This window comes from Aedes albopictus, chromosome 2, assembly GCF_035046485.1.
Source record: "Aedes albopictus strain Foshan chromosome 2, AalbF5, whole genome shotgun sequence".
Taxonomy (NCBI): Eukaryota; Metazoa; Arthropoda; class Insecta; order Diptera; family Culicidae; genus Aedes; species Aedes albopictus.
In genome coordinates, this window is record NC_085137.1 from 94,015,508 (window position 1) to 94,159,686 (window position 144,179).

Below are 144,179 nucleotides of genomic sequence, written 5' to 3' on the forward strand. Positions count from 1 at the left end.
CTAGTGAAAATCTAGAACCATAATGTCTGCAGTTCCAAAAGAAATTTTGCGGAATATCTTGATGCACGAGAAATTCCATGCCTGAGTCGCTCAAAAAAAACCATATTCTCCGATTGCAGTACGTACCTATTTGCGAAAAAAAAAACTCAAATTTCTGTCACTGTAGAAAGTTTCTGTAAGGAATCGGTTAAGAAAGATTCCTTTCGATCACGAAACTGGACTATAATTACAAAACAGGACTAATTCTAGAGTCAGAACTAAAGAACTGAAACGCATTCTCAAACATCAAGCAATGTTATAACTTTTGATAGAAAAATATAGAGCACTTACGTTTCGATGATCTCTATTGGTCGTATTACTCGTGACGCCTTCCATATGGTTCTGACCTAAATTTCTCTTGATGTTTCCACCCACATTCCTATTCATACGTCGCAAATGAAGTGAAGATATCTAGTAAATTATTTCTGTTTACCACAAACTTTGTCGCCTTCACTATTTGCACACTACATTTACTTTTTTGAATCCACACTATGATTAATTTAATATAGGGCACTGCACTGTTTTGATTTTGTATGGGGTTTTGACGTTTCTTGGCCTTGTTGTTTTCAAAATTTCTTTAAGAGTGAAAGAGAAGGAGAGAATTTCATGCAGTGACCTATTGCATTTTCTGAACATTTAACTACTTATATCATGCAAAAATCACTTCACGACTTTTTTTGTGTTCCGGACGACATAGGTACTTCGATGTTTGTTTTGTTTTGATTTACGTTTTCTCTACTGTCAAGGCGTTTACTGGAACGGATGGAACGTGGTGTGCACTCTCATTTTTTTTGATCTTTTTCACCGACGCCGCTGCTGTGTCGAACCGATGGTAAGGTGAAATACCAAACTGTTGACCACAGTATTGTCGGGCCGCCACCAAACCGGACTTCGCACAATCAAGTCGCGACGCGACCTAACTCGCGACGTTTTTTAATCATGTCAAAAGTAGTGCGCATCCTTCCCGTTGTTGTCAGCCACACAGCGCACTTGATGCGAAACAGTTGCGACACTTGTGGACCAAGAAAATTGCAATTTTTGATTGAATGTCGGTCTTGATTCCAACCGGATAGACAATAATTAACCTATGAAAAATTAATGCTTCCGAAACCAAAAGGGATTTGCTCATCTAAGAGGTCCATGTATGTACAACTAAAATATTAGTCCACTGTTAACAAAGGATGGTGCATACACTCGTTGTTATTGCCACAGTACCCAAGACACTACCAAATATTTTCAAGGAAAGATTCAAACCGTCTTATGAGCGTTTATAAAAGAACTCGATACATATTATTTTACTAATTTAAAATACTAAATCATACAGTATCACACAGTTGCACATAATCATGCACTAAATAACCCTGCTTTCAAATTTCTGTCATTTGATTCATTTCTTCTAATATTGGGAGTTAGACCTTTTGTTTTTTTGAATGCTAAAATTCATTTCAATTTTTTTCATTTCATACACCACTACTCGAACAGCAAAATAATGGTTCTCTAAAATAATTATGCTTTTGGTCGAAATCCGAAGTGACCGAACGTGCGAAAATTGATTTTTACTGAAATTACTGAAATTTACTTCGCAGCTGCAACTTCGCATGTGCTTCAAGCGACGACTTCGATTTGGTGATGCGACGATAATATAATTTTTTAGTCACTCTGAAATGTGACCAATGCTTGATGAGCATGGCATAACTATACTGTTATCACAATTTTAAACCTGTTTTTCTAATTCGTTACTTTCTTGGGATAATTGATCACTATCCCTCGGGAGAATTAGTCGCTATCCTCTCGGGGCAAATGTGCGTTCCCTCTCGAATAAATGGCTAATTACCCTCTCGGAAGAAGTGTGCTTACCGTCTCGCGGAGGAATTGTGCTGACCCTCTCGGGGGAATTGCTCGCTACCCTCTCGGGGTAATTGTGCTGACCCTCTCGGGGGAATTGCTCGCTACCCTCTCGGAGGAATTGTGCTTACCCTCTCGGGGGAATTGATCGCTACCCTCTCGGGGGAATTGTGCGTTACCCTCTCGGGGGAATTGCTCGCTACCCTCTCGGGGGAATTGTGCGTACCCTCTCGGGGGAACTGCTAGCTATCCTCTCGGGGGAATTGTGCGTATCCTCTAGGGGGAATTGTGCGTACCCTCTCGGGGGAATTGCTCGCTACCCTCTCGGGGGAATTGTGCGTACCCTCTCGGGGGAATTGTGCGCACCCTCTCGGGGGAATTGTGCGTACCCTCTCGGGGGAATTGCTCGCTACCCTCTCGGGGGAATTGTGCGTACCCTCTCGGGGGAATTGCTCGCTACCCTCTCGGGGGAATTGTGCGTACCCTCTCGGGGGAATTGCTCGCTACCCTCTCGGGGGAATTGTGCGTACCCTCTCGGGGGAATTGCTCGCTACCCTCTCGGGGGAATTGTGCGTACCCTCTCGGGGGAATTGTACGTACCCTCTCGGGGGAATTGCTCGCTACCCTCTCGGGGGAATTGTGCGTACCCTCTCGGGGGAATTGTGCTTACCCTCTCGGGGGAATTGTGCTTACCCTCTCGGGGGAATTGTGCGTACCCTCTCGGGGGAATTGTGCGTACCCTCTCGGGGGAATTATGCTTACCCTCTCGGGGGAATTGTGCAGTATCGTCTCGGAGGAATTTTTTTTTTTTTAACCCTTTACGATTGTTATGTAAATATCTAAATAAAATGAACATTATAGATTTGCATTGTCGCTTCGGGGTTCAATTTTTTTAAAATTTTACTCGTCTATTTTCAAGTTTTTTTAGAGAACTATCATTGTACAGGTAGCTTTAAGGGTTATTAACTTGGTTATCAGAAAACGAACCCAGTTAAATTCAAGTATTTAAATTACCAATTCTTTACGAACTGCTCAAGCAATTGATGGCCATCGTACGTCAGTGACCCTAATGATAAAACAACTCAAGTCAAATCCATATAGTTCAACTTTTTTTTTCTACGAACTGTTCAAGTAATTGACGGCCAACATACGCCAGTTACCCTGATGATCGCGACCCGAGTCGCGACCACTAACAGTATCAAATAACGATTGTTTTTACCATGTTCAAATCTTTGTATCAAACCAAAACGACACCACAATCTTTTAAATCTTTAGAATGCGAGGTTCTTGCTTACCCTGCTGCGCCATTGTCGTGTTTCGCGGAAGCCGCGATCCCACTTCGGCACTGGTGATCTCTTCATTTGGCTTGGTGTTACTTTTGCCCTACAAACTCAGAGCGTTCGTATCGCCAAACATCTTTCCACAAAGTTCGTTATAAGACTGACTCACTTTTCTGTTTTGTTCCTTTCCTTCTCTTTCCACATTTTCTGTCCCAATTCAAGAATCCGTGTAAGCCCCTTTCATAATTATACTTTCGTTTCGCTCACAGGGCTGCTCCAGCACACTCTAAATTTATATGCATCAATTATATTTTATCCTCAATATTTACCCACTCTCATTCCCTACACTTTGGATTTTAAAAGCAGTATATTTTATCAGAATTCAAAGTAGTCTGTATAGGTCATAATGGAAAGGAAACTTTTCCCTGAAGCATGTACTCAATCGTAACTGCTACATTTCTTCACGTTCCTAACTCCACAATTCGTTCTCCCTCGTTTCAATGTTACTACCAAACCCTCCATCGGCATCGATCGAATCACTTCCCTTGTCTGGGTCATCATTTTCCGGGAAGTCATAAATCTCTGGTGGCTTGGTTATATGATTCACCGTGTCGCATCGCGTCACTGTCGTCATAACCATCATCATCGTTGGCATCAGTATCGCCATCGCACCGACCGACCACGGAAACTTCATCAATCCCAGCCGAGTCCGAACAGCCAGCGCCAGCCAGCAGCTCCAACTTGTTTGAAGTGGCGTCAATTTTTGGCAAACGTTGCGGTCGACAGTGGGTTTTCCGTTGAGGCTCAACAAATTACCCATCATTATCGGAGCGTGTAATGGGTGAAATTTTCTCAAGTGGATCAAGCACTCGCTCCGTGTCGGGATCTGCTTCGTGTCGAAAACGGCGCGTGGTTGTTGCGCGCTATGATACAGAGAAGCGGATATGAATTTGGAACGAGAGCAGTCGGTGCGATACTGACGAGAATTTCAGTATTTGCATATAAAATAAAAATATGATAATTTATGATTTTTTGGTGGATTCGACGAGACAGAGCTGGTGGAAATTTTACATAGCTAGGAGTAAAGGAGAATGGATTGACGCTTCAAAATGTTTCCATTGATGGAAAAACCCTCCAGATCTTTGGAAAGACTGAGGTGGAGAAGTGAAAAGAAAAAGTGAAGCTTTGCATTGTCAGTACTTTTGAACATTATATGTTCGTAGTTAGCTCTTCTCTTTTTTTAGTGCTGGGTAAATTTTACGCTTCTTCAATCAGTACCTCATTCTAGGTCGGTGATTAAAATCGCCACCCAGGGGGCGAAAATCAGGTCGAAGGGGGCGAACATTTTAAAACCAAAAATTGGGGGACGAAAATACTAAATAAGAGGGCGATTTTTTAAATACTTGGAGAAAAATCTATAGTTTTGAAATACAAGTTCAGAATGTCAACTGAATCATTAAAACTACCTGATATTTCAAGATTTTTTGTTTCAAGGAATATTGAAAAATATCTGTTTCGAGTTCGACTGAATTTCACAGAATTTTTGATGTTCATGTAAAACAGGTGAGGCCACCATGTTTGAGAATCCTACATCTTGTATGTAAACATTTGAGATCTAGAAACTTCAGCGGCGAAAATTCATGATTGATTTTTGCCCAACTTATGAAAGGAACATGTTTTTTTTTTACTTGATAAGAAAGTCTTGTTTTAATTTATACGCGTTTTTTTTTCACGGATATTTCAATCAAAATCATAAAGCTCAATATGAATCTTAGAACACTTTTTGGATAAAAAAAACCGTCACACATTGTTTGAAAATATAAGATAAGCTTCCCTGAGCAATTTCAAACATTGTTCATTACTAGGAGCTGCTATTTTGAAAATCTTCCACAAATTCAGCGTTGAATTTACTCAAAACCGAGTAAAGACTGCATGTCTGCATATCTGCATATCAACTTATTTTGCAGCAAAAAGTTCATCAATCCATAGGATGCTTGTGAATTCGGATCACTGGATTTTCTTAATTTTCAATTATTGGGCAAAGCTGCTTACATTTAAATTTTGTTTTAATTTTGATCAGATTATTACAAAAAAAAAGTTATTTTCTCGATTAGACCAACACAGATAAAAATAATGAGATTTACACGTCATGTAAACTTCATTTTAGTCATGTAAACTTAATTTTATGATGGTTTACATAATATATCATGTAAATTTATGTTATATGTCATGTAAACACTCAGAGTCATGCTGAATTACATGACATATAATAAAAATTTACATGATATTTTATTACTTTTACATGATATGTAAAATTATTATGTATGTAACAAATTGAGATATAATCCTAACAAGAATATCTCAAATTTTGTTAGAATAAACAAACGAAATCATAACAAAATTATAACAAGTTCTGTTATGCATTTCAGAACAAATTTGTTAAAAGTTTTTTTACAATGATGTTAGAGGCAATAATATTATAATGCATAATATAACCAATTTTGTTATGCATCTGTTTGATTATATATTTTTTATTTTATTTTTTTTATTTATTCTCTGATAGCTCAATACTAAAGTCTTTCAATGTAACATAGCTTTTTAGCATGGATTTGGGCATCACTAATTTGATCATAATTATAATTAACAAGTTTTATTATATTTTTGTTACTAAAATTATAACAAATTTTTTTTTTCTTACCGCTTGACCTAATTTACAGCTCTATTGTCCACTTGAGTACTACGTGAACGACTCAGTTACACTTTCTACAGCGCCTGAAAGTATACTGAGCTAAGTCTACTATATCGAATTAGTCGTCTATTTGCTGCTTTCACTTTTACTATCCATGGTAGAACGATGAGCACGATAATGTTGATGTGTGGCTCTTGTTCCTTATCCAGTCCGATTGAGGGTCTATTTGAGTTACCGTTCGCCGATATTAAATTATCCGGGTCCATTGGAGCCGCCATTAGCTCAGAAGAGGGTCAGTGCCAGTCACTCTCGGGGGGAAGAGAAGTTGACGAAAAATTGCAAGTGCCGGGGCTGGGATCAGACACATGACCATTCACTTATGAAGAGAACGTGTGACCACTATGCCACGGGCCGGAGCTTCTGAGCTCTCATAGCTCAAACGGAACCGGATAATTGGATATCGGCGAACGGCAACCCATAATGGACGACCCCCAATCGGACTGAAAAAGGAACAACAACCACACATCATTTCATCATCGTGCTCATAATTCTACCAAGGACAGGGTAGAAAAGTGAAAGCAGCACAAAGGCAAACCAGTTCGATATAGTAGAATAAGAATACACAAAGTGTAAGTGCAGCCGCCAATTGGAATCGCTCACGCAGTGCCCTAGTGGACAACAGAGCTGTAAAATGGCAGCCTATTAATTGCAGAAACGCTCCATAGAAAATCAAACAGCGCTCCATAAACAATGAACATACATAATCGAAAACGTTCCTTATTTTATAAAAAATGTTCCGGTAAAACATAAAATTTTCTCATTAAAAGTGAAATTTTGCATCAATAAATAATACTGAAACGCTCCATAATAAAATACAAATGCTCCATAGAAAAATGCAAATTCTCCGTAAAAAAATTAAATTGTACCCCTAGAAAATTGAATATTGCTCCAAAGAAAAATCAAATTGCACCATAAAAAATTGAAATTGCCCCGTAGAAAATAGACAGATGCTCCATAAGTATTACCAAACTGCACCATAGAAAATATAAATTGCTCCATGAAAAATTGAAAATCCTCCATAGATAGCATATTCTCTTTATTTAATTCGACAAGGCTGAATTGCTTTAAATTGCCCTGCATTAGTGATGCAAATGTTTACAGTTATAGAGAATTTTAAATTTTTTTTGGGGCAAATTGTATTTTACGTGATGCAGTTTGATAATACTTATGGAACATTTGTCTATTTTCTATGGTGCAATTTCAATTTTTTATGGCGCAATTTAATTTTTTATGGAGCAATATCCAATTTTATGTGGGTACAATTTTATTTTTCTGGAGCTTTTGCATTTTTCTATGGAGCATTTGTATTTTATTCTGGAGCATTTCAGTATTATTTATAGGTGCGAAATTTCACTTTTAATGAGAAAATTTTATGTTTTACCGATACTTTTTTTTTTATAAAGTATGGAGCGTTTTCAATTTTTTGTAGGTAACATTGCACATTTTCATGGAACATATGTTCATTCTTTATGGAGCGCTTTTTGATTTGCTATGGAGCATTTGTAATTTTTAATGGTTGCAATAACCTTTTGCCGCTGTAAAATAGGTTAAGTGGTTAAGAATAAAAAAAAACCCAGATTAATCCACCTAGTGGTGATATTGCCTTTCTCGTCGAATATGTACTCATGAACTTTTCGTCTACGTTAAACAAAATGTTCCTGAATTCTGAAAACACTTCATATAGAAAAGCAGCAATTTTAACAAAGCCATCATCGATTTTCGAAACTTATTGATGATACATATTCTGATGTAATGTTCAACAGCAAAACAGAGCTGAAAAATATCAGACCTCTCAGTTGACTGCTTGACCACCTCAACCCTAGTCGTGTATTGAGGTCATTATGACCCCATTCCATCCACTACGGTAGCGGGGTGAGCGTCAGTTAATGCATGAAGAAGGTTAACTTTATTCCAATCACAGATCACTTTGTGATCTTCGCCAATGTTTATTTCAGCACACTTTAGGCTATATTTTATGATCATTGGTAACATGATTCATGTAAAATTTGACATTCCTTCAAGAAAAATGCATTAAAATTCTTGAATTTCATTTCCATTCAAATTTCAATCGCAATAAGAAAAGTGAGGACTCAACCAACCACACTCAAATTGTGAGCAGTAATTTTAGAAGCATAAGGAGATTGGAGATTGAAAAACTGTATAAGGTGTTGATGCGATTAAATTATTTTTTTTTTCATAAAACGTTGATCCATCCTACTATACATTTACACCGCAGGAATCTGAAATGATGTGATTTGAAGAGATCGCTTTGTTCACGATTTTGTTCTCTTGCATATATAATCTTATAATCTTACCCAACGTTTACATGCTATCAAAAAAGCCAAAATTTGATTTATCGCTTTGACATTTACAGGGGATACTCCAAATAACTGGGACAGGTAATTTCAAAAAAATGTTCAACTCGCTGTAACTTTTCGAAAAGGTCATTAAATATTCTTAAATTTTTACTGTAAGTTCATAAATTAGTTGTGTATCAGTTTTTCAAATTTGGAAAAGATCGCTTTTTCCAGAATCTTTATTACTTCATGTAGAATGGCCCACACGAAGTTATAAAGATTCTGGAAAAAGCTATAATTATCCGATAGACAACTTTGAGCTGTTATATCTCCGGATTCAATGAACCGAATGCAATGAAATTTTGTTCATTTATGACTTATATAATGAACTTTGAAACAGTTGACTTAGTTTGAAATTATTAATAAGAAAAAAAAGTTATAGCGCTTTAATTTATTCTATGTTTTTTTAGTAAGTTCATCTATTTTTCATATGCATCCCAATACTTTTTGTATTTAATGCCATCTATTTGGTTGCTTTCCTTTGAAACATAAATATATTCAAGTCAATTAGAGGGAATTTAAATGAACTATAATTACTATCTCGTATTTTGAAACGATGATGAAGTTTTGGATAAATTGGTGTTATATAAGAAAAAATATCCAATCGTTATAATTTTCTTTCGTGTAAAGAATTTTAAGTTAAGTCAAATGTTATTAATAGCTCATTATATAAGTCATAAATGATCAAAATTTCATTGCATTCGGTTCATTGAATCCAGAGATATAACAGCTCAAAGTTGGCTATCGAATAATTATACCTTTTCTAGAACCTTTATAACTTCGTATAGAATAGCCCGATCTTTTCCAAATTTTGACCACTGATACACAACTAGTTAATGAACTTACAGTAAAAATTTGAATATTTGATGCCTTTTCGAAAAGTTACAGCGAGTTGAACATTTTTTGAAAACTGAAAACTTTACCTGTCCCAGTTATTTTGAGTATCCTCTGTATTTTGTTCACCTTTATAATTCCGCTATTTGAAGTGCAGCTTGCATGGGTTTTGTTAAATTTTGCGTTTGACCACTTTCGGCGGGACACCTGCAACCGATTGCGGTTGTCTCAATTATGGTCTGAGACTATGTTTTTGTCAACTGTTCATCGGGTTACCTGAAAAGCCGAAACTTCATGTGATCTGAGGCTATTTTCTTGCTTAACGTTCGGCAAATTTTTGAAAAAGCCGCGATTTTATGTATCGCATGCGTGATTTTGATTCACATGTATTAAATCACTTTCGATGGAACACCCGCGACCGATTCCGAAATATTATTACAAGCTCTAGATGTGGCCTGAGACTACTTTCTTGTTGACCGTTCATCAGATCATCAAAAACGCCGCTATGGTTTAGTTCCATTCTATATTTTACCACTTCCGAAGCGTTACTCGTCTTGTCACCAGATCTGAAACACTACCGGTTCTCCCAAATATGGTCTGAGATTATTTGTTGATTAACCGTTTATCTTGTTACTGAATAAGTCATTGATATGTCGCATGTATTGGTTCTCTTTTACATTTGACCATTTCTGTTGGGATACCCGTAATCGGTTCCGTAACACACTGATATGGTTGCGTCCATTTTCTTGCAACTGTTCAACATGTTACTTAAAAAGCCGTGATTTGAGCTATCGCATGCATGGGTTTGGTGTCACTTCCGGCCCGGATCCGGTTGTGGATCACTACCGATAGTCTCTCAAATAGTCTGAGCCTATTTGCTTGCTAAAGTTTATTAGGTTATCAAAAAAGCCATGGGTTTGGTTCAATTTTATATTTAGCCGCTTTCGGAGGAAAACCCGGAACTAGTTTCGGCGCTACTGACAGTCCATAATGTGGTCTTAGCCTACTTCCTCAATAACCGGTCATCAAGTTGTCGAAAAAGCCGTGATTTGATGTGCCGTATGCAAAAGTTTTGTCGACTTTTATATACGGCCACTTCCGGTGGAACACCCGGAACCGGTTCCGAAGCACTACTGTTTTCTTGCTAACTGCCCATCAGGTTATCGAAATTGCCGCAATTTGATGTGTCGCATGCATGGATTTGGTTCACTTTTATATTTGGCCACTTCCGGCGGGACACCTGAAACGGGTTCCGGAACAATACCGGTTCAGATATGGTCTGAGCCTGTTTTCTTGCTAACTGTTCATTAGGTTATCGAAAATGCCGCGGTTTGATGTGTCGCATGCATGAATTTGGTTCACTTTTTTATTTGGCCACTTCCGGCGGGACATCCGGAACCGGTTCCGGAACACAACCGGTTCAGATATGGTCTCTGACTGTTTTCTTGCTTACTGTCCATCAGGTTATCGAAAATACCGCAGTTTGATGTGTCGCATGTATGTGTTTGTTACATTTTTATGCATGGCCCCTTCCAAGGGTACTGGTCCGGAACACCTGAATGGCCATAACTCCGGAACGGCTGGACCGATCCGAACCATTTTCAATAGGAAACAATGGGACCAGATTCCGCGTCGAATGAACCATCGGTCATTAAAATCGGTTGAGGTTTACTGCCAAAAAGTGATGTGAGTTTTTTTGTACACACACATACACACACACACACACACACACACACACACACACACACATACACACACACACACACACACACACACACACACACACACACACACACACACACACACACACACACACACACACACACACACACACACACACACACACACACACACACACACACACACACACACACATACACACACAGAGACATCACCTCAAATCGTCGAGCTGAGTTGATTGGTATATGTGACTTGAGCCTCCGGGCCTTATATCAAAAAGTCGTTTTTGGAGTGAACATATAGCCTTTCCAGTACACTTAGTGTACGAGAAAGGCAAAAACATGCCATAAAATGGGCAGGGGAAAATATTTTTGTTTTTATGTTTGACAATCTGGAGGATAGGATGTTTAAGCATTTAACCAACCGTATATTGGGCCAAAACCTGCATTTAATTAGCACTTATGGTGCATATACTGCAAATGAGCATTTAATGACCTGCTGTAAAGGCGCATGTAGTGCCGAATTAATGCCATTTCAATTGCTTATTTGTTACCTGGGCCATTTCTAACAACAGTTGTCATAATTTTGTTATGATCCTGTTATGTGCTGGCCATTTTTATGATAATCGACTTTTGTCCGATCGATTCTTGATTGCACCAACAAAGCTAGCCATGAAAATATTTCACTCTTCTCAGGTTATTGTGACAGACAACACACATGCACGAAAAAGACGGATCAAATATTCTACTTTATCGATCTTGTTGCCGTCCTTTTCATACTCATGTTACATCTGTCAAAATGACCTGAGAATCGTCAGCCATTTTGAGGTCAGGTTCGTTGGTGTGATACTTAAAGAATTATGCACCACACACGTAAAAAAAATCCATAACAAATTTATTAGAAAATGTTATATACCGTCAAGGCGCCATTCACCGTGGGGGCTCCATTCACCGTGTGCCTTCGAATATTTTTTCATTATTTCCATATTATGATTGAATGATATGACAATTTCCCTTCAATTTCACCAATACAACATTAATGTATTGTTACCATGTCAAAACGCTCATTAAAAACATTTAAAAGTATCATTTTGACACTAAAGTGTGTTTACATGAAGCGGGTTTCTGCTCGTTCACTGCATTCATAGTGAAAAATCTAAAACTGCGCTAAGGTGATTTAAACGATAAACTAAATGTGGTAACGTTTTTATTCCACCAAGAACCAATTAAATTCACATATCAGGTATGTATTTTGCATTACCGAAGTAAGTTTAACAAGAAAGTACGATTACTCGTACTTTTTAATTGAAACAAAAAGGCACGGTAAATGGGTACCCTAAAAATCAATGGTCTCCATTCACCGTGCCCCATATTGTCCCATATATCTAGAAAAAATCGAAAATTTGAACATTCGTTTTTCTAACAAAATCTTGCAAGTTATTACTTGAAATGAATTTAAACGAAGAAAATTCCCTTGGCTGGGTTGTTTTGATCATTTTTAAACAAAGTAGAATAAAATTTCTCATACACGGTGAATGGGTCCCTACTACCACGGTGAATGGTGACCTACCACGGAATTAGGCCACCCTACTACCCTTTACTAATTGTACTATTCACCAAATATTGTGAAAAATTTTCCACTTCTGTGGATATTGCCTTAATTTTAACCTATAATGAAGGCATTTAAAAGCGGCACCAACAATGTTTATAAGACTGGTGTCAAATGACAGCCCTTTTTTGCCCCGAATCCTCTTAGATCCACGGTGAATGGTGCCCTGACGGTATTTTTGCCATTTCGTTTTCCTACAGCTTATTTGAGTGTGTAATAAAGCCTGTATCCGCAATATTTGGGACACAGAAACACAGCTGTAACTCTGCAATAGATACATTAAAATTGCTCAAATTTTGTCTAACAACATCTTAAGATGTGTTCATTTCACCTACAAAATTTCATGTAAATCGGTGCAGTACTTTTTGTTGTAGCAACGAAAGAGTAAAATGTGCGCCATTGAATTTTGTACAGCCCCAAGTTTTGCTTGTCAGCGCTGTAACTTTTCCATTTGGCAAAGGAAATGGTTGGAATTTTGAACACAAATCTCTCAATCTACATTTGTTGCATGGGCAAAATTTCAAAAAAATCGATGCACTATCAACAATTTTATAGTCGAAACATGTTTTTTGACAGAACGTGATTTTAGCCTCTCAGACAGCAATTAGTCAGCACCCTTTATTGTTTCGATTGTACTATTGAAAGTACTATACCAATAATCATCAAATTTTGCAGGCACAATATACACATAATAAACTAGCTTCCGTGAAAATTTCATGAAAATTGGCAGAGAAATTCAAAAGTTATGAATAGGCAAAAATCGCACATGAAAAACAAGAAAAATTTTCTCTAACACTCACCCCTATCAACACCAGTAGCTTTCAAACCGATTGGTCAAAGTTGATGAAATTTTGCAAGAAAATGTCTAAGTATCATAACTGCTAACGAAATTTCATAATTATCATCACAGAACTTTGAACTGTAGCGTAAAAGAACCATCTAGTATGCGAATGAAAATTGGTCATGATTGTACAAAATGCTTAAAACCACGTCTGTTTGTTTTTCATCCACAGTTAAAAGTAATGTATCGATTTTTATGAAATTTGGCACAAATAATAAACATACAACAAAGAGTTCTCAGTCAATTATTTGGTCAATTTTACCGATTCATTACAGAGCTAATGACGTACTTCTGTGTCCCGATTATTGCGGATACAGGCTTTATGGAGCATAACATAAGATGAATAAAAAGTATAAGTTTAAACTAATGAATGTCATTTGCTATTGGTAATAATTGTTATTAGAATTGTTTGTTAGTATGTATGCGTCAAACCTAATAAAATCTATTACCGAATATTTTGATTGTAAATTTTCATGTTTTACTTTTTTCCACAATTTTTGAAAAGCTTTGTTTACATAATTGATTAATTTATTTATTAAAATCAATAAATATAAATACAACTACAGCACATACAAACAGATATTGATGAACTCAAAACATCGGTAAAGACACGACCATTATGCCCGCCGGGGTCGCTGTTCCGGCAGCGGGTGATGCCGCCTTTTGCCAGCCAGAACGTCGAGAAGCAGCGGAACCAGCCGGAATCTCCGCTCCGGCAGCAGATAACCGCGTGATAATGCCATCAATTAGCCGGAATGTTGATAAGTAGCGAAGCCAACGGGAATCACCGTTCCGCCAGTGGGTAACGCAGCCTTTTGCAAATCGGAACATCCTGGAGCAGCGGCGCCTGCCGGAATCTACGTTCCTGCAGCAAACAAGCGGGTGGAAGTGCCCTCAGTAAACCGTAATGTTAAAAAGCGGTGGAACCAGCCAGTATCTCCGTTCCGGCCGTGAATAAACGGGTAGCACCGCCCCTGGTAGCCGGAGTGTTGAAGAGCAGCGAAGGAATTTGATGTCGGATTTCTGGTTGGGAGATTGGACACGAAGATGTGATCTGCTGGGTTAAAAAGAAATGCTTAGTTGATTAATTGATTAATAAAAAGCAGTCATAATAGGTACCTACCGGGATCTGGAAGCGATGTTTCCGAGGTTTACAACATAATTTTTTATTTCGTTATTGCCGCAACACGTGCCACTATGGCTTTGATTGAAAAAAAAACTATGGCGCCGGTCTGTTTGAGATGGGCAAAACATTCAAAACAAATCCTTAGAAAATGTATTAGTTGAAACTTATACTTTTCTGACCATAACACAAAACTTATATATTGTACTAGCTGTCCCGGCAAACTCTGTCTTGCCAATCTTGTGGTGGTTTGACAGCTTTTAAGCTCATTCAAGCACCGCACTCTAGATTGGTTTGATTTCGATCATGTTGATTTTCTTCCCATCTCATAAAAATCAGTACTTTATCAATTTTCCAACTTTTTGAGTTGATGTTCGTAACTTTTTATACATATAAACACAGCCACCATGAATACGAATCGAAACGTGTAAGGGTCATGCTGATCGGTTCATCCGTTCTTGAGTTTTGTTGCCTCAAAGGAACCTCAAACTCATTTTTATATATATTGTATAAGGAAATGTTATAGCTATTAAGGGCTTCGTTATAAAAGTAATTACAGCGTGTCTAATGAAAAATATAAATCCTTCTTTATAAAAAATATCATTAAATTATTTTTCGTGCAGTGTTTATGGCTAATGAACGGTTGGATGCGTGTTTAAAAAATATATTTTGCATATTCAAACATTGTTTATAGATGGCCATCGAACAAGTCCTGTACATCAAAGAACAGGCAAAGCAAAAGAACATGCAACTAGGACACATTGAACGTGAAACGGCCGTAACATTCGCCCTGTTTTCTCCTGGCGGGGATAAAACTTCTGATTATGCTAGACTAGTCGGTCGACCATCCTATCGTGCTACTGTCCCGCTTAGCATATCCGCCGGGTTCCGCAATGAACCGAGACATTCAAAATTTATTATGTTGAATTTTTGAATATGAAAAATCCTGGTTCTAGCTCTAGAGGCCGAGGACCACCGCTCGCGGTCCTTCCCCCCCTAAACGAACGTACGAAAGGAACAAACCGACGAACAGTGCTGATGGTTTGGTTCGCTGTCTTTTGTTGTTTTTAGTTTTTCCCCATCGTCGCATGATCTTTGTCGGAGGAAAATTTTTATTCGACCGTTCCAAAGAACTCTGTCGGTGTGGAGGAGCGGGGTAGAGTGTGCCATACTGTAACATGGTAAAACGTGAATATGTTACAGTTGCTTGCTAGTAAAAACACGAGCACGCCTTCAGATGAATTGTGTGAAGAATAAATCGAATTAGCAAAAACAAAGCATTCTATTTCTTGTTTGACCCCAAACGTAGATTTTTGAAATAGTTTATTAAAAACTGACGCCAGAATTCTCATCATCTACGCATTTTACACCAGCTCCCTCAACGTTTCATTCCGAAGGCAGCAAAAGGATGTTATTCTTACATTATGCATTTGCAGATTTAGGGAATTCGAAATTTGGAATGCAGTTGTTGTGCATGCATTATTTATCCCCGAGGAATTTCTTTCATAGTTGACCAGGGACTGCCAGGGACGGATGGTGAGGGGCAAATGGCGGAAATATGAAATTTTATCATATTGCCAGCGATACTCGGTGGAACATATGGACTGTGCCGTGCCAGCTTGGCAGTCTGAGCAGTAGCAGCAGCAGCAGCAGCAGCAGCCAGTGCGCAGAGGTGTTGAGAGCTGAACACCCAACCCCAAACATCATGTGTCTGCAGCATTCCTTGAGCTTTCAATTATTAAAAGCACCCCCGGGCAGTTGTCCGAATGATTTTTCTCAGCTCCGTTTGCACGACGTTCTGGTTCTGTTTCTGTATTGCATATACAATGCGGATGGGTCCCTGTAGCTGAGCTGATATAATCCGACAACTAGCTTATCAAGTGGACGCATACATTTTGAATATTTTCGGAGGAATTCGCTTTCGGAAAACTGTGTTGCAAATTCGTTGCGTCGGATGGAATGTTTGGCTTTCACTTCTGAGGCAGGTCTTTTATTCTACAAAGAAGTAAGAATGTATACTCAACTTGGGAGGCAACAATGCGAAAAAAAAGGTTGTCTAAAACCACTCAGACTTGGAGCCTGATGAAGGCTGCGTCTTGGATGACTGCACCATGTGATTTGCCTTTAACGCTTAGGCGTAGAAAATCAATGATGAAACTAGAAGCTAGTGTATAGCACAGGGGATGTAATGTAAAAAGGTAGGAGCTGAAAACAGAACATGGGACTTAGAAGAGCAGAACACAAGCAGACTAAATGGGCTGAAAACCCCAGTAAATTAGGTTAAGTGGTTGAAGAATGAAAAAACACCAAAAAACCAGTTGTTGCAGAAATGCTACGAATACAACGTGCCCACACATCCCTTGTTCATCAATTTCAAATCGGCGTATGATACAATCGATCGAATGCAGCCATGGCAGATTATGCACGAAAACGGATTCCCGGATAAGGTGATACGATTGATCAAGGCGACGATGGATCGAGTGATGTGCGTAGTTCGAGTATCAGGGACACTCTCGAGTCCCTTCGAATCTCGCATAGGGCTACGGCAAGGTGATGGTCTTTCGTGCTTGCTGTTCAACATTGATTTAGAGGGTGTAATTTGGAGGGCGGGGATGAACACGAGTGGAGCGATTTTCACGAAGTCCGATCAGCTGCTTGGTTTCGCTGATTATATCGATATTATTGCTCGTAAATTTCAGACGATGGCGGAAACGTACATCTGACTAAAGAGTGTGGCCAGGCCAATCGGATTGGTCATTGATGTGTCGAAGACAAAATACATGATGGCAAAGGGCTCCAGGGAGGAATCACCGCGCTCGTCACCCCGAATTTCAATCGACGGTGATGAAATCGAGGCGGTTGAAGAATTCGTGTACTTCGGCTCACTGGTGACCGCCGACAACGACAACAGCAGAGAAATGCAGAGACGCATTGTGGCAAAAAATCGTGCTTACTTTGGGCTCTGCAGATCTTCTTCTTCTTATTAATAGCTCTTCGTCCCCACTGGGACTTGGTCTGCTTCGCTTCAACTTAGTGTTCTTTGAGCACTTCCACAGTTATTAATTGAAGGTCTTTCTTTGCCTGCCATTGCATGAATTTGATATTGTGAGGCAAGTACAATGATACACTATGCCCAGGGAGTCGAGAAAAATTTCCCGACTGGAACGGGAATCGATCCCGCCGTCTCCGGAATGGCAATACATAGCTTTAACCACTGGTAGGCTAACTGGAGACTCCGCGGAACTCTACAATCAAACAAAGTTCGCCGTCACACGAAGTTAACTGTCTACAAAACGCTGATTAGACCGGTAGTCCTCAATGGGCACGAAGCATGGACTGTACGTACAGAGGACCAACGCGCCCTTGGAGTTTTCGAACGGAAGGTGCTGCGTACCATCTAGGGCGAAGTGCAGATGGAAGAAGGGACTTGGAGAAGGCGATTGAACCACGAGCTGCATCAGCTGCTGAGAGAACCAACCATCGTCCAAACCGCGAAAATCGGGAGGTTACGGTGGACGGGTCACGTCATCAGGATGTGTTCTCGAGAACTATCCGACCGGTACAAAAAGACGTGGTGCGCAGCGAGCTAGGTTGGTCGACCAAGTGGAGGACGATCTGCGGAGTGTGGAACTGGAGACAAACAGCCATGGACGGAGTGGAATGGATACGGCTACTATTCCAGACAACCAGTAATCGTACAAGAAGTTGCATAAGATGATAAAGTGAAGGCCATATGCGTGCATGCCTCCATTTAGGCGCTTGTAGAATGTAAGTATATCGCCTCCACTTTAGCATCTTATTCAACGTTTTATACGATCACTGGTTGACTGGGTATGTACAGCAGAGGCTACCCAGGCCTTATTCTGATCGGTAAGGTATGTAATCAAAAAACCTCGCATGTTGTATTCAGCGTGAGCGCGGTGTAGTTTTAGGGTCGAACAGACGTGCGTCCTGAAAGGATATAAAGGGGGCAAGTTGACTTGAAAATGAGACCATACGGTGTTTTAAAGCGTTTCGAGAGAAGCTTACTGTCGTTCTATGCATAGTTGTCCCATGTTATATGGCACTTCTTCAGGAATTTATCGAGAAATTTCTGAAAAGATTCTTCTAGTAACTGGCCCACGAGTTTGCACAGAAGTTCCACAGAAGTGAGTTTCCTGTGGCTAAAATATAAACGACTCATAGAAAATTCATCACTTTCCATACCAAAATCAGAAATTGCCAATAAAGAAGTAAGGGTGGGAGCAATAATAAACTATAAAATTTCCATAAACAAATAAAAAAGTGCATAAATAAATCAAAATTTCCCATAAATAATTGATTTTCGATCAATAAAAAATGTCTGAATTTCCACAAATATTTCAAAAATTTCAATAAATAACTACATTTTTTCCACCAGAAAAGTTTAAATTTTCCATAAATAAATCTGATTTTTCCATAAATAATTAAAAAATTCCCAATTGAAAAACATCAAAAAAGCAATTGAAAATTTAGCAATATATATGAAACAATGTGTAAAGTAAATGTTTCGGCCGAGCCATGCGGCGAAGCCGCATAGAGGATTGAGGAACTGAGGCGGCAGAAGGCCGCCGAAGTTTCCGAAATCCGACGCGCCGTAACTGCGTCGATTCGGATCTAGGCAATCCACAGATCCAAGAATTTGCCCGGTAGAATGCGAACAGAGATGTTATCCCTTTTTAAAGTCCGACGAGCGTTAGCGAGTTCGGACAGCATGCGATTGTCTGCTAAATTGCACACATAGTTTCAGTCTTTCTAGCATAATAGTTCTGTGATGTAGTTTGTTCGAAATTTTTTGTTGGAAAAAATATAGTTTTTTATTGCAATTGTTGATTTGTTTGTGGAAATTCTGGCATTTTTTATTGCTCGAAAATCAATTATTTATGGGAAGTTTTGATTTATTTATGCGCTTTTTGATTTGTTTATGGAACTTTTATAGTTTATTATTGCTTCCACCCCTATTTATTTATTGGCAATTTTCGAATTATTTATGGAAACTTTTGAATTTATTATGGGGCGTTTAATTGGCTGCCGTTTCCTGTAAAATATCAGAAAATTCTATAGAAACTTGTTCTGAAAACATTGCGTGAATTTCTCCAGAAGATCCTTCAAGCAATACACCATTTATTCAGGGATTTTTAGGAGCAAAAGCATGTACAATGTGCATGACTATAGATAATCGCACATGTCGTAGTTGCTACTACCCTAGCTGCATCCAATGGGCTAAGGATGTCCTCCAAACCATATCGAATGTTCACTGGTTCACACCTTTTGCTGAGTCTCTAGTCGTCGAACGAAGAATAAATCGAAAAAAAAAATCGTAAGAATTAGCGAATATCAGCGCGATTCCCACTTTGCTTTACCCTCCGTACCATGAATATAATTTATGAAAATAATTGTTTCTATTCATGATTCTGGTCAACTCGTTCATGATATTATGAATCATAGCTATGATATTATGACTTGCCAGACATCATAAGCACATGATTTTTTGTTCATGATGAGAAGAATGGATTTTTTCCGCGTAGCGCTTGAAAAGATTTGAACGAGAAACAAAAATCAAAGTGCACGAAAAAAGCTTGAGTGAACATGTTAAACAACTTGTAACATTCAGTTGGAATTGCAGTCACCGGTAACTGGCAGCTGTGTAAAACTGGTATTTTTTTTCGCTCTCTTTTGATTTCTTCCGGGTTTCCTCTACCGAAGAAAAAAATGAAAATCGTGGAATATTCTTGAATATCTAGTGCTAGTCAAAGGATTTATGTTAGCAGGGCACGCATATAGCAGCTTTAAGCATCTTATGCGAGTTAGCAAATAATGTATATGATTGTAAAAATGTTCAATGGGTAGAACACTACAATGCTAGACACTAGACACTAGACAATTTCAAGGCTGGAATGGTAGGAGATGAACGATAAACGATAGGCGACGATTGAAGATAAGTGATGACAGATAGAATCTAGAAGATATGAATAAGAAGCTGCCTTACAAACGAGCAGCTGGGGAGCACACGATTTATAACGGAATCAATCAAAGATATGGTTACGCAATTATAAGCGATTAAGTTATAGTGATGTATTTGATGGTAAGATTGCTAATTGGATTATCTTCCTTCACTTGAATCCATAAACTGGTGATTATTGTAATGATACCATATTGTTGGTAGCACCAAGACCTAAGGGGTCATCTATTAAATACGTAGACTTCTTGTGGGCAGTGGTGGGTGTGGTCAAAGTCTATACCTACCTCTTCCAAATACTCAAAATGGCGTTTGAACAAAATTCTATGATGGAGGTAGAGGGTCCCGAGATAAACAGATTTGGTCGACGGTGTTTATGACTGTACCATATCAACCAAAGCTGATGATCCTTAGACAAAACACAGTAAGTTCAATAAATTTGACACCTATTATCTTGACAATCCCTTCCAGTACCAGATGATTCCTAAATCCGATTACGAGATTTCCCTCAAAGCAATCACTCTTCTCATCCGAAAACAACCCACAACCATTCAACCATCAACGGTCATCTCAACCCTCGCCACAAGCCGCAGCGCGAGAAACAATCCATAACTTAATTCCCTCGTTCATTAATCTTCCAAAAAACAAAGCCCCGCACAAATAAATCAGCACAATCGATACAACTAGCCAAAATTGCCCGCGGTCTCGGCAAAGTTCCTCCTCCCGCTCTCGTCAGCTCGTCTAAGGATTATTAGGCGTACAAACAAAACACTTCGCAACACTTTTGCCTTGCCCAGTCCAAGTTCGTGGTGGCACACAAATTCTCGATTCATCATCGCAAGTGGTACTTTTGTGTGCCCTTTATCACCCTCACACCCGCCCCATCAGCCAGCAGCGTGAGAAGTTTTTCCCGGTCTTCCCTTCAATCAATCGCGTTATCCCGTAGTAGCACTCAGAGAAGGTCATCCCCGTCGTCATATCATTGACAAAAACCATATTGAGCGTCGTCGGTCAGATTACCCAGTTGGATGTGCGGCAGGAAACCCTTCGACCATGCGACACACATCCAATGGATTGTGATGGTGGTGCCAAAAGCGAAGTGTCAATGTGACCCTTCTTCTGCCAAATCCATCAGAACTCTCCGGAAACGTTTATCGTGGTAGGTATCGCAAAATATTTGACCTCCTTCTACGGGTCCCGAAAGCGGGCATCAAAATGCCGTACGCCAAAAAGTTCGCCTCAAGTCTTTGTTGTTGGGCGTTTGTATGTTCAGTTGGAGCCTTTTTACTTCTTTGCGTTCGCATTCTTGTGGTTGTTGAGCTGGGGTAGGGTTACACAGAGGGGTAGCTAGAAAAAATGTTTTTGAAAACATTTCATTGTCGGGTTCTATTTATGATGATCGCTTAGTAAGAAGAGCAGAGCAGAGCCAGAGCCAGAGCAGAGCCAGAGCAGAGCCAGAGCAGAGCCAGAGCAGAGCCAGAGCAGAGCCAGAGCAGAGCCAGAGCAGAGCCAGAGCAGAGCCAGAGCAGAGCCAGAGCAGAGCCAGAGCAGAGCCAGAGCAGAGCCAGAACAGAGCCAGAGCAGAGCCAGAGCAGAGCCAGAGCAGAGCCAGAGCAGAGCCAGAGCAGAGCCAGAGCAGAGCCAGAGCAGAGCCAGAGCAGAGCCAGAGCAGAGCCAGAGCAGAGCCAGAGCAGAGCCAGAGCAGAGCCAGAGCAGAGCCAGAGCAGAGCCAGAGCAGAGCCAGAGCAGAGCCAGAGCAGAGCCAGAGCAGAGCCAGAGCAGAGCCAGAGCAGAGCCAGAGCAGAGCCAGAGCAGAGCCAGAGCAGAGCCAGAGCAGAGCCAGAGCAGAGCCAGAGCAGAGCCAGAGCAGAGCCAGAGCAGAGCCAGAGCAGAGCCAGAGCAGAGCCAGAGCAGAGCCAGAGCAGAGCCAGAGCAGAGCCAGAGCAGAGCCAGAGCAGAGCCAGAGCAGAGCCAGAGCAGAGCCAGAGCAGAGCCAGAGCAGAGCCAGAGCAGAGCCAGAGCAGAGCCAGAGCAGAGCCAGAGCAGAGCCAGAGCAGAGCCAGAGCAGAGCCAGAGCAGAGCCAGAGCAGAGCCAGAGCAGAGCCAGAGCAGAGCCAGAGCAGAGCCAGAGCAGAGCCAGAGCAGAGCCAGAGCAGAGCCAGAGCAGAGCCAGAGCAGAGCCAGAGCAGAGCCAGAGCAGAGCCAGAGCAGAGCCAGAGCAGAGCCAGAGCAGAGCCAGAGCAGAGCCAGAGCAGAGCCAGAGCAGAGCCAGAGCAGAGCCAGAGCAGAGCCAGAGCAGAGCCAGAGCAGAGCCAGAGCAGAGCCAGAGCAGAGCCAGAGCAGAGCCAGAGCAGAGCCAGAGCAGAGCCAGAGCAGAGCCAGAGCAGAGCCAGAGCAGAGCCAGAGCAGAGCCAGAGCAGAGCCAGAGCAGAGCCAGAGCAGAGCCAGAGCAGAGCCAGAGCAGAGCCAGAGCAGAGCCAGAGCAGAGCCAGAGCAGAGCCAGAGCAGAGCCAGAGCAGAGCCAGAGCAGAGCCAGAGCAGAGCCAGAGCAGAGCCAGAGCAGAGCCAGAGCAGAGCCAGAGCAGAGCCAGAGCAGAGCCAGAGCAGAGCCAGAGCAGAGCCAGAGCAGAGCCAGAGCAGAGCCAGAGCAGAGCCAGAGCAGAGCCAGAGCAGAGCCAGAGCAGAGCCAGAGCAGAGCCAGAGCAGAGCCAGAGCAGAGCCAGAGCAGAGCCAGAGCAGAGCCAGAGCAGAGCCAGAGCAGAGCCAGAGCAGAGCCAGAGCAGAGCCAGAGCAGAGCCAGAGCAGAGCCAGAGCAGAGCCAGAGCAGAGCCAGAGCAGAGCCAGAGCAGAGCCAGAGCAGAGCCAGAGCAGAGCCAGAGCAGAGCCAGAGCAGAGCCAGAGCAGAGCCAGAGCAGAGCCAGAGCAGAGCCAGAGCAGAGCCAGAGCAGAGCCAGAGCAGAGCCAGAGCAGAGCCAGAGCAGAGCCAGAGCAGAGCCAGAGCAGAGCCAGAGCAGAGCCAGAGCAGAGCCAGAGCAGAGCCAGAGCAGAGCCAGAGCAGAGCCAGAGCAGAGCCAGAGCAGAGCCAGAGCAGAGCCAGAGCAGAGCCAGAGCAGAGCCAGAGCAGAGCCAGAGCAGAGCCAGAGCAGAGCCAGAGCAGAGCCAGAGCAGAGCCAGAGCAGAGCCAGAGCAGAGCCAGAGCAGAGCCAGAGCAGAGCCAGAGCAGAGCCAGAGCAGAGCCAGAGCAGAGCCAGAGCAGCGCCAGAGCAGAGCCAGAGCAGAGCCAGAGCAGAGCCAGAGCAGAGCCAGAGCAGAGCCAGAGCAGAGCCAGAGCAGAGCCAGAGCAGCGCCAGAGCAGAGCCAGAGCAGAGCCAGAGCAGAGCCAGAGCAGAGCCAGATCAGAGCACTCGTTCCATTCTAACTGTGTATAAAGGCCTTAGTGGTAGCTGATAATTCTTTCAACAATTCGGCTCTGAAAACTCCTCTGTGTTCCACGGCGTGTTGGCGTGTGTTTTTGTTTGATAAACAATTCGTCGGGTCTGGCTGCTCCGTGAATGATTTCTCGCGTTGAAACAAAGTGCACGGAACCCAGACAGAACAGACGTGCTGAAAGTTTTTTTTTTTTTTGTTATAAATTCCTGTGAAACAGAGGAACAAGAAAGCAAGAAAGAATAAGCAGAGAAGAGTTGAAAACTTTTCCGCAGTCTGTGGCATCTGTGTTTGCGGCATAGTTTTTCATCAAAATGCAAAGTTGAAACTTCGCGGCCACTTCGCTGATGAGCACTGATGTTGCCAAAATGCCAACTGTGGGCGGCTTATTCCATCGTTTTCATATTTTGGGGATCATCACCCTAGACTGGAGGGAAGTTAGGCACCGGTTGGATGCTTAAAAGGGAATTGCGTATTGAGGCATGAAGATTTATGGCGTTAAGGAAATTGGTTTAAACAAAAATATTCAAATTAAATATGCTTATAGTAGTAACAGTTGGGCAGTAATTATTTAAAGCGAATGATAAAAAGCTTTAAAAAATAGCACAAAACAGATACGCACAGATATTTATGCATTCGTACACAGGGGACTAAAGTTAAGTGAACACGAACATTGCTTAACATTGGCAAATACGAAAAACTTCAATATACCGAAGGCTGAGGAAGACGCAGGCAAAAAAGGCTATTGACAACTTGAAACAGTTGCCCGAACAAGCAAGAATCTGTTAAATGAACACCATGCCGAAATCCTTGATAGATTTTTTTGTTCTGTTCAATTTTCTCATACAGCTTAACTGCAACAAGAAAACACAAGACAAATTCATCAGAAAACATCTAGGTACCGATGCGGCGGAAAACATTGCTTAACAAGAACGCAATCGAAATAGACGGGCACGGCACTACGGAATAATGCTAACCCGAATATCGCCAGCTGAGGCTCCAGTTTTCATCAAATTTTGCTCTGTTTCTGCTGCGAAGCAGAGCATCAACATACCTACACCGCACACAGGTGCTGCCCCGAGAATCGAAACAACGTATCCGCAAGAAGACGACGACGGATTCGAATCACTCGCTATCACTACCTACTCCAGCAGCAGAAATCCAATTTGTTTTTTGTTCCACTTACCACACAGCTTTGGCTGGCCTGGAGGAGATGGAAAACGGATTAGAGTGTGACACGAGAGCTCGATATTGGAGTACACTCAGCGAAGTAAACTACCGGAATTCATCAAAATACCTTATGAAATTTAGCCATAACTTTAAAGTATGGATGCCATAAGAATACCTTATGAAAATTGAACATGCTTATTATGACCTAATTACATAAGATAAACTTATGAAAAGAGCAGAAAAATCACAAAATGATGCAGACTGGAATCGATCCATGAACGTCGAGATCACTGAGCTCGTGCCCAACCCACGCGGCTATCGACGCTTGAGAATATCGTGTTGCTAAATGTGTATAAAAGCCAAACTGTGAGTCGAATTTGCGTCATAGACGGACCTTATGAAAATCGTTCTAGCCGTTATGAATTGTTTAAAGGCCATTTTATAAGTTAGACCTTATGATAATCTTAGGTTTATTTGCCTGAGTGTACCCTGCCTGCAGGGCAGAAGAGAACAGCCGGGAGCCGTGACTCGAAGACCTGCCTTTTCGATCGAGGTGGAAAATGGAGCTAAACAGGTCGAGGTGAGTGCCGCCGGCGAAGACGTTTCTTCATTTTTCTGTCGGATTGGTATTCAAGATTGTAGATTGAAAGTTGTGGATTCACAATTTCAAAAAACATATAGCAGAAGAAAAGGGTCTTAAGAAAGCAGAACAAAAAACTTTAGATTGTGTGCATTTCAATGCATTTATTTTGAGTTTTCCCCACGATCACCTTCAGAGTCCCAGCGACCTCTGAATGTATTTCGATCCATGTATTTCTCTGAAAATTTCTTTAAAAAATTGTCAATGATTTTTTTCCAGATATTTTAAAATTATTTCAAGAAATTTCTCATTTTTTTGGGAACCAGCTTACCGGATTCGTCACAAATGCCTTAAGGAATCTCCACAGAAATTCATCCTGGGGTTCTTTTACAAATTACTTCATGAATTCTTGAAAAATAATTCAAACATTACTTAAAAAATGTGTACATGTGCTAATGATTCCCTGCACAAATTGATGAATATCGTACATCATTTTGGAGTTTCTGCTGTAAATTTTTCAAGAAATTCTCATTGGAATCTCTCCGGAGGGTTCCACCTGGAGTTCATCCAGGTATTCCTCCATTAATTCCTTAAAAATGTAATTCGAGCAGACTTTTCCACAGATTCTTACAGGAATTAATCCAGATCCTGGCACGAAATTTCCTAGAGATCTCTGCAGGACTTCCTTCGGAGGTTCCTGCCTAAGATTCGTGCAGGAATCTACCCAATAGTCCCTTCATTGCGGCTGTACATTCTGAACTAAACTTAACACTAGACAACGGACACACGGATCATGCACCGGTGAATATGAAGAAGAAACTATTTTCGCGAAAAGTTTCATCGGCCAGAGCGGGTATCGAACCCTCACCCCATAGCATGGTGCGATAACCCAAGTAACACACTTGTCACAGAAGAGTCACGGCGGCGCAGGTTTTTCTTACGCAGAAGACATTAAGACTTGATTCTAACAAATAAATACTAACTTGCTAGAAGTAAGTCAAAGTGAATTCTGCGTAACAAATACCTGCGCCGCCGTAACTCTTCCGTAACAAGTGTGTTACTTGGGAAGAAGCTTGGTAACCCTAACCGCACGGCTACGAGGCTCCACAAGATTTTGTGCATTTTCTGTATGACTTCTGGAAATTAATAGAGGAGCCTCTGAAAATAGCTTTGAGGGAATTCCTGAAGAAGTTTTAGAAGGAATTCGTGGTGGAAGTTCCAAAATTATCCCTCATAAACAAAAACCTAAAGAAACTTCAAACCTGGTTTGAGGGTTACTGGACCAATGATTTAATTCCTGAAGGATTTACTGTAAATATTTATGTAGCAATAAGTGGACATATTTCCGAAAGAATCTTTCGAAGAATATCCAAAGGAACACGTAGATAACTTCTGTAAAGAATCCTAGAAAAAACTTTCAAGAATTCATGTACCTACACATTCCTAGGAAACATTCCACGACAATTTTTCCGAATTCATTTCCATAATAATTTAGGGAGAATTCCCATGAAGCATCTTTGGAGAAAAGCAAGGACAAATTTCTACAATACCTAGAGGAGATCCTAAAAATTCTGTAGAAATCTTTAAAAAAATTCCTTTAGGAATCGTTTAAAGCAGCGCTTCCCAAACTCGGCTTTCGCGGCGCCCCAACGTGTCGCAGGCTCGCTTTTTCTACTCGTTTCAGCGAGCCCGCAAGAGGCTGGTACACCGTGAAAACAGAGTATGGCAAGTGCGGGTTTAAAGTAACAATATAAGAATCTCTTGAAGATTTTTTGCAGGATTTTCTTGATGAATCTCTGAAAAAATCTAGGACACCAACGGAATCTCTGAAGTAAATCCTGAATGTACACACTTGGAAAAAATCACCGACTTCGGTAATTTTTTTACCGAAATCTCAACCGTTAAGTTTTTTACCGAAAAATTCGGTTACGTTTACCGAACTTCGTTAAATTTTGACAGATAAACGATAACATTTTACCGAAATTTGGTAATTTTTACAGGATTTCGGTAAAAACCATTACCGATCGCTCAGCTGTTGAGATTTCGGTAAAAATTACCGAACGTGACTAGCTGTGTAGGCTTCAAGAAACACCTATACGAAGTTCTTAAAGATTGCCTATATAGAAGAATAAATCCCTGGCGAAATTTCTGAAAAAAACCCTTGAATTCTCTTAAAAATTATCAAACAAAATTTCGATATGTTTACATAGAGTATATTTTCAAAGGAATTCTGAGAATGAATTCTATCAAAAAATCTTCTTGAAATTCCTAGTATTCCTGAAAAAAAAAATGCATTCCTTTCCATGCGATATGGTTCTATCGGAAATTTCCCAGAGAATTTACCATGGTCAAGTCAGGAGTTTCTAAAGAAATTTATCAAAATACTAATCTTAAAACTGATCTACGGGTTCCCTTAGAAATTTCTTCCGAAATTCCTTCTGTGATTTCTCAAGGGACTCCATAAAAAAATTCTTTAATAACTGCTACACAAGTTCATGCTTGCATTCCTTTATGTATTTATTCAAACATTTCTGGAGGAATTCGTCCACAAACATTGTCAACATTTTTACTGCAGGAGTTTTTTTCTTTTAAATTTTCTCCGAGAATTCTGTAAAAAAATCGCAAAAAGTTCTTCTAGGAATTTCCTTAAGAGTTTTCTCAGAAATTCCTCCAAACGTATCTCTAAAAATGCGATTCCAGGAAAAAAAATCACAATGATTCGGAGATGTTTATGAACTTCCTCTTTTTACTCTAAAAAAAATAGAAAATTTGCAGAAACTTTTCAAGAAATTATTGCTTTAACCTCTCAAGAAATTCCCCCAAGTATAACTCCAGCTATTCAGGGATTTTCTAAGGCATTTAGTTGGAAACTCCTTAAAAAAAGTGTCTACAGATATTTTTGGAAGTTCCTCCAGTTTTTCCAATAGTTTCTCCAGATGTACCTCATTTTTTCATTTATTTAGTTCACATCAAATTCATGATAATACTGAATCAACAATTTGCCGCCATAATACTCGATTTGCAGCTGCAGCTCTCCATCCTCGGTCACGCCCAACACTCGCCAGATCACGCTCCACCTGGTCCACCCATCGTGCTCTCTGCGCTCCACGCCTTCTTGTACCAACCGGATGGTTAGCAAACACCAACTTTGCAGGGTTGTTGTCCGGCATTCTTGCAACATGCCCTGCCCACCGTATCCTTTCAGCTTTGGCCACTTTCTGGATACTGTGTTCGCCGTAAAGTGCAGCGAGCTCGTGGTTCATCCTTCTCCGCCACACACCGTTCTCCTGCACACCGCCGAAGATCGTTCTTAGCACCCGTCGCTCGAAAACTCCGAGTGCTTGCAGGTCCTCCTCGAGCATCGTCCATGTCTCGTGTCCGTAGAGAATCACCGGTCTTATTAACGTCTTGTACATGGTACATTTGGTGCGGGGGTGAATCTTTTTTGACCGCAGTTTCTTCTGGAGCCCATAGTAGGCACGACTTCCACTGATGATGCGCCTTCGTATTTCACGGCTCACGTTATTGTCAGCCGTTAGCAAGGAACCGAGGTAGACGAATTCTTCTACCACCTCGAAAGTATCCCCGTCTATCGTAACATTGCTGCCAAGGCTTGTCCTGTCTCGCTCAGTCCCACCTACCAGCATGTACTTTGTCTTAGCCGCATTCACCACCAGTCCGACCTTTGCTGCTTCACGTTTCAGGCGGGTGTACTGTTCTGCCACCGTTCCAAATGTTCTGGCTATAATATCCATGTCATCCGCAAAACAGACAAATTGGCTGGATTTCGTGAAGATCGTACCTCGGCTGTTGAGCCCGGCTCGTCGCATAACACCTTCCAGGGCGATGTTGAATAGTAGGCAGGAAAGTCCATCACCTTGTCGTAGTCCCCGTCGAGATTCAAATGAACTGGATAGCTCACCCGAAATCCTTACGCTGTTCTGCACACCGTCCATCGTTGCTCTTATCAGTCTAGTCAGCTTCCCGGGAAAGCTGTTCTCGTCCATAATTTTCCATAGCTCTGTGCGGTCGATACTGTCGTATGCCGCTTTGAAGTCGATGAACAGGTGATGCGTTGGGACCTGGTATTCACGGCATTTCTGGAGGATTTGCCGTACGGTGAAGATCTGGTCCGTTGTCGACCGGCCGTCGATGAAACCGGCTTGGTAACTTCCCACGAACTCATTTACTTTAGGTGAAAGACGACGGAAGATGATCTGGGATAGCACTTTGTAGGCGGCATTCAAAACGGTGATCGCTCGAAAGTTCTCACACATTAACTTGTCGCCTTTCTTGTGGATGGGACAGATTATCCCTTCCTTCCACTCCTCCGGTAGCTGTTCGGTTTCCCAGATCTTGACTACTAACTGGTGCAGACAGGTGGCCAACTTTTCCGGGCCCATCTTGATGAGTTCCGCTGCGATACCGTCCTTACCAGCCGCTTTGTTGTTTTCGAGCTGGTGGATGACATCCTTAACTTCCCTCAGCGTGGGAGTTGGTTCGTTCCCGTCCTCTGCTGCACCAACATAGTCATTTCCTCCGCTGCCTTGGTCCTCCGTATCTACATTCTCTTCACCATTCAGGTGCTCGTCGAAGTGCTGCTTCCACCTTTCGATCACCTCACGTTTGTCCGTCAGGAGGCTCCCGTCCTTATCCCTGCAGATTTCGGCTTGCGGCACGTAGCCTTTGCGGGATGCGTTGAGCTTCTGGTAGAACTTGCGTATTTCCTGTGAACGGCACAGCAGTTCCATTTCCTCGCACTCCGCTTCTTCCAGGCGGCGCTTTTTCTCCCGGAAGAGACGGGTCTGCTGCTTCCGCTTCTGTCTGTATCGCTCCACATTCTGTCGGGTTCCATGCTGCAGCATTACCGCCCGCGCTGCATCCTTCTCCTCCAGAACCGCTCTGCACTCCTCGTCGAACCAATCGTTTCGTCGACTCCGTTCTACTTACCCGATAGTGCTCTCGGCTGCGTTGTTGATGGCTGCTTTCACTGTACTCCAGCAGTCCTCTAGAGGGGCCACATCGAGCACACCCTCGTCCGGCAACGCTGCCTCGAGATTCTGCGCGTATGCGGTGGCGACATCCGGTTGCTTCAGTCGCTCTAGATCGTACCGGGGCGGCCGCCGGTAATGTACGTTGTTTATAACGGAGAGTTTTGGGCGCAGTTTAACCATCACCAGGTAGTGATCGGAGTCGATATTAGCGCCACGATAGGTCCTGACGTCGATAATGTCGGAGAAGTGCCGTCCATCAATCAGAACGTGGTCGATTTGCGATTCCGTTTGTTGTGGTGATCTCCAGGTGTAACGATACGGGAGGCTGTGCTGGAAGAAGGTGCTACGAATGGCCATGTTCTTGGAGGCGGCGAAATCGATGAGGCGTAGGCCATTTTCGTTCGTCAGCTGGTGGGCGCTGAACTTTCCAATCGTCGGTCTGAATTCCTCCTCCTGGCCTACCTGAGCGTTTAGATCCCCTATGATGATCTTGACGTCGTGGTTTGGGCAGCGGTCGTACTCGCGTTCGAGCTGCGCGTAAAATGCGTCCTTGTCATCATCAGTACTTCCGGAGTGTGGGCTGTGCACGTTTATTATGCTGAAGTTGAAGAATCGGCCCTTGATCCTCAACCTGCACATTCTTTCGTCGATCGGCCACCAACCGATCACGCGCCTCTGCATGTCGCCCATCACTATAAAAGCTGTTCCCAGCTCACGTGTGTTGCCGCAACTCTGGTAGATGGTATGATTACCTCTAAACGTTCGCACCATAGATCCTGTCCAACACACCTCCTGCAGCGCTACGATTCCGAACCCGCGGTCCTTCAGTATATCGGCGAGTATGCGGGTGCTCCCGATGAAGTTGAGAGATCTGCAGTTCCACGTACCGAGCTTCCAATCGCAAGTCCCTTTTCGTCGCTGTAGTCGTCGCCATTGGTATCGGTTCGCATTCTTCTCTTGTTGATTTTCCGGTGCTAGTCTTTTTTACGGCTGGCTCGCAGGGCCTGACACCAACCCACTAACCCAGGGAGCTGGGCTTACCTTCCCGGAAGCTACGGGTTCTGCATTGGCATTTCCTCCAACTACAGTGCTAAATAGCTAGGCTCGAGCGCCAGTCTTCGCCGGGGGTGGTGTTTTTAATGGGCGCCCAGGAGATAATATTTTACCTGAGCTTCCACCCCAGATGTACCTACAGGCATTGATTTGGGATTAATTAGACCATGAGGTTTTTTTTGCACTCTTTTTTTTAATTCCTGCAGAAAGTAATTGGTCATAATGGATTTTTTCAAGACATTTTTCTATGGCAACCTGCCGAGGGTGCTCCAGTTCCACCAGTTTTGAAATAGGGTGACGAAGGGTATCATCGGCAGGTTTGTTCTCTTCGTCATGGGGGGTTTTTATGGGTCAAATTTCCTGAAATTTGGGCATATAACTCAGTTTGGTTGGGAAGGATTTGAGGCTAACTCTGAGACCAACAGGTTTCAAAAAACCCCCCATGACGAAAAGAACAAAACTGCCGAAAATACGTAGGTTTCCCTAATTCAAAATGTCATTTAGAATCAATTGTTTTTATTTTTCAGTGGTTCTCTGAGGAGTTCATCCAAGTTTTTTAGATTTTTTTGGTGGGAGTTCCTTAAGAAATTTATCCAGGTAATTGTTTAGAGACTTATGTGTACAAGACCCTTTAGAAATTGTATCAAATTTTATCTGAGATTTCCTCCACAGATGTCTCTAGAAGTTCTTACAAGGATTCCTCAAAAAACTATCCCAGGGATCCATCAGAAATGTATTGAGGGACTCTTTCAAGATTTTCACCAGTATCTTTGTCTGCAATTTCTACAGAATTTTTTAAGAGATGCCTCCAGAAACTCCTCTACGGATTTTTCACTCTGGAATACCACCAGAAGTTCCTCAAGTATTTTTCCCTTGAAGGCACTTGTAGAGATCCACCATTAATCTCTCGTGTTTTTTTTCTGAGAACTAAGAGGGTATATAAGGAGCTTCTGCATAAATTCGCCTTGGTATTATCGTGGACATTTATTCAGAAATTGTTGAAGTGATTGCTTCAGGAATTTTGGTCCAAAGATTTCTCAAAAAAAAAAAATCAAAAATTACTTGTAAAAGTTACCGAAGGTGCCTCCAGATGTTTTTTAGGTAATCCTCCAGGGATTTGTTAGAGAAAAATCCTGGATAAATATCTGAACAAATTCTGCAGGAAAAACATTTCAGAGATATTGCTAATGGAACCGTCAAAGCAATTTCTAAATGAGTATGCTTGTAGGAATTTCTGCAGATATCACTGAAAGCATTTCTCAAAAATTTTGTGGGATAAACTAGGAAAGAAATTTCAAATCAATCGAGGAACGAATCCATAAAAAGGGTTTGTATAGAAAATTCTAGATGAATTTCTAAAAAAAAAACTCCATCGATGATCCTTTGAAGAAATTACTTCCTTAAAAAGTCTCTGGAGATAAATGTGTCTGATCAGAGGAATTTTAGAAGGAAACCCAGCAGTAGTTTCTAAAGAAATCTTCGGTAGTGTCCCAGTAGAAATTTTAGAAGGTACTTTTGTATGAATTTCTAAAGGAATATCCGAAGACATCCCAAGAAACATGTGTAGACTCCTGTTGGAATCTCTTGAGGAATGCCTGCTAGATTGGCTGCAGAAGTTTCCGGTATTATGCATGTGGGAGAATATTTTTTGAACAAATCTCTAGTTGACTTCCTGATGGCATGCCAAGAACAAATTCCTGAAGGAATTTCTGGGAAATTCCCTGGGTAAACCACTGAGGGAATAGCTTAAACATTTTTGAAAGAATTTCTATTAAAAATCCCAGTTCAAAAGAAAAAGCAATTCCTGAAAGATTTTCCAAACGATTCCCTAGAAGAGTTTCTTAAGTTTTTGCTGGAGTTTCAAAAGGAAGCCATGGAAATCAACCTGAGGAATGTTTGAAGGAATTCATGAGGGAATATCTTAAAAAATCCCTGGAATAATTTTTGAAAATAAAAATTGACAGAGGAGGTTCTTTAAGAAACCTTGGTAGATTTTATGGCCGAATAGTTGAAGTAATTTCTGATGGAATCCGTAGAATAATTTTGGAAGAAACCAATAGAATATTTACTTGGACTTGAAATCCTTGGACAAATGTACAGAGGAATCTCATAGTGAATTTTTGGAGGTATCTCCAAAGAAATTTTCAAAAGAGTCTTTGAAAGAATTTCTGTAGAAATATCTGAAAAAATTTGTTCAAAGAAGTCTGTGGAAGATTTGATACAGAATCCTTGGATAAATTTCTGGAGGATCCTTCGATTTTCTCAAAGAATCGCTGAAAAAAAAATTCCGAAAAAACTGTGGATGACTTTTTGGAAGATTTCTCGTACGGATTCTTGAACAGATCTATGAAAAGTTTTCAAGAAAACTCGTGGAAGCTTTATTAGGTAGTTTTTGGAAAAAAAAAAACTGAAGAATCCTCTATCGAAAATTCCGAAAAAAAGTTCTAGGTGAAAATCATGAAACGATCTGTCAATGGAAGTCTGTAAAAGACTTTCGGGAAGGAATTGCAGGAGCATTGAAGGCATCCATGGAGCAATGTTGGAAGGAATCCTAGGGAAGTTATATAAAAAAGTTCCTAAACTAGTTTCTGGAGTAATTCTTGGGAAAAAATCTGGATAAAGCTCTAAAGGAAACTTATAATTTTTGAAGGAAAATTCCTGAATTCCTGACGAATTTTTTAAGAAAAATCTCTGAAGGCATTCATGGCAGAATTTCTTCACAAATCGTTGGGAGATTTTCTAAAGGAATCGCTGGAGGAATTTCTGAAGAAATTCCTGGAGGATTTATGGATAAACTTCTGGAGATAACTACTTGCAAAGCAAAGCAAGCAAATCAAGCAAAGCAAGCAAAGCAAGCAAAGCAAGCAAAGCAAGCAAAGCAAGCAAAGCAAGCAAAGCAAGCAAAGCAAGCAAAGCAAGCAAAGCAAGCAAAGCAAGCAAAGCAAGCAAAGCAAGCAAAGCAAGCAAAGCAAGCAAAGCAAGCAAAGCAAGCAAAGCAAGCAAAGCAAGCAAAGCAAGCAAAGCAAGCAAAGCAAGCAAAGCAAGCAAAGCAAGCAAAGCAAGCAAAGCAAGCAAAGCAAGCAAAGCAAGCAAAGCAAGCAAAGCAAGCAAAGCAAGCAAAGCAAGCAAAGCAAGCAAAGCAAGCAAAGCAAGCAAAGCAAGCAAAGCAAGCAAAGCAAGCAAAGCAAGCAAAGCAAGCAAAGCAAGCAAAGCAAGCAAAGCAAGCAAAGCAAGCAAAGCAAGCAAAGCAAGCAAAGCAAGCAAAGCAAGCAAAGCAAGCAAAGCAAGCAAAGCAAGCAAAGCAAGCAAAGCAAGCAAAGCAAGCAAAGCAAGCAAAGCAAGCAAAGCAAGCAAAGCAAGCAAAGCAAGCAAAGCAAGCAAAGCAAGCAAAGCAAGCAAAGCAAGCAAAGCAAGCAAAGCAAGCAAAGCAAGCAAAGCAAGCAAAGCAAGCAAAGCAAGCAAAGCAAGCAAAGCAAGCAAAGCAAGCAAAGCAAGCAAAGCAAGCAAAGCAAGCAAAGCAAGCAAAGCAAGCAAAGCAAGCAAAGCAAGCAAAGCAAGCAAAGCAAGCAAAGCAAGCAAAGCAAGCAAAGCAAGCAAAGCAAGCAAAGCAAGCAAAGCAAGCAAAGCAAGCAAAGCAAGCAAAGCAAGCAAAGCAAGCAAAGCAAGCAAAGCAAGCAAAGCAAGCAAAGAAAGCTACTAGCTACACACTCTCAATGTGCACAATTCGAGTGTTCAATATTTTAAAGCCAATAACGGCGCCGGTCACGTCCTTACGGTCATTGGGAAAGGGGAAGGAATGTTAGTTCGACAACCTTTATTCCTCGAAACCGTGGGATCCACATATGTAAAGAAAAAAACTCGGAATGATCTCACCTAGTTTCATGTCGTCGGATGACCGCAACCACTCCTTGACTCCTTAAATTTTCTGCAATACTGTTTGCTACCAAGTGTGCATGCATTTTTATCACTTCACGAGGAAGAACAATGTGTGCCTGCCCCAAACACGTGTCACTTTTCAATTTTTACTTTGAACAATGCAACGCGACCGAGATTTTCATCACAACTGGCACAAATATGCGTCATAATTTTTTTTTTTTTTTCGCCGAACAATGCAACCTGATCAAGATCGCCATCGCAACTGCCTCAAACACGCTTCATTCTTCACTTTTTCCTTCGAAGTATGCAACCCGTTCGAGATTCCCATCGCAACCACTTCTCAAGATAACTATTTGCATGTCCAAATTATATTTTTAACCCTACCTTTGGAAATGTTTTAATTCAATCTAACAAAAGCCACTTTTTATGTACCAGTAGGTGAATGATTCATTTTTTACTGTTAATCCTTTCCCGCATCGTGAGATATAATCTGTCAGCTGGCAAATTTCACTCGTTGTCGTCGAAACAAAGCTATGTACCACAGATGGTCACCTGCATCCGTTGCTATTTCGTTCCAATTTTTCTTCTTCGATAGGTCCGATAGTCATAAAAATTTAAGAAAGCGATATCCATGGTGTAGCAAGTTCACAGATGCAGATCTTGCGGCAAACGGCTTTAGACTATTGCCGTTTGAATAATCTCTGGCTGATTGAGTCGCCTTACCCGATGATGATTTGTTATTCGTCACGGAATTGAAAGACTTGAGAAGCTGAAGAAACCATGTTTTGTTGACTTTTCACTTTCTGTGGTTTTACGGTTGGCTCGCAGAACCTGACACCAACCCACTGACTTAGAGAACTGGCGAACAAAAGCTGTACCATATGGGCTACGCTAATATTTCATTACACTACAATTATTCCATGACCCACTACAGCAGTATACTGGTCAGTGTAGGGTAGCTATTTGATAAATTTGCAGTACAAGCCATTATAAATCACTCATTCAGATGGCTATCAATCACAATTATAGGCCTTCAAACATTAAATGGTACCCAACAACTTCATAACACCACCAGCCAACCGGTAAAGTGAGAGACTTACGACTCACACACCCACACACACATCCGCTTTTACCTTAAGCGCCAATATTGAGTGCTCCTTCCACGTCCTTTCCATATCCTGCCGTCGTCGATACCCCACAGAAAAAAAGACCGTGGAAAAACTTCAACCGTCGACGAAGCAATCAATTTCCTCCTTTAACCCGCAGCGCAGTCCGCGTGCTAATCGGGTCTCTGAAATCGTGTTTTCTTCGCCTTGTGACAGCTTGAAGTTTTATTGGGATCATGCAGTTGCTTTTTTCCGCTTTCCCTCGCCCGCCGCCCCCGTTCGTTGATGCGTGCCCGTTTTTACCTGGGTGGGCTTGGGGATACCTGCAAGCGCCACCACGAAATTCTTTTCATGCTTTTCATTTTTTGTTGCCCTCCCTCTCCCATACCTACCGATATTGCAACTCGCACACGCCATTCGTTTTTTTCCTCCGGGAGCCTTTTCCCTGTTGATATTTTTTATGCTTAGTGAGTGCAAATTGCAGGGGAAAAAATGGGGAGAATATGAAAAACCGTGAAAGCGCAACTGAAAGACACGAACGGGCCTCGCCGCCATAGGAAATGATATAAATTTAATTTAAATTCCTACATGAACGTACAATTTCACATTTCGTTGAATCGATGTTACCGGCCGTCAACCGCGCACGTGGTGACGGTGGCGAATGACGACGTTGCGTTGTTGGTGTGGTGGTTGCTCTCATTTGCTGGGTGGTTGGTCGGTTCATTGAAGAGAAATTAAAAAATTTGATGTGGTGATGTTTGCTTTTTTTACCGAGTGTTGTGAACATGATCCGCTGAAAATCTGAGCTCCAGGTTTAGAACTTGCTCACATTCGTAAATTTATTTCATTTATTTGGTTCAACATCAAATTCCAACATCGTTAATGCCAAATGCTCACCTTATCACGCTTCTCCTAGTTCGTTCATCGTGCACTCTACAATCCACGCCTCCTTCTGCCTGCCGGATGATGAGCAAACTCCAACTTTGCAGGGTTGCTGTCTGGCATTCTTGTACCATGCTCTACCGCCCACCGTATCCGTTCACATTTTGTTAACTTCAGGATGTTTAGTTCACCGTGTAGAGTATCGTAGTTCTTTCTTTTTCGCCACGCATCGTTCTCCTGCAGATCGCCGCAGATCGTTCTTATCACGCACTCTAATACTCCGAGTGGCTACAGATACGGACACGAAACATAGATCATGCTCAAGTATTCGATAATATCCATATGATCCGCAAAGCAAATAAATTGACTGGATTTAGTAAAAATCGTACTCTAGCTGTTCAGCCCGGCTCGTCACAATACATGTTTTTTTATTTTATTTATTCATGAATTTATGAATAATTCTGACACATTCTACCGTGACGTTACAACGTTTTGACGCCTTTTTGGTCAGAATTTTCCCTATAACTTGTAAATTCGATCAAAAACCCTCAAATATTATTGCATATTCGGATTCCTTGTAAAATTTCATCTAAGTATGATCTGTTGAACAGTTGGTTTTCATCAGAAAAGTATGTTAAAACTGGGAATGGGTTGCATGACGTTACAACGTTGTAACGTCATGCTACTAATTCCCATTTTAAACATACTTTTCCAATAAATACTAACTGTTCAACAGATCATAATTATTGGAAATTTTACAAGAAATCCGAATATGCAAAAATATTTGAGGGATTACGTTCGAATTTACGGGTTATAGTGAAAAATCTGACCAAAAAAGGCGTCAAAACGTTGTAACGTCACGGTAGAATGCGTCTTCTTTACATTCGTCGCATTACACTTTTCAGAGCGATGTAGCAAAGTAGGCAGGCGCGTCCGTCACCTTGTCGGAATCCTCGGCGAAATCGGAGTGTACTGAATAGTTAAACCGAAACGTAGTTGTGAAGGAAAGCAATTTTTGTCGATGATTTTCTATAGCGCTCGATACTATCGTATGCCACCTTGAAACCAACGAAAATGTGATGCGTTGGGGACTGGTATTCACAGTATTTCTGAAGTATTTGTCGAACGGTGACGATCTGATCCGTTGTCAAACGGCTGTTGATGAAGGCGGCTTGATAACTTCCCACGAACTCATTAGCACAGCAGTTCCATTTCCTCGCGTTCTGTTATTCTATTTACGTTTTTTTCTCCAGAGAGAATCGAATCTACTGTTTCCGCTTCTGTATCGTTCAACGTTTTGCCACGTTTATACCCTACAAAACCGCTCAACACGTGGAGCAAATCGTTCCTTAGGATTTTAACCAAGTTCCTGATGGTGCTACTTTTATCGTACTCCAGCAATCCTCTTGAAGGAAACATGGAGCTTGTCCTTGTCTGGCAACGCTGGTTGCTATATCCAAATTGCAACTGAAATAGCACCAAAGAAATCGTATTCATTGCACGAAACTGGCATATACACACTAAAGTGGAGGCCATATCGAAACATATATACGATTACTTCGATTCCATTCAACATGATTAACGATTTCTCGAAAAATTTCTACGATTTCGCCGATTTTATCCGTCTAAATATACGATTATGCATGATCTTACTACGATTGAGTGTACCAATATACGACTCAAGATTTTCAAATAAAAAAACCAATTGGTGTTCAGTGGAAATCGAACTTAGTTCCTTTGATTGAGAACTGCGCGTTATCTCTATTGGCCATATTGCCAAGTTGGAAATAGAGAGTTGAAAGTGAATGGCATGAAACGAATAAAAATTGGCATGATACGGTGCGACACTTGTGGTGGGAGCGTTGTTATTGTGGATTGAGTGGCACCAAAAGTAGTGCCGTGCAAGAGGCCCGGAATTGACGTCGTTGTTGGAATCTATGCATCACTTATTGTAAGTCATCTGCTGTATATAAATAATATAAAAACCTATATATTTGGATGATTTTATTGCTACCATGGTTGGAATGTGTCAACAACAACAAAGATACAAATTTGAGATGAATACTATGTTTTCTTTTTCTCCATCATACAAATACATTAACGATTTCCGAGATTTAGATACGACTATTAAAAGTGCAGTAACAATCATATGCGACTGTAAAAATGAATATACGATTTCTACGATTTCGTTCACTTCGTATACGATGCAAGTATGACGCAAACGATCAATATACAACATTGTTATAGTTGTATACGGTTTCACCGATTTTCATCATACCTTTAGGTAGCAAGCTCGATTTAGCAGATTCATATACGATGTGAAGCGACGATTTCCACGTTTCAAAGAAATCATATATACGATGCTAGCGAACATGCAGCTTGACACTAAGTATGTATGTTTTTTTTTTCACGATTCTATCCGATTCTGTGCGATCCTACCGATAGTATCTCGCACCTTTTATGATCGGAGACGAGTATTTGAAACAAAATCGCAATTGAAATTTAATTTGACATGAAATGCGATTTTACGCAATTATTGTCAACAAATATACATATTGTTATACAATTCTGATTCAATATGTGAAAATATACGATTTTTTTCCACACAATGATTTACGATATGTGGTTGGCTGGGTAGGCTATACCACCCCAAGCAACACGACTTGTTTCAAAGCCAGGAACAGCAACCTTAGTGCAATTTACTCATTGTCCATATTATAGACTATAGAACACAATTGCTTCTTCTTTGAAACCCAAAAGCGCAGATTCTGAATCGTTATGCAACTTGAATAAGAGGGAATGATAAAAAAAAATGGAAAAAAGATTTTGTACAGACTCGAACCATGGACACAAGTATTAACAACTCACCTTCATTGGTGGAGCCAGCATTTTCGGTTTTCTTACTCACCGAATGGATAGAAGATGGAAGAGGGGGCAGCTTGCCTCCTCTTTCATCTCGCTCATTTTCCTGCATGTTTAGGAGAGTGAGTAAGAAAAAAGAAAAGCTGGCTCCGCTAATGCTCACCTTATATACTATACCAAATGCTTTGTGAGAGAATTGCTGCTCAACACACCATAGAAGCTACTGAAGTTACTTGTTATTTTATTGCACCTTCATTGTCACAAGTTAGAGAACTGTCAAACTGAAAAGACGCGCAAGTTTTTCGCAACACATTTGGAACATAATCTGAACAAACAAACCAGAGTTAGATGTTGCATGACTGTAACCAAGCTTGCTATTTGGTGAAAACATTCGCGAAATGATGCGATTCGCTTTCGACAACGAATACGTTTTCATCCGTCCTCGCTTTATCAAACCAACCTCCCGTACGAAGAGCACACGAACAAACTCGACGCTGATCAGCATTGTTGACTGCTCCTTTTCGCCGTTGAGCTGTTGCGTTCCAGCCAAGCATGTCTTTTCATCGCATTCGATGCTTTTCGATCAGCTTATTGCGAAGCATCGTAGGCTGGAAACGTTATTGGGGTGGTGTCGGTACATGCGAATGCTGCTTCTGTGTGCGTGTCGAGCGTTCGTGTCGTAGCTTCTAAAACCAACTCATTCGGTGTTGTTCGGCTATTCGGGTGAGCATGTGGCGGCACTGACAGATGTGTGCAAAATCGTTTGTGAGTAACATCATGTTCGTTTTGCCACCTATTTGCCTCTAGTCATCGCTGAGCAGTGTAGGGTAAGAAATCAAACTTTGAACTAGTCAAATTGTAATCTTAATTTGAACCATTTCGAAATTCATTAAAACGACGTACTTTTTAGGCAAATATTGTCCCGAAAAAGATGTTAAACAGCTTTCCGTAATATAACCTGGTAACATGGACTTTAAAAGCATTGAAAAAAGCGTTTTTGTCATGGAAAACAGGCATTTGAAAAATCACTGTGATTTCACCTTTTTCCCCCCAGAGAAAGCCCATTTTCGGTGCACCCGTACAGCTCATGCACTGCATCACACGCAATAAGTGAATACGTCAAATGAAAGCTTATTTATCGTAGAATCGACCAACCGAATAATATTCCGCATTATTTGTCATAAAATTATCAAATTTAAGTGATTCTTACTTGGAGAATGTTATCTTAAGTTGAACCATTTGTAATCTAAATTTGAACTAGTAAACGGGGGTGAGCTTCTAGTGTTGGCCTGTAGATTGCGCTAGTGGTTGCTTTGTTTACTCTTGGGGGATGAAGAATTCCAAATTTAGTTTCCAAATTCCTAAAGAATTTCGAACATTCTAAGGTGAGATTCCACTGCCTAATGAAAAATAGGTATGCGAATTAGCAGATTCATGTGATTTTTAATTGTTTAGCATGGAATTGGCTGTTTTGTGAGTTGCTCGAGCTGCTGCCGCCAGTAGTTCAAATTAAGATTAAAATTGGTTCAAATTATGATTACGATGGTTCAAATTAAGATTAAAATCATTGTTGATGAAAAATCGAATATTTCAATGAAATTCGGTGCAAATACAAACTTTTTACCATTTAACAGAAAGCTTATACCCGTGGCTTTCATGTACATACGATTTTGCCGTAGTAAATTATTTCCATGTGGGAGAAAAAATCACTTAAAATTTGCACTGCTTCAGAAAGCCGAAATTTGGTTCAAAGTTTGATTACCTACCCTACAGCTCAATCGCAAGCGATAAAAATACAATTGATAAATTGATTGAGCATTCGTGAGGTGATAATTTGCATCATTGACTGTAAAATAGCACATTTAATGCAAGCTGACTGTTTTATAACTTGTGAGGTACACTGGAACCTCTTTTTATGCACATGGCTGGGACTGCATAAATTAAAAATGTGCATAAATTAAAAAAGGCATAAAAAGAGGGAAATTTATGCATAAATTAAGTTTGGGCTTTAATTAGAAAATCTAGCTTGCGAGAACAGATCTTGCTCCTGGGCAGATGAGGTGGGGCTAAGGGGGTTTCCAGAATGTTCCCAGAGAGCCCAAAAAGGGGGTTCCAAGGGGCTTCAGGGGCATTTTAAGGGGTTGTTTCGGGGGGTTTGAGGAGCCTTACAAGGGTGTTCTGTCAAGATTTTTTGGTATTTTCATTGGATTACGGAGAATTCTGGGGTATTTCAATAGTATTAAGTGGGTTTCAGGGGCGTTCCAAGGGGCTTTAGGGGCAATTCAAGGGATCTCAGGAGACTTTAAAGGGTGCATGAGGTTTAAGGGGCGATTTAGAGTATCTCAGAGTCTGCTCTGAAACTTCCTGAAATGCCTCAAAAATCCCCCTTGAACCCCACGGCGACCCCATGTAACGCACCTGAGAGGCTTTGAAACCCCAGAGAACTTCTCCGTAACGCTACCGTAACGCCTCTGAATCCCCCGAAAATACTCTGAAACGTCTTGAAATGCCTCCAAAATCCCTTTTAAATCCCCTCGGACCCCATGTAACGCACCTGAGAGGCTCTGAACTCCACGAAAACTCCTCGTAACGCTTAAGTAACGCCTCTGCATCCCACCAAAAATGCTCTGAAACGTCTTGAAATGCCTCCGAAATCCCCCTTAAATCCCCTCGGACCCCATGTAACGCACCTGAGAGGCTCCGAACACCCTGAAAACTCCTCCGTAACGCTTCCGTAACGCCTCCAAATCATGCCGAAAATGGTCTGAAACATTTTGAAATGCCTCCAAAATCCCCCTTAAACCCCCTCGGACCCCATGTAACGCACCTGAGAGGCTCCGAATACCCTGAAAACTCCTCCGTAACGCTTCCGTAACGCCTCAAAATCACGCCGAAAATGGTCTGAAACATTTTGAAATGCCTCCAAAATCCCCCTTAAACCCCCTCGAACCCCATGTAACGCACCTGAGAAGCTCTGAACACCCCGAAAACTCCTCCGTAACGCATAAGTAACGCCTCTGCATCCCGCCGAAAATGCTCTGAAACGTCTTGAAATGCCTCCAAAATCCCCCTTAAACCCCCTCCGACCCCATGTAACGCACCTGAGAGGCTCCGAACCCCACGAAAACTCCTCGTAACGCTTAAGTAACGCCTCTACATCCCGCCGAAAATGCTCTGAAACGTCTTGAAATGCCTCCAAAATCCCCCTTAAACCCCCTCGGACCCCATGTAACGCACCTGAGAAGCTCCGAACACCTCGAAAACTCCTCCGTAACGCATAAGTAACGCCGCTACATCCCGCCGAAAATGCTCTGAAACGTCTTAAAATGCCTCCAAAATCCCCCTTAAACCCCGTCGGACCCCATGTAACGCACCTGAGAGGCTCCGAACACCCCGAAAACTCCTCCGTAACGCTTCCGTAACGCCTCTGAATCACGCCAAAAATGATCTGGAACATCTTGAAATGTCTATAAAAAAAAATCCTCCTGAATCAAAACCCCTAAAAACGCCTCCATAACGGCTTTGAAACCAGCCTAAAATGCTGAGACTCCCGAAATGGCTCCGATATCCCCTTAAGACCCACTCGGAGCCCATGAAAAGCACATGAGACCTTCGGACACACCCAAAAACGAACCTGTAACCTTCCTTTGCTCTCATCTGTAAACACCCCCCGGTCGCCGTTGCAATAGTTCCTGGCATTATTAAATATTCTTATGCACAATATTAGTTCTGAGTAGCTCTCCCTCTTTTTATGCAGGGCATAAAAAAAGGTGCATAAATTGAAAGTGCATAAAAAAAACATGCATAAAAAGAGGTTTTAGTGTATATGTAAGCTCTGCCTCCAGAAATCGATGTCAAACACGAGGTATTTGGTGATTTATGTAAAACAAAACTAAAACTTAACGAAATTCGGAGTTCAAATGCAACTCAATTGACAAGATGGAAGTTGCGTGTGCTTTCAGTGCAACTCATTTTGACCAAAGCATAGAAAGACACATTTTGGATGATGTTGCAGGTACATTTCTAATGGTGGAGAGGTTTTGGCATAATTTGACCATCACCAGGTAACAGCCAGAGTCCAGTCCTGACGTCGTTCATCAATCATGACGGGATTGATTTGCGATACCTGAGTCTTTATATCTCGTGTGATCTGTGCACGTTGATAATGCTGAAGCTGAAGAATCGATCCTTGATCCTCAACCTGTACATTCTTTCGTCAATCGACCAACAACCTATCACGTACCTCTGCATATCACAATTGCAGCTTTTCGCAGCTCGTCTGTGTTGCTGTAGCTCTGGTAAATGGTATGATAACTTCTAAACATACCCCATGGATACTATACAACATACCTTTGCAGCGCTACGATGAAGAGCCCGCAATCCTTAAGTAGATCAGTGAGTATGCAGTTGCTCCCGTTGAACTTGAGAGATCGGTTTTTCGCCGTACCAATCATTTCCGTTGGTCTCAGTTAGGTTTTTTTTGTTTCGTTGATTTTCCGATGCTATTCTTTTCTTCAACTGTCCGGCCCACGAACTCCCTGCGAAAAATGCAAATAGTGTTTTCGGCCCCGTTTAGCTTTCAGGCGTATGGGCCCACTTAATAATGAGTTAAAAAAAAAACACTCTTCTTTCTGGCAGGAATGTACAGAAAGTCCCCTTATAACCCTCAATTCTACAACCGTTGCTAAGATAATCGTTACCGGAGCATGCTGTCATCAGTTTTCACAAACGAGTAGATTTGAAGATCAGCTCTTCATTAGTAGTTTTGGTCTAGACTAGTAAAAATGAGTTTTCGTGCAATTACAAGCACTCCATACATTTCTGATGATGATGAAGATGGTGGTGATGATTATACACCCGTCATCAGCGCAAGGTTTACCTGTGACTGTAGAGTCATTCTGGAAGGGAATGATCGACCGGATGGTTTGTTGTAGCAATGTAAGCTAAATTCACTGGAGACCTTCGGAAAAACAACATGGTGGATGTGATCTTGAGACAAAAGCCTGGCCAGTGGCCACCCCACGAACAATTGCTCGGAAATCAGTTCATTTGGCTTCTTTGCACGGAGAACCGAAATTACCCAAAAGAGAGTTTATTCCGCCCAACTTGAAGGTTGCGTACGGCATGTTAATTTTCAGTTGATGAAGTCCATGTTGAGGTGGCCGATTTCCCTTTGCTCGCATGCGGACGAAGTACCCAGTGTTGAAGAGCTTTTCACTCAACCGTCATTTTATGCCACTTACTCAACTTTGGATCCCCGCGCTGAGCTGTGAAAGTTGGGTTGTTTTGATTTTCGCTTTCTGATAACAATAAAGAGAGCGAATGATTTATTCCAAGTTTCCTCCAAAAGTTCTCTTCGGGTTTGTTTGAGAAGAACTTCTTCCAGGAATTCTTTCAAAAATTCCAAGTATTCGTCCAGGAAAAACTTCCTGAGGGGTTCCTCTTGGAACTTGTTCCGGAATTCTTTCAGAATCTCCTTTCGGAATTACTTAGGGATCTCAGCGTTCTTCCTCTATTCCCCAAAATTGGTTTATGGGTTGTTATGTATAAATTCCTCCAGATTTTCGTTCGGGGTCTCCTTCAAAAGCTTCTTCTGAGATAATGTTTCTCCAGTATTTCCTTCTGGAAATCACAGTTAAAATGCTTCTGAAGACATTCTAAAAGGAACTCAATTCCCCGAAGGAACCTTTATAGAATTAAAAAAAAAATCAGGAAAAAAACTTCTGGAAGAACGGCAGGGGGAACTTCTGAAGAAATCCTGGATAGAACCTTTTTAAAATGCCAATTGAATCACTCATATAAAATCATGTTGGAATTTCCCCGGAATCTCAAGAAACTTCTGAAAAATCCCAAGAGGCTCTTGAAGAAATCATAAAAGGATGAAGTGGATTCCGGAAGAAACTTTTGGAGAAATACTGGAAGAAATCACGGTTTAAATTCCTAGAAAGAAGAATATTTGTGGATAAATCCCAGAAGCAACATCTGATCAATCTTGGAAAATCTATGAGAAAACCCAGAAGGAACTCCACGAGGTATCCGTAAAGGAATTCCTGAGGAAATCCTCGAAGGAGCTGCTGAAGGAATTCAAGAAAGACTCTACGAAACTCCTTAAGAAATCGCAGAAAAATCTCCTTGAAAATTTACAGAAGAAACTTTTAAAGCATATGGTATTTACCAGAAGAAACTGCTGAAGGAATTCTCAAAAAAAGGAAATCCCAAGGATCTTCTTGACGATTCCAAGAAGAAACTTTTTGTGGAGTCCCAGATTTAATTCATAGAGAAACACCAGAAGAAACTGCTAAATAATTTCAGCAGGAACTCCTGAGCAGAGATGCCAGATATACAGATTTTTCTGTATTATACAGATTTTTGGCCTTTTTTACAGACAAGATACAGAGTACAGAAAAATACAGATTTTTGAAATGTGATACAGATTTCTCCAGAAAGCATAAAAGGTGAAAATACTTTCAATAAATTTAACTTTAAAGAATTTATGAAAATTTGTACACATGTTTAAGAAAAATAAATATGTACCAATAAAAATTAAAAACCGTCTAAAAGCAGTACATTTTTTTGCTTTCTATTGAAATCCAGGACTCTCGGTGTCTGCTATACTCTTAAATACGGGGATACAGAAAAATCTGTATTAATACAGATTTTTGATCAAATAATCTGGCATCTCTGCTCCTGAGGGTCCCTAGAAGAAACCTCTGGAGAAATCTTAGAAAGACCTCTTAGATCAATCTCTGAAGGCACTCCTGAAAGAATTTCAGAAGGAGCTTCTGAATAAATATTAGAAAGAACCCTAGGAGGAATCTGAGAAAATGTTTGCGTAGGAAAATCAGAATGTATTTATGGAGAAATTTAGAAGGAACTTCTGAAGAAATGGCTGAAGCAATTCTTGGAGGATTATCACTCTGCAGCAGGCAAATTCGCTGGTAATTTTTACTCACTGAAGTTCACCCTGTGTTGGCTGTGTACATAAATACGGTAAAATAAATGAAATACACGACTGTGTATATAAATACGGTGAAATAAATAAAATAAACGGCAAATATGTGCACAAAACTAAATAAAAAATGCAGCTTAAAAACGACATGAACAATATTTCCCAGAAGGTATTCCTGGAAATTCCATCAATTTTACCTGGGATTTCTTTTGGGACTTCTCAAGGAGTTCTCTCGGAGATTGCTTCAGGATTTCGTTTCAAGATTTCTTCAGAAGCTCCTTCCAAAATTTAGACAGGGATTCCTCTCAGAAATTCTATGAAAGATTCTTGCTGGAGTTCCTTCTGGAATTTCTTCTTTATGAGATCCTTCCGTTAAGAACATCTTTCAGTATTTCTTTTAAAACTTCTTCAGGATTTTCCCTGGAGCTCCTTCCCTTCCTAGATTCATTCAGGAAATAGTTCTGGGATTGTTTCAAGAATACCTATGGTAATTCCACAGGGAACTTCTTCCGCGATTTCTCCATGAAATATCACCTTGATTCTTTCGGGAGCTCCATTAGGGATTCTACCGGGATTTTTTTCTGGGTTTGTGTGAGGAATTGCTTCTGGAATTTCTTCAGGAACTCTTCGTAGATTTCTTCAGATACTTCTTCCAGCGTTCCTTTTTCTGGAATCCCTCTTGGAACTTATACCAGGATGTTTTTTTGGAGTTCTCTCCAGGATTCATCTAAAAACTCTTTTGCAGTTCCTCCAAGAGTTCCGTTTAGAATTGCTGTAGATCCTTCTGGCATTGCAGTGGAAGTCCATTATGGAATTCTTTCAGATGTTTCTAATGGACATCCTTTGGGAGTCTATTGGGGAGCAGTTAAGAAAAATCCACTGTTCTATGTCTTCAGCCGAAATAATCAACACAAAATAAAGAAATTAAAAAAAAAATGCGGCTTAAAAACGACTGGGACTCCCATCAATTTTTCACGGGATTTCTTTTGAGACTTCTCCAGGAGTTCTCACGGAGATTGCTTCAGGAATTCGTTCCAAGATTCCTTCAGAAACTCCTTCCAAATTTTGACAGGGATTCCTCTCAGGAATTCTATGAAAGGTTCCTGTCGGAGTTTCTTCTGGGATTTCTCCAGGATTTTTTTATGAGATCCTTCCCAGTAGAACATCGTTCAGTATTTCTCCCAACATTTCTTCGGGATTTTTCCTGCAACTCCTTTCGAGATTCATTCAGTAACAATTTCTGGGATTGTTTCAAGAATTCTTTACGGAATTCTTACGGCTTTTGCACAGAGAACATCTTCCGGGATTTCTCGAAGAACTACTACCAGGATACTTTCGGGAGTTCCATCAGGGATTCCTCAGGGAATCTTTTTGGGGTTTCTGTCAGGAATTGCTACTTCTTCAGGAAACCATTCATGGATTTCTTCGGAAACTGTTTCCGGGATCCCTTTAGGAGCTCTCTCTGCGATTCCACTTGGAATTTATTCTAGGAAGTTCTTATGGATTTTTTTTTCTGAAAAATATTACAGAATTTCGTCGGAACTCTTTCCAGGTTCATCCAAAAACTCTTTTCTGGTTTCTCTAAAAGTTCAATTTGGAATTCCTACAGCTCCTTCTGGAATTCTAGTAGAAGTTTATTATGAAGTTCTTGAATATGTTTCTAATGGAAATGCTTTGGAAGTCTATTAGGGAGTATTTTAGAAAATTCTTCCTGCAGTTTTTGCTTGTACAATTCCTCATGAAGTATGCACAGGATTTCCGTGAGAAAATATTCCAGCAAGTTCCTTCTGATTTTCTACAGAAGAAACTCCTAGAAGGACCTCAGTGGGATCTAAAGAAGGAACCCCAAACGAATTTCAGGTATAACTCCTTGAGGAATCACAGAACGAAATCATGCAGGGATCCTAGAAAAAAAAAAATGCTAGGGTAATCTTGATAAGCGCAATCTCAGCGGGATCTCAGAATTAATTTCTATGGAAATGCCGAATCGTAAACAACAAGGCCACGAAGCGACAAAGACTTAGAAAACTTTTTCTTAGCTGCTTTAGCTTGCAATGCCCGATACGATAAAGCTTGCAAACAAAAACGTATAACGTAAGAAAACCTGATTTTTTCATTGATAGTGCTATCACAATCATTCCAATATCTCATCCCATGAAGGAGATAACTAGGGACAATGGAAACTTGCGGCAAAATTTCTTAAATTTCACGGGCTACTATTGTTCATTTTGCGGCATATTGGCGGTCCCATATTTGTGACCGTTTTTCTGAAGAAAACTCTAATTTTGCATGCCAAATAAATAAATCACTTGGTTTTCAGAGGTCTAACCATGAGTTCATCGAAAAACTAACAAATTTGACGAAATATTTGTAAAAAAAGCCTAAATTGAAAAAAAGAGTAAACTTGTATTGTGCGACACATAATCCTGTATAACTTATCATTGTCGAAAGATATCAGTCAATTTACTTTTGAAAAATTGAAAATAATGGAAATTTATAAGACATTTTCGCAATTTTGTCAATTTTCGCGGCATTTCGCGGAATTTCTCACATTTCGTGACCACAGGCCAATTTCGCGGATTTCGCGGAAGCCTCTTGTCCCTAGAGATAACCCAAAACCCAACCCAAATATTATCAAGGCACAAATTTCCCAAATGGAGGAGAACGTACCTGATACAGTCAATCATGCTTTGCGTGTGCAGATGATAACTTTGTGATGCCAATGACTTGTGTATTTTCAACCTACAGCTTTTTCACATGTATAGGATGGGTTGAAACAAAAGATTCGATTCTCAACTAGCAATGTTTCACATCTATCATTCCACACTTTTGCTTATCGTCCTTCATGCAATAAACTGTTTCTAAACGGTTAAATTTTGCCTGTAGAGTTTGAGGAAGAGTTGTTCCACTGTTCCATGCAAGGTTCGAAACCAATGATCTTCTTCTGGGACAACAAAACCAAAGAAAATCTTTTTGGGTATTGATTTCTGAGTTCTGCGCTCGTTTAACGATAGTATACCCAAAAGTTTCCAAAATTAGATTTAAAAGTTTTCAGCCTCATAGAAACATGTTATGAGAATAAATGGTAGAAGCAACTCGTCGGTTTAAACGTCCGATTCTGAAAAGTGACGATGAACGAGAAGAAACGAGAGATTGATCTAATTTATATTGGCTTGGAGGGAAACCCACTTTGGAAGGAATGATTCAAAAGTTACTGAGTTGGGTCTGATTTGACCGAAGTTTTCATCTCGTTTAACAAACTACGACCAGCTCACGATTTCGGCGGCTGCCTTCTTTCGGAAGGCAAGTGGGTCTTGAACAGCACGTTGCGATTAATTAATTGCAGGAAATCACGTAAGTTTAGTCGCTACGTGATTCCAACAAGGCACTCCAGCTGCCATGCCAGCGCGTAGTGACGTGGAAAAATGGAAGCATGCAGCCGTCAAAGTGTACATTATAAAAGTGCATAAATTAAGTAATTTAGCAGAAGCACACTTCTTAGTAAAAACGCATTCAAAAAGTTTTCCGGCAACTGCAGCATATTACTGACGGTGGGTCATTCTCAGCATTTTAATCGAAATCAAAGTTAGTTCTGCAGTATTTCCTTCGACTCCATCTGCTTTTTATGTCCGCTTCATCGATTACTGCAGTAAATGCCGGTTCAATTGTTTCCCGACAATGGGCCTCACGCCTCCTTCCGAAAAGCCTGCTGTAATTAAACCCTACCAAATGATCGATTATCGGAAAACTTTTCAGACTTCTGTCCTGGGTGTCATTCGAAACGAGCACCATTATGCCATTTTATTTTGCTTTCGGAAATCCCACTCGTTGGTTTGAGAGCCGTGCCTCAAAGACAAAAAAGCGACCGCCAACAACTGGCTGGATAGGTGACCGAGTGTCATGCCCAACAGCAATTTTTCAACTTGTCCCATCACAAATAAATTAAGTTGTCCAACCGTCAAGTGTTGCCCCACGTGCTGGAATGAGCCCTCCTAGCAGCAGCAGCAGTAGTTTATTTCCCCATTTACGGTAGCGCTAACGAGCTACCATTCGATGCAGTGTTTTTGCCATTCCTTTGTTCGTGTGCATTGTTGTCGTCCTGCGTTGTTGCCGCACGCCTGCTGTATCGTTGAACCGCGAACTTTATGAACTTCACATTTGGACTGTGTGCATTATACCTAGACCAACCCTACCTTCGGTATCGTGTAGAAAGAAAGGATGGACGAATGGGCGATGTTGTGCATCAAATTGTCGTGTGAGCGGCACATCGTTCGTGGAAACCATTTCCCACTTTTTTTTATGCTACTTTATGCTTCCGCCTACCATTTCCGGAGGTCAAAGTGGAGAAGGGATCTGCGGGTGGCATTGTTGATGTTCAGTACGGAAATTTGATCAAATTTCAAAAGTTTATGTCAACAACACGATTCTTGTAAAGAAATTGGTCCACACAATTAGTTAAAAAGACCATGGTCCATACAATTATGAACAAAAAAACCTCATGGCTGTCCATAAACCACGTGGTCATTTTTCTGGATACCCCCCCCCCCCCCCCCCCTCCTGATGCTGAGAGTTCTGGACCGCAACACAGCTGTTCCGTCGGTTATTTGTAGGGGCGTGCTCCTCATCCACATAACGCAGCGTGTTGCATCAGTCTGATGACGTTCTCGTCTACCTTGTACAACTGCAGTGCTTTAAGAAGGTATGAGTCGTATGGGTCGTATGTCTTCTTGTAGTCGATGTACGCCATGCTCAGGTTCCTTTGATTTTCGGTAGCTTGACTCACAATTATTTCCTCTATGATGACCTGATCTTTGCATCCTTGCGTGTCCTTTCTTGCATGTTCCTTGTTCCTCGGTCATCACGTTGTTGACATTGCAATGAGCTTGTATCCTCCTCGCTATTACCGATGAAAACACTTTGCACACTTTGTACATTCGAAAGACACGTTATTGGTCTGTACTTTGCATGATCAGCTGTGTTTTGGTCCTTCGGTAGAATATAAGTGATACCCCTGGTAAAGTACTCTGATAGCTTCGTGGGGTCTTCTAGCACCATGTTGAAGCATGGGAAGCAGTGCTGTCATGGTAAAATCAGAGCTGGTTACCCAAGGTTTCTAAATTTCAGCGCCCGCTTTATTGGTACACCCCCAAAACGGGAAACCCTTCCTGTATCATTATTTCACGATTTGTTATTGTAATTATCGCGGAAGGGACATTCTTTCTTGAATTCCTTTCGTGAGTTCTGCAAGAATACTTCTATTCTGCAGATTGCCTGTAGGGAGATAAATTCCTTTGTGGAATTTTTTTGTATTTTTCAAACAATATCCGGAATGTGTACGCAAAGAAAATTGTTGGAGGATTTCTGAGAATGATTTTAACAAGAATTCCTCTAACGATTCCTCTAAGTATCCATTAAGAGGCATCCCTGTCCATGGATTTCTTGGAAAAAAATTGTCTACGCCTAGGATTCCTTAAAGGATTCAATAGGAAATTCACTCAAGGATTGCTACATAAGTTCAAGGTTGAATTCTGTCATGTATTTCTCCAAACATTTCACAAATATTGTCAGAATTTTTTCCAGAAGTTTTTCTTTGCGATTTCTTCGAAAATTCTTCCACACATTTCCCAAGAAATTTTACTAGGAATTTCTCAAAAGGTTTCAACAATTTCTCCAAACGTGTCTTCGAAAGATGAAATTTCCAGAGATTTTTTTTTTTGATTTCCGGATTTCGGAAATTCCTTTAGGGATTTATTTTAGAAATTCTGATTTTATTTCAGAATCTTTTACAAGAAATTATGACTTGATTTTTTACAAAGGTTTCTTCAGGTACTTCTCTATTTATCAATGATTTTCATAAGCATGTATATCGAAATTCCTCTAGAAAATTTGTAAGATATTCTTCAGGGAATTTCTCTTAATGTTTCCCTAATATTTCAGGTATTCATCCAGGCATTGCTTTGGATTTATTCAGACTTCAGACCTTCAGGGATTGAAGACTTTGAATACCTGCCTAGTAACAATTGCATTGCCAATAGGTTTTGTTTGCATTTTATTCCAGTTTTATTACAGCAATATCCATAACTCATAGTTTTAGGACTACTTTTATAATTGATTATAAAAATGATGAAAAGTTTTAGAGCATTCTTAACGCCAGCCATAAGCCCTTAATTCAAGAGCAAAAAAAACTCTTCAAAATGGATTTTTTTTACTATTTTAAGCTAGCAAAAAAACTGCTAGAACTCTCAACAGATGGCGTTTCATTCGATTAGTAACAGCATCTCTTTGTAGTTAGGCAGACATTATGACAAAACTGGCCATAAAATAATAATAATGATAAGCTGTTTAACTATCTGCTGAAAAACAACAAAAAAAATCACATGTAAATGGTCATCCTTGAGGGTGAAAAATTGTTCAATACAGTTTTATAACATACACTTTGTAAAACCTCTTCGAGGGTGGTCCATTTAGCCAGTAGATGTTCTTAAAGAGGTGATCAAGAAGTTTTGATGTATAAATCAGTTTTATTGGAAGTATAAAAAAATATTACGAAAATCTTTTTTTTTTTTTTTTTTGTCTGTATTAACGAGATTTTTAACCCTAGGCTAGTTCATCTCGGGACCCACGTTTTACTTCCCTTCCGAAGGAAGAACCCACTTTTTGTGAGTATGTCGGGAGTGGGATTCGATCCCAGGTCCTCGGCGTGATAGTCAAGTGTTCTAACCACCACAACAGGTCCGCTCCATTACGAAAATCTATTGAAGAGCAGAATAAAAGTTCAAATGTTATTTAGGTTATCTTGTTCTTTCAGGAATTATTTCAAAGATTCCTTCTGAAAAATATTTTCTTCAAGAGATTTTTTTACGGATTTCTTGAGACAACCCACTAGATATTTTTAAAAAAAAACCATCATGGATTCCTTAAAGTTTTTCAGTAATTTCTGTGCAATTTCTGGAAAAACTTCTGAAAAATCCCTGGAGGAATATCTGAACAGATTCTGCAGGGATCTCTAAAGTCATTCCATGTGATTTCTGATAGGACCGCAACAGCAATTTCTAAAAACAAAACCTAGAAGGAATTTCTGCAGAAATCACTGAAAGATTTTTTTTAAACAAGTCTTGGAGAAACCCTGTGAGGAATTTCCGAAGCAATCCCAGTTGAAATTTTTAGAAGAATTTCTGAGAAACTTCGTGGAAGAATTTTGGGAAATCACTTTATGAAATTTCTTAGGAAATCTCAAACGTTCTGAAGCAGTCTTTGGAGATAAAAATATCTCCTTGAAGGCATTTTAGAAGAAATCCCAGCAAGAATTTCTGAAAGAAACCCTGGGGAGTGCCGTGAGCGAAAAAAGGACTTTCCACAGATGTATCAGCTTAAACCATTCGTCATACGAACGTATGAATACATTTCAGCGAACCTTTCACTTGGTTGTTAAGATTTTCGGTAGTGAAGAAATCTTCAGTAAAACCCCTGTAGAAATTTTAGGAAGTACTTTTGAATGAATCTTTGGGGGAATATTGCAATGAAGCCTAGGGAAATTCTTAAAGAAATCCCAGGTACAATTTTTTCAGAACCTCCTGGATAAACTTCTCGGGCAATCCTTGGAGAAATTCTTGGAAAAATATAGAGGATGAGACAGAGAAACTCCTGTAAAAATCTTTGTAAATAAAAATGAAATGGTGTTTATATGTCACGAATAGGATCAGGAACGGGCCAACGGATCCACATTATTCTATCAGTAGTGTTTCATTCGTGCAGGGCTCTGACGTGCTTGTACGAAAAAATAATTAGGAAAATCGACCGGGAACGCACCGAAAACGAGAAAGTTTTAAATAAGGTACATTTTGCGGGGCCTTTTTCTACAGAGATGCATGTCAAGAAACACAGTAGACAGGCAGGACGACGTTTGCCGGGTCAGCTAGTCATTTAATAAAATTCTAAGAAGATTTACTGAAAGCATTCTCTAAGAAATATGTATGTGCTCGTATTTCTGAAAAATATTCTTGAATACCCAGAGAAACGCATAATCATCTGAAAGATCCCTAGGCAATGCTCTTGATATATTTTTAAAGGAATTTCCGTAGGAATTCCTAGGAAATATTTTTGAAAAAAAAAATGCTTTTAATGAATTCGTGGAGAAATTGGATTGTTGTTATCCTTAAAAAAAAAATAACGGATAAATATCTGGGATAATACATCGAGGAATATCTGGAGGGGATTTGGAAGGAATCCTGGAACTCATGCAGGAATCTCCGGAGGAATCCCTACCTGCATTATTAAAAATAATAATGTAGGATTCTCTTTCGGGGTTTTCGGGACAAATCTGTGTTGAATTTCTGGACATATTCATATGAATATGTTCAATGAAACTCGTAGAATAATTCCTAAACAAATCTTAGGTGGAATTTCTGAAAAAAAAAATCCTGAACGAATTTCTGAAGGACTATTTGGATTTTTTTTTTTGATGAAGTTAACAGAAGATTTTTTAAAGAACCTTTTTTGGAAAGATAACCCTTTTGAAAATTCTGAAGTAATCACTAGATTTCTGATACATTTTTTTTTAACGAATCCCAAAAATATTTTCTAAATCTATGGAATTAAAAGGAACAGTACTTAACCCGATTTTCTTTTTACTTTCTAAATCTATTATTGGTGGAATTTGAGAACAAACCCATAGAAATAGATCTAAAAGAATTCTTGGTGAGGAAATATATGAAAGAGAGAGATATTACTTAAAAAATCCCTAAAAAAATCTAGAAAAGAAATAACCGGAAGAGTTTCTAAAAGAAACCTTGGTAGATTTTGAGATCGAATTCCTGTAGTAATTTCTGAAAGAATCAATGCAGGCACGTGTACAGAGAAGGCAAAAAGGTATTTTGTGCATTTTAAAAATGCAAGCTGTTCTAAAATAAGGGAATCTTGAACGATTTTCTAAAGAAATCGATGGAGCAATATCGGAAGAAATCCAGGGAGGTTTTATAAAAATGTTCCTGAATTAATTTCTAGGGTAATCTCAAGAATACTTTGGCGCTGTCCGTAAACTACGTAGACTCATTTTGGGCAATCTCAGACCCCCCTCCCCCTCGCGTAGACTCCATACAGACCCCCCCCCCCCCCGTTCTCCCTTAGAGTCTACGTAGTTTATGGACAGGCCATTTGGTGAAAATACTGAAGGAATCTTAGGATTTTCTAAAAGAAGCCAAGAAATAATTCCCATCAAAACTCCCTGGACGATTTTCCGAAGGAATCGCTGGATAAATTTCTGAAGAAATCCTTGGAGACATTTTTCGAATGAAACTTAGAAGAACTTTTCGAATAATCCTTGAAAAAATGTCTGAAAAAATCTCTGAAACAAGCCCAGGTTAATCATCATCATTTATTTATGGATTAATAAAGAAATCTCTGGAAAAATCCCAGCATCAGTTTTTTTTTCTTACATAAGGTACACCGGGGCAAGTTGAAACGGGTGGGGCAAGATGAAACAACGGGTTAACATGATGTTATCCAATAATGGTAAACAGCTTGAATACCATAACACAACGTTTTTGATTCAAACAATCTTTCGGCGAAAGAAAAATTTTTCAAAACTTCGTGTTTCATCTCGCCCGACCCGTTTCAACTTACCCCGGTGTACCTTACTTGGAGTATTATCAGCAGGTTTGTTATCTTCGTCATGATGTATTTTGTCCGCCAAACTGCCTGAACCTTGGTTGGAAATGATTTGAAACCAACTTTGAATTCAACATGTTTCAAAAACTGGCCATGCCGAAGAAAACAAAACCGTCGAAAATACATAAGTTCTCCTATTTGAGAGCACCCATCTCGTACCAACGGGAGAGTTTTATCCTTCCCATTGTTACCGTACGGTAACACTTTGCTTATTTTTCTACGGTGTGGGAAGATAGGGAGACAAATTGCGCAGATAGATTTTAAACGATCATTTTAAACTGAGTGTACGGTGTTGGTAGCAGAGTACTAAATCACAGATTGGTGATGTGGGTGGCGGTTGCAAACATCCAAGTGAAGTATGGTGCTATGATAACGGAAACAAAAAGGCGAAGATTGACGAGTTTCAGGCCCCAGCACAGAACGCCATTCGACATCTAATTCGGCTGAACGTCGGACGGCCGAATTTACCTCCGCATAACCTCTACGTCATCCATCAACAGACACTGCGAACCCCCCCTCTTCATGGGGCGGGCCGTCAACCACCAGTACAACTAACAAGAACCTCGGACATCTGCGATCGCGTCGGGATCCAAGATCGCGGGGCAATCGTCAACTGCCATCCCCCCTCCTGCTCGTCCCCCAGAAAAGTGGGGCGGGTAACTTCAAGACACGTGGTTGCTTTCCGCGTGTACTCCTCCTGCATGAAGATCAACCGCATCACTACCGTGTACGTACCAGTTTGGATGAATACACTAAATTTAAAGGTAATTGTTTAGCTTTTTGGAAACCCCACCGTCCGAAAACTTCCCCAGCTTAACGCCCTGGGACCCGGGAGCCCAAAGACGGCCTTGAGTGCCCACCCAGAAGAGGCCGCGGCTCAGACCAGCTGCTTGGGGCTTTGGCCCGTCCTCCTCTGGGGCGGAGCAATTGACTCCCGGGGTCAAAGTTCGTTTCACTATTACTCAAGTTTCACATGATGGGTGTACCCTTGCTCTTTACTTTCAGAAAAATCTCTTCGAAAATGCCGCCTTTTCTGAGCACGGACCTGGAAGGGCGCAAAAATATCGAAAAAATCAGCAAGGCATTTTTACCAGTAGGGCGGAAACAATTCCTAATTTCACTAAGATGTTGATTACTCACATGTATGGAAGCACAAAAATGAAAAAAAAAACATAGGATGTTCTGCTTATATTTTCGCGGGCGATCGCTCATACTGGGAGTTGAAAAGATTCTTTTTTAGATGGACTTAAAGAGCTGAAACTCCAATATCATAAATAGGACTGTTCTTACTCGTCTATAGGCGCAAAAGTTTAGAATATTTACAAAGTCATTTCCGCTGAAATTTATAAGGGCGTAAAAATCTAAAATCATATAAGCGATTTTCCGATATTTAACAGAGCATAAGAAATTTATTCCTCCGCAATAAAGATTTTTCATACAAGTGTGGGAGAAAAATATTTAGAATGTATTTTCTTCTCACATTTATGAGGGCGCCAAGCTCGTTCGTAAGGGAGGGTTTTTGGGGGTTAATACCCTCTCATTACCTAAGTTTAATGTGGTAGGCGCCTTTTACCGAAAATACGACCCCCCCCTCCCTCCTCCATGCCGCCTCTGAAAAGCGTTAAACTATTTTTGAAAACATCTATATTATATCCAGTTGGGCGGAACATATTCTTAATTTCATTGAAAAGCTATTTTCATACATAGTTGGAAGCCTTAAGGCTTTTTACGGCATCATCAGCATCGGCAGCCATGTTGAATATGTGGCTTGAAATTTCAAAGTGATAATTCTCTGCCACCAAAACGAATATTCGTATGAAAATATATGCTATATGCTCACTCGCAGTAATTACAATGATACTTTTTCTGCTGGTACTTAAGAGAGTTCGACTGATATGTGTGATCTAGCTACTTTATCGGCGCTGCAGTCTTGGGGAATCAAAACGACTGTTTTAGATTTGTCCCTGCTGGGTTGCTGTAAAATTGACAGTTTTTTATCACTTCAAAATCGCGAGGATTCACTAAAGCTTAGAGCTCAGCTTAGACTGACTGCACATATCTATGGTTGCTACTCCGTGATTGACTCGAACCAATGACAGTTGCACAATGAATCAACTGAATAATTGACTGGGAGTGGTCAACATTCTCACTGTGCACGCTTCAGAGTCTCTCTTTAACAGTTCAATAACGGCGCCGGCCACGTCCTTGCAGTCAGGTTGGAAGAGTGAAGGAATGTTGATAGCAACCTTTGTTATGTGAAAGTTGGCGTTTACCGTACGTCTCCACCAAAGGCTGCAGGAAGGAGTGATTGTTAGTAGGGCAGGTATCGTTGGGTCAGGATTCACTTTGATAAGTAATATGACCTTTTGAAATTGCAATATGCCGTGCAGACTGCAGTGATGTCTTGAGTGATGTTGTTCACTCCACGCGGAAAGCAAACAATCGACCACCCACGTAAGGTGATCGCTCAATATTTATTCATAAAAATACATACAACAAATGTACATGGACAGATACATAGAAAAACAGTATGTCGTTAAGAGATATGAAATTCAATAATTTGTAAAATGCCATCCCGAACAGTGACAAAATGGAACAAAAATCCAAGTCGACACTCATGGTGACGAACTATACAAAGTCAATGAAAAAATATTTGAAACGAGGATATTATAAATATGTGGTAAAAAATTGAATTAATATGATAATTGATGTAGAATCCATAGAAAGAAAATAACATGAAAAAACTCACCGGATATAATCGCCTGCCATCAATCGAACTAAAAATGCGAAACGAAAAAAAAAACCGAAACACCGAAGGCAACGCGCGCGCGAATCCGGCCTCCAGCTGCCGAGCCGTCACTACACACACTGACTGAAGCCGGGTCTTCTTCCTCTGCCATCAATCGAATCAAAAAGCGCAAAGAGCCCACTTCAAAATTGCGAGGATTCACTAAACAGCGTAAACTGATTAAACTGATTAAACCTCGCAATCACCTAGGCAATCTTCGATTATTTCATTCGCAATTTTATGAAACATTTCAAATAACACAGCGCAACATTTTTTTGTCTCAAGAGCAAACTTATGTGTCTCTGACAGATTTTGGGCCGCTGAATCCGAATCTGGGCTCAGATTTGCTCCAGCACGTCACAATTTTGAGCTATACCTCAATTTATGGGGCAAAATATGCGATTTTGGGCTTTATTGACTGCAAGCCATTAAGCTTGGAAATATTTTTTTTAAGCAATCAAAAAGTAAATTGGTCAATTAACATCTATATTAACGGCTCATGCAAAATATTTCGTTTTACTAAATCAAATTTTAAAGATTTAAGCATTTTACCTTAGTATGTAAACTTGCGTGCAACTTTTAGAAGGTGACTTGTATGGGAAATATCGTACCTAACATAAATCGCTTAAAACTATCAAATTCGATTTGGTAAAACGAAATATTTTGCATGAGTCGTTAATTTAGATGTTAATTGACCAATTCACCTTTTGATTGCTTAAAAAAATATTTCCATGCTTAATGGCTTACAGTCAAAAAAGCCCAAAATCGCATATTTTGCCTTATACATTGAGGTATAGCGCAAAATTGTGACGTGCTGCCCAGATTCGGATTCAGCGGCCCATAATCTGTCAGAGACACATAAGTTTGCTCTTGAGACAGACCAAAAGTTAATTTTTGTTACGCTGTGTAATCAGATAATCACGGCTTACGCAGTTGTTTTATCTGTTTAGTGAATCCCCTAAATGATTCGTTTGAAAGCTTAGTGATGCATCATGATACCTTAAAAAATACATAGGTTGTCATATTTGCGAGGGCGCTCATACTAGGATTTTAAAAAACTTTTTTTTAATGTCAACAGCTGGTTACTCAGTGAGTAACTTGGAGTAACCACGATGACACCACTGATGGGAAGCCCGGGAATCGTCGTGAGTTTTTTATTCCAAAAATCGTGCAGGAAATCAAGTCTTGGTGCAGTCCTATTTCTGGTATACAGGGTATCCTCACACAGGCCCGTGCCAGGCGCTGTCCATATAATACGTATACTCAATTTTGGCAATTTCAGACCCCCCTCCCTCCTCGTAGACTTTCGTTCATACAACATTTTCGAAATTTGTATGGACCGTGGACCGTGGAAATGTAAAAACAAAAATGTATAAGTGATTAAGACTCTGTTATGTCCAATGTCCAAATGGTGTCCGAGCGCGTTAAGTGTATAAGTAAAATAATCCTTAATAATTGGGAAGAAATGTAGATCTGGAATATTCTTTTAGTAGATGAAAATTGGTCATGCATGGATAGAGTTCGAAGAGTAATCAATTCAAATTTACATTGTAGGTACAAAGATAGGCTCATTTCCTGCAGCGCAGCACCAAAATCACAAGTTACAATAACCATTTTGTATAGCAATCATCTCGCTGTGCGTTGATGGATTCGAATGTCAAGCCTTCAGACACACACCAAAACCAAAACCACACGCACTTATAAGCCAATAACAGAGACGTGAACATCACTGCCACTGATGGCTGACATTATTACATGCCATCAAGCAGCCACACGCACGTGTCTGCCAGATGTTCGCTGATTCAACTGAGCAGAAGAACAATCACATGTTGGATTATTTCGCCTTGCAGACTTGGCGCTAAGAAAACCATGCTCGAGAAATGCCCCAAAGTAAACAGCTTTCTTTGCCAGTTTCCGAGAAAATTTCAAATACTGGTTTTCCCGTAAAATCCCAATGCGAAAAAAAAAAGGTTTCTCCCACTGAAATCCATTAAAAGAAGCAAGTTTCTCAGATCTGTCTACCCGGACTCCATTGGACCATGCTTAATTAATGCACCCCCACCAAAACCCCAATCCAGTCTTCTTCTTTCCACCGCTGGAAACATGTACATAGTGCGTTTGCCACCTTTACTGCTGCTGCAAGTGAAACGATGACAAAATAATTCCCAGAAAACAACCCCGATTAAACTTTCGGAACGGTTACTCCCGTCGTCGTTCAAAATGCTAAGTGAACCCAAGTCCCGTGACTTGCAGAAATGAGCCCAATCTTCTCGGTAGGTTCCCCGAAGAAGAACAGAAGCACTTGTGCCATACCTACGCCGTAAGTGCGGAGCGGATCCTGTCGACCGGATGGTATCCCGTTGATGTCCTTTTTATTTTAGGGTCACCCGTGCCCTGCCGCCGCGTTGTTGCCTCGCCACCTTGGAGGTACGACGTTAACAAGATTGGCTCCGTCACGATTAGGACGAAATGGTCTAAAGTTGTAAGCTGGGTGTCTATCGCGTTGAGCTGACTGAAGGAAGTCATAGACAAGGGGGTGCCCTGGGTACAACGATGCTACGGCAATGACGGAAGTGCTAAACGCTCAAATGGGTGTTTGTTGTTTCTTTTACGGACTTTGAAATGCTAAACGATACACATGTTCTGCAACTACTAAGTTTAAAAGTGGGTAGATTTGGTTTGCCTTTTATATAAAGACGCCAGAAAGGCATCTAAACTGAAATATGCTTAGAATAAACTTTTGAATTTCAAGCTGATTCGATTTTGATCTAACTCATTTCAATTTTGATTCGATTTTGTTTTGAATCGATTTCGATTTCGATTCGATTACGATTCGATTTTGAATCAATTACGATTCTTAATCAATTTTAAATAGTTTCCGTCAAGTGTTTCTCTCTTACCTTCTAGTTACTTAGCGCAGCCGGAAGAATAACTCTGGTAACAGCCGGTCGGCCAAGTAATGGTAATTAACGTTCCAAGCGACCTGCCTGGCCTTTGCGACATAGATCATATCTTAAAAACTAGAAGCTGAGACTGGACGAGCTGTGGTGGTGAAAAACGGCGGTGGCCTCAACGATGGCTGTGCGTGATTCTGTGGTCGTCCGGCAGCTCTGACTCGTGGCCGTTCGTTGTCGAGATAAGAAACTCAGTGTCCGTTCGTCGAGGGGCCTCCAACGGGGACGGAAACAAGGAAAATCAACTCCTGGTTACAGAGTTCGCTTCGGTAAAATGCACTCCCATCTCCTGTTGGCAAGTGGTCGGCGGTCCACAATGACGACGACGGTAGCGGAAATGTACTTCCCAGGGAAGCAATTTATCTTGAAGAGTGGCTTGATTCTAATTGGAGTCCTGCCATGCTCCACGCACACGAAGACTCTTCCCCGAGAAAATGAGCTACACTCAGCGAAGTACACTCAGCGAAGTAAACTACCGAAATTCATCAAAATACCTTATGAAATTTAGCCATAACTGTAAAGTATGGATGCCAAAATTGAACATGCTTATTATGACCTAATTACATAAGATAAACTTATGAAAAGAGCAGAAAAATCGTAAAATGATGCAGACTGGAATCGATCCATGAACGTCGAGATCACTGAGCTCGTGCCCAACCCACGCGGCTATCGACGCTTGAGAATATCGTCTTGCTAAATGTGTATAAAAGCCAAACAGCGAGTCGATTCTGCGTCATAAACCGACCTTATGAAATTCAATCTAGTTGTTATGAATTGTTTAAAGGCCATTTCATAAGTTAGACCTTATGATAATCTTAGGTTTATTTGCCTGAGTGTAGAACTAGTGGTCGCAGAGGCTGAGAGGAGCCCGCAGAGCAACTGGAGCAAGCAATTAAAGGCAGGGAAAAATTGTTTTCTTGAGGTCAGGCGATAATCAGCCGGTGTCGCCCCCGGAGACATGATGGAGTGGGAAAATGAAATCGTTTTCTTGTGAAGATTGCTCAATGGCAATAGGGCACACCGCACTATTTTCTAGGAGAGGAGGTGGGGGAAAACGTGCCGTTCAGTGCGAGGTAGAAGAGCACAGGATAATGCTAACCGCATTTGTCTATCGCAGCGGTTTGTACACAGGGAATATGGATATTCGATCATGGGACAAAGATTTTGTTGGATTCAATAACATAGGGACTGATGCAATTTATTTGAAAAAAAAAACGCATTCCGGTGGGATTCGAACCCACGATTCGTAATTCGCTAGACGAGAGCTCTAACCAACTAAGCCACAGAACGAATGGGTGAACGAATTTAAAATACAAGGGGGCTGTCCATAAACCACGTGGTCATGTGGGGGGTTCGGCCAATGACCATTTTGTATGGACGAATAAAAAAATTTGTATGGTCTAATGACCACGCGGTGGGGGGGGGGGGGGTTTGAAAAGTCTTAAAAAAATGACCACGTGGTTTATGGACAGCCCCAAGTCATGGAGATTTTCTGAAAAAATCCCTCGATAAATTTGTTCCGGGCAGTTTTTATAGGAATCCCTGCAGAAAAGTCCCGAATGGTTGTCTCATTTTTTTTTTTAAGAGTCTATGGAGGATATACTAAACCAGTGCTGAAAATTTCATTTCGTCATATCTAAATTCAATCACCTACAGCTCATTTTAGAAGCTGAACCTGAGAATACGGTGTATGAAAAACTTGTGCGGCTAGTCCAGTTCTGCGAGAAAGTCACGGAAAAACTGTCATTTTTCGAATAATTAAGGTAAATGTCACGGACTACCTTTGAAAAAAGCCAAATGATACTCACCGTGAATATCATTGGGATTTTTCGAAGGTAGTCCGTGACATTTACCTTAAACATTTGCAAAATAGTGGTTTTCCGTGACTTTCATGTAGAACTGGTCTAGCCGCACAAGTTTTTCATATACCATATTCTCAGGTTCGGCTTCTTAAATTAGCTGTAAGTGATTGAATTTAGATATGACGAAATGAATTTTTCAGCACTGTACTAAACAAAGCCCAGCAATATTTTCTGACAGAAATTCAGAATTTAAAAAGCGGAGCGCTTTCTAAAGCAAACCCCGGAAAAATATCCTTGGAAGAATGTTTGAGAGAATGCTTTAAAGATATTTTTCCAGAAAAAAAATTAGAGAAGATCCGGAAAATAAAAAAAAATCTAAAGAAATACCTGGAGGAATTTTTGCAGAAATGCATACACAACTTTCTTACGCAACTCTTTGTAAAACTTCTTGAGAAATACCTGGTGGAATTTCTAAGGAAACTGAAAGTTGATGTAAGAATTTCTAGTGAAATCCTAGATCAGTTTCAGCAAATCTAGATGAAAACCGGAGACGTAGGAATGTAGTACCAACCAATATAAAGCACTTTACTATTCTCATGTCTCTAACCAATCTTTGTCTATGCGCATTCCACTGAAAGTGCCAAACGAGAACTTCCTACCAAACGTGTCCCAGCTTTGTGAAGTGCGTTCATATGTCTTTTTGCTTGCAGTAGCTCAATTCTGAACAGCAACGGCACAAAAAAAAAACTGACGAAAGCACGAAACGAGACGTCGATTCTCGAGGAGACTGAATTTTTCACGCCATACTCTTCCACTTAGTACCCCAACACGGAAGTATATATTGGCAACCTTCCCTCATCTGTCGTCGCCGTCGCGTCGTCGTGGAGGTGGCAGTAGACAACGAACGTGGTGGAACTATGATTAAACTCCGGAAAAAGGCAAGCACCGAGCAGCGAGTGAGCCCCAAATGGTGCGGCCCTCTTCCCATTCTCTTCGTCCCGGCACTCTCACACACACAGGAAGACAGGAAACATAAATCACTGTCGAGCTATATGGATGATAAAATTGCTTTCCATCAGCAAGGACATTCTAATTTGTGAGCAATAATTTGATTTCGAATGATGACATAATATACGTCAATGTGAGAACAAATTTGGCGAATTGGTGCCGTTCTGGGAGCGGTATGGTGTATGAAAGTAGGAAATAAATCGATAGGAATTATGCATACATTAGGTTTTGATTAAATAAATGTAGAGCTGGTGATTATCAAGTGGTATAATTACATTGAAATACATTCTATTGAAATACAAAGTGTCGAAACAATTGTATTTTTACTCGAACAGATACATTCATCCTGTAAGCCAAACTCGTTTCGCTTCTATGATAAAATTCATGCTCAAATTTAGACTCCGATCGCAATCATCTGTCGTTCATTGATTGACAGGAAGATTACTCCCGAGGGAAATTAGGATGTCAATCTCCCACGTAGTGGATTACAGTAATTGAATCTTCTTTTTACGGGCATCTGGTAAAATCGAATTGATGTAATTATGCAAGATGCAATAGATTAACGCTGATAAATGCATTGCTGGTAACGTTGATTCTGGTGAGCAGTCTGTTTTAATTGGCTCCAGTAAACGGGAGATCACTTCAAGTAGCCTCTGGGCGTTTAAATTAAATCATCGTCGTGATGTTCATCTCCGACATAAAGACTAAATAGTGCAATTTCTTCAGAAACTTCCCAGGCGACATTCAGGTTGACTGCCCGTGCACCTAAATGTTCTGCTTGTCTTTGCTAACGAAGGTCACCAACATTGGCGTAGCTAGAGGGGGGGGGGGGGCTGGAGGTCCAGGCCTCCCCCAGAATCCGCCAGTACCCCCCCCCCCCAGAAATTTTTCATGACTTTATATATGGAAATTAGAAAAAATCTGAAAACCACTGTCGTGGTGACAAACATACATCTATAATAGACATTTATATGGCATAATATGTGTTCAAATTGACAGTTATTGGAGACTATTCTCCACTTGTCACTCTACAAGATCATTGTTCAAAATGGTCTATGTAATTACTTAGTTTTGATTTCCAAACATTATATAACCAGAATTATATAAATAGCAGTGCTTTGTTAGTCTTCTTTTTTGAATCGCTGAGAAATTAAATCTGAATGATATTGGGTTTCTCATTAATGTTTAGACTACTGTGATAATTTGAGAATCCACTGAATCATCATTTCCCAGCGAAATTTCACACTAATCAAACTTATTTTGGTTACCTGTTGTGCATCCGACGCCCCTGTCATGAACTCAACCGAGCTTGTGTATGCCAGCCGCTGCGAATTTCCAAGACACTTTCAAACTTATGTAACTGTAGCTGTATCGCAAATGGAATAAATATTCGAATGAATGTTTATAGCTGCCAAGTGTTTGCTAAACCCGATTTTGTCATCAAAAGTTCTATAAATATAAATATTTATGCATAAAATTGTACTTAAGTTAAAGTAATAACTCGTTTAGTACACTCAAACCTCCATTTAGGTAGGATCCATTTAGGTAAAATCTATTTAGGTCCCTCCATTTAGGTAACGTTACCTAAATGAAATTTGATTGTGTTCAGATCAGTTGGAGTAATTATGCTTAGGTATAAGTTTGGTTTACGGGAAAGAAGTAGCGAGTGCAGTTGAGTGGACATGGGGGGAGGGGAGGGGGATGCAATGTTGAGATATGCCCCCTAAACACCCCCCCCCCCTACATGCAGTGTTGAAAAGTATCAGTATCCAGCGTCATTTCCAGCTGAAATGGAGATAAGCAACCATCCTTCCATCATTCAATTGATACCAGCTCCAGCATTGATGACGTCAAACCCGACATCAACGTATCATTCACCTGTTTTTATTTTGGCCACCAAACCCAACATAGACCCAACAGTGTTTCAATGTTGGTCCAACAATGGCCCAACATACGATAAAAAATAACCCGACTATGACTCGACATTCAATATTTTTTCAGTCTGGCGGAATTTTGCAGGGTTTTTCGTGTTTCGTGCCCAGCTAGTCATTTTAATGACAATTCTGATCTAAGACCCTCCAAAACCCCCGAAAGCGCCCCTGAAGCCCCTTCCCTCCTGAAACCCATCTCCTCCTGGAACTCTTTGAAAGCCATCAGAAACTCCGCATGACCTCCTTTAAATATCCTAGTAACTCTTCCTTCTTAAACTTCTTTGCAACCTTGTACTCCATTTAGGTAATAAACTGAATCCATTTAGGTAAAAATTCTATTTAGACAGTCCCGACTCATTACCTAAATAGAGGTTTTGGTGTATGAAAATTGCATACTTTTAGGCGTTTTCTTTAGATTTATTAAACTTTAAACTTAAATAATTAAGAATTTTCTAAATTTGTATAAGACACATTCCACGCACTTCTACGCCAAGGGTATGAAATTTCCAAGTGATTGTTTTGCCCCAAGCTTTCCAGCATATGAAAAACGGTAGGTTCAATCTTAGGAAAATCATTTGTTTTACTTAAAATTTGACTGGTAACGTATTTAAATTGTTAGGTGAAGTAATAGCATTTTATGTAAGAAAAATGAAATTTTTCATTGATAATTTTCAAATATGGCTGCATGTATGTTAAAGTTTGAAAACATTATACCTATTTTTTGTTAATCTATATACATATATAAAAATGCAGTGGCATACGTGGAACCGCGCATAACTTGCGAACGGAAGGTCCGATTTTGGTCGTCTAAGTTTTGTTCTGTTAGTTTTCACCCAAGGAAGGTTTATGAGGCAAAAAACATGGAAAAATTGAGAGTTTTTGAAAATCGATCTTCTATACATTTTGACCGGGGACTTGGTCTTGGCTAGAAAATTGAAACGTCAAAAAACGCAGTAGGCAAGACAAAGTTTGCCGGGTACAGCTATGTAGTATAATAATGTTTATTTTATACACCAAAAGATAACTTTGTATGAAAATGGGTTTTGACAAGTTTTAAGCACTTTTTGCAATAACCGCAATTTAATGGTGTCCCGTTACGAAACTAGCACATTTGTTGTAATAACGAATTCATTACGAACTTTAGAAAAATAATTTTCTGGATTCTCTTAGTACTCGTGGAGACCTTTCTTCCAACATATGGGTTACCTTGATCGACGCGTTATCTTAGGCGTTACAATGGGTACGTAGAGATGGTGTCCCGTTACGAAAATTTTAAAGACTTTCATAAGTTGATAAATAAGTTTCGTTTGATCAAATATTTAACCCAAAAAACCCAAATTAATCCACCTAGTGGTGATAGTGCCTTTCTCGTCGAACATGTTCTTACAATCTTTCCGGCAACTAAGTCAAAGTGTTTCTGAATCCGAATATTTTTTATAGAAAAGCAAGCATTTTATCAAAGACATCTTTGAATTGACTAAAAACTTATTGATTGCACATAGTCCGACGTTATGTTCAACGTATAAGCAGGGCTGAAAAATATCAGACTTCTCAGTTGACTGCTTGAGCACTTTGTTGAGCACCTTCACTAACACTGGAGGGTGATCAATATCAAGACGATACTAACAAGCTAAGCTATAACTCTTTACACAATCACAGATCACAAAATTATTTTCTGAATATTTGGGCTATATCTTATTGACCGTTAAAAACAAGAGCGATAGGGGGTACCCACAAGAGGTATGTGGGTTTAATTTGTAAGATTTTGTCCTCTTACACATATTTATCGCTTCCATTGATTTTATTTATTTTTATTATTTTTCGTAGTTCCGGCGAAGCACCAAACGCTGGTTGTGCAACCCTACCGGTAGTCTGTAATGTGGTGTGAGCCTATTTTCTAGTTAACCGTTCCTCTAGTTAACCGGTTATTCAAAAAGCCGTGATGTAATATGTTGCATGGTACATTTGGTTACTTTCGATGCGGTACCGGAACAGGTTCCGGAGCACACCGGGTCTCTCAAATATAGTCTGAGACTATTTCATTGCTAACGTTCATTTGGTTACCCAAAAAAAAAACACGATTTGATTTATCTCATGCATGGGTGGGTATAGATCACTTTTACATTTGACCACTTCCAGTGGGACACCCAGAACTGGTTTCGGGACACTACCGGTTGTCTAAAATATGGTCTGAGGCTATGTTCTTACGAATCGATCATCGTGTATTCAAAAATGCTGCTATTTGATGTACTGTCAAACACTTATTTGTGCATTTCGCCAGTTCCGGCGAGACACTCGAAAGGGGTTCCGGTACACTACCGGTAGTCTTAAAGTGGCCTGAGACTTTTCTTGCTGACCGTTCTGCGCGTCATCGAAAAAGCCGATATTTAATGCGCTGTGTGCATGCGTTTGGTTCCGTTCTACATTTGACCACTTCCGGCGGAGCACCTGGAACCGGTTTCGGCACAGTATTGGTTTTCCAAAGTGTGGTCTATGATTGTTTCTCTTGTTAACCGTTCATCAGGTTACCAAAACAGCTATTTATGGGGTTGGTTCTCCTTTACATTTGACCACTTCTGATGGCGCACCCTTAATCGGTGAGGAATACTACCGGTTGTTCCAAATATGGCCGGAAACTTACCTAAAATCCGCGGTAAGATTTGTCGCATGGGTTTTGTTCACTTTTTTGTTTGGCCATTTCCGGCGGGACACCCGGAACCGGTTCCGGATCACTACCGGTTCAGATACATATGGTCTGAGAATATTTTCCTGCTGACTGTTCATCAGGATATCAAAAAAGCCACTATTTGATATGTCGCATGTATGGGTTTGGTTAACTTTGAAACTTGGCCACCTCTGGCGGGACATCTGGAACCGGTTCCGGAGCACTACTGGTTCCTATATGTTCTGAGAATGCTTTCCTGCATACTGTACATCAGGTTATCGAAAAAGCCGCGGTTTGATATGTCGCATGAATGGTTTTAGTTCAATTTTATATTTGGCCACTTCCGGCGGGGAGTGTAGAATTAGCATCTAAGTTAAAATACACAAAATTAAAAACTAAAAAAAAAACATCCGGCGGGACACCCGGAAACGGTCCCGGAACATAACCGGTTCAAATATGGTCTGATAATATTTTCCTGCTTACCTTTCATCAGGATGTCAAAAAGCCACTATTTGATATGTCGCATTCATGGGTTTGGTTAACTTTTATACTTGGCCACCTCTAGCGGGACATCTGGAACCGGTTCCGGAATACTACCGGTTCCGATATGGTCTGAGAATGTATCCCTTCTTACTGTTCATCAGGGTATCGAAAAAGCTGCGGTTTGATATGTCGCATGCATGGGTTTGGTTCACTCTTATATTTGGCCACTTTTGGCGGGACACCCGGAACTGGTTCCGGAACACTACTGGTTCAGATATGGTCTGAGACTATTTTCCTGCTTACCGTTCATCAGGTTATCGAAAATCCCGTGGTTTGATGTGTCGCATGCATGTGTTAAATTCATTTTCATATCTGGCCCCTTCCTGTGGTACCGGTCCGGAACACCTAAATGGCCATAACTCCGGAACGGCTGGACCGATCCAAACCATTTTCAATAGGAAACAATGGGACCAGATTCCCCGTCGAATGAACCGTCGGTCATTAAAATCGGTTCAGGTTTACTGTCAAAAAGTGATGTGAGTTTTTTTGTACACACACATACACACATACACACACACATACATACACACACACATACATACACACAGACATCACATCAATTCGTCGAGCTGAGTTGATTGGTATAAGTGACTCGACCCTCCGGGCCTTCTATCGAAAAGTCATTTTTGGAGTGAACATATAGCCTTTCCAGTACTCTTAGTGTACGAGAAAGGCAAAACGTAACCATGATAAAATGATAATATAGGGTGTATATATTTTCATTATCCTTCTTGATGTAACGCCCCTACTGGAACAAAGCCCGTTTCTCAGCTCACGAAAACTACGTAAACAAAGGGCAGGTATTTTGGTGGATCAGTATAACAAGTGATATTTTATGAAGTATTATGGTGACAACATACTCTTTAAATGCTATAATCTTTTAAACATGTACTATGAATTACCACCATGATGATAAAAAGGCTTATAGAATCACACAACATTCAAAACTTGAAGATCCTGAAGTGATGGTTGGCATTCCTTCTTTACCCCATTTATCACCGTATAACTCACTTTTATGACGACAAACATATTTTGAAGCTTATGTTCTTATTGAAAATTTAAAAAAAATGTAAAATGCATCACGAAAATGGCGTTGCATTGCTTTTTGTGACAACATAAATTAGTAACCATTGATTAAGTCTAACGACCTTCCTCTTGTCATTTTGACAGTCAACCTTTTTGCCTTTCTCGTACACCAAGGTGTACCGAAAGGCTATATGTTCACTCCAAAAACGAAAATTTGATAGAGCCTCCGGAGGGGTCAAGTCTTATATACCAATCGACTCAGCTCGACGAATTGAGGTGATGTCTGTGTGTATGTATGTGTGTGTGTGTGTGTGTGTGTATGTGTGTATGTGTGTATGTGTACAAAAAAACTCACATCACTTTTTGGCAGTAAACCTCAACCGATTTTAATGACCGACGGTTCATTCGACGCGGAATCTGGTCCCATTGTTTCCTATTGAAAATGGTTCAGATCGGTCCAGCCGTTCCGGAGTTATGGCCATTTAGGTGTTCCGGACCGGTACCCCAGGAAGGGGGCAGATATGAAAACGCTACAAACCCATCCATGCGGCCTCTCAAACTGCGACATTTTTGATAACTTGATGAATGGTAAGCAGAAAAATAGTCTCAGACCATATCTGAACCGGTAGTGTCCCGGAACCGGTTCCAGGTGTCCCGCCGGAAGTGACCAAACATAAAAGTGAACTAAACCCATGCATGCGACATATCAAACCGCGTTTTTTTCGATAACGTGATGAACAGTAAGCAGGAAAACATTCTCGGACCATATCGGAACCGGTAGTGTTCCGGAACCGGTTGCAAATATCCCGTCGGAAGTGGCCAAGTATAAAAGTTAATCAAACCCATGCATGCGACATATCAAATAGTGGCTTTTTTGATATCCTGATGAACAGTAAGCAGGATTATATTCTCAGACCATATCTGAACCGGTTGTGTCCCGGAACCGGTTCAGGGTGTCCCGTCGGAATTGGCCAAATTTAAAATTAAACTAATGCATTGAACCATGCATGCGACATATCAAACCGCAGCTTTTTCGATAACCTGATGAACAGTAAGCAGGAAAGCATTCTCAGACCATATCGGAACCGGTTCCAGATGTTCCGCCGTTGGTGGCAAAGTATAAAAGTTAATTAAACCCGTGCAAGCGACACATCAAATAGTGGGTTTTTTTATACCCCCTGATGAACAGTAAGTAGGAAAATATTTTCAGAACATATCTGAATCGGTTGTGATCCGGAACCGGTTCCGGGTGTTCCACCGGAAATGGCCAAATATAAAAGGGAACCAAACCCATGTGTCGCTTACATCAAATCACGGATTTTTAGGCATCTTGATTTGCCAAAAAAAAGTTTCCGGCCATATTGGGGACAACCGGTAGTGTTCCGCAACCGATTACGGTTGCCCCATCGGAGCTGGTCAAATGTAAAGGAGAACCAAACCCATAAATTCGACACATTAAATGGCTGTTTAGGTAAGCTGATGAACGGTTAACAAGAAAAAAAATCATAGATCATACTTTGGAAAACCAATAGCGTGCCGAAACCGATTCCAGGTGCCCCGACGGAAGTGGTCAAATGCACAAATGAACCAAACCCATACATGCATTACTTCAATTTGCGACATTTTAGGAAAACTGATTAATAATTTGCATGAAACTAGTCTAAGACCACATCAGGGACAATCGGTAAGTGGTAAAATATGAACCGAAAGTGGTAAATGTGAAATTGGATCAAACCCATGCGTGTCGTACCATAAAACCACGCTAATTCGACAATGATTGCTATCAAATTACCTGGGTAAACTTTTAATTCAATAAACTAACTCTATTTAAGTTTTGTTCAGATTGTATAATTTGTTTTTGAACACAAATCTTACAGATATTGTGGTGGTACGAATTGATAGCTTGTTCATTTTACGATTGTTGGCTTTCGAGGTTCACTGCGGTTGATCACCAAACGGATCAGATGTCAGAAAGCACCAAATTAGAACTTTCGGAAGTAACAGCTACACAAGGAGCCGCTGCGGGTGTGAGTAACATCACAATATCGTATCATTCGTATTTGCAGTGCATTACACTGTGACATTTGATCAACATTTAATTCAACAAATTTCGAATGAGCGGGGTACAAATTAAAAAGTGTCGTATTAAAGAGTGATGAATACGCGGGGTTTTACAGTACATCAAATAGTAGGTTTTTTGATAACTGCTTCTTCTTTATGGCTCGACGTTCGCATTGGAACTTGGCCCGTCTCTCTTCTACTTAGTGTTCTTTAGAGAACTCCCACAGTTTTAAATTAAAGGGGTTTCTTTGCCTGCCATTGCATGAATTTGTATATTGTGAGGCAAGTACAGTGATACACTATGCCCAGGAAGTCGAGAAAATGTTCCCGACCGGAACGGGAATCAAACCCGCCGTTTCCGGATTGGCGATTCATAGCCTTACCCACTAGGCCAACTGCCCGATCAGAAAGGCATAACAAAATTATAACCGATTGAGTTATTTATTTCAAAGATTTTTCATAACAGAATGAGTTATAAAAATCGCCGGTTAGGTGTTAAAATAACAAAAATTATAACTGAAATTGCTCTAGCCATAACATAATTATAACAGGTGTTGATACAATTTTAACAAATTTATAACAAAGTGAGATATAAAAAATATTGGAATGATCAATAAATTATAACACATTTTGTTATAAATTAGATATAAATATATTGGGTAAAAATTAAGTTGGGTAAAATTTAACTCATTTTTTGGGTAATTTTTATTAAGAGTGTTATTTATTTTAAGCGCAAAGTTTTTTGTATAAAAAACTTGCCCCACGTAGTATATAAAAAACCCACATCCAGACGGGAATCGAACCAAGGACGCTAACCTTCACCTGCAATCCGGCGCCTTTATCAATGAAGCCATTGCAGCACTTGAAGTGAAGGGCGGTATATGATCAAGTGGTTCTTCGTTTTGGCGGCTGGTCTATAAATAGACTTATTTGTCCAACGTAGGGGAGAGAAAATATGACGTCACATAAAAGTGTTCTTGATACATTTTATCGCAATTACGTCATCTTAGGATATAATAACAAAAGTGGATATAATTTAGTTATAATTGTAACTCAAGAATTTGCTCTGCATTTTGGCATGCTTTACCTCATGATTCAGACCAGAAATAAATGTCGTATCGTCATCAAAGTTGTAGAGATAGTTAATGGCTCTTAAACAGTGGAAAGAGTGGCATACAATTTCACCTTCTCTTGGTGCTTGCGAGCAAATAAATTAGAACATTTTGACATATGTTATTAAATAATTATCTAATGTTCCTCACCATCAAGGAACTTCTTGCCTATGGCAAAGTTATGCAGTAGTCTGGTGGTTAGAAATTTCACTGCTTTGTGGCGTTAGTGTGCATTTCTGTGAGATTGTCAGATTTAGATGGCTTGTGAATTAAAAAATAAAGTATTTAATGCACAATTTTAACATTACATGGTACAAGAATTGACATACTGATGCAATTCTGTGGCGTTTGCTTTGCCTCGTGACCTCATATAATGTTTTCATTTTCAGCAAAAAAGAGTTTAAACAAGACATTCTTCCACTAGTTGAAAACACCTGTTCGGCATTTGCTTCGGCATTTGCTCAAGATGCATGACGATGTCCATATCGGTAAAAAAGAAATAGCCTTCTGCTATTGGTTGGTTTTCCAAAAGCTTTTAATAGAGTTTCTTATTTTGAACTACTGCACAGGTTATCACATCTATTTGATTTCAGTTGAGATTCTGTTTTATTGAGTAAATCCTATTTGAATAACCGCTTTCAAATTGTGGAAGTTAAAGGAAATCATTGAAGCCTGATCGGTACTCTATCGGGAGAGCTACAAGGATCGGTTTAAGGACCATTGATGTTAGCCTTATTTATCAACAGCCTTCTTTCATCTTTGAAAGTATGTAATACCCACACCACATGTTTGCAGATCATAGGAAGCTGTATTTCTACTGAATTAATATGGACGTTATTTGCATGGCAATGAAAAGTGTCTCAACTAGAAATAAATTTCAAAGCTCCACAAATAATTTGTAATCAATCAATTCTCCAAAAACTAAGGTGATTTCCATTTGCAGACGACTAATTGATCCAGTTGTATCATGTTAATTCAATAACAATAATAAAACTTCTAATTTCAGAATAAAAACTTTCATAGAGTACAGTGGATATATTTTCAAAGCAAAGACTTTTGTTTTGATCGAAAAAACTGCTTTCAAATATTTGATGATAACGATGGTTTCAATCACGATTTTTTTGTTGTTTTTACTTATGTGTATTTTAACACTAAGCTAATTCTACACTTTAATGACGAATTGTTCAACGTTAACCAGCCGCAGTTTATCGCGGAAACATTGCGCCCGTTTGATTTGTACAAGGCGGCTGATTATACGTGACAGCTCCCACCCGGCGGCTGCAAAAACAGTTTTAGACAAGGTGCACACCGTGTACATACCATAGTTTCGCGGTCTAGCGCGATCTAATACTGCGCGTTTCGAACGCAGCTGGCTGAGAATCCAAGATTAACGCGGCAATATCTACCTGGGCTTTCTTAAAGGTTTAGATCATGATTCAAACATGTCAAAAATACTACATTAGTTTATTTAAGGTTTGAATTTTAATTTGTGTTAGTGAATTTGAACCTAGATAATCAAGAAATCGATTTTGAACTTCCAATAAGGGATAATCCTCAATCTACAAGTATGTCAATAAATAAATTTAATGAGTAACCTGAATTTTCTTAAAGGTCTGGATCATGATTCAAACTTGTCAAAAATCCTGTATTTTACAAGCACAGTAGCACCACACAGCGGCGTAACTGCGTACCAAACACCACTTGTAAAATGTTCATTTGATATAAACTGCATTTTCAAAATTATAACTGAGTTTGTTATAATGTTCATATAAAGATGATCAAAATAAATTAATTTGTATTATAACTGACTTTGTTATAGTTCTGATATAATTAAATCTGGGTTTCAAATCCTTTTTGTCAAATATATCTAAATATAACAAACGTTGATATATCTATCAACTGCTGATATAAATTTGTTACATTTTTGTTATGCCTTTCTGATCGGGGGAGACCCTTTTTTGATAACACGATGATCGATTCGTAAGAACATAGCCTCAGACCATATTTTAGACAACCGGTAGTGTCCCGAAACTAGTTCTGGGTGTCCCACTGGAAGTGGTCAAATGTAAAAGTGATCTGTACCCATGCATAAGAAAAATCAAATCGTGGTTTTTTTAGGTAACCTAATGTACGTTAGCAATGATATTGCTTCAGACTATATTTGGGAGACCCGGTGGTGCTCCGGAAAGTAACCAAATGTTACATGTGACACACAACATCACGGCTTTTTTAATAACCTGAGGAACGGTTAACTAGAATATAGGTTCATACTACATTAGCGACTACCGGTAGGGTTGCACAAACAGCGTTTGATGCTTCGCCGGAACTACGAAAGTATATAAAATAAATGCAAGCGATAAATATGTGTAAGAGAATCTTGACATATTAAACCCACATACAAACAGACGTCTCACTATACTCACTACGTTCTTGTTTTCAACTGCCATTAAAATATAACCTAGAATGTGCAGAAAAAACTTTATAGAAGACCGCAAAGTGATCTGTGATTGTGTAAAAAGTTATATCTTATTACTCAAGCAGTCAACTGAGAAATCTGATATTATTCAGCTCTGCTTATACGCTGAACACAACGTCGGACTATGTGCCATCAATAAGTTTTAAGTCAATTCAATGATGGCGTAGATAAAAAGCTTGCTTTTCTTAAAAAATATCAGGATTCGGGAACACTTTGACTTACGTCGACGGAAAGATCGTGAGAACATATACGACGAGAAAGGCACTATCACCACTAGGTGGATTAATTTGGGTTTTTTCTTTTCGAAATCCTTGTATCGTTACTGGTTGTCGTTAGCTAAATATCAACGGAAAGCCCCCATAATCCCACCCCTTCTAAAAAACATTGTTCTCTCTAACCTTGACCAAACGGCGAGTTTAACGGTTCCCCAAAACTAACATAGTATAAAGGAAAAATCCCCTAAAAATGTAAAATTTATTTAAAATGAAATTGGCTCCTTTATTCCCAAGGCGCATGAGCCTTCAAATAAAGGTTTAAAGAAACATGCGACATATGCTTGAAAAGACTGTTCTGAATGAATGTACTTAGATATGTATCATTGAATCTTCTTCGGATCATTATAATGTAGAATGTGGAAAATCGCGAAGATAGATAGGTACTCCGCACAACCATAGTTTTGTAGATACAATTAACCTTCACGTCCCGACCCCCGATAACTCATTTTCAAAATGCTGGAATTTTGTGAATTTTCCTCCGATTTTGTTTTGAAGTCTCCCTTGATCGATCATAAATTGGTGCGTATTCATTACACTCAAGTGGCCATGTAGTATCCGGAACAATTCCGGATATATTCCGGATTGTACTGAAGTCAGGGGGTGGGGAAGGGGTCTGTTTTGCAAAATGGCTAAAAGTGATTATTTCGTGAGTGTTATTGTGTCTCAGAGGCCCCAGCAGAACCTGCTCCAGGTGTTACGGAGCGGCCATATCAGTTCATACATACTTAAGACATTTTTTTATCCAATTCTTTCGAAATCATGAAGATTGATACGCCGCTCCGCGTGTTTTGGTTGGAAACCAGAAATGTCCCCGATGACACCCCCGTGGAACCTGTGCTATATGTTCCGGGGTGGCCATATTAGTTGATACATACTTCAGTCTATCGTTTATGTCTATCGTTTATGACTCAGTCATTGCTTAGGTTGAAAATCAGAAGTGTCCCCAAAGATGCCCCGCGGAACTTGTCACGGGGATCCAGATGGGCCAACTAACTCAAATCTGGTTATAGCAGTTGTGTTTCACTGTTTGGCTGAAAATCGATGATTCAAACACAACAACACACAAAATAATCTCTTTTAGTCATTTTGACAACCCCCTGACCCCAGCACAACCCGGAATATCGCCGGAATGGTTCCGGATATTGCATGGCCACTTGAGTATAATAAACTAGCACCAATCAATTGAGGGCGACTTCAAAAAAAAAATCAGATGAAAATTGACAAAATGCCAGCATTTTGAAAATAAGTTGTCGGTATCGGGTACGTATAGGTTAAATAAATCTCGAAACAGGTTCCCCAGGGCCCATTCCGATGGCCATCATAGGGCCAGAGCGGGTTTGAAGGCCTATTTGTGTCCTGTCGGACAGATACCATCTGTCTGAAAATCATTGCCAAAGACACTAACATTCTATCTAGCAAAATATTTGATCTACAACTAGATGTCTTTAGCCGTAACGGGACACCATTTGCAAGACACTGTTTTCACGCGAGCGTAACGCTGCGCTCCCAAAACTAAATCAAGAATATTTCCAAAACTATACATTTGTCAGTAAAACTTACTTCGGCAATCTTGTTCACATCAATCCGAAGAAGAAATGTCTAGAAGACTCTATTATTCAAAACCTCATAACAGAGCTGATATACGCAATTCAGTTTGAACATTTTGAAAACAAGATTCCTGCGATGGTGTCCCGTTACGAAATGTAACATGTTATATCATGTAAATTGGAACCAAAACCCCATAAAACAAGTATTGCACCAGAAAGTACATCTAATAGGCTTGTTATAAAACCTGTTAAACCATATGATCATGAACATTATATTCGATTGCAGACGTCATTTGTTCACGAAAGTTAGTTCCTCGCGGTGTCCCGTTACGCTGGAATGTGTCATAAGTTTTACAAAGCTTTTCCCATTCTGGGATGGTTAATTCAGAACGAAAATTTATTTTCAGCACTTACAAGGACATTTCACTGACTGATCAATTTCACCCCGAAACTAAAATTTCTGATTTTTATTTTAAATGATATTTATTGCAATAAAATGATTTGCAGTACAAGTTTCAATCTTGTTGACTGATGAAACCCATGGTAGTACTTGTTTTAAAGCATTGAGTTTGACCATATCGATAACTATTCAAAAATTAGAAGCCGAAAACTGTGAAAAGTGATCAATTTCTCCCGAAATCACGATACATAATAAGAAATGATCCATGTAGCTCAAGCGTAAACGCGAGTGTATTCTTTAAAACCATGCTGGAGGTGATTTCTAGTCGGTCACTAATATCTTTTATTTCGTGGGCCAGGGGTATTTGTGCGTCTATCAAACAATGCACACATTTAAAAGGCCGTTGATGAAATTTTAATATATTTAAAAGCTTTTGCTGCAAGGGATAATCTTGAAGGTATTCATGATTGGATTCCTTAAAGATTTCTCGGAGATAATTGTGAAAGAATTCCTGGATGACTACTTGAAGAATTTCTTGGCTTCTGTGTCCCTCTAAAATTATATAAAATAATTCCAATACAATTCGCTGGAGGAATTCCTCTAGAAATCCTTCAAATTATTCAAAAAATCTACAAGTAATCCTAAAAAACCTTGGAGTGAATCCGTGATAAAGATTATGAACGGATTGCTGAAATTTTTGAACTTATCGCTGAATATTTTTTTGAAAAAAATCCAGAGTGAAATTTCGGAAGAAATCGTTACAGGAATTCTCGGAGCAAAACCTGCAGGAATCCTTGGAGAAATTTCTGAAAGGGAGGAATCGAAAGAGCAATTATGCGAAAATTTCAGGAAAAAAAATCTGAAGAATCCGCATCAGAAATCCCTGTAGAAATTACTAGAAAAAAAATTAGATGAATCCTTGGAGGAATTTCTGGACGCATTCCTGGAGGAATCTCTGGAGGAATTCTTCGAGAAATCACAGGAGGAATTCCTAGATGTTTTTGTGGAGGAAATACTGGACAACCTTCTGGACAAATTCCATGCGGAATCCCTGAAGGAGTTCCTGGACTAATGCCTGGAGCATTAGGAGATTTTTTATTATCGTACAAATTAGTACGAAATCCTGGAGAATTATCTGGACAAATTCCTGGCGGAATCCCTGCCCTGGAAAAGTTAATGGAGAAATTTCTGAAGGAGGCAACCCTGGAGAAGTACCTGGAGTAATGCCTGGAGCATTAGAGAAATTTCTGATGAAATTCCAAGATGAATTTTTAAAAGAATTCCCAAAGGAATTTCTGAAGGAATTCCAGGAGGAATTCCATGAGGAATTCTTGGAGGAATTCTTGGAGGAATTTCTGGAAGTTATTACTGGAGGAATTTCACGGAAGAATCCTTAGAGGAACCCCTGAAGGAGTTTCTGATATATTCCTGTTGGAATTTCTGGAGGAATCCGTGAAATAACTCCTGGACGGATTTCTAGAGGAATCTCTCTATCTCTCTTCTTGGCGTAACGTCCTCATTGGGACAAAGCCTGCATCTCAGCTTAAACCTACGGCTCATATTCGGTGTATATATTTACGAAATGTCAGTTTCAAATAAAAAAGTTATTATTGAGCATCGAAAACCCCTCCCAGAGCAAATTTCTGGCTACGCCACTGAGGCACGAAGATACTTTATGCCCAAGGAAGTCAAGGAAATTTCCTTTACGAAAAGATACTGGACCGACCGGGAATCGAACCCGTCACCCTCAACATGGTCATGCTGAATACCCGTGCGTTTACCGCCTCGGCTATATGGGCCCCTTCTAGAGGCATCTCTGGAGTTGAAATTCATGGATTAATTCCTGAAGGAAACCTGCAAGAATTTCCGGAGGAATCCCTTGGAAAAATTCCTATGAAATTTCCTAAAGAATCTTCTGAAAGAATATCTGAAGTAATCTCTGAAGGATTTCCTGCAAAAATTCTTGAAGGAATGCTGTAGGAATTTCCGAAGAAATTCCTGGAAGGATTCCTGGATCAAGTTCTGAAGAAACTCCTGTAGGAATTTCTGAAGAAATACCTGTAGTAGATCTTCGTGGAATTCCTGGAGGAGTCCCTGGAGAAATGCCTGGATAAAATCCTGGAGGAATACCTGGAATGATTCCTGGATAAATTCACAGATAAATTTCTGGGGGAATATCTGAAGGAATCATTAGAGGATTTCCTAGAGAATTCCCGAAGAAATCTTTGAAAGAATTCCTAGAGGAATCTCAGAAGGAATTCAGGCAGGAACCTCTAGAGGAATTCTTGGAATACTTCCTGGAAAAACTCAGGGAGGAATTTCTGGGGGAATTTCTTAAGGAGCCCCTGGAGAAATTCCTGGAGACATTCCTGTATCAATTGCTCGAGAAATTCCTTAAGAAATCCTTTGAGGAAACCCTGGAGAATTTCCTTCAAGAATCCCTGAAGAAATTCCTGGACTAATGCCTGGAACAATCTCTGGATAAATTCCTGGATGAATTCCTGGTGGAGTTTTTAGAAGAATTCTGGCAGGGACCTCTAGATAAACTCCCGGAGCAATCTCTAGATGAATTCCTAGTGAAATCCTGAGATGAGTCCATGGAGAAACTCCCAGGAGAAATTTCTAAAGAAACCTCTTGAAAAATTCCTAGAGGAACCCCCCCTCCCCCATAAACCCTTACGTAATAAATGGACGGCCCCAAAGTTCTGGACAAATTCCTGCGTGAAGTTCTGCACAAATTCCTTGCGGAATCCAAGGAAGAATTCCTGGATAAATTTGTAAAGGAATTTTCGGGGAAATTCCGAGGAACTATTCCTGGAATAAATTGCTGGAGGAATCTCGAGAGAAATTCTGGAAGCAATTACTGGGGGAATTTCAGAAGAAATTCCAAAATAAATTTATAAATAAATTCCAAGAGAAATTTCTGAATAAATTGCAATAGAAATATGTAGAGTAATTCCCAGAGCGATTTTTGGAGGAATTCCAGGAGGAATTCCTGGAGGAATTGCGGTAGTAATTTATGAAGGGAGTTCCTGTATCAATTCCTGGAGGACTTTCTGAAGAGATTCTTGGTGTTATTTTTAAGAAACCTCTTGAGGTATTCCTGGAGGCATCTTTAAAGGAATTTCTAGAGAATTACTTACACACTTAATTCAGATTGCCGGGATATCAGCATTTTTCCATTCTTTTGTAGAGATTTGCACAGCCGAGTAATCAGCAAACAACAATTTTGCTGAGATCTCAGCAATTTTGACAGTTCATTGCTGAGCTTCGGCAATCGTTTTGCTAAGAGTCAGCTAACAAATGTCACTTTTTGCTGGGATATCAGCTGATAGTTTTACTGAGCAGACGGCTGTGCGCGTTTTTGCCGAGCCCGCAAATCTGTTTTGAGTGTGTAGAAGAATCCCTGGGGGAACTCCTGGAAAGAAACCTGGAGGAATCACTGAAACAATTTCTGGAGGAACCTCAGGAGGAATTCCTGAACAAATTGATTGATTGATTTGTTTTTATTAGAGAGACTTTCCTGAACAAATGTCTATAGGAAATCTTGGGGAAATTTCGTGGAACTATTAATGGAAGAACTCCAGGAGGAATCCCTAAACGAATACCTTGAGGAATCCCTGAATGAATTCCTTGAAGAATCTCTAGAGGAATTCTGGTAGAAATCCATGGAGAAATTTCTGAGGAATTCCTGGAGAAATTTTTAGAGGAATTCTGAAAGGAATTTCTGGTGGAGTTCCAGGAGGAATTTCCAGAGGAATTTCTGGAGGAATTCCAGGAGGAATTCCAGAAGGATTTTCAGGATGAATTACTGCAGGAATCATCGGTGGAACTTCTGGAGCGATCCATGAAATAATTCCTGGAGGAATGTGTAGAAGAAACCCTAGAGAACAAATTCCTGGATTAATTCTTGGAGGAAACCCTGAGGAAATACCTGGGGTAATTCCTGTAGAAATTCTTGGTAGATCTCTTGCAGAAGTCCCTGGAGAAATGCCTGAATAAAATCGTAGAAGAAATTTCCGGTGAATCCCTGGAGGAACTCGAAGTAATTTCTGAAGAAACCCGATGAGCAATCCCGGAAGCAACCCCATGAGGAACTCTATAGAATCTCAGGAGAGCTTTCTTAGCGAATCCTGGAAGAATTTTTGTAGGAATATTCCTGGATAAAAAAAAATTGAAGAAATCAATGTCTGCAGTAATTGTTGAAGGAATACTAGGATCCCTAAAGGTTTTTTTTTACAATTTTTTCATACAATTCTTGGAGTATTTTTTAATAATCATTAAGTAAAATTTTCTAAAAGATTTTCTGGAATACATTCCTGCAGAAATACTTCGAATCATTCCAGATGTAATTATTGGAGCAATCTCTAGTGGAGTTCTGGAAGGCATATATGGAGAAATCCCTGCCGAAATTTCTGAATACCTGCTGAAATACCTTAAAGGAATCTCGAAAAAAGCACTTGCTGGAAAAAGGAACAATTGCTGGAGGAACCTCTAAAAATATCCTAGGACAAATCCCGGAAAAAATGTCTAGTGGAATCCCTAGATGAATTCTTGATTGAATTTCTGGAAGAAGCCATGATGGAATCACTATGTAAAAAATCTTGGAGGAATTGTTCGTACTCATATAGTTTACGAAATTATGAACAAATCTAAAACAGTCATTTTGATTACTCAAATCTGCAATACCAATTTGCATATTCACATATCGGGCGCCCATCCCGCTTAAAATTCATCTCGAGTCAGGCCCCCCCTGAGCCCCCTCCAGGAAAAAATCCTAGCTACGCCAATGGTCACCAAGAGTAGCACGTGCCGTTCCAATATTTGTGGATTAACAGTTTTAGTAGAGTCTCAGTGCCATGAGTAATAAATCTAGTTTTGTTTTCATCGTTTTCTTCTAATATATACAAAAGTTAAAAACTAAACATACATAAAATTAAGAACCCAATGATGAATAGGGTATATCCTATCTCCCGATCATACTAAACGATTGAGATGAAGGAAAATCCTAAAGTTCAAATGTTTTGGTTATTTGTTATTCATATGTCCGGCTCAAAAAGTTGCTGGACTGACCGGAAATGGAACAAGTTGCCTTCAGCATGCTCAAGCTGAATACCCACACTGTGGTGATATAGAAAAGTATCATTAGGGTATGAAGTTTGTTATAACACATCTTAGAAAATACGACGGGCCTAAAGTCGATGGCAGTGTCTTATAGAAAACTCAACTACACAAACTTTAGAAGTTTCCTCAAGGATACGATATGGAAGCATGCACTTTCTTCGCTGTGTATCTTGTTTGACATCGCCAAACAAAAAATCAGCATATCTTATTACCGATTTTATACGTGCAATATCGTATCCAAACAACACGGGGCGATGAGCGGATGTACTCGGGTTTGCTTCCTTGCTTATTATTTCTTGGCTGAGCGCTACCCACTCGCACCTAGTGCACACCACGTGCCGACCTTATTGTACGTGATCAGATGACGACGACGACGACGACGGTCGGTGCGGTGGTGTCAGCAACAGCCAGCAGTAGCAGCAAAGTGACGTAATTTAATAAACCTAATGCAAACATTAGCATTTTCCGTTACAGCTTTCCGAGCGAAGGCTGTGTGCATCTAAGTAGAAAAATATAAGTGAGATCCGAGCTCGCAAGCAGCAGCAGGTTCAGCGCGAAACCAGGTCCTATCTTACTGTCGCCATCGCAATCAAACGAAACAGCCCTTGTCCCTGGACCGTGTCAGCACCAGTAGTAGCGCTGCTACTCATCTCGTCGTTCGTCGGGAAGCCATAGGAGGAAAATGAAAAGAAAACATTGCTAGGCTCGGCAGTAGTTTGAGAGGCTTACCGGTTTTAGTGGGGGATAAAAGCCAGAAGTGCACTTTTCAAGTCTATTACAGCGTGTCATTTAAAACAACAATGGAAAGGACTAAGTAAAGTAGGGCCTAACTTTTTTATATGTGAATTTTTTGTATGGTTGAACTTTACTCAAATTTTAAAATTAGTAATATGTGAGGAAACTTTTCTAGATCCATTGTACGTTGTAATTACATTGGCAATGCTACATGACTAGAAGTAAGTAGTGTAGGTATATCCGAATCTTTTCTTGCACGAGTCTGGTTATAGCTGTAACGCAGTCAATTTTGAAGCGATTCTCAGGAAATTTTATAAACATGTAGGAACCATTAGCACTATCCGTGTACACAAAATTAAGTCAACTAATTCACTTATTTATAGCGAAAAAAAAACTCGTGCAAAATAATAATTATCCCAGTCAACCAGTGATCGAATAAGATGATGTATAATATGTAAAACTGGAGATCATATGCATATATTTTACATGCGCCTAAATGGAAGCATGCACGCATATGGCCTCCCCTTTATCATCTTATGCAACATCTTATACGATTACCGGTAGTCTGAGGGGTGTACTTGTGTGTGGATCAAGATGAAACCTTACATACAAACATACATTTATTTGTTCAACATCACATTTAAGACAAGACATAATCAACAATAGTACGCCACAATACTCGGTTTGTGGCTGCCGCTCTCCATCCTCGGTCGCGTCCAATACTCGCCAGGTCACGCTCCACCTGGTCCGCCCATCGTGCTCTCTGCCCTCCACAACTTCTTGTACCAACCGGATCAGTTGCAAACACCAGCTTTGCAGGGTTGTTGTCCGGCATTCTTGCAACATGCCCTGTCCACCGTATCCTTCCGGCTTTGCCCACCTTCTGGATGCTGGGTTCGCCGTAAAGTGCAGCGATCTCGTGGTTCATCCTTCTCCGCCACACCCCGTTCTCCTGCACACCGCCGAAGATCGTCCTTAGCACGCGTCGCTCGAAAACTCCGAGTGCTTGCCGGTCCTCCTCGAGCATGGTCCATGTCTCGTGCCCGTAGAGGACCACCGGTCTTATCAGCGTTTGGGGCTGTCCATAAACCACGTGGTCATTTTTTTGGGACTCTCATTAGTCCATACAAATTTTTTTTTTCGTCCATACAAAATGGTCATTGGCCGAACACCACCCCCCCCCCCCCTCATGACCACGTGGTTTATGGACAGCCCCTTTTGTACATGGTGCATTTGGTGCGTGGGTGAACCGCAGTTTCTTCTGGAGCCCGTAATAGGCCCGACTTCCGCTGATGATGCACCTTCGAATTTCACGGCTCACGTTGTTGTCAGCCGTCAGTAAGAATCCGAGGTAGACGAATTCCTCCACCACCTCGAAGGTATCCCCGTCTATCGTAACATTACTACCCAGACAGATCCGGTCGTTCTCGGTTCCGCCTACCTGCATGTACTTTGTTTTTGAGGCATTCACCATCAGTCCGACCTTTGCTGCTTCGCGTTTCAGGCGGGTGTACAGTTCTGCCACCGTTCCAAATGTTCTGGCAATAATGTCCATGTCGTCCGCAAAGCACATGGATTTTTTGAAAATCATTCCACGGCTGTTAAGCCCGGCTCGTCGCGTCACACCTTCCAGAGCGATGTTGAAGAGTAGGCATGAGAGTCCGTCACCTTGTCGCAGTCCCCGGTGAGATTCGAATGCACTGGATAGTTCACCCGAAAACCTTACGCAGTTGGCACATCGTTGCTTTAATCAGTTTTAGCTTCCCAGGAAAGCCGTTTTCGTCCATGATTCTCCATAGCTGTGCGGTCGGTACTGTCGTATGCCGCTTTGAAGTCGATGAACAGGTGCTGCGTTGGGACCTGGTATTCACGGCATTTCTGGAGGATTTGCCGTACGGTAAAGATCTGATCCGTTGTCGACTGGCCGTCGATGAAGCCGGCTTGATAACTTCCCACGAACTCATTCGTTTTAGGTGACAGACGACGGAAGATGATCTGGGATAGCACTTTGTAGGCAGCATTCATAATAGTGATCGCCCTGAAGTTTTCACATTCCAAATGATCACCTTTCTTGTGAATGGGACAGATTACTCCTTCCTTCCACTCCTCCGGTAGCTGTTCGGTTTCCCAGATCCTGACTATCAGTCGATGCATACAGGTGGCCAATTTTTCTGGGCCCATCTTGATGAGTTCAGCTGCGATACCATCCTCACCAGCTGCTTTGTTGGTTTTGAGCTGGTGAATGGCATTCTTAACTTCCCTCAGCGTGGGAGTTGGTTCATTTCCGTCCTCCGCTGCACTGGTGTCGTCGTTTCCTCCGCTGCCGTGGGCTCCCGTGCCAATGTTCTCCACGCCGTTCAGGTGCTGATCGAAGTGCTGCTTCCACCTTTCGATCAACTCACGTCCGTCCGTCAAGAGGCCTCCGTCTTTATCCCTGCATATTTCGGCTCGCGGCACGAAGCCGTTGCGGGATGCGTTGAGCTTCTAATAGAACTTCTGCGTTTCTTGGGAATGGCACAGCAGTTCCATTTCTTCACACTCCGCTTCTTCCAGGCGATGCTTTTTCTCCAGAAAGAGACGGATCTGCTGTTTCCGCTTCTGATTTCAACGTTCCACGTTCTGTCGAGTCCCTTGCTGCAGCATTACCGCCCTCGCTGCGTTCTTCTCCTCCAAAATCGTTCTGTACGCTTCGTCCAACCATTCCAAGATGAAACCTTCCTTAACCAAAATATGGATGTTTCCTTAAAAGCTTTTTGGTTCTGTTCCCATGTTATTCTAGATTTTACGAAGTTTTTTTTTTGTAGTAATTCATCAACAATGTCATCAAAGATACCGCAAAAAACAACCCATTTATTCTTTCAGAATACATCTCAGAATTCATCTAGAAGACTCTAGAAGAAATCCTCGACTCCTTTAAGAATTCTTCTAAAAAATCCTGCAAGCATTTTTGCCAATATTTTATTTTGGAATTCCTCTAGAATTTCTTTAGAAAATCTCCCAAAATTTCATTCAGGTATGGTTCCAAGCATGATCTCAGAAATTCATGAAATATATTTTTCCTGAGGAACTCCTTCAAGATTCTTTCTTGGAAGGAATCATTCGAAAACTTCGTTAAGGTTCATCTAAGGAATCTGACTTTATGCAGAAATCCCTAAGAAATGCTTAAGAAAATCCCAAAACAAAACTTCGGAAAGTTTCCTGAATCCTGACTGATTCCTCGAGAATTTTTTGAAGAAATTCTTAAGATAAAGTTTTTGGAGTACATAGCTCAAAATTTCTAGAGCACCGTTTTTAGAACTGTTTAACGGATATGGCTGAAAATGCATCATGCTGGTTGCTCAGTGATTGTCAACAGGGTGATGCATTTTTATCCAAATCCGTTCAACGGTTCTCAAAAGCGGTGCTCTAGAAAATTTGAGCTATGTTCTTCAAATACCTTGTCCTTAAAGAAGTACTTGGAGGAGCTCCTAAAAGAATCATTGTAAGTATTCATAAATCAATGCTTAGTTCTTTTTGGATACGACTGAGGTTATGTACTATTACGGTTTGGCTTCGCAGTCTTAAGGGGAATGGAAAACACTAGTTTTTGATTATTCCCGACGTTTCGGTCCGTTTGGGACCTTTTTCAAGGGTTCTAAAAGTTTAATACAAAGTTACAATAAGTTATAATACATTTAACATTTAACATTTAGAAGAGACATTTACCAATCTTTAAGGTTTTCTGGTCAAAAATAGTTTTGCTAAACTCGAAAAGTCATACGTTCGTTTTGGTCTGGATCGGGAGATTAAGGGTTAAAATTCATTGCGTTAAGTTCATCATTCCACATTTTACTCACTTAGTTTTGGTCCGATCGAGTATGGACCATCGTGATGTGGACAAACTGTTTTTTCTCCAGCGGTCTGAAATTCGGGTTCTATCTTCGCGATCTTCCACCATTACTGTTCGTATGCTCTTTCTTTTTCGTGTGTTATACAATATTAATTTCGTCTTTTTTTAGTGTGTGTGTGTTTCGTCTATCTGATTAAGTGTGGGTTTGACCGAAGTAAGTCTCTCTTATAATCTAGTTTGTTTTGATTATCTCATTCTATAAATTCTCTCATTTTTTAATAGGTGTAGTAGTCCTGCGTGAGCTACATGGAGGTTGTCAGTGTCTGTGCGTTTGTTTACAGTTTTGTCAGTGTTGTATATGTGGCAACTTTCCAAGATGGGAAGGTTGTTTGTTTTGAAAGTCCTATCTATTATTTTTGGATCGTCTAGTTTAAGTTTTGCCGGTTTGCGAACAGTGTCCAACTTCCTGAAGGACATATACTGGTTTCATTCGATGTGATATCCCTTTTCACGTCAATCCCAAAGGAGTTAATGAAACGCGGTATATTCAAACATTGGAACAACATAAAGGACCACACACCGATATGCCTTGATATTTTTTGGGAAGTAGTCGAGTTCTGCATCGATTGTAGTTTTTTCACCTTCCAAGGAATTTGCTACACGCAGAAATTCGGCACCGCGATGGGGAACCCCCTCTCTCCAATCATCGCAGATCTGGTTATGGAGGACATACTGGACGAAGCCACATCAAAATCCAACCACACCATTCCATATATCAGAAAATACGTAGACGATCTGTTCCTAGTTCTTCGACCCGAACAAGTACATAGTGTGTTAAACACATTCAACGAAGTGAACCCGAACATCCAATTCACCGCAGAAAGAGAAGAAGAAAGTCGTCTGCCGTTCCTCGACATGACACTCGTACGACAACAAGACCAAACAGTGAAGACTTAATGGTATAGCAAAAGCATCGCATCTGGACGCTTCCTGAACTACTATTCAGGACACCCTATGCACCAAAAAATCAACGTAGCAGAAAATTTTGCAAGGAGGGTAATGCTATTCTCGACCAACTTAGACATACAGAGCATCAAAACAACCATACACCAACAGCTGAAAGCGAACGACTATCCAACATGCCTCATAAACAAAATTACCAACCGCGCAAAACACCGAGCGATAGAGAACGATACAGCTATGGACGTGACACAACAAACAGACACAAAATTCTACTCTCTCACCAACATCGAAGGGCTAACACAACAAATAACGAAAACACTGAGGAGGGACTACCCGGGAATAAAAATAGCCTACAAACAACACAAAACTATTGGCTCTCTATTACCTCCGGTCAAAGACAAAACACCAAACACAGAACAAAACAATGTTATTTACAAAATTGATTGCGCCGACTGTGAGGCATGTTATATCGGAATGACGAGCATGAAGCTAAAACAACGAATATCTGGACACAAATCAAACATGAAAAAACTAAACACACTTAGAGAAAAGGGATACACAAACACAGATGCAGAGATCAGCTGGGTAAAAGAAAAGACTGCGCTAGTCAATCATGCGGCGACTATGGACCATAACTTTAAACTAGACGATCCAAAAATAATAGATAGGACTTTCAAAACAAACAACCTTCCCATCTTGGAAAGTTGCCACATATACAACACTGACAAAACTGTAAACAAACGCACAGACACTGACAACCTCCATGTAGCTTACGCAGGACTACTACACCTATTAAAAAATGAGAGAATTTATAGAATGAGATAATCAAAACAAACTAGATTATAAGAGAGACTTACTTCGGTCAAACCCACACTTAATCAGATAGACGAAACACACACACACACTAAAATAAGACGAAATTAATATTGTATAACACACGCAAAAGAAAGAGCATACGAACAGTAATGGTGGAAGATCGCGAAGATAGAACCCGAATTCCAGACCGCTGGAGAAAAAACAGTTTGTCCACATCACGATGGTCCATACTCGATCGGACCAAAACTAAGTGAGTAAAATGTGGAATGATGAACTTAACACAATGAATTTTAACCCTTAATCTCCCGATCCAGACCAAAACGAACGTATGACTTTTCGAGTTTAGCAAAACCAGAAACCAGAAAACCTTAAAGATTGGTAAATGTCTCTTCTAAATGTTAAATGTTAAATGTATTATAACTTATTGTAACTTTGTATTAAACTTTTAGAACCCTTGAAAAAGGTCCCAAACGGACCGAAACGTCGGGAATAATCAAAAACTAGTGTTTTCCATTCCCCTTAAGACTGCGAAGCCAAACCGTAACAATCAATGCTTAGGAAATTTCTGATGCAATCGCTGATAAAAGTCCTGGAGTAAATGTTAGAGGAATTTATGCAGAAGTCCTTGAAGTAACTGCTAGATAAACGTGAAAAAAAACCGAAAAAATGCTCGCAGAAATCATAGAATACTTGAAAAGATATAGGGGAAATTACCTATTCTCGGCCGTTTTGTTTTCTTCGTCTTGGGGGGTTTTTTGAAACCTATTGAACTCAGTGTTGGCCTCAAATCCATCCCAACCAATGTGAATTAGATGGCCAAGTTTCAGGCAATTTGGCTGACAAAAACCCCCCATGACGAAGAGAACAAAACGGCCGAGAATAGGTAATTTCCCCTACTTGATGAAAATATAAACTGTTTCAGAAATAATAATTACACTTCATTTATTAAATAAAATGAGGTGCTGATGATTTCTACCAACTTATGAAGAAAGTTGCACAGCATATTGTGCTCTACATTTTTGTATTTTCTTTCAATTGTCATGATTTTTTGAAGAACAGTCGAGTTATCTAACAATTAACTTTATTCTCCAAATTTGCATTTGCACAAAGGTGTTTTTTTTTAAATAATTATAACATTTTTTTTTTTTTTTTTTTTCTAAAACGTGTTTTATTTTATTTGAATTATTACAAGCTCACAGTTTAACAAACGTTATAAATCTTAATTCTTATTTTATTGTACATAATGTTGATTGTTTATCTATTTAGTGCCAATTTCATGTTCTACAGCTAAGATAAAAAATGAGCTCACTTAGATCCAGTTCATCCCTGCTTTTTCCTTTAATGTAATTAAAAAATCCGATAAATATTTTGGCTGCTCTCGTTTTTTCTAATGTGTTTAGGTGATTTAGTACTGGAAATTTGAAATTATCAAAGCTCAAATTACGAGTTCGTGTTCTGTTAATCAATTTGATTTGTGTTAAGGAATACCACCAACAATTACGCACTTTTATGCAGTTCGCATACCTGTGCTTCCAATCCTCAATCTCTTGAGGACAATACGTGCACATCTCACTTGCAGTTCGACCGAAACGAAATTGCTGTTCTCCACATGGGATTTTTTCATTGACAAGAAGAAACCATGAGGTTTGGTCTTCGGAAGAAATATTTTTGTTGAAAATATTTTTCCATATCCGTGACCATCTAAAATTTGGGTACTTTTGTTCAATGTGTGGTCTTGCAATTTTAGTAATGTAGTGATTGTAAAAGGCATTTGCTGTAGGATTTTCTTTAACATTTTCTGCGATGTAGGGAAGCTCTAAGAATAATGTTTTAAGAAAAGGTGAGTTTAATGGTATGTCTTTAATATTTGGCGGATTTTCCAAACGTTCAGTTATAGTGTGAAAGAAAGGCAATTCTAATTTTGATTGTAAATATCTGTTTAGCAAAAGAGCTTTGCATTTGAGCTCAGGAGAAATCAAACCCAATCCTCCACGTTTTTTTGACAAACATAATTGATCGAATGCGACTCGTAAAGGAGCTCGATGCCAAAGGAAGTTTCCGTATATGTTTTTTATTTTTGCATTTGTTTTTTTGTCAATTGGAACCGTGGAGGCTACAAACCAGATTTTAGATGAAGCAAATGTATTTATTTAAATAACTTTTTGTATCAAGTTTAAATTTCGAAACTGATTATTCCACAAAATGAACCTCAAACTTTGAACTACTTTTTCCCAGTTCAATTTCATCATTGCAAGACTGTTGTTGTGATAGTAAATACCTAAAATTTTAATGTTTTCCGAGAGCTGAACCCAGGCCGGTAATCTCCGCGTGTTTTTTAGTCCAATTATCATTGCTTTCGTTTTCAACAAATTAACTTTAGCCCCAGACACCAATTCAAATTTTTCGAATATACTTCTAATTTCATCTAACTTTCCAAAATCATTCAAAATCAAACTAATATCATCCGCATAGCAATTCAACATATCAAGTTCAGTATGACATAATCTTTTTAGCTTCTGTAGAAGAGGTTCCAAGTATAAACAAAATAGGAGCATTGCAAGGGGATCTCCCTGTCTGACAGATCTTTCAATTTTTATGTGGGTAGAAAAGCTACCATTTATCATTATTCTAGAAAAAGAGTTAGTGTTAACTTGTTTTAAAAATTGAATAAAACTATTATTGATTCCCATCTTGTGCATAGTTTTCTCTAAAAACGCGTGACTGACTCTATCAAAAGCCTTTTCGAGGTCAAAGGATAGAAGGATCGAAGTTTTCTTTTTTAAATTTGTTTCTAAAATTTTGTCCCTGATCCCACAGGTGGTTTCAAATATGTTTCTAGGTCTATTTGTGCATTTTTGTGATTTGGATAGTAACAAAGGGCTAATTTTGCTCAGACGAGCTTTAAAAATTCTTGCAACCATTCGATAATCAAAATTCAACAACGTGATCGGGCGGTAGTTTTGTAAATTTTCTCTAGAACCTTTTTTATGAATTAAGATAATAACACCTTCGACAAAGTTTTTGGACATTTTTCCATTCATAACGTCATTAACAACCGCAACTAGTTCTGTTTTGATAATGCTCCAACACTTTAAATAAAACTGCTTGGAGAGACCATCAATACCTGGAGATTTTTTAGATTGACTAGATTTGATTATCAATAGCAGTTCGTCCTCGGTAACGGGGTTCATCAACTCCGTGTTGGCTGGTAGATCCTCTTCAACGGCCCTTTGAGGATTGAAAAAATCATCCTCTATAACTTCTGAAGCTGAATAAAGTTTTTGAAAATAACTTACTATTTCTCGTTCTATTCTTTCGGCATTTCGTTCCGTGTTCCCTGAAATTTCTAGTGATTTTATCGTTGCTTTCCCCCTGTTTTTGATTTGCTCACCGACCTGAAATATTGAGGTGTCTTCTCCCGCGATCATTGTTTTTGAATGTGCGTAGTATTTGCTAGATATTTGTTTTTGAAGCGCTAACATTTTGCCTTTAACGTGATTGATTTCACTCATCAATCCCGGATTGTCAATATAATCCTTATGCAACAGATTCAATGCTGCATAGTAAAACTCCATTGTGTCATGTTCCCGTTTTCTAACAATACTAGTTTTCCATCTGACAAAGGACGCAATTTTCTTTTTTGCTAGCTCGTTCCACCATGTGAACCAAGAATCATAATATCTACGCTGGCGAACCCACCATACCCATTTAGCTCTAAACTCTGTAAGGACATCTTCTGTTAATACGGAATCGTTCATGCGCCAGAAACGGTTTCGATGAGGTTTCCCTAGATTTGGTAACTTAACTTTCAAGATAACTGCCTTATGGTCGGAAAAGCAGCATACATTTGATTTGATATTGACGACGTTATTCCTAATCCCTTCCGTTACATAAAATCGATCCAGCCTTGCCCCTGAACCATTTCGTACAAATGTGTAATCTACAACCGTTTTGTGTATATGCTCCCACGCATCAGTCAGATTTAAAGATTCTACGAGAAATTTCAGTGATTGACTATGGTTAGAAGTGTGATTCGCATCTTTCTTCTGAATAACAGCATTGAAGTCACCACCCACAATTAATTCACCCACTCCATTGTTGATATAATATTGAATCGTATCTGTGAAGAATCTTTCCCTTTCCACCCTTTGCGCGCTCCCTGATGGTGCATAAACGTTACAGATAGTCACGTGTTCATCTATCTTCAGACTTATAATACGAGAATCAATGCTACGTTGAACTGCTGAGGTCTTGATGTGCGATCTCACCAATATTTCTGTCCCCCGTTTTCTATGATCGATGTTTATAAACGAATCAAAGCCGTTTATATCTATTTGCCCAGGAACCTCCTGTAGCAAAACAATATCAAGTTCCGTCAAATACACAAAGGCTCTAAGAGCATCAATCTTATTTTTGCTAGCTATCCCATTCATGTTGATCGACCCAATGCTATACGATATCGCGTTCATTTCAAAAATCACTTCGATGTTTTTCTTGATCTACTCCGCTTTGGCTGTTTTTTGTGAGATGGAGAGGTGCTTCTGCTCCGAGTACCATCGTTTTCAGGTAACTCGTCATCAGAAATGAGTGCCGTGAACGTATTGTTTAGTGGTATTCCTAACGATGAACTCTCGGAAACGAACTTTGATGTACTGGCAAGGGCACTGTTGCTTGTTAAGATCTTCTCATCACCTACAGATACATCCGTGGTGCGATGATTTGAGCCTGAATTGTGCTGCAGACCTTTGTCTGTGTTATTGTTTGGTGTGTCGTTAGTATTGTGGTTTTTTGTGTTAGGGGCAGGGATAACTGGATCGTTTGATTTGCTCACATGAGCATTTTGCTCTGTACGAAGCAGCTGGTTAAGATTCGTGAAATTGGCACTTACTTGTTTGTTGATACTTCCTGTTCCAGCTGTTGAAGCTGTTTGATGACCTACTTGCTTCAGCGCTCCCGCGTAGTCTACTCCTGAAGCTCTCAGTCTGTCGCTAATGTTTCCGGTCATCCCTGATTGTAGCTGCATTTCCATGTAGTTGGCTTCGATGCACTTTCTTCCCCAATGCACCGGTTTGTTGCAGTGTCTGCAGGTCTGCTGCTGATTTTTGTAGGTGACCAGCGTGACTTCACCCCGAACGTTGATGTAAGACGGTATGGCAGAATGCAACCGGATACGAACCGATCGAACTCCACTCTTGATTCCCTTCAAAATGGCGGGCTCTGTCCAGGTTTCCTCCTTCAGCCATATGATGTCCCCGTACTGCTCCAGCGCTTGCTCGATAACCGAATTTTCCGATTGCGGCGAGATATCGTGAATTCTTACAGTTGTCGCTCCATCCTCCATGTAGACATTCACAGAGTATTTGATGTTCTCGATCGTGATCTCGTATTTTCCATCATTCTTGTCTGCCGCCGCCAGTGCTTGATCTTCCGATTGGCATTCCAAGAATACCAGAGACTTTCCCGTATTGTGTTGCAACGATTGAACAGTTGAGAATTGAATCTTCAGATTGTGATTGATAAAACGAACTATTAAGTCCATCGTTATCTTCCTTGTTGGTATGGTAGCCAGATCGACGACAATGGTGTTGACTCGGGGTCCATTTGATGTGAGGTGATATGGTGATACGGCCATTGTTTGCTCGTGTTGTTTTGTGTTGGATTGCTCAGCCTATTTGACTGGCAGAATAATAGCTTCACTTTTTCTTCCGAACAATTGCAAAAGCGTGCGTTCTCTTCGGCTGCCAAAGCGTAACTCATACATTAGTTATCACCAAATTTCTAACTTTTTATGATATTTGCTCTCTCAACAAGTTTGTCTAAGATATGCCCCCATCAAGACCTGAGATAAATAGATAAAGGCAATCCCACAACATTTTTGTGAGATCATGTTTCTTATGTTTTTAGGCTTCCTACGAAATATAAAAAAAACTACCACACAGATTCTATGCTTTTCTAAATGCATTCAATCTAAAATAACTTATTTTTTAGCTAATTCGATCTTTCAGATTGCAAAGCTTGTCATACTATAATAACGAATGTAGTAAACAGTAATTGAGTAATTCGTTTGCTTAACGTTTGTTGCTACTAGTGTTGCTCAAATATTGGAAACAAAAATTTTTGCATTGAGAAGGCCCGTAATGATGGTTCCTGTTCAAGTGATCCATGGTGATGGATCCAAGTGATGGTTCCTGATCAAGTGAAAATTACTTTTACCAATCCAGAAATATCTTTTCATATCAATATATAACGAAAGTTATGTTTAGAAAACGAATATTTTATTTGTAAGATTTTTATCTTTTCTACATTGCTACATTTTTTTCCACTTTGTGCAACTTTCAATTTTTTGCATCTAGTTTACAGAGCCCTATTTTTTAACTTTTACAAGAAACATCAACAAACTTGGAATTATTTGCATCGTTAGAATGTTTACTATAAGAGCTAGAAGAATTTTTTTTGGATATAATGCTCAAGTTGAAATGGCAGTCAATCGTAAGTGTATTTATAATTTCTGAAACAGTCTATAGTTGGAATATGTTGATTGTTCGAATGAGTGTAATCAGTTTCGTACCTTTTAATTCCGCCCCCATAGTGGATAACTGACACTGAGGAAGATTACAGGTGGTAGTCGAAATACGCGAATCTGTCGAAGGATAAGAAATTAAGGTGGAATTAAAAGGTACGAAACTGATTACACTCATTTGAAGAGGGTATTCTGCTTAGAGGGTTCGAAAAGTCGGTACAAGCGCAGCAAAAATAATCAACAAACTATTGTTCTTACGGTTTTGACGTGACATGTGTTCTGATCTAAATTTTGAACAAAAAATCATGCTACCATCGTGATAGTAGATCAAGTGAGGGCTTTACAAATAATAAACTTGGTCTAGTTAGGTGTATTTAATATATCTCAAAAAATTGTTTTCGCAAAAGGGGCCCCTGAATTTCAGCCACTACTTTAAGCTTAGTCAACAGCTACGGTTGGTCCTGTGGTTAGGATATCAGGGACGTTTTCATGATACTTATGAAATTTACTTCCATATTGGCACTGAATATCATAAAATTAAATTTTGATAGCTAACACATTTTTCTTGTAATTTTGAGGCCCCTGTAGGTACAAAGAATAATCACCAACCTTTTAACCTAAACTTACTAAAGTAAACGAAATAAACTACTAAAATTAAGTTGGTGCAAAACATGATGCTTTATAACTTCTCCAAATTTGTGTGAACAAAACCCGAACATAGGTTGTACGTGAAAATAATTCAAATGTTATTCAACATTATGCTGAATTAATTCGTCATAATGGTGCCTGTTAAATGAGTGATTGTTAGTTGGGTTAATTTTTGTTTCTGAGTTATGGCAAATTTTGTGATAAATGACCATATAATACAGGCTTACATAATCATTTTCACATAATTGACCATAACTCAGTAACGAGAAAAAAGTACATTCCAAAAATTTCAGCGATCAAAGCTTATCAAATTACATTCCAAACAATATTTTTTTTTTTGAAAATATTCCACGAGTTTGGGCATAGTTTTTCCGGCTTTTCTTGACGAATTTTCTCAATTGTGAAAAATTTTGTGGAAAACTTTTTCCAGTTCATATTTTTTTTTGGATTTCTGAGAAAATTTGTTTTCATTTTCTAAAAAAACTTTGTTTCTACGATGCTTCGTTCTTGAGGTATGATTTTTCAAAGTAAGTAGTGTCAGGGGAAAACAAAAAAAATCCACCTAAGTTTTCCGGGAAATAGGCGACTCTGAATTTTCCTCGTTTTTTTGTTCATATATCCATGAGCCCTGCCTGTGGAAAAAGTTTCATAAAAATCTGAGACCTTTCGGCCCAATTTGTACGATAATAAAAAAAAATGCCCTTAATAATATGAATTTAAATTAGTCATCTGTGATTCCCATTACAAAAACTCTTGATTATTACAAAAAGGCATTTACAAACCTATCAGCATATCTACTAAGTATGGAGCTTGGACTCATAGGGAACTTTCGCTATTTAAAGAACTACATTTAAACTTGTGAAGAAACCTTCTCTGATTTGGAGGCCCCCTGAATTCAGAACCCGCTTCGGAGATTTGATAATAAATTTAAACATTGAAAAGTCCTGAACGTGAGTGTGAGTATACTTTTAACTTCTCGCGAAGTTCACGAGTGGTTGAGCTGAGAAGCGTCCGGCCTTCCATTAGCATTATTATTTCCGAATAAAATTTGAATACAACAGTCATTTTCTTCCTCCAGCTTAAGGCAAAAGTGTCAAATGTATAACAAACATCCCACTCGCACTAAATGGCAAACAATCCCGGTGGAATGTCCCCGACGAAGCGTGTCGGTTGTTTGATGCGATCCCTATCTCGTCCAGAGAATCGCTCGGCCAAAAGTGTCGTTCGGTTTACTTGCGCCATTTTTCATATTTTCTCGTCCAGTTCCGGCTCACAGCACGGCGGCCGCCAGGAACAGCTTCGAGGCTTTTCCAAACACATCGCCCGGGCGCATTGGCGTGCCGGGTTTGTCCATCTCTGGGTCCCAAAATTGCTATCAGTTCCCTTTCTGCCATCCACGGATGGTGCCGGTTTACGGTGGTTATTGTTATTTTTATGGTTTGTAATTTCATAAAGGCACATAAATGTGTATATACAGAATGGGACGATTTATGGAATGGAGTTTTATGGCCAAAAATCATTTCTCGCTCGTTCCGGGCGTGATGGTCGTGCGTAGCCGGATCGGCGAGAGCCCGTGGCCGATCGACCGACGGGACGTTGAAGACGGCCACGATTGTTCTATATTGGTACGATGCGGACGGGATGACGACGACTCAGTACGGTTCTGCAATGAAATGCTTTGTCGTCTCATCGTCAACGTTTGCCGGGCTGTGTGATGAAGATGACGCTTGGGAATTATTACCGATAAGCTGGAATTGCTGCGACGACAGTGTAATCATGTTCGCGCGCGGATCCATCGATTGAATGGGGGGAGAGGGTCGACCGAATGGATAAACTGGCGATAGCTTCAATTTGGTTCCCGGCGGATGAAAATGATGGCGGAGTTTAATCATTTGGCTTTTATTCTGTGTGGATTATTTTTGCAGATTTTTTTTGTTTGTCGAAGCATGACAAAATTAATTGCACTGCCTTCTTGCATCAACTTGCTACCGATCAATTCAGCTCAGTGGTTTTGGTGAAAAATAAAAAAAGGGGAGTTCATGTTCAATCCCCGACTTGCATTTTATTTTTTGAAAGTGTGACATGCTAAAAATAACCAATAAAAACTTTATCTATTCTTTGTCGAGCGTTCGTGCGAGACAGTCGAAATTTCCCGTTCGTCCGGTTTGTCTCGATACTTTCCAGTTCGGAGGCTGTTTTGCGGCGTGCTAGTGTCTCAAGTGATCACATTTCAAGTGCTTATCCCTAGCGGGACGCGTGCGGTTGGCTAGGCCACAATTTTTACCGCAAAAGTTTGTTTAATTCAAGTGAAATTCACGTTTTCATCGTAACACGTGGCGCATTGTCCGATTATCGTGCGCAGCACCCCCCGCACACCGCGCCGCTCGCGCGGCCGTGATCGGCTTCTTCCAGTGAGTACCCAAGCTCATCGTCGTCGTGAGTACCGCAGCCCACCGAGAGAAGAGCAGAGAGCGTTCAACCGCCGTACACGAACGACTCCTCCTCTCCTCTTCTTGGCGTAACGTCCTCACTGGGACAAAGCCTGCATCTTAGCTTAGTGTTCAATGAGCACTTCCACAGTTTTTAACTGAGAGCTTCCTCTGCCAATGACCATTTTGCATGTGTATATCGTGTGGCAGGCACGAAGATACTCTATGCCCAAGGAAGTCAAGGAAATTTCCTTTACGAAAAGATCCTGGACCGGCCGGGAATCGAACCCGTCACCCTCAGCATGGTCATGCTGAATACCCGTGCGTTTACCGCCTCGGCTATATGGGCCCTATCACACACGAACGACGTAGAGACTGTATACATATATATAGACATGCAAAGACGACTTTTTTTTTATTGTTGTTCTTCTTCTTCTTTGCCAGACTTTGTTTTCATAAATTTTGCTGGCGTGCTCGACAGGTAGCCGATTTAACCAGGGGATCCGCAAGCGGCAAGGTAGGCCTACTGCTCATCTTTTGCGAGTGTGTTAGTGTCGACTGGCATGCGACCTGGGGCCTAGTCACATCCTGCTTGGAAACCGGTTTGTGTTGCCGATGGGGATGGCCTGCGAAATCGCATTGTGTTGTTTGGCGTGCCTACACCCTCCCTGGATTTAACAGTTCGATAGGTAGATTTGGTTTCACTCTTTGCGGGACTGTCGACTGTGTTATAAACAGACTGTAGAACGACGGGCGCTCAGCAGCAGCTCGCCTCCTCCCAGTGCGGGCGATCCGATCGCTTGGACCTGTCGTCGTCGAGCCTGTGGCTAAACAGAGTGCACAAGTACACAAAGTTACCCCTCGTTGTTCCCCTCTCTCCACTGACTCTTTGATTACAATTAATTTGGTACATAAGCAGTTTTTTCTCACTTTTCCTGTAGCGTTAATTTTGTCCCTTGTTTTTTGATTATTTTTCGTCCCCGTGATAGTGTTAGTTTTGAGTGCCCCGTGGTGGTAGTTAGCTACCACAATAGAGATAAATGACATTTCAACACACGAACACAAGCGCAAATTTTTCCTCACACAAAAGTGCACGCCGATTGAAAGGCTATTCAGATTGCATATGCAAATATTACCCAATCGAATTGGGTAAAACGGGTAAATAATGATAAAACTAACGTCCGCAGGAAGAGTGCAAATATTTTCCTCGCAGTTTCACAACTACATCTACAAAAAAGGCAGCATACATTTGAACGTGATTACCTCTATGGGCGATGATGATGATGGCGGGGGTACATCGTACCGCATTAACGAAGCTTTGTTATTGGCATCGGATTGCTCGAGCCAACAAGGCGATATAAATGCTAACCCCTTTGATTCCCTTCACCCTGGTGCTTCTCCAATGGACACCAACAGTAAATCTGTTTCGACGTCCCCCCGCCTCAAGGCCTACCCTCCTGACTTTGGCGGGCCATATGTTGTTTTCTTCCGACCCGAAGGCAAACGTTTGAACACCGTTCAAATCAGCAAGGATCTGACTAAGCGGTATTCTTCCGTTGTCTCCATTGACATGGTCGGTACAGCTAAGCTTCGGGTGACAGTAGGTGACCGAAAACATGCTAATGAGATTGTGGCCTGCGAGTTGTTTACACTTGAGTACTTCGTTTACCTTCCAAGCGCGTCGATAGAGATTTCGGGGAAGGTCGCCGACGCATCTTTGACCTGCGAAACGATCATGCAAGGCTGTGGTCGTTTCCATAACCCTTCTCTGCCTCCATTGGCGTAACTAGAGGGGGGGCCAGGGGGGCCAGGCCCCCCCCAGAATCCGCCAGGCCCCCCCCAGAAATTTTTCATGACTTTATATATGGAAATTAGAAAAAATCTGAAAACCACTGTCGTGGTGACAAACATAGATCTATATTCTCAATTTAGTTGAAAATCGGAGTTTTCGACTAGCGAAGTTGCATTTTTTCTCCAAATCCGTGCGTCGGACCTAACTTCGGAAGTGGTGCGCTGTATAGCAAACAGCTATACAGTGCACCACTTCCGAAGTTAGGTCCGACGCACGGATTTAGAGAAAAATCCAACTTCGCTAGTCGAAAATTCCGGGTTTCAACTGCACGTACAGTAATAGAAATTTATTTGGCATAATATGTGTTTAAATTGACAGTTATTGGAGACAATTCTCAACTTGTCACTCTTTACAAGATCATTGTCCAAAATGGTCTATGTAATTAGTTAGTTTTGTTTGGAAATATTATATAATCAGTATTATATAAAAAGCAATACTTTGTACATCTTCTTTTTTAAATCGCTGAGAAATTAAAACTAAATGATAATTTCCAGGAATTCCTGGATGGGTATCTTTAAGAATCTTTGAATTTTCAAGCAGCATTACTGCAAAATATGGTTAAGTGATTCTTTATGGAAATCCAGTATCATGTGGGACAAAACTCTGGTTGAATTTGGAATGGAATTCCAGCAAAAGTTTGTGAATTCCTAGTGAGAATAGATGTACGTAGCTGAAACGTAAACGCGAGTGTATTCATTAAAACCATGCTGGAGGTGATATCTAGTCGGTCACTATTAATTTCTTTTATTTCGTGGGCCAGGTGTATTTTTTCGTCTATCAAACAACGCACAAATTCAAATGGTCATTGAGGAAGTTTTAATATATTTAATAGTTGGTGCTGCAAGATGTAATCGTAAATTTGAAGGTATTTATGATTGGACTTGTAAAAGACTTGGTATTCATGAGATAATTGTGAAAGAATTCCTGGATGATTTCTTGGCTCCTATGTCCCTCTAAAATTATCTAAAAGAATTTCAATACAAATCGCTGGAGGAATTCCTCTAGAAATCCTTCATATTATTCAAAAAATCTACAAGTAATCCTAAAAAAAACCCTAGGGAGAATCCCTGAAAAACATTATGAACGGAATACTGTAATTTTTTAACTAACCACTGAATAAATTTAAAAAAAAATCCCGAGAGAAATTTCGGAAGAAATCATTACAAGAATTCTCGGAGCAATACCTGCAGGAATCCCTGGAGTAATTTGTGAAAGTATACCTGGAGGAATCCCTGGATGAATTCCTGGAGGAATCCGAAAAGCAATTATGCTAGGAATTTCAGGAAAAAAAATCTGAAGAATCCGCATCAGAAATCCCTGCAGAAATTACTAAAAAAAATTTTAGATGAATCCTTGGAGGAATTTCTGGATGCATTCCTGGAGGAATCCTTAGAGGAATTCTTCAAGAAATCACTGAAGGAGTTCCTAGATGTATTTCTAGAGGATATCCGGGAGAACCTTCTGGAAAAATTCCATGCGGAATCTCTGGAAAAGTTTCTGGACTAATGCCTGAAGTATTAGGGTTTTTTTTTTACTATCGTACAAATTGGTATGAAGTTTCTGAAGGTTAATGAAATTAGGTAGGGATCATATATATTTGAAAAACTTAATTGAAAAAAATCAGGGTAGCCTAATTTTCCGGAAAACTCCAGTGAAAATCAAACATTTTCCACAGACATCACCTACTTTGAAAAATCATAGAACGAAGCATCATAGGCACATTTTTTTTTGTGAAATCATAAGCAAATTTTCTCAGCAATTCCAAGATGGATTTCTGGAGAAAATCCTAGAAAATTTTTTGGACAAATTCCTGGCGGATTCCCTGGAAAAATTAATGGATTGATTGATTGATTTGTCTTTTTTATAGAGAATTTCAGCCCTTGGCTCTGAAGTTAATGGATAAATTTCTGAAAGAGGCATCCCTGGAGAAGTTCCTGGTGTAATGCCTGGAGCATTACAGAAATTTCTGATGAAATTCCAAGATAAATTTCTAGAAGAATTCCCAGAGGAATTTCTGGAGGAATTCCAGGAGGAATTCCAGGAGAAATTCTTGGAGGAATCTCACGGAAGAATCCTTATAGGAATCCCTGCAGGAATTTCTGGTATATTCTTGGAGGAATTCCTGGTGGAATTTCTAGAAGAACCCGTGATTTCCGGATTTCTAGAGGAATCCCTGGAGTAGAAATTCATGGATTTATTCCTAGAGGAAACCTGAAAGAATTTCCCTTGGAAAAATTCCTATAGAATTCCCTGAAGAATCTCCTGAAAGAATATCGGAAGCAATCTCTAAAGGATTTCCTGCAGAAATTCCTGGCGGAATGCTGTAGGAATTTCCGAAGAAATTCCTGGAGGGATTCCTGGACCTACGGTAAATCTTGGTGGAATTTCTTGAGGAGCCCCTGGAGACACTGCGGTAGTAATTTCTGAGGAATTCCTGAAGGAATTCCTATATGATTTCCTGAAGGGCTTTCTGAAGGAATTCCTGGAGTATTTCTGAAGAAACCTCATAAGGAATTCCCGCAAAATTTCTTAGAGAAATTTCTACAAAAATTCTTGAAAGAATCCCTGGAGATATTCTTGGAAAGAATCCTGGAGAAATCCCTGAAACAAATTTCTGGAGGAACTTCCGGTCAAGTTCCAGGTGGAATTTCAGGAGGAATTTCTTGACAAATCTTTATAGAAAATCTTGGGGAAATTCCATGGAACTATTCATGGATGAATTCCAGGAGGAATCCCTTAATCAAATCTTTGAGGAATCCTTCAATGAATTCCTGGAAGAATCTCTAGAGGAATTCTGGAAGGAATCCATAGAGAAATTTCTGAATATATTCATAGAGAAATTCCTAAAGAAATTCCTAGAGAAATTCCTAGAGGAATTCTGAGAGGAATTTCTATTGAAGTTCCAGGAGAAATTTCCAGAGGAATTTCTGGAGGACTTGCAGGAGCAATTTCAGAAGGAATTTCTGGAAGAATTGCTGGAGCAATCATCGGAGGAACTTCTGGAAAAATCCATGAAATAATTCCTGAGGAATGTGTAGAGGAAACCTCGGAGAAGAAATTCCTGGATTAATTCTTGGGGGAAACCCTGGAAGGATTTCTGGAGGAATTCCTGGAACAATTCCTGAAGGAATTGCTGTACGAATTTCCGAAGAAATTCCTGGAGGAATTCCTGGATCCATTCCTGAATAAATTACCGAAAGTATTCCAGAAGAAATACTTGGGGTAATTTTTGGTGAAATTCGTGGTAGAACTCCTGGAGGAGTCCCTGGAGAAATGCCTGGATGAAATCCTGGAAGAATGCCAGGAGGAATACCTGGAATAATTCTTGAATAAATTCCAGAAAGAATTTGAGGGGAAATTTTTAAAAGAATCCCTTGAGGATTTCCTGGAGGATTCCTGAAAAAATATTTGAAGCAATTCCTAGAGATATCTCAGGAGGAAATCATTCAGGAATCTCAGGAAGAATTATTGGAATATTTCTTGGATATACTCTGGGAGGAATTCTTGGGGTAATTTCTAAATGAATCCCTGGAGGATTTTCTAGATAAATTCTTGGAGAATTTGCGGTAGTAATTTCTGAAGGAATCCTGGATTAATGCCTGGAGGAATCCCTATAGAAATCTCTGGAGGAACTTCTGAAGGAATGTCTGGAGTAACCCCTGGATAAATTCCTGGAGACATGCCTGTATCAATTCCTGGAGGAATCTCTCGAGAAATTCCTTAAGAAATCCCTGGAGGATACCTGGGGAATTTCCTTAAAATATCCCTGGAGAAATTCCTGAACTAATGCCTGGAATAATCTCTGGATACATTTCTAGATGAGTTTCTGGTGGAGTTTTCAGAAGAATTCTGGGAGCAATCTAGTGGAGTTTGAAGTTTTTAGAAGAACTCCCGAAGCAAACTCTAGATGAATTGCTGGAGAAATCCCGGGAGAAATTTCTAAAGAAACCTCTTGAAAAATTCCTAGAGGAATCCTCAGAGAAATTTCTCGAGAAATTCTTGGAAGAATCCCTGGGAAATTTTTTTGGAAAATCCCTGGAGGAATCTCTGAAGCAATTTCAGAAGAAACCTCAGGAGGAATGCCTGGAAAGTTCTGGACAAATTCATGCAGGAAGTTCTGGATAATTTTTTTGCGGAATCCCAGGAAGAATTCCTGGATTAATCTGTAAAGGAATTTCTGTGGAAATTCCTTGGAACTATCCCTGAAAGAATTCTTGAATGAATTCCTGGAGGAATCTCGAGAGAAATTCTTGAAGCAGTTAATGGAGGAATTTCTGAAGAAATTCCAAAAGAAATTTCTGAAGAAATTCCAAGAGAAATTTCTGAAGAAACTCCAAGAGAAATTTCTGAAGAAAATCCAAGAGAAATTCATAGAGGAATTCCCAGAGGAATTCCAGGAGGAATTCCTGAAGGAATTGCGGTAGTAATTTCTGAAGGAATTCCTATGGGAGTTCCTGGAGCAATTCCTGGAGGACTTTCTGAAGGGATTCTTGGGGTAATACTTAAGTAACCTCTTGAGGAATTCCTGGAGGCATCCTTAGAGGAATTTCTAGAGAATTACTTGGAAGAATCCCTGGGGGAATTCTTGCAAAAAAAAAAACCTGGAGGAAATCCTGAATCAATTTCTGGGAGAACCTCAGGAGGAATTCCTGGACAAATCTCTATAGGAAATCTTGGGGAAAATCCGTGGAACTATTCATGGAAGAACTGCAGGAGGAATCCCTAAATGAATATCTTGAGAATCCCTGAATAAATTCCTGCAAGAATCTCTAGAGAAATTCTGGAAGGAATCCATGGAGAAATTTCTGAAGGAATTCCTGGAGAAATTTTTAGAGGAATTCAGAAAGGAATTTCTGGTGGAGTTCCAAGAGGATTTTCTGGAGGAATTACTGCAGGAATCATCGTTGGAATTCCTGGAGGGATCCATGAAATAAATCCTGAAGGAATGTGCAGAGGAAACCCTAGAGAAGAAATTCCTGGAAGAATTTTCGGAGGAATTCATGGAAGAATTCCTGGATCCAAACTTGAATAAATTCCTGGAGTAATTCCTGAGGAAATACCTGGGGTAACAACTGGAGAAATTCTTGGTAGAACTCTTGCAGAAGTCTCTGGAGAAATGCCTGAATGAAATCCTAGAGGCATGCCAGAAGGAATACCTGGAATAATTCTTGAAAAAAATCCGGGAGGAATTTCCGAAGGAGTTCCCAGAGGAATCTCCAGATTTATTCGTGATGAATTACAAAATTCGATTTCTGAGGGAATTCCAGGTGGATTTTCTGAAGAATTCTCAGGGGAAATACTGAAGAAACCGCTGAAACTCCTGAGGAAATCCTGAAATCCTTGATTAATTCCTGCGGGAGTTTCTGAAGGAATCCCAATAAGAGTTCTTCTAGAAATGTTTAAAATAATCTCGGAATTCGTTTTTGTAAGAATAACAGAAGAAATTTCCGGTGAAGCCCTGGAGGAACTCTTGAAGTAATTTCTGAAGAAACCCGATGAGGAATCCCGGAAGCAAGCCCCATTAGGAACTCTTTATGGAATCTCAGGAGAGCTTTCTTAGCGAATACCTGGAAGAATTTTTGTAGGAATATTCCTGGATAAAAAAATGAAGAAATCAATGTATGCAGTATTTGTTGAAGGAATACTAGGATCCCTAGTGGAGTGGACCTGGTGGGATGGTTAGAACACTCCCGACAAACTCGCAAAATGTGAGTTCTTCCTTCGGAAGGGCAGTAAAGCGTGGGTCCCGAGATGAACTAGCCTAGGGCTTTAGTTTTTTTTTATGTGTATTAACGAGATTTTTAAATCTCGTTAATACACATAAAAAAAACTAGGATCCCTAAAGGTTTTTTGTACAAATTTTTCAAGCAATTCTTGGAGTGTTTTTTTAAGAATCTCTAAGTAAAATTTTGTAAAAGAATTTCTGGAATACATTCCTGCAGGAATACTTCGAATCATTCCAGATGTAATTATTGGAGCAATCTCTAGTGGAATTTTGGAAGGCATATATGGAGATATCCCTGTAGAAATCTCTGAATACCTGCAGAAATACCTTAAAGGATCTCTGGAGAAATTCCTGAAGGAAACTTCGAAAAAAGCACTGGAACAATTACTGGAGGAACCCCTAAAGATATCCCAGGACAAATCCCCGAAAAAATGTCTAGTGGAATCCCTAGATGAAGTCTTGATTATTTCTGGAAGAAGCCAAGATGGAATCACTGAATTAAGCTATGGAAATAAAAACTTGGAGGAATTGTTCGTACTCATATAGTTTACAAAACTATGAACAAATCTGAAACAGTCATTTTGATTACTCAAAACTACAATACTGATTTGCATATTCACATATCGGGCGCCCATCCCGCTTAAAATTCATCTCAAGTCAGGCCCCCCCTGGGCCCCCTCCAGGAAAAAATCCTAGTTACGCCAATGTCTGCCTCCTGTCCAGATACTGGATTGCCGGCAACTGCATTCGGTCTCCCAGGAGGGAGAGAAGAAGGTTTACACACCTTCTGATGAATTTTGTGTGACCTTCGCTGGATCTGCATTACCATTGGTGATTGACAAACTTCGGCTACTTGTTAGGCTGTATGTACCGAAGGTAATGAACTGCACCAATTGCAAGCAGCTGGGCCACACCGCCCAATACTGCTGCAACGAACCTCGCTGTGAAACATGCGGCGAGAGGCATGTGGACGATGCGTGTAAAACGCCGCCCAAGTGTGTTTATTGTGGTAGCGACCGTTCACATGATCTGATTGCTTGAAATGCTGAAAAAAGCTGCCCCGACCGTTGAACCGCGTAACATCTAGGGTAAAAGGGTATAATGCGCCCCACCGGGGCAAAACGCCCCCCTACATTTTCTAGCGATTCAAGCGCTTTTAGCATGCGTGATCAATTAGAAATCTCAAATATTGAAGAATAATTGCCATCAAGCTGGTCCGTTAGTGGATTGGTACAGAAAAGCAATAAAAATATCAAAAAGTCGGAAATCGAGGCTTTTGGCGTAATATTTTACCTCTTGTAAGCTGACATCATTGTAAACAAAGCTAGTTCTGTTCGCTTGTGTTACTTTGCAACTTTTATACAGTTAAACACTTGTTGAAAGACGCTCCTAGGATAAGCATGTGGTGGAATTATCCCCTGGGACAGCTTTATCACGGGGCTGGACGTTTTTCTTTTGATGGGGCGAATTGCCCCGTTTGTTTTGAAAAAGCAAATTTTGGAACGTTTTCGAAAAACGTTTCAAAGCTTCCATAGCCCGCATGCACTTCACTAACTTTAGTAACAACGATTTGCAATAGATGGAATAAGGCGCCAGTTTCAGATATATTGCCATTTCTGCTTAGGGGGGCATATTATACCTGTTTACCCTACTCGTCTTTAACTCTCGATGATCAAGGCTCTGACTCTGAGGTCAGGGACGGGGTTCCCTTTGTTTTCAAGGGTGAAACGAGGAAACGGATGAGGCTCCAGAGACCCACCAAAAAACCTCGGAATCTGCCTAGCAGTGACCCCCAACCCACCGTGACAAATTTTAGGAGTGTTATGAAAGGCGCCAAACGTTTACCTCCTGGATTCAAAATCCAAGATGAACGAGAGTTTCCTTCGTTCTCGGGAACATCAAAAATCCTAGATGTTCCAATTTCTTTGACTTCTCAGCCAGAGGGACAGCGACAGCATTCGGAGAACCAGGAACAACCTCTTGGTGCTCCGATGTTAACACTTTCTGGCATCGTAGACATCGTCCTTAACTTCTTTAATGCTTCTGACTTAGTGAAGAGCATTGTCAAAGCACTTCTTCCTTGTGTGTCTCCTCTTTTGAAGCAGTTGGCTTCTAAAATGCCCCTCCTTGCGACAATCGTATCTTTCGATGGCTAATTTAACCACCGAGGTCGAAGATATGATTTCTGTGCTACACTGGAACTGTCGTAGCATTACACCGAATTTAGTCGTTTTCAAGTTTTTAATAAGCAATTTACAATGCGATGTTTTTGCGTTATCCGAAACATGGCTGAAACCCGATGTAACCTTACCTTTTTCCGATTTCAACATTAATTGTCTTGATCGATCCGACTCGTACGGAGAGGTGCTTTAAGGGATCAAAAAGCAGCACTCATTTTACAGAGTCGATTTTCATCCGATGACAGGCATCGAAGCCGTTGCATGTGAGGTGACTATCCGAGGTGAAACACTCAGTGTTGCCTCCATATAGCTTCCACCGAGAACTGCGATATCTCGCAGGGATCTCGCCCACATCTGCTCGGTTATGCCTGAGCCACGGCTGCTCATGGGGGATTTCAACTCCCATGGTACAGGTTGGGGGGAACTGTACGATGACAGCCGTTCAACTTTGATACATGACCTCTGCGACGACTTCAACATGACAATTTTGAACACCGGAGAAGTTACGCGAGTGGCACCTCCAGCTAAAGATGACAGTGCTAGAGACAGCCGATTAGACCTCTCAATCTGTTCGAGCTCATTATCGCTGGAGTGTACATGGAAGGTTATCCAGGATGCCCATGGTAGTGATCACCTTCCGATCGTTGTTTCTATTTCCAATGGTTCAAGTCAACCTCCATCTATCGACATTTCCTACGACCTCACGAAACACATTGACTGAGGGAAGTACGCGGAAGCAATTATCGACGGTGAGCAATCGGTAGAAGTCCTTCCACCGCGGGAAGAGTATCAGTTTCTATCAGAACTGATCATCAGTAGCGCGCTTTAGGCACAATGTCGGCCAGTTCCAGGTCCTTCGGCTCGCAGGAAACCCCCCAATCCGTGGTGGGATAGCGAGTGTACAGAAATCTATCGCGAGAAATCCGCTGCGTTCAAAGAGTTTCGGAAACGCGGTTCGATCGAAAACTTTAAGCGGTACACTGCCCTTGAAAGCAAGTTTAAGAACTTGGGCAAGGCAAAGAAAAGCGGTTACTGGCGTCGGTTCGTCAAGGGTTTATCGCGCGAGACATCAATGAGAACTCCTTGGAACGTCGGGAGAAGAATGCGTAACGCGTCGTCGGTAAACGAGGATCGAGAAAGCTCTCCTCGGTGGATCCTCAAGTTCTCAAAAAAAAGTTTGTCCAGATTCCGTGCCCGTGGAGCGAATAATTCGTGATGTTTCCGAGGATAGGGACGACATGGATAGGCCGTTTGCAATGGTTGAATTCTCACTTGCTCTTCTTTTATGTAACAATTCTGCTCCAGGGATGGATCGAATCAAGTTCAACTTGCTTAAAAACCTCCCTGACGTCGCTAAGAGGCGCTTGTTGAACTTGTTCAATCAGTTCCTGGATAACAACATCGTTCCGGATGATTGGAGACAAGTGAGGGTGATAGCTGTTCAAAAACTCCGGAAACCCGCGTCAGATCATAATTCGTACCGTCCAATCGCGATGTTGTCTTGTCTACGGAAGCTGTTGGAGAAGATGATTCTCTTTCGACTGGACAAATGGGTTGAATCGAAGGACATGTTGTCAGATACACAATTTGGTTTCCGCAGAGGGAAAAGTACGAACGACTGCCTTGCGTTGCTTGCTTCAGAAATGCAGCTTGCCTTTGCTCAAAAGAAGCAGTTGGGCTCAGTTTTTTTAAATATTAAGGGGGCTTTTGATTCAGTTTGTGTCGATGTTCTTTCCGACAAACTACACGAAAGTGACCATTCACCAATTATGAACAACTTTTTGTATAATTTGCTGTTTGAGAAGCAGATGAGATTTGCTTATGGCGACTTGACAGTTTCACGAATTAGCTACATGGGTCTCCCCCGGGGTTCATGTCTAAGTCCCCTTCTTAACAACTTTTATGTTAGGGACATAGATGATTGTCCCATGGAAAACTGCACGTTAAGACAGCTTGCAGATGACTGTGTTGTTTCTGTAACGGGATCAATAGCAGTTGATCTGAAAAGACCACTACAGGATACTTTGGACAATTTGTCTACTTGGGCTCTCAAGCTGGGTATCGAATTCTCTCCGGAGAAAACTGAGATGGTTGTCTTTTCTGAAAAACATAAACCGGCAAAGTTTCCGCTCATTCTGATGGGTAAGGCAATCACTCATAGTACAGTTCTTCACATATGGTTCGATAACCGATGAATCGACTGGATTCGGTGTCTACAACGAATTTCACAGCGCCACCTTTAAAAAGCCATGTTCGGTATACATTGCTGAGCTAGCGACTATATACTACACCTTAGAATACATTCGCATTCTTCCACCTGAGCACTACTTCATTTTTACCAAGACTCTAAGTTATCTGGAGGCTGTTCGGTCAATGAAACGGATGAAGCACTCAGCGTACTTCCTGAATGGAATACGCCAAGTATTGAGTACTTTCACCAAACGCTCATACACCATCACCATAGCTTGGGTCCCTTCACATTGCTCGATTCCGGGCAATGAGAAGGCGGACTCGCTGGGTAAGGTGGGCGCTAGCGAAGGCGATATTTACGAGCGTCAAATCACCTTCGATGATTTTTTTGCATTGGCCCGTCAGGAGACCTTGATCAGCTGGCAACACAAATGGAGAGATGGAGAGATGGGTAGATGGTTGCACTCCATCATTCCACAAGTGTCGAAGAAGCAATGGTTCAAAGGGTTGGATTTGAGCCGCGATTTCATTCGTGTAATGTGTCGGTTGATGTCCAACTACTATTTGTTGAACGCACATACCTTCCGTGTTGGGCTCTCAGAAAGCAATCTCTGTGTCTGTGGCGTGGCTTACCAGGATATCGAACATGTCGTGTGGAGATGCAATGAGTATCGTGAGGTCAGATCTGAGCTGCATGAAATTCTCCGGGTCCGAGGAAAACAACAGAAACTTGTTAGAGAAGTGTTGGCAGACCTTGATGTGGAATACATGTATCTCATATATCAGTTTTTGAAACGTGTTGATGTCAGAGTTTGATGTACGTTCCTTGTGAACGTTGTTCACCGTTTGGTTTTGCAGTTCGCCTCTGTCTGTCGTCACCCCCTACCGTTTGTCTTCTTCTTGTCGTTGTCTACCGCCCTTTCTTTTTTGTTCTATTTCAGATAAGGACATTTTGTCCCATCAATGTTTTTAGTATAGGTTAGCAAATAATTTAGTTTAAGACCCCTAAATCCCTCCTTCCCAATTTTATTTTTATTTTTTTATCCCTAACCTCGATACAGCCGCGAGTACTTCGGCTCCCCAAACTAACATAGCATTAAGGTAGTAAATATGGTAAAATGTAAAATATATTGTAAACAAACAACAAATGATTTCGGCTCAGTTATGCCCATGAGGCGCCCGAGCCTTCCAAATAAACGAAAAAAAAACTTTATTGAGAAGGGGTTCTCATTTTTTCTCAGCTTACGAAGCAGTTTCAAATTATACTGGAATTTGATGATCTATCAGCATAAAAATTGAAGGCAAACATTCTAACACCTTATTCTAGTTGTTTTTATCAGCCGATTACACTAGTTTACAGCATTTTTGAACTCGGTAAGCTGATGATCATTTTTGGTGTAGAATCATGCCCTGAGTTCGAAAACGCGAAAGAAAAAAATTACAGTAGAGCGGAAATTTTTTCGACTTTCCATACAAGGTTGATGATTTGAAATCGATTTTTGTTCTATTTTTAAGCAAAGTCGCTCACTTCAAACATCTAATTCTCCGTAATCAATGCTCCGATTGAGCTGAATTTTTTACTGTAACTCGCCTACATATGGTATGTCAAATAAACGTCGAGAAAGATTTTTTAAGTTGGTTTTTTTTATTGAAAAAAATACATTTCTTCAAAAAAATTTGGGAATTTGGCTAAAATTTAAGAAGATCGTCCCTAAAACTCGCCAATATCTTGAATTTCATCAATCTGACGCAAAACCTGTTTTCAGATGATCGAATGGTATTGTATTCAGCTTTTAATTTATGGAAAAAGATTTAGAATTGGTTGAACAAAACGTAATATATTTGAATTTTAGGAAATTACATATTTTGAAAAGTTGCAAAACCCGATATGAAGCTATAACTCAAAAACTGTTCTACTTAAAATTTTTTGAAGGTCGGTTTCGAAATCAGCACTAAATTGTGCTTTAAAAATTTTGGTCGTTGACAGAAGTTCACGACTTTCGTTTTATTTTGTAAACTTGTGTTATACTTTGCTTTCCAAACGGCTGCAAACTCCTACCACGCATTCCAATGAGAAACAATCTCATCCCTTAAATGGTCTCCCTTTTACCAAATTCCTCAAGCTCCATTCACAAAAAAGGCAGCGCATTCCATCCACGTTCAAACTTATCTCTTTCGATGATAATCGTTCCATTTTGGCACCGATCGTGGAGCCATTCGCATTTCATCGACATCGTCTGATTGTCATCACGCCGATTTTTTCTCCTTTGTTCTATTTTGCATATACGGGTGGCTTACAGGGAATAACCACCGTAAAGTACAGACGAAAATGACAGCCTTGGGCCAAGGGCACAAAACGGAATGAGCATTGAACTTTTCCACTTCAGACGAGACTGCTGCTGAGCTACTGTTGATATATAGGGGCATGTCTTTGAACGGGGTATGTGTGGTATTCTGATCGTTACAAAGTTGAAACATAGTGCTGTTCACTTTATTTTTCGATAAGGATGAGTTCTTAGTTCGAAAGTCATAGAGTCGTTAGGATGATTAAAAATATTATAAGGTAAAAAATGAAAAGAAAGAAGTTATTATTACTATTACATTTCTCAATTTATCTCTGTCACTCCTACATTTCTTTCACGATGAAAGGAAACCAATATGCAAGTTTTTTAGCTATTTCGAAAGCGTCTTCATTGGGGAAACAAGAGAAAAGTTTGTTATTTGAATATACCTTTGGATGATTCACTATTTATGTATACATACAGTCATCTACCCTAAAATATGCGTCACGAAAAGGAAAATCATAGTTCTCTTTTATATCTAAAATGTTCTCTTTTATTTACATAGCTCAATGAATTTGAACTGTGTGAAGTCACTGCAGTTTGGAAAAATATTTCTCACAGAAAAAAAAACAAGCTCTGATACCCACATTACCGTCGGATTAACTGTTTGCAATTGCAAAACAGTTGAAAAAGAGGTAGAAAATATTGGTTATGGAAAAGGCACACCTTACGACTGTCTTCTTCATGGGGATTGAAGTTTCCCACATAGCAATATTGGCAAATCGATTATCAGTCAGGGTCTGGCAGAGCATTTGCATAGCTGTACGTGTACATATCGGCATAAGCCACCCTGGGCTTGGTTGGGAAAAGCTTTTATTGCGGAAAGGCGTAGTAGATACCTTCCGCTGCGGGTGTAGGTATGTGTGGGAGTGTGTGCATATGCGTGCCATATTGGCTTCAGCAGCAGAGGAACTTCCTGAAGCACTCGGCAACGATAAAATTACATTTTCATTGTATCCGGATAACTAGGAGCAGTCTACGATGGAAAGGATGTTGCAAAAACCTGAAAGCCCCCCTCGTGCGAGAGGAAGGAAGTGATTGCTGCGCATTCGATCATCATATCGCTATAGAGGCACGTGCGGATTCTGGGCCGAATGGGATAAAAAAGTAGTTTGAATTTTTCCCATTGTGAAGATTATTTCTCGATTTGATGATGAGAAGATAGGAAGAGGCGGTTACCTGCACATCAAGGAGGAAGCATTTTGTTGATCGGTATGCATTGCACCAGAAATTGAAACTTTCATAAACTTCACTCAGGATTTGTATAAAAGCATAGCAAAGCGATTGAAATACTCAAATTTCATTCGAAGCCAATTGTATGAATCAACTCAGCTGCTGGGCAAGGTGAACAGCGTTGTGTTGACCTGCGGTTGACAGAAGTTTCCCATGGTAAACCGAGGCGGCAGGAGCTAGAAAGTGCTTCTTTTTTTAGATGAATGTGTAGTGGGGCTACGTCAAAAAGAACTTCGAGTGCTACCTTGGAAAACGCTTCAGACATCGCCATTAAGCACATTCTTTGGAGATGGCTTTATTTTAATTGGATCGTTCTTACTTCGCCCTTTTGCCACCACACAAGACATCCATAGACCAATATTGGTAGAACAGCAGTTATATAAATCCATTTGATTTGGGGTTTGGACCCCAAGCTATACCAAAGGTCCTCTGACATAACCCGAAGGTCATGCAAGCTTTCTTGGTTCTGAACTCAGTGTGAGGTGCCCAGGAAAGCTTGTTCAGTCACATCAATTTCAGAGTAAAACAGATGCAAAGGTCGAACGCCATTACGGTTTCGCCTTTCCGTAAAAAGAACAATAGATGGTTTACTCGGATAAACCGTAAGGCCATATTGGCGACACCAACCCTTTGCATCAGGTCGAAAAGGGTGCTGATGCACATACCAACGAACAATGTTGAATAGTCGTCGGGATCACCATGAGTAGGAAAACCGCTATTATTGAGTTGCCTCAATATCGTATCTGCTACGAGATTCCACAAAAGTGGTGACAACTCAAGTAATAGATATAGCTGCCATTTATTCAGCAAAAATGTTTGTTTGGGAAGACTCCCCCTTGAGGGCATCCACAAACACTCAATTTCCTAATCGCTGCTTGACGCAATATCGAGAAAATAAGCTGGTTTTTGAGCATTTGGTGAATCCAATTGGAAACATAAGGGATACACCATGACTCCATGCGGCTTCCAATATTACATTGAAAGGCACGTTGTCAAAGACACCCTCGATGTCTGAGAAAACACCCAAACAAGTTTACGTTTGTGTAAATTATTTCTCGATATCGTAAACAACCTTGAGTAAAAGAGTCATAGTGGATTTTCCAAATTGATAAGTCTGTTGGTTCACATGAAGAGACACGTTGGCCGTATGAACATCACGGATGTGAAGATTGACACTGAGTTCTAAGCATTTCAGAAGAAAAAAGGTCAAACTGATAGGATTGAAACTCTTTGCTTCTTCATACAATGCACGCCCCACTTTCGGAATAAACTTTACAGTGATATCCCCCGCTAGGATTTGGGAATATACCCTGAAGAAAAACTGCAAAACAAGTATGTTTTTAAAACGTGTTTGAAATTAACAAATTCTTTCTGAAGCAAAATAGGATAAATCCCATCTGCCTCTGGAGATTTGAAAGAAGCAAAGCTATTAAGTGCCCATTCAATCGATTCTAAAGTTATGATACTTCGAACCGAAGCTATAGAATCATAACTACAAGAAAAGACATCAGGTTCATCCGAAGATGTAATATCCACACATCCGGGGAAGTGTGTACTGAATAAACATTCCAAAACTTCCTCATCAGAGGAAGTGAAATCATCATTTGGCAAACGAAGTTCGTTCACTTGAAAATCCTTAGATTTTGAAAGGATTTTGTTCAATCGACTGGCTTCGTACAAACGTTTTTCCAGCCGAATCGTTCAGCAAAACGAAGAGCTTCCTGGTAGGCCTTGCGAGCCGACCTTGAAGCCTCCGATACAGCCGAACGTCGTCTGTTCCAACTCTTTCTACATTGTTTCCTGAGCTTCGCCAGATCAGAGTTATACCAAGAGGTTCCTCTTGTGGTCTTCACAGACCGCAGAGGGCAAAGCTTCTTCAAAAGCTTCCATGATGAAGGCCGTTGTAGTGAAGTGTCAAGTGATGGTGATTATCCATGAAATTTGGCTGCAACCAAATCGGTAAAAAGATCCCAGTTGGTTGACCGGGGGTTCCTGAAACGCAAAGTTTGCGAAGTAACATTCACATGTTCAAACAAGATGTAGCGATGTTCAGACAAAGATTCTTCATCTGACACATGCCAATTGGTCAGCTCGTGACTAATTCTGCTAGAGCAAAGCGTTATGTCTAACACTTCCTCTCTAGCAGATACTATGAAGGTTGGGCGGTTGCCTATGTTAAGTAATCCAAGATCTGTACTACTTAAGTATTCCATCAAACTGGAGCCTCTCAAATTGATGTCTGAGCTGCCCCAGATTATATGGTGAGCATTAGCATCACTACCAACAATTAGCGGAAGGCCTTTCGAAGTGCAGTATGCAATGACTTGCTTGAAAGCATCCGTAGGGGATAGTTCATCATGCGGTAAATAAACCGAACAATAAACGTATTTCCTGTTGAGGTTTCCAATAGAAACATCGATTGTGATAGCACATACATCTCTAGTAGTTAGTTCAGAGATGAGTGTACCAACGATTGTGTTGTTGACAAGCACACATGCTCGAGGCATTACACGTGAGTTTTTTATTTCATTTTTACTGAACGTAGCAAACACCGGGTTCACAAGGTTTGCTAGATAGAAATTCCCCTTACAAAAGTAAGGTTCTTGGACCAAGGCCACTTGGGCTGTACCATTTTACATAAGTCTGCAAAGATTGATCGTTGCTGTTCTTTTATGCATAAGATTGATCTGAGTTATCTTAACCGTAATCACTACTTAAGCTAAGCAAGACTGAATTCTTTACAATAACAGCAAAAAAGAGAAAAGCATCAGAAAAACCAGATCGGTATCGATTGGAATACGTCAAAGGCGAGATATACGAGGATTTACTTATCAACTATATCTTCATAACCTCGCCCTTATTTAGCCTCAAGTTTGATCTCGTACCGACTTTTCGACCCCTCTAAGCAGAATATCCTCTTCGAATGAGTGTAATCAGTTTGTACCTTTTAATTCCACCCTATTTTGCTTATCCTGTGACAGATACGCATATTTCGACTACCATTTGTAATCTTCCTCAGCGTGGATAACTGACACTGAAGAAGATTACAAGTGGTAGTCGAAATACGCGTCTCTGTCAAAGGAAAAATAGGGCGGAATCAAAAGGTACAAAATGATAGCACTCATTCGAAGAACTCAGGTTTAAAACTCAAGAATGAGAGGCCATTCAGCACACAAGTTACACAGAAGTGTCAACAGTGCAGGTTTTTGGTTGTACATGTTATTCTAACTCAAAGCCAGAATAACTTGAAAATGACTCGTGTGCAACCCAAAACCTGAGCTGTCGACACTCCTTTGTGACTTGTGTGATGCTTGGGCTATTGTATATTTTCGCGGAGAAACACAAGGTCCAATGCATTGCTCCGGTTAGCACAAAATACTGTGGAGGGCGCTCTGGTACTCCACAAGTTCTGTTAGCTGTTAGGTTTTTATTAGCTCCCCTAGGCATTCATTCCGCATCACACCATGAACTATTGGTCACCTGTTAGTGGACTCTTACCACCATAATAGGCGATCCGTAGTATTAATCTTAGCCAATTGAGACAACCACTACCGACACTACACAGCTAACTAGGCTAATCGAGAAAATAAGTTAATACGGGCTCGAACAGCTGCTAGAATGTAGGATGAAAATGAATGCACCCTGCTGAGCTGTAGGAACGGTGCCCCTGTAAGATATGTCTGTAAAGCATGTCATGCATATGTTTTTTTTTTCTATAGAAAAAAGTGTAAACCGTAACTTATGCATACTTCCCACAATAACCCAACAGCAGAGTAAAATGATAAATATTCTTCACACCTTCGCCTCATACACACCACACGAATATGCTTCGCGTTCTCAGAAATAATAAAGACATTTCCGTTTTGTCTTGCAACCCAACACCATAATTACGCAGAACACACCGCTCGTAAAAGATGATTCATTCATGAGCGAGATTTACGGTGATATAAATATGTCGTGTTTATCTTTATATGATTATGATTATGCGCTCTCCTGGCTTCTCCATCAACAGGCACCTTCACCGCCTCCGTTCAACACCAACCTACCAGCAGGAATCAACAACAGTCGAATACTCTTCAATTCCACCCACTGCGCTCGATCAAACACCCCACTGACTGGCGACTGTTGTCGTCGTCGTCGTCGTCATCATCGCGCAACAAAAGTCCCTTTCTTTTGTTTTTCGAGAGCAGCTTAGTCCAATTAAAGCAACTCCCATGTAAAATTTACCACATCCGCCGCACATCAGAAAAAAAGGATGGGTGGAGCGGTGAAGCGAACACCATTTCAAATGAATCGCTCGACAGCTCGCTGCTAAGCTCTTCCATGGTGAGATCAAAAGATTTAGACATCTTCACACAGACTCCCTCCCTTCTGCACTGGGGGTACTAGGTACCAAAGGAAGGTACCAGAACCAGACAGCTTCGGCGAAATGATGGCTTGGAAATTTGTATCGCTTATCTACGCTAAAGCACGGTACCTCACTCGGTCGGTATCATAATTTCCTCCCCTAGTCGTGCACGACGATGCGATGCTTCGTGCTGATGGTGACGCGGTTTATGCACACTGGGGCGGATCTGAAGAAGGGTGGTCAAATATTTGTGGTTGCATTTGAGAGCAAGCGTTTTTGTTTTTCAGGCGGATTGTTTGACGTAGTAGCCAAAAGTGTTCATTTTTGCAATGTGAAAATTTAGAATATGCTCCTTATTTTACAGGGAATACAAAGCAACAGCCGACACGACCAACGGTAGCCAACGTCAGCTGTTCGGGTCCGTATGAAGTTGATCATCAATATTAACTTCTTTTCCCGATCAGCCTAGATAGCTGTGTAGTGTCGGTAGCGGTTGTCTCAATTGGCTAAGAATAACACAACGGTCCACCTGTTCCGGGGGTAAAAGTCCGCCAAACAGGGAACCCCAATCCAAGGTGTCAGGCGACCCGTGCTGATGGATGAATGGTTGAGGGGGTTTAAAATATGCTCGATCTTTGACGGAGCCCGTAACGTAGGTAGATCGCCTTTATGTGTTGCGTTACGGTTCAAGATCTACCAAACCGAACCCGAGTGACATCCGGTTTGTCAAATTGGGGTAATGTGTTTTGGTAATAAGGATTCATGATACAAAGTCCTTGTTACTGGTGACAGTTTCTAAAAATGCATTTATTCTGCCTTGCTGATAGTTAAAGAATCGGGCTTTGCCCACCCGAGACTACACTTGATGTTAGGAAAACAAACATGCTTTACGTATCTAACTGCGTACAAACCTATCAAGGACTGTTAAGTTCTGGTAATTCAAGGACTCACGTGCATTCTTATTGCAGAACACATTCTCTAATTTGACAGAGTTTTGCAACTAGCCTAAAGTCCCGGGTTTTCTTTGTTGCCCTGGGACTAAACTAGAAGCAAGACATGGATGGGGCTATAGAGTTCCGATGCATGGATAAATATCAGTACCACCGTTTTGTTTTTCTCAGAATTCAAATAGATTGGGTTAAATTAGGGGCGCTCTTTCACTGGGATTTAAATCTCTATGATAACGGGACCTTTTTATCGCAATCTATTTCTTGCACATCTGGGATAAAAAAAAAACAGGAACTGTACAGAAATCGATGCTTCATTGCCTCTCAATGACAATGGAGTAGTACGACATGCACTAAATACTAAGGATACGGGTAATGCCAGAAAAGATCTAAATACTGGTCGCAGTGGCTCACCCGAACAGAAAAAAAAAACGGTAGCCAACGAGAGACATCCGAAGAACCGCCTGACGTCTACACTATTCCTGATTCCCCGATCAGCTCCGCCGGCCGTCCCCCAACACATACACACCTACACAACAGTAAATTGAATCAAGTGATTAAAAGGATGAGTATAGTAGTTTTGAACGTCTGATCAGCGCGATAGCCGACCCTGTAAAGAAGTGTTTGAGAACCCCTGGTGGCCAGGCCTGTTAGGTCTCGTGCCCAGCGAGCATCTCGGGATTATACCCTTTGAGATATAACAAACCCCATCTAGGAACGTGTTCCACCCTTGCTTGGTCTATCTTTTTTGCCTTTCTCGTACACCAAGGTGTACCGAAAGGCTATATGTTCACTCCAAAAATGAAATTTTGATAGAGCCCCCGGAGGGGCAAGTTTCATATACCAATCGACTCAGCTCGACGAGTTGAGATGATGTCTGTGTGTGTGTATGTGTGTGTGTGTATGTATGTGTGTGTGTATGTGTACAAAAAAAGGTCACCTCAATTTTAGGTAGTAAATATCAACCGATTTTAACGATCAACGGCTCATTCGACGCGGAATCTGGTCCCATTGTTTCCTATTGAAAATGGTTCGGATCGGTCCAGACGTTCCGGAGTTATGGCCATTTAGGTGTTCCGGATCGGTACCCCTGGAAGGGGCCAGACATGAACATGCACCAAACCCATGCATGCGACCCATCAAACCACGGCATTTACGATTATTTGATGAACGGTGAGCAGGAAAATAGTCTCAGACCATATCTGAACCGGTAGTGTTCCGGAACCGGTTCTGGGTGTCTCGCCGGAAGTGGCCAAATATCAAATTGAACATAACTCATGCATGCGGCACATCAAACAGCGGCATTTTCGATAACCTGAGAAACGGTAAGCAGGAAAACAGTATCAGACCATATTTGAACCGGTAGTGTTCCGGAATCGGTTCCGGATGTCCCACCGGAAGTGGCCAAATTTAAAAGAGTACCAAACCCATGCATGCGACACATCAAACAGCAGTATTTTCGATTACCTGATGAACGGTTAGCAGGAAAACAGTATCAGACCATGTCCGAACCGGTAGTTGTCCGGAACCGGTTCCGGGGGTCCCGACGGATGTGGCCAAATATAAAAGAGTACCAAACCCATGCATGCGATACAACAAATAACGGCTTTTCTGATAACCTGATGACTGGTTATCAAAGAAATAGGTTAGGACCATATTAGGGACAGCCAGTAGTGCCGTAACCAGTTCCGGGTGTCCCTCCAAAAGTGGCCAAATATATGCGACAAAGCTAGGATTTTCTGGTAACCTCATGAACGTTAGCAAGCAAACAGGTTCAGACCGGTGAAAAAAATGTTTAACGCATATGGTCAAATCTCAACCGTTACGTAGTAATTGAACTTGACATGTTTTTGACTTAGCATGTCTCAAACTGGCTATAACTTGAAAATGGTCAAACTTATCGCATTTGAAAGATTATTAAATTTTCTACCAAAAAATATCTTGGAACCTATTGGCTTAGTTAGATAACTAAAGCTAAAAAGCTCGGAAGTAGTGTACTAAAAAACTATATGTTCACTCAAAAAAAGGCTCGGAGGGTCAAGTCGCATATACCAATCAACTCAGTTCAACGAATTAAGATTATGTCTGTATGTGTGTATGTATTTACGTAAGTATGTATGTGCGCAAAATAAGTTCACTTACTTTTAAGGCACTTCTCCTTGGCCGATTTTTCGGATTATAGCTTAAAAAACCGGAATTGTTTGCTATCAAAAATGGTCCAGATTGGCCAAGGCGTTCCGGAGTTATGGCCATTTCAGTAATCCGGACCAGCACCGGTAGAACTGGCCGTATATAAAACTGAACTAGTCCCATCATGCGATACATGAAACTGCGGCGATTTTTGTAACCTTTAGCATGATTGGCGAGTTTTGTGCGGAAATCAACACTGGAGACCAGAAGCTCCACGATGTCGGCGCAAAATTCAAGATGGCAGCCAAATGTTCAAAGTGGCGGCTCAAAATTTAATATGGCGGCTGTTTAATAGAGATTTAGGCTCTTAAAGCATGCTATATGGGAATATATGATATGTGGAAGATGTCTGGACTCCTAAAATGGTGATTAGAATATCGAAGATGGCGAACTGAAATCCAAGATGGTGGCTTCAAATTCAAGATGGCGTCTGTTTAAAGAAGTTTAAGGCTCTAAAACCAAAATGGCAATCAGGATATCCAAGATGGCGATCTAAAATTTAAGATGGCGGCTCCGAATTCAAAATCGCGGCTCTTTAATGGAGTTTTAGGGCCTGAAACAATGCATTTTTGGAATATTTAGTATGGGGATGATGTCTGGATTCCAAAAACGGCGACTTGATTATCCAAGATGTTGGTCCAACATCAAGATGGCGGCTGTTTAATGAAGTATATTTTTCGTAGGGAAGATGCCTGGACGCCAAAAATGGCGACCAGAACATCCAAGATGGCAATCTTAAATCCTAAATGGCAGCTTCAAAATCAAGATAGCGTCTTTTTCTTAAGAGTTTGAGGCTCAAACATTAAAAGCCAGATAAACGATATGATTTCTGGTATCATGAAATGGATTTCTGTTAATTGTATGAAAGTGCGATATACATCAACATGTCGCTAAGGTTTTATAGAAATGGGGTTTCGAAGGCACGAGAAAGGCGCCATCACCGCTAGGTGGATTAATTAGGGTTTTTTTTTATTCAATTCGTTTATTCGTTTATTTTACAGGCCCATACGCCCGGGGGCTTAACGGGGCCGATTTGCTCTTATATTTACATTGGAAACAACGGTATCACAGCTACTCTGCTGCGATCCCAGACTAGCACAAATTTTCTTTTTTTCCCCTCCACGCTTCGTTGACAGTCGTCGCTTGTTGGTACCATCAGAGGTCTCGCATGGAGATGAGCTGTCGTTCGCGTCGTCGTCACCGTTATCGTCGTCGTCGTCGTCATCGTCGACGATCTCGATCGCGTCGTTTAGATTCTCTGCTTCCACTGAACAAACCGTAAGCACGGTATTGGGTTGCCTATTGTGTTCGGCAAGTGCGCATTTCGATGGCTCGTTGAACGTGATAGGGGCACAATGGAATGATTGGGATTCAATTTGAAGCGGCGGGAAATCAGCCTCACTGAACGTATTCTCGCATGTGTTTCGCTCATTGCTCGCTGCTGTTGCTGCTGGTGATGATGGTGATGTGGTTGGATAAGTGCTGTTGGTGCGTTCGGGAATGGTTGATTCTACGCATTTCTGCCTCGGGTGTGCGGGTCGGCAACATCGCCTACAAGTCCGGATTTGGTTCGGGTGCTCCACGAAACAGATCTCATCGATGATCGTTAGATATGATGGAATGGGATGCTTGATCCGCATCTGCAACACTCGAACTCCGTTCGGTAATCCCGAAAAATAATGCCTCCAACGTTCGCTTTGCACTGAAAGCACATCGCCAAACCGCATCATAAAATCGGCGACGGTCTTGTGTGATACGGACGGGGGAAGATCGTGTACTCGGACACTCACTGCCTCGCTGTCCACATAGACGGGTATTTTGAAAGGCTTGCCCTTACAAACAAAAACTCGCTTGTTATTATGGGCGCTTTCATAGCGCTTCGCTGTATTAATGTCCACCATTTCAACAAATACACATTTTCGGGTGTTGTGGAATTGAACACTTTTAACATCAACGAGATTTAATTTGATTTCGTGTTCCAGAAACTGTTGGACTTTCCCAACATCTGGACGCGACGGAAGAACACCAAAATCAATCACCAAAGTGTTTTTGCGAACACCACTCATTTTACCGATACGAAGCACGGGAGAAGTTATAAGTACGTCCGAACGATGCGAATAGTGGCTGTCAACTGATGCTTGGTCTATCTGTTCCATAGACAAGCTAAGGATCACAAAAGCGATTACGCATAACGGGTGGATATAGAGGTTTGGAGGGGAGACCCTGAAGAATGGAAGAAAATACACCGCTATCGCAAACGCAATACACACAAGAGCAGGAGCAACAGTACAATAATAGTAAAACAGTTTGACAAACGAACGTCCGGCGGAATCTTCTGAAGATGACCGAAAGTTAATAAAGTAGGTTGAATCGTAAAGAAGAATAAAGAACGAGTTTTCAATGTCAGCACCTACCGCAGATCAAGAGTCCATCATAGACGACGTAAGTTTCAGCAGCTCTAGTTTGATGAGATCAATGAACAATGAGTAACATACCCAGAATGTCTACAGGTATTCTTCCATAGTTTCCTGAGGAAAATTATTAGTATGTTTAAGAAATTTTTTCATTATTTTTTTTCAGAGATTACCCCAGAAAATGATTGAGGAACTTTTGTATAAAACCTTCCCTGGGTTCCTTCCGTTGGGGGCAGTTTATGAACCACGTAGACTGGAGGGGGGGATGTGGCCAATGTCAACGCTACATACAAATTTCAAATCTTTTGTATGGGAAAAAGTCTACGAGGGGCGAGCTGAGGTCTGAGATGGCCGAATTCCGGTATATGTGGTTTATGAACAGCCCCCTATTGCTCCACGAATACATTTCGAAAAATAAGCGGAGTGGACCTGGTGTGATGGTTAAAGCACGTGACTTTCACGCTGAGGACCTGGAATCGAATCCCACTCCCGACAAATTCACAAATTCCTTCGGAAGGAAAGTAAAGCGTGGATTCCGAGATGAACTAGCCCAGGATTAAAAATCTCGTTAATACAGATAGAAAAATTCGATAAATCTTCCACGGATTTCTTTTAGTAGATCTTCAGAACGTCTTCCACTAATCGCTTCAGAATTTTGTTTGGAATTTCCTTCGAAATTTTCGTAAGGGGATCCTCCAAAACTTTTCCAAGAATTTCTCTAGAAAAGTTTTTTGGTTGTCCTAAAAAATAAAACCTGTATCCGCAATAATTGGGACACAAAAATTCTGCTGTAACTGTGCAATAGATACATCAAAGTTGCTCTAATTTGGCCTAATAACATCTTTAGATGTGTTCATTTCACCTTCAAAATTTCATGTGAATCGGTGCAGTACTTTTTATTGTAGCAAAGAATGGGCAGAATATGCGCCATTGAATTTTGTACTAGTTTTGCTTGTAAGCGTTGTAACTTTTGAAATGGCAAAGGAAATGACTGAAATTTTGAACACAAACCTCTCAATCTACATTTGTTGCACAGGCAAAATTGAAAAAAAAAATCGATGCACAATGAACAATTTTATAGTCGAAACATATATTGGGACTGAACGTGATTTCAGCCCCTCAGAAAGCAATTAGTCGGCACCCTCTATTGTTTCGATTGTACCATTGAAAGTACTATACTAATAAACATCAAATTTTGCAGGCATAATACACTCATAATCAACTACATTCTGTGAAAATTTCATGAACATTGGTGGAGATATTCAAAAGTTATGAATAGGCAAATATCGCAAATGAAAAACACGAAACATTTTCACTAACACTAACCCCTGTCAAAACCAGTAGCTTTTAAACCAATTGATCAGAGTTGATGAAATTTTGCAAAAAAGTGTCTCTATAAGTATCATAATAGCTAACGATATTTTATCACAGAACTTTGAACTGTAAAAGAACCATCTATTATGAAAATTGGTCATGATTGTACAAAATGCTTAAAATCACGTCTGTTTGTTTTTCATCCACTCTTAAAAGTAAAGAATCTATTTTTATGAAATTTGGTACAAATAATAAACCTACACCAAAGAGTTCTCAGTCAATTATTTGGCTTGGCTTTTACCGATTCATTACAGAGCTTCAGCCGTACTTTTGTGTTCCGATTATTGCGGATACAGGATTTAGTCCATAGATTATTTTCAGGATAAGTAGGAGAACTTTTTAAGGAAATCAACCACGAATTTCCTCAGGTATAATTTCAGCAATACTTAAAAAAAATCAAAGGTTTCCGCTGGTTCTTATCTAAGAATTTCTTTTGAAAATCAACCACAGAATTCTTTATCAATTTTTATAGAGATACGTTCAAACATTTTTTCTAGGTATTAATTTAGAAATTTCCCGGAAGATTCCTTCAACAATTTCTGTCCAAGTGCTAGTAAATCATCTTTGATTTTTTTTTCAAAATTTATTCAGGCTTTCCTTCAGAAATTACTCCAAAAATTCAGTTTTAAAATATACCAAGGCTTCTCACAGAAACTTCTGCAGCGATTTTTTTTTCAGAAATTCTTCCAGAGTTTGTTAAAAAAAATCTAAAGGGTGTCACATACACTTCCTCGTCAATTTCTTCCAGAATTCTTTTGACAGATTTCTGGTTGATTCTGAAACTCCTACAGAAATTATTCTCGAAATACTTCTAGTTTCGTCTTAAAGATTCATCTGGAATATAATCGGGGATTTCTTCACAATTTTTTACAAGATTTTTTTTTTGATTCTTTCAGAGATTTTTAAATGATTTTTCCAGTAATTTCTTCAAAAAAAAAAAAATGTTTTCACGTACCCTCATATATTTGTTCAAATATTTCTCCAGAAAGCCATTGCTTTGCTCCAATAATATCTATATGTTTCTCCAGGTATTCTGATTTTTTTCAGAAATTCGTGAACAGATTTCTTTAAGAATACATTCAGACAATCCTCTAATAATTTTACCCTCGAATGTTCCTATATGTTCCTCAATAATTTTTCTAGAAATTTTACCAAGGTTTCCCGAGAAGTTTCTCCAGGTTTTTTTTTCCATGTATTTCTCCAGGAAGTTCTCAAAAAATTCCGCCCGGGATTCCTTCATGAATTTCACTGGGATTTCTTCGGATATTCCTAAAAACGATTTTTTCAAAATTTCTTCAAAAGCTTTCTACAGGGATTCTACTGGAGATTTCTTCAGAAATGCCTTCTGGATTTCTTCCTGAAATGCCTTGGAGAAGTTTTTAATTTCCAGAGACTTCTTTAAAATGAACGATTGCTTCATGAATTTAAGCAAGGTGTTTCTTATAAAGTTCTTTCATGTATCATAAATTGTTCTAAAATTTTCTCGGGAAAAAAAACATGAGATTGAAGGTATTCTGCAAGTGAATTGAAGAAAAATATGCTTGACAAAGTTCTGGGGGATTCCTGAAAAAAAAAAACCGTAGAGGAATTCCTGCAGGAATCGCTTTGGAAATACCTGCAGAAGTCTCAGACAAAAGTATTGGTGGAGCTCTTGAAGTAATCCCTAAATAAGTTTTTGAAAGATCTGAATCTGGTTTTCTGAAAAAATCCTCCTAGAGATGCCTGTGAAGGAATTCTCAATAAAATTCTGAAGAGATTTTTACACAAAAATCCCTATACTAGGGTAAATTGTGTATTTTTGGCAGTTTTGTTCTCTTTGTCTTAGGGTTTTTTTTTTTTTTTAAAGCTGATGAACTCAGAGTTGGCCTCCAATCCTTCCCAACCAAGCTGAATTACACGACCAAGTTTCAGGAAATTTGGTCGTCAAAAAACGACGATGACAAAGAGAACAAACCTGCCGATAATACCCATCGTCACCCTACTACCTGAAAAATTTCAAAAGAAAACTCTGTGGTAACAATAAAAATCAGAAGGAATTCCTCAGAAAACCACTGAAGAAATGAAATGAAATGAAAGAAATGAATTTTTTTTGAAGGATTTCTTAAACTATTTCTTAGAAGAACTGGAGATCCCTTTGGTGGTATTCACAGAAAATTTCTTGAAAAATGTTTTATTATATTATGCCAAGGAATAGATTCTGGAGTATTTACTTTCTGCAGGAATTGTTGAGAGAATCTACGAAAAAAAAACAAGAAAAAATCATTGAAAGAATGTTTGGATAATTCCAAAGCAATGTCTAACTCCAAAATAAAAATAAAAATCAGTTGAGAATTTCCTAGAGGAATTTCCCAATAAAGCTCGAGATAATTCTTGAATGATTGAAGTCATACCTGAAAAAAAAACGGTGGAGAAGTTGAAGCAATAATTTCTAAAGATTAGACTAATGATTAACATGGCCATGTACATGATAGCTGGTGGTCAACATCTGTCCAGTCGTGGTCGTAGTGGCGAAGCTTTTGGCCTGTTTCGGTCTGCGAAACCTGCGAAACCATCATGAAACGTGGAGTCAAAGGCCTCCGGACATCTTTGGTATGACGCATGTTGAACGCTGGGTGGCAAGAAAGTAACATAATAACATCAGGAGCCGAAGCACTCCGGATGTTGTGAGCCAAAGGGATTGACATTAACTTGTAAATTAACGTACTTAAAAACTGGAGCTAAAGAGCTCGGTATGATGGGAGTCAAAGGGCTCGTTGAATAACAAATTGGTCTTCTCCGAAGTAATATATTACGGTATGGTAGTTCTAGCGAGGAAACTGAGGCAATTAGTGAACTAGGAGAGTGTTTTTAGTTAATAGGCGCACATTCGAATCGCAAACAGCATAAGCTTCCTTTAACTCCTAGATGCATGCAACAAAATACATACAGACATCATCTCAAGTCGATCAATTAATGGTGATAAGCACCAACGCAGTTAGTACGAGATTTGATCCAGATTTATTTAAATTCAGGATTAATTTTAGTACCCCATTCGGTAAGCTCCAAAACCGGTATCTAAGTACAAGAACGCAGCCATTTTGAAAGTCACAAGTACTTGTGAACATGTGTGCGTGAGAGAATGGAAGTAGAAAAGGATTGCGAATCAAAACATCTGATCGCTGGTTTGTTTTGATTCCGCCACCGACGGCCAGCAGCAGCAGCAACTTGCAGCAGCATCGGGAGTTTAGATTGGAAATCAAGTGTGGAGTGGAAGCAGACTTTGAACCCTTTTTTGTCCCAGTTTTTCAATTATTTCCCATCGATTTCCATTCTACCGGAACCTACGGAACGAGCGTCAGAAGGACTTGTTTGGATTATCGAAAACCGCTTTTCGTGGAGACATCTCTGCAGGCAACTGATTTTATGACGAATTATTATGCTGGGTGACCGAGCTTGAAAATTGGCCAATTTTCACGGAACTGGCCCTGATAATCAAGAAACATGTGATTGCGAACAAAATATCGGTACAATGGCTTATCATCAGTTGTGGCTTAATGCAAATAAGTATATTAAGTTGAAAGTGGTTCGGTGCTTGCTTCAGATATTTCCCCGGTGATAATTCCGGGAATTCCTTTCGCGGATTTCTCCAACAATTCTTTCGATGATTCTTTTAGGAATCTTCCGTCAGCTATGTTTTCTCAGGAATTCCTGGATTCCTCCTGAAGTTATAATGGAAAGTTTTCCAGGAATTCTCTTGGAATTCCTCCAGATATTTATTCGGGGATTCTTCTAGGAATTCTTTCGGGGTTTCTACAAGATTTCCGTCAATGTTTCCTCTTTTATTATTTCATTTGGATTGCGGGAATCCTCCAGGAATTCGACCGAGGATTCCTGCATTAATTTCTTTCGAGGATACTTCTAGAAATCACTTCGCAGATTATTCGGTGTTTTAATTTTAGGCTTTAGACATTTTTTAGAGCTTTTGCCAGGATTTTTTTCGGAGTTTTCTCAGAATCTCCCTCGTAGATTCCTTCAAGAATTTCATCGGGGATGTTTTTTTTCGGGGATTGCTTTTTGGAAACCTTTTTCGGAGATTTCCCTAGGACACCACTGCTACTACTATTCCTCTAACAATTACATTCGGAATTCCTACAGGAATTCCTTTAGAAATTTCTTCGCGATTCTTCAGGGAACTATTTCGGTGATCAGGAAAATTCTTCTGGAAGCTCCATCGTGGATTTCTCCAGAAATACCTGCAAAATTTTTCACAGGAACTCTGTCGGAGATTTTTCCTGGATTTTTCCGGAGAATTTGTTAGGAATTTCTTCATGGATTCCACCAGTAACCCTTTTTGAACTTTCCCATGATAACTTCGGGAATTTTACCCGGAATTTCTTCGGGATTTCCAAAGGATTCTTCAGGAATTTCTTCAGTGATGCTTCGAAAGTTCCTTTACACAAAATATTTCGTGGATTACTTCAGATTTTTTTTCGGATATTATTCTAGGAAATCCTTTAAAAATTTCTCTAGGAATTAATCTGAAGATTGCTCCAAAACTACCTTCAAAGATTTCTCCAGAACTTTCTCCGGAGATTTTTCCAAGAATTCTTCCGATGATTTATGAATTTCCACCAGAAATTCCTTCAGAGAATTTTACAGAAATTCCCTTAGAAATATTTTCACGAATACTTTGGGTATTGTTGCAAACATTGCTTCGACTATTCCATCGAAAATTTCTTCGGGAATTTCTCTAGGTAGTAGGTAATTTGAGGATTTCTTCAAAAGCTTGGACAATCAATGTACGAAGGGGTGAGGGGGGGGGGGGGGGTGGGTCGAAAATTCCCAAATTTTTCGTGATGTACTAAATGGATGTCCCCTAGGAATGTTTTCGGGATTCCACTTTAAATAATTTCGAGGATCTAGAAATACCGCCAAGGAATTCCCCAAGACTTTTTTCGGAGACTTTGAGAATTCCCCCATGAATTCCTTTTCAGAATTTCCCAGGAATTCCTTCCGAAATTTTTCAACTAATACCTTCGTGGATTCTTCCAGGAATTGCTTCGATGTGCTTCAGGAATTTATTTGGAAATTTCTCAAAGAATTATTTCTTCACGAATTTATTTAGGGATTCTTCCAGGAATGCCTTAATAGAGTTCCTCCAGGGATTACGTTATAAATTCTTTATGGATTCCACCAAGAACTCCTCCAAACATTCTTCTCGGATTCTTTCAGGATTTTTTCCCAGGAATCCATGCAGGGATTACTCCATAGATTCCTCCAGGTTTTTTTTTCAGAGATTTCTCAGGGAATTTATTATTATTATTATTATTAGCTTTATTAAGGAAATTTTCAGCCCGAGGCTGATTCATCTCCAATCAGGGAATTTCTCAATGAATTCCCGGAGGAATCCTTGGAGTAATCTATAGTTTAATTTTTGGAGGAACTCCTGGAGGTGTTCCTGGAAGAATTATTGGAGGAATTCCTGAAAGAATCCTTGACGAATTTCTAGAGGAATTCCTGGAAGAATGATTGGAGAAGTTCCTGAAGCAATTATTAAAGAAATTCTGAAGTGATCGCTGGGGACTTCGAGGAGAAAACTCTTGAGGAATTACTGGAAGAATCCTTGGAAGGATCTCTGGAAGAATTGCTGAAGGAATCCTTGGAGCAATCTCTGGTGGAATCTTCTCAGGAATTCATAAAGCAATCATCGGAATGATTCTAGAGCAATTTTCAGAATAAATCCTAGAAAAACCTTCGACGGAATTTCTAGACGAAATTTCCGAAATAATCTTCGAATGAATTCCTAGAGCAATTTTTGAAGGATCCTTCAATAAATTCCCGAAGGAATTCGCGGAGGAATGCCTGGATAAATTTCGGGAGAAATCCCCGAAGTAATTTCTGAAAGAGCTTGTAAAGGGTTCCTGGAAAAATCCTGATGGAATTCCTAAAGAGTTTCCTAAACTAATCACCGAAAGATTTCCAGGAAAAATATCCGAAGAAATTTGGAAAAATCTTGAAGGTGTTTCTGAAGGAATCCTCGAAATAAGGAATCAGGAAATACACGAAGTAGTTTCTAGAAGAATTTTCCAAAGAATTCCACTAGGAATTCTCCCAGGAGTATCTCCAAGAATTCCTCCGGAATTTTCTCCAGGGATTTATTCTGAAATGTCTTCAGGGATTCCTATAGGATTTCCTTCAGGGATTTCTCTATGGAGTTTTCCTGGAATCCCTCCAGCTGTTGGAAATAATAACACAGGCGAGGCTTTGTTCTCCAACCCCAGGCACTGACTGATATTGCTACCAGCGCAGTGTCTCTCCTTTATTCAATCTAGGTATAACTTATTTACAATTTATTTCCATTTACCTACCAGTTGATACCTAGCTCTCCACTGAGCTGTGTGATGTACCTACCATTCAACACTCCTCCTCATCACACACTCAGATCCGACGCGTCCCGAGCTGACTGGTCACCGTACTCCACCTGGATCCAAAGCCCGCCGAGCTCCTAATAGCACCTTTGCTCTACACTACCGAGCTACCTTTGCTTCCAAGCTCCTCCTGGCTCGAAGCTTCATCCGAGTACCTTCCGAGTACCAGGCCTCATCGCATCTTGATACCTCATCGGATATTGGATGGTACCGCATCTTGCTCGCCTCGCTTACCGAACCACCGCCAGGGCGTCCCTGGGCCCATAACCTGTTGGAAATAAAAACACAGGCGAGGCTTTGTTCTCCAAACCCAGGCACTGACTGATATTGCTACCAGCGCAGTGTCTCTCCTTTATTCAATCTAGGTATAACTTATTTACAATTTATTTCCATTTACCTACCAGTTGATACCTAGCTCTCCACTGAGCTGTGTGATGTACCTACCATTCAACACCAGCAACTGCTTCAGGAAATCCGCCAGGGATTCCTCCATGAAATCCTCTAGGAATTTATGCCACAATTCCTCCAAGTTCTTCTACAGAAAATCATAAAGTGATGCCAGGATTTTTTCCAGAAATTTCTCCAGAAATTTTCTTCAGAAATTCCTCGAGGAGTTACTCCTGACATTTCTGCACTTACCTTTTCGGTCAGACTAAGGCCTGAGTAACCTCTGCTGTACATAGGAGTCGTCTCCATTCTGCATGGTGCATGGCTGTGTGTCTCAGTTCCGCACTCTGCGAAGGGTCCGCAGGTCGTCCTCCACTTGATCGACATTTCTCCAGGAAGCCTCAAATATTTCTCCAGTAATTCCACCAGGGAATCTTTCTGGAATTCCTCCAGGGATGCCTCGAGGAGTTTTTCCAGACATTCCTCCAGAAAGCTTTAACAATTTCTTCTCAAATTCCTCAAAGAATTCCCCCAGGAATTCTTCCACATATTCCTCCAAAAAATCCTTTAGGGATTCCTTCAGAATTACCCCTAGGAAATGCTTCAAGAACTCCTCCAGAAAATCTTCTATGGATTTCTGGCAGAATTCCTCCAAGAATTCTTCTACGGATTGTGCCTCCAGAGATTTCTCCTGTTTTTTTTCCTGGGATTTCTCCAGGAATTCCAGCAAGATTTTCTATCGGAGTTCCTCCAAGGATTCCTTCAGAATTTTCTCCAGGAATTATTAAACGGAAACCTCCAGGCATTCTTCAGGAATACCTTCGGGGATTCCTCCAGGAATTGCTCCAGGATTCTTTCAAGATTTCCTTCGGAAATTTTTTCGGGCATATTCCTCCGGTGATTTCTCCAGAAATTTCTTTAGTGAATACCTCCATAAATTTCTTCGGAAATTCCTACAGGAATTTATTCGGAAATCCCTAGAATTTCTTAAGAAATTCCTCGAGGAATTTATCCGTGATTTACTCCAGCAATATCTTCGGGAATATTTCTCCAGGAATTCTTTCTGGGATTCCACACGGAATTCTTCCAATGATTTCTCCAGGAATTCCTTCGGATATTGCTCCAAAAATTTGTTCGGAAATACCTCCAGGAATTTCTTCGGGAATTCCTACAGCAATTGCTTTGGGGATTCCGTCAGGAATTACTTCGGGATTTCTTTCAGGAATTTCTTTGGAAATTACTCCAGGATCTTTGTGGATTTCTCCGGGATTTTCTTCGGGAATTCCTCCAGCAATTTCGTTGGAAAATTTTCCAGGAATTTCTTCGAGGATTCCTCCAGTAATTTATTTGTAAATTCCTCCAAGAATTACTTCGGGAATCACTCCGCGAATTGCTTCGCGGATTCCTCCAGGAACTTCTTCGGGAATTCCTCTAGAAATTCCTTTGGGAATTTCTCCAGAATTTTTTTCGGGAATATTCCTCCAATGATTTCTCCAGGAATTCCTTCACGATTTCCACCATGAATTTCATCGGATATCGTTCAGGAGTTGCCTCGGAGATTCCTCCAGGAATTTGTTCGAGAATTCCTCCGGTGAATTCTCTAGAATTCCTTCGGGGATCAGTGCAAGAATTCCTTCAGAAAATTCTTCGGGAACTCCTCCAGACACTCCGTCAGGCATTCCTCCAAGAATTTCTTTGGGAATTCCTCCAGGAATTTCTTCGGGAATTCCTCCAGGAATTCTTCGGGAATTCCTCCAGGAATTTCTTCGGGAATTCCTATAACAATTTGTTCGGGAAATCCTCCAGGAATTTCTTTGGAAGTTTCTCCATGAATTTCCTCGGAAATAATTCCACGAGTTTCCTTGGGAATTCCTTCAGGAATTGCTTCGGGATTCCTCCAGAAATTACTTAGGGGATTCCTCCAGGATTTTATTCGAGAATTTTTCTACAGTAATTTTTTCGGGTATTTCTCCAGATGTTTTCTGGGGAATATTCTTCTAGGAATTTCTTTGGGGGTATCTCCAAGAATCTCTTCGGGGATTCCTCCAAGAATTTGTTCGGAAATTGCTCCAGAAATATCTTCGGAAATTTCATCAATAATTTCTAAGGAAATTCCTTCAGGAATTTTTTTGGAAATGCCTCCAGGATTTTCTTTGGGAATTCTTCCAGCAATTGCTTCGGAAATTTATCCAGGAATTGTTTCGAGGATTGCTCCAGGAATTCCTTTGGAGATTCTTCCAGGAATTCCTTCGGGAATTCCTCCAAAAATTTGTTCGTAAATTCTTCCAGGAATTTCTTCGGGAATTCCTCTGAGAATTTTTAACTTACTCCAGGAATTCCTCCCGGAATTTCCTTGGAAATTCCCCCAGGAATTGCGTCGGGAATTGTTTCGGGGATCCTTCCAAAAATTTCTTCGGACATTCTTCCAGAGATTCTTCGGAAATTCCTTCATCAATTTTTTCGGGAATTCCTCCAGGAATTTCTTCGGGAATTCCTTCAGGATTTTTTTCGGAAAATGCTCCATGAATTTCTTCGGAAGTTCCTTCGGGAATTTCTTCGGAAATTCTTACAGGAATTTTCAAAGAAATTCCTGTACGAATTTCCGAAGAAAATTCCTTCAGGAAATTTGTTGGAAATTCCTCCAGGAATTTCTTTGGAAATTCCTTCGGGAATTTCTTTGCGGATTCCTCCAGAATTTTATTCGGGAATGCCTCTCGCAATTTCTTCGGAAATTTATCCAGGAATTCTTTTGGGGATTTTTCCAGAAATTCCTTCGGGAATTTCTCCAAGAATTTGTTCGTAAATTCCTCCAGGATATTCTTCGGGAATTCCTCCAAGAATTTCTTCGGGAATTCCTCTGGGAGTTTTTAAGGAACTTCCTCCATAAATTTCTTCGGGAATTCCTGCAGAAATTTCTTTGGGAATATTCCTCAAGGAATTCCTTCGGGTATTCCTTGGAAATTTCTCTATGAATTGCTTCGGGAATTCCTCCGGGAATTGATTCGGGGATTCGTTCAAGAATTCCTTCGGACATTCCTCCAAGAATTTCTTCGGGGATTCCTCCAGAAATTCTTCAGAAATTGCTCCAGTAATATCTTCGGAAATTCCTTCAGGAATTTCATCGAAAATTCCTACAGGAATTTCTCCAGAAATTCCTACAGGAATTTGTCCAAAATGTCCTTTGGGAAATTTCTCCACAAATTCTTCCGAGTAAATTCTTTCGGTAATTTCTTAGAATTCAGATATGCTTCCCCAGTGAAATTTTCCCAGCGAAACCTTGTGTAATTCCTTCAGGGAATCCTAAATAATTTACCTCAAGGATGATCCAAGACACTCCCAAACATAATCCTTAAGAAATTCCCTCAGGCATTACTTAAGACATTTCCTTAGAGAATCCTCAATAAATTTCCTCAGAGTGTAATGAAAAAAAAAATTGCTCAAGCAATGCCCTCAAAGAATCCTCAAGGAGTTCCTTCAGTGGACCCTCAAGAAATTTTCTCAAAGAATTTAAAAGAAATTCTTTTAAGTTTCAAAGGAATCGCTCAAGAAACTTCGGCAGGGATCCTCAAAAAAATCCTTAAGAAATTTCCTTATGGATTACTTAAGGAATTCCTCAAGTACATCAGAACATCCTCAAGGCTTTCCTTCAGAGATAACTCAAAAAAAAATTGCAGCGGTTGCTTAAGAAATTTCATGTGGGATTTCTTGGCAAGTTTTCTCAGAGAGTCCTCAAGGAATTAACCCAAGGAATCCTCAAGGAATTTCCTCAGGGATGGCTTCTGGAGGAATCATTAAAGGAATATTTAGAGGAACCCTCTAAGGATCTCCAGGAGCAATTCCTTGAGGAAATCTCGAAACAATTCTTGAGAAATTCCCGAAGCAATTCCTGAATAAATTTCAAAAAAAAATCCTGTAGGAATTTCCGAAGAAATTCCTGGAGGAATCCCCGAAGGAATTCTTGGATGAGTTCCCGAAGGAATTCCTGGAGGTTAACCCGAAGCAATTCGTGCTGGAATCCCCGAAAGAATTTCTAGAGGAATCCCAGAAAAAAATCTTGGAGGAGTCCTCGAACGAATTCCTGGAGGAATTCCCGATGCAATTCCTGGTGGAATCTCCGAAAGAATTTCTGGTATCATCGAAGAAATTCTTGAAGGAGTCCCCAAAGGAACTCCTGGAGGAATCCCCGAAGCAATTCTTGGTGGATCCCCGAAGAAATTCCTGGAGGGATTCGCGAAAGAATTCCTGGGGAAAATTCTTGAAAGAATCGCCTAAGAAATTCCTGGAGGATTCCCCGAAGAATTTACTGGAAGAATCCCCGAAGGAATTTCTGGAATCATCGAAGAAATTATTGGAGAAGTTCCCGAAGTAACTCCTGGAGGAATCCCCGAAGCAATTCCTGGTGGAATCCTCGAAGAGATTCCTGGAGGAATCTCCAAAAGAATTCCTGGAGGAAATTCCTTTAAGAATCCCCGAAGAAATTCCTGGGAGAATCCCAAAAGGAATTCCTGGAAGAATCTCCGAAGGAATTCCTGGAGGATTTCCCGAAGAAATTCCTGGAGGAATTCCCGAGAAAATTCATGGAAGAATCCCAGAAGAAGTTCCTGGAGGAATCCCCGAAAGAATTTCTTGAAGAATCCCCGAAGAAATTCTTGGAGGAGTCGGCGAAGAAACTTCTGGTGGAATCCGCGAAAGAATTTCTGGAAGAATCCCCTAAGAAACTCCTAGAAGAGTCCCCAAAGAATTTCCAGAATGAATTTCCAAAAGAATTTCTGGAGGAATCATCGAAGAAATTCTTGGAGGAGTCCTCAAATTTATTCCTGGAAGGAATTTATGGAAGAATCCCCGAAGAAATTCTTCAGTGAATCCTCGAAGGAATTCCCGGAGGAATCCCCGAAGCAATTCCTGATGCAATACCCGAAGGAATTTCTAGAGGAATCCCTTAAGAAATTCTTGGACGAGTCCCCCAAGGAATTCCTGGTGAAATCCCCGAAAAAAATTCTGGAGGAATCCCTAAAGAAATTTTTGGAGAAGTCCCGTAAGGAATTCCTGATGGAATCCCTGAAAGAATACCTGAACGAATCCCCGAAGCAATTCTCGGAGGAGTCCCCGAAGGAACTCCTGGAGGGGTCCTCGAAGCAATTTCTGGTGGAATCCCCAAAGAAATTCCTGGAAGAATTCCCCCAGAAAACTCCTGGAAGAATTCCCGAATAAATTCCGGCAGGAATCCCCAAAGGAAATTCCTGGAGGAATCTCCGAAGGTATTCCTGGAAGAATCTCCGAAGGTATTTCTGGAGAAATCCTCGGCGGTAGCCCCGTCGGAATTCCTGGAAAAATCTGTAAAAAAAATCCTGGAGGAATCTTTAAACGAATTCGTAGAGAAATCCCCGAAATATTTTCTAAAGGAATATACGAAAGAATTCCTGAAGGAATCCCCGAAGGAATTTCTGGAGTAATCCCCGAAGGCATTTGTCTAGGAATCCCCAGGGAGTTCCTAGAGGATTCAATGGAAGAATTACTGGGGAAATTTCTTGGGGAATTCCTGAGAGAATTCGCGGAGGAATCCCTGGGGAATTCTCGTAGAAATCTGTGGGGGAAATTTCTCAGGAATTTCTCCTGGCATTTCCCAAGATATCCGTTTGAAAATGTCCCCAGGTATTCTATCTGGAATTTCTCCAAGAATTCTTTAAGAAATTTGCTCAGGAATTTTCCCAGAAATGTCTTCGAAAGTTCCCAAGAGATTCCCTCTGGCATTTTCCTTAGATACCCATTAAAAATGCTCCCAGGAATTTTTTCAAGAATTTTCCCAAAAAATATTTCTGAAAGTTCCCCAGGAATTTCTCTAGGAACTTTCCCAGGAAGTTTTCCATAAATTTTTTTAGGAACTTCTTCAGAAAATTCCCCAGTGGTTCCTCCAGAAATTTTTCCAGGAATTTTCCAAGTTTTTCCATTAGGAATTAAAAAAAAAAACATTTCACCAGGAAATCTTTCAGGGCTTCCTTAAGAATTCCTCTAGATAGAACTTATCATGCATCTTCCTGGAATTTTTTATGCATTCCTCTTGAATTTATTTAAGGACTCTAGAATCCTAAAAGAAAGTTGTTGAAAGTCCTCTAGAAATAATCCTGAAAGAATCATTGAAAAAATCTCTACAGGAATCTTTTATTAAGCTACTTTTTTACCTAACTTTTATTGTACTCAGATTTTTTAACTGTATGTAGTTTTTCAAAAATTGAACAGAAATCTTCAAATGCCGCTTAAAGCATTTTTGGAAGAATTCCCAGCAAAGCAAGTCTTGTAAGAACAACTGATAGGTTTTGAAATTGCCGAATAATTCATTCAGTACAAATTTAAAAAAAATAATGAATTTCAAAAAAATCCAAAGAAATTAAAAAAAATGCCCAAGAAATTTCTTGAAAGAAAAATCGCAATGAGTAGGCAAAAATACCTAAGACAATTTCCAGAGGTATTGCCGAATCACATCCCAAATAAACTACCGAAGGACTGTAAAAAAGAATCAAAGAAGGATTTCATAACGGAATCGCTGACGGAATTTCCAAAAGAATTACCAAAAAATTCCCAGAAGGATTTCCGAACGAATTACCGGAGAGATTTAAAGAAAAATTGCCACACAACATTTCAAAGTAATTTTCAAAGTAATTGCTCAAGGAAATCCTAAAGAAAATGCCGAAGGAATTTCCAAAAGAAATTGCCATAAGTATTCCTGAAGGCTATAACATCCATTCGGCCACAGTTGAACGCTACTTTGATTGTGGGCAGCATCCGACTTAACAAAATACGGACCCAGGTATCAACCTATATTCCAGGATCCAGACTCAAACACCGGATTGGTTTATTACCATTTTTCGATTGATAGATTCTGTAAATTAACCTTCCGAGCTAATAAAATTTTTGAAGATGAAATACTGGCAGAAGTTATCTTGTTTTTCCGTGGATTACATGGCTGCCGCCTGGGCTTTCGGTTAGAAGCAAGCAAAGAAGCAAGGATGAGTTTTGTGGGACATGAGTTAGAAACATGCAGCCGGTTAGTTTTCCAGTACCGGGGAACCATGAAGAGATCAGTTCTTTTTTGTGTGATTTTTGCCTTAAAATTCATTAAACAATAAATTTCTTCAATTTAGTTTCAAAATTGTTTAATATTGAAACAGAGAAGAGCATCAGTAATTAAAAAACGGTGTATAAAGTTTGATCTAGTGTTGTATGCATTATATTTAACTTGCAGTGTTGAAGAATTGCATCCAAAATCTGCATCAATGGTCTTTGACCCGGGCTTTCGGTTTGCCGGGCAGTAGTCAGCGTGCTCGTCGGGGAACCGGAATGCTTGCTAGCACCAGGAGGTGGGGCTAGTCAACGTTGCGTCCCACGGGCAAATCGTTGACGTTCACCTGGTCGATTCTGCTTTCTGTTAATGACAAATATTCCACGGAATGGAACACCGTTTTCCTCCAGTAGCATGCCGTAGTCACGGGAAGTCTACCAACTTGTCGGTGAATAGAGTGCTTCTCAGATGGCCAAGCTTTCCGTGTTGATACGGTGTACGTGATCCAGGTCCGATTATTGAAATCGTAATCGGAGCAGCAGCGGCCATTATGGAATTCATGAGCATCATCTGGGTGGGGTTCATCATCGCCTGCATCATGACTGTGGAGACGTTGTTATCCGCTGTTCCGCTTTCAGAGTGCATGAGCCTGTTCCTTAACTCATCCGGTTACATCACGATGAGATCGGGAATGAGATCTCGATCGGGATCACGTCGAACGACGACTGTGGATACGGTAGCGATTGCGTAATCCCGATCGCCTAGAACTTTTTCGCTCCTGGAATGCTTGCCGTGGAACGATACCGGTTGCCTTGCAAGCGTCGCGGAAAAGGCTGACCAACGTCGTCCTCATCGTCTGACATGGATCGCCTTGCTGATTGGCCTGGGATTTCGAGATCTTAAACGTCTTTTACTTTCCTTGACCTGAAAAACAGTTTATACTAGCCGTTATCTATGAAATTACAACTACTTCTAACCCGCTCAAAGTAATTGCGATATTTATGATTTTGTTACTCACGTTCTTCACCTCGGTCTGGGAAGTAACTATTCGATGAGGCCAGCTTTCGGCAAATGTGGTTCTCCCGTCTTGAGTAGGGGTTGATGGCCTCTGCACTCGAACCGTCTCCGCTTCAACCTGGGATCTTCTGCCGGATTCTCCACCACCGAAATGTTATTCTCCTCCACTGTAATCTCGTTCATCGGGAATTATGGTGCAGTCTGGCGAATTGGATCTAGAATCCGATTCCGCTGTTTCCATTGCCGGAGCAGTAGATTTCACAATAGGATGTCTCACTTCCATGACCGCAACTATCCGGATCGCCGCATAAAAAAACAAAAACAAACAGGAGCTTTTCCTTTTCATTTTTTTCCTCTTTCTGACGTTTCTCATCATGCTTGCATTAGTATACGTGTCAGTATTCTTTGCACGCAGCCAGTTTTCATAAATCGGAGATTATATTTTAGTGCCCCGAAATCGGCGCACTAAAGTTAATACTCGGATTAAAATCAAAGATAATATCGAATGATGCTTATGAAAATCGAGGATAATACTCGATTGGCGTCTAGTACGCTGTGGAGCTTATCACCATAAGTGGATTGGTACATGGCACATACATGTGGAATAAATCAGTCTCGGTATAAAAGTCTCATAAACAATAATTATAATTATAATCTTTTGACCCTCAATTTATGTATTTTACTCTGTGCATCATCGTTGTCGTCTTTGCCATCGTGTTTCCAAATGCGGTGGTACGGACCGTCTGTCTCGGCACCATCGCTGCTGGCAGGGCCCTCTGTCCAGGAAGTACCTTCCCCGCGCGAGGAATGACTGATGATGCTTGAAAACAGGAAGTGATGTAGAGTGTGCACATAAATTCGGATGAAGTAACACCCCGGATTTAGATAAGCGACAGTTATAAATGTAAAGTTTATTTTCATAGCGTGATTCACCCACTGGTCGTCCCCGCTCGATCCTCGTGAACCAGTCAACGTCCCGAGCCGAACATACCTACTGAACACAGACGCAGCCAGCGGCAAAACTGAAAGGATGACAAAAGGTGCTGGATTAGATAAATCTAGGTTTTAGCGGATGCTTGCTCCGTTGTCAAAGAGAAGCGGAATAAGAAATCGTTGCCTCTTTCTCGGGAACTTGCTTCGACAAGTCGTATTTTGCGGGCTTCCGACTTCCGGGTTTTGTCCGGACTTGTACTACAAGGGCCATTAGGGTCGGGACTTTCTCCCTCCTGTCAGTCTCCACCGCGTCGAATATGCCATCCGTTCAAAAAGAGGATATTTCTTCTTCGGGTTGTGAAGCGGTTTGGTCAGGGCTGGTAGCGAATATTGAATATATCCCACCTTTTTAGACTAAAGAACCGTATTACTTTGAAGTTCATGATTCTAACCTCTCTTAGAAATTCAAGAAAATTGACAGAACTTTCTTTGGAACATTAGAAATGATCATGGAATTTATAAAGGATTTGAGTAAAACCTTTTTTATGAACTTTTTAAGTGCTTCTCGATATACTTCTTTGGAAATACGTCCAGAAACACTCAGATGTTTCATACGGTTTTTTTTAAATATAATTTTCTGGGAATTGTTGAAAAGATTCAACTTGAAAACTTTCCACAACCATGACCAGCCCTGGTGCCAGCGAGAAAACCAACCGAATGACATACACACATCCCAAGCATCCGGAAACGAAAAGGAAAACTTTTACTCACAGCCCCAACATGGCCTAAATCTCGAGGATCTACTCGCAATGGCTCGTTTGTAGCACACGATTTCCCCCCAGCAATCCCATACATTGTTGTTGCCATGTGGTGCGGCGCGCTGGCTGATGCTGATGCTGGCTGGTGGTTGGACTGAAATTGTTCCATCAAGATTTAATCTGCAACCCGCACTGCCGGCTGCCGACTCAACTCGTTAGCCTTGGCAAGGACGACGAATGTGTGTGACGATTGTGGGTCGGTTGGTCGGTCGCTCG

The 144,179-nt window shown here is 40.5% G+C and overlaps 1 long non-coding RNA gene across 1 annotated transcript; it reads right to left on the reverse strand.

The window, feature by feature from the left end:
- Window positions 1–88,976: 88,976 nt before the first annotated feature.
- LOC134289006 (uncharacterized) lies at window positions 88,977–89,570 on the reverse strand. Its single transcript, XR_009998213.1, has 2 exons — window positions 89,181–89,570; window positions 88,977–89,116 (listed from the first exon to the last, which is right to left on the reverse strand). It is a non-coding gene; the product is annotated as an uncharacterized LOC134289006 (long non-coding RNA).
- Between the last annotated feature and the right edge of the window lie 54,609 nt (window positions 89,571–144,179).